At 43.2% G+C, this 125183-nt stretch overlaps 1 long non-coding RNA gene across 1 annotated transcript; it reads left to right on the plus strand.

Annotated features, from left to right (window-relative positions):
- The first annotated feature begins 16138 nt into the window (after positions 1 to 16138).
- On the plus strand, positions 16139 to 117727 carry LOC126203638 (uncharacterized). Its single transcript, XR_007540321.1, has 2 exons — positions 16139 to 16274; positions 117391 to 117727. It is a non-coding gene; the product is annotated as an uncharacterized LOC126203638 (long non-coding RNA).
- Positions 117728 to 125183: the final 7456 nt, after the last annotated feature.

Genomic DNA, 125183 nt, shown 5'->3' on the forward strand with positions numbered 1-125183 from the left:
AGGGGATGTTGGACGTATACAGAGGAGAGCAGCACGAATGGTCACAGGCATACTGAAGAAACTGAACTGACAGACTCTTGAAGACAGACGTAAACTATGCCGAGAAAATCTACTAACAAAGTTTCAAGAACCGGCTTTAAATGATGACTCTGGGAATATACTACAAACTCCTACGTATCGTTCACATAGGGATCGTGTGGATAAGATTATTCTAATTACAGCAATCAGACAACCATTATTTCGCGCTTTATACGTGAATGTAAAGGAAAGAAACCCTAATAACTAGTACAACGGGATGTACCCTCTGCTATGCAGTTCACGGAGGTTTGCTTGTAGATGTAGAGATGCCCTTGGAAGGGCGTCTGCTGACATTTGTCCCTCAGGCACAAATACCTCCAGAGAGGGCAGCACTCTGCAGTGAGTCGCTCGAATGTAGCGAGTTAACAGTAATGCTAGCGATGACATTGCCAGTGCGGCGGAGTTACTAAGACTGTTTTCCGAAATTCCTTCATCAGAGAAGACGAACTAAATATTTCAGAATTCGAATCAACAACAGCTGCCGACATAAGTGACTCAGAAGTAGATACCGTCGGTGAAGCGAAGCAGCTTGAAACACTTAATACAGGCGAGTCCTCCGGTGCAGGCAGTATACCAACTAAGTGCCTTTCAGACTGTGCTGGTACAATAGCTCTATACTTAGGAATCATATTCAACCAATCCCTTGACAAAAGATCTGCTCCTAAAGACCGGAAAGTTTCCACACGTCACATCAATGCTGAAGAAAGGACATAGTATCAGTCCGCTGAATAACAGACCCGTATCACTAACTTCGATTCACAGTAGAATTTTGGAACATACACTGTGTCCGAACAGAATCAATAACCTCGAATGAAACAATCTATTGACAAATAGTTACCACTGCTTCAGGAAATATTCTTTTGAAACGCAACAAGCTCTTTATTCGCACGAAGTAATGAGTGCTATCGACAGGAGATCTCAAACTGATTTTATATTTCTGGATTTCCTGAAGGGTTTTGATACTTTTCCTTACATGCAGCTCGTATTCGTCGTTTCAGTTGTACGACTGGATTCGTGACGAAAGAAGAGAAACCAGAGCTCATACGGAAAGATTTTACATCTACATCTACATGATTATCTGCAGTTCAAAATTATGTGCCTGTCGGAGGGTTCATCGAACCATGGTCAAACTATTTCTCCATCGTTCCACTCTCGAACGGCGCGGGAAAAGCGAATATTTAAATCTACCTGTGCGAGCTCTGGAAATTTGTGGTAAGTTCCTACGGGACCAAACTGCTGAGGTCATCGGTCCCTAAGCTTACACACTACTTAATCTAACTTTAACTAACTTACTCTAAAGACAACATACACAGACCCATGCCCGAGGGAGGACTCGAACCTCCGACGGGAGCAGCCGTGCGAACCGTGACAAGGAGCCCAAGACCGCACGGCTACCCCGAGCGGCTGTGCGAGCTCTGATTTCTCTTATTTTATCATGGTGATCATTTCTCCTTATACTGGTCAGTGCCAAAAAAAATAAAATATTTTCGCAACTGGGGGAGAAAGTTGGTGACTGAAATTTCACGAGAAGATACTGCATTTGGCAATACGTGTAACGAAATTCCTCTCAACAGGAGTAGTTCGCATTCCGTAATGTTCGCACAAGCATTGACAAAGCGCTGACGCATGTTGTCAGGCGTTGTCGGTGGATCACGATAGCAAATATCCTTCAACTTTCCCCACAGAAAGAAATCCGGGGACGTCAGATCCGGTGAACGTGCGGGTCATCGTATGGTGCTTCGACGACCAATCCACTTGTCATGAAATATGCTATTCAATACCGCTTCAACCGCACGCGAGCTGTGTGCCGGACATCCACATGTTGGAAGTACATCGCCATTCAGTCATGCAGTGAAACATCTTGTAGTAACATCGATAGAACATTACGTAGGATATCAGCATACATTGTGCCATTTAGATTGCCATCGATAAAATGGGGCCAATTATCCATCCCCCCATTATGCCGCACCATACATTAACCCACCAAGGTCGCCGATGTTCCACTTGTCGCAGCCATCGTGGATTTTCCGTTGCTTAATAGCGCATATTATGCCGGTTAACGTTACCGCTGTTGGTGAATGACGCTTCGTTGCTAAATAGAAGGCGTGCAAAAAATCTGTCTTCGTCTCGTAATTTCTCTTGTGCTCAGTGGCAGAACTGTACACGACGTTCAAAGCAGTCGCCATGCAATTCCTGGTGCAGAGAAATATGGTACGGGTGCAATCGATGTTGATGTAGCATTCTCAACACCGACGTTTTTGAGATTCCCGATTCTCGAGGAATTTGTCTGGTACTGATGTGCGGATTAGCCGCGACAGCAGCTAAAACACTACCTTGGGCATCATCATTTGTTGCAGGTCGTGGCTGACGTTTCACATGTGGCTGAACACTTCCTGTTTCCTTAAATAACGTAACTATCCGGCGAACGGTACGGACACTTGCATGCTGTCGTCCAGGATACCGAGCAGCATACATAGCACATGCCCGTTGGGCATTTTGATCACAATAGCCCTACATCAACACGATATCGACCTTTTCCGCCATTGGTAAACGGTCCATTTTAACACGGGTAATGTATCGCGAAGATTGTACCGTCCGCACTGGCGGATTGTTACGTGATACCACGTACTTATACGTTTGTGACTATTACAGCGCCATCTATCACAAAGCGAAAAAAGTGGTCCAACTATAACATTCATAATTCTTTACGTACTACATGAATATGTAATAAAAAATAGGGGTTCCTATTTAAAGAAAAAAAAAAAAACGCTGTTGATATCCGTTTGACGTATGGTAGCGCCATCTAGCGGGCGAACCATAGCGCCATCTGGTTTCCCCCTTCAAGCTACACGAGTTTCGTTGTCTGTAGTTTTTTCGTTTGACGCTTATTTCGTGTGATATTTGGCCCGGTCACTATCAATGGACCACCCTGTATAACTAACCCGCAAAAATAACGTTTTAGAACAATTTTCGAATGCACAACCTATAATTCAACATTTAAAATTTATTAATTATTTTTATGAAATTTAGCCAGTTGATAAGATTAAGAAAAGGAAAGACCTTTCGCTTCGGCCTACCGATTTTTAAATCCTTCTTCTTGTTTGAGGACGATTAGAAGGTATTTTATGGCAGTCCGTAGTAAAAGATTATAAGAAAATACGTAGGTAAACATATACTACAGCGGTGTTTTCCTTTGCTGTTACATTGTTGTTGTTTGTCTACAGCAAGTGATAGGACCGCCACTGCAGTCCTTTGTATTGGTGGATCGATCGAGGTGGCCCAGTGAATAGCACATTGAACTCGCGTAAGGCAGGACGGCTGTTCAAACCCGCGTCCTGCCATCCTGATTGAGGCTTTCCGTGATTTCCCTAAATCGCTTCAGGCAAATGCCTGGTAGGGTCCTTTGAAAGGGCGCGGCGGACTTCTTTCCCCAGTCTTCCCTTTCCGACGGGACCGATGACGTCGCTGTTTGGTCCCATCCCCCAAATCAACCAGCCAACCATATTGTGTATTGCGCTACAGTGACGGGTACTGTTCTCATAACGCTGATAGTCCACTAGGACAGTGTAAGGCCGCACGCAGGAATTAACCCCAAGGCATGCAGTGGTGATGATGATGTGCGTCCACTGCTGGCTGCGAGCGACCAAGTCGACCGCACGCCGCCGTAGACGACCTGCTGACAGACGGATTCCAGTGAAACGGGATTGGTCGGACGTAGTAGGTGCAAGCAAACACGCAGAAGTCATTGCGATCGCGAAACCAGGAAAAGACCCGGTGTTCCCGCAACATTATAGACCAATTGGTTAACTTACTACCCTCAGTAGACTTTACGAGGGCCTCCTACTCACCCCCATACAGGACCATATTACAAGGAAGCATATACTGCCGAAATTCCAATTCGGCTTTCGGCAAAGACACTGCGCCCTCCAACAAATTATGGGAGAGGTTGCTTCAACCGAAAGGGCTACTTCGGGCTTGTCTTGTTAGACGTAGCAAAAGCCTTTGATTCAGTCTGGCACACCGGGTTACTACACAAGATGCACACCCTAGGCTTCCCCGGAAAGATCGTCAAAATCGTAAGAAACTATCTCTCCGGTAGGACTTTCTCAGTTAAGATCGATGGATCCCTATCGAGCAGGAGAAGAATCAGTGCAGGCGTGCCCCAAGGTTCGGTCCTGGGACCCGTCCTCTACAATGTCTATACTGCTGACATCCCTACGACCCAGCATTTACACATTGCGCAATATGAGGATAACACTGCATTCTTCTCCTTTTCGACAAACAGGAACCTGGTTACAAGGCGTCTGCAAACCGCCCTAAACAGGACGGAAAACTAGGCCAAGCAGTGGTGGATCACAATCAATTCCGACAACACGCAAGCCATGCTGCTCACCAGACGCTACGGCAAATTCCCACCTCCAAGACAAAAAATGGTTCAAATGGCTCTGAGCAGTATGGGACTTAACTTCTGAGGTCATCAGTCCCCTAGAACTTAGAACTACTTAAACCTAACTAACCTAAGGACATCACATACATCCATGCCCGAGGCAGGATTCGAACCTGCGACCGTAGCGGTCGCGCGGCTCCAGACTGTAGCGCCTAGAACCGCTCGGCCACACCGGCCGGCCCTCCAAGACAGCCATACCAACTGCTCCGATTGCAGGGGCAAAACCTGCCGTGGAGAAATTCTGCGCGGTACATCGGTGTCACACTTGATAGGCGCCTGACATGGAAGTGTCACATAGAGAAACTTCGCCGAAGAGCTCACGCCAGGATGCAGGTTCTGTATCCTGTATTGAACACTAACAGTTAAGTTCCCTCTATGCCGCAACGGATGTAGCGATCTACCGAAGTCTCATTCGACCTGTACTGGAGTACGCGTGCCCTGTATGGGGCTATGCAACCAGATCGACGGTAGATCGCTTGCAAAAAGTACAAAATAAAGCGTTAAGACGTGCTTTACACGTCCCCACGCTCTTGCCCACGGCAGATCTACATGAAGCTGCAGATATTGAGCCACTATCAACGCGTAATGTGCCCTGGCAGAAGCTTTCTACGCCACGGAGCGAAACTCGCAAAACGAACTAATCAACGCCCTTGGGCAATACGAGCAACAAAGGGAGAAATACAAAAGACTCAAGTCGTTTCTCCTGCAGTAGCGCCGGCCGAAGTGGCCGTGCGGTTAAAGGCGCTGCAGTCTGGAACCGCAAGACCGCTACGGTCGCAGGTTCGAATCCTGCCTCGGGCATGGATGTTTGTGATGTCCTTAGGTTAGTTAGGTTTAACTAGTTCTAAGTTCTAGGGGACTAATGACCTCAGCAGTTGAGTCCCATAGTGCTCAGAGCCATTTTGTCCTGCAGTAGCAGAATAAGAAAAGGAAAAACTCTCATCAAATAGCAATTAGCAAAAGAACAGTACATTTAACACCACCCAAAAAAGAGGAGGAAATGTCCAAATGCGACAACAATCTCCACCAACACTCCCTCTTAAGAAAGAGGACAAAAAGAGAGAAGAGAGAGAAAGAGAGCGCCTTTTTTGCTTGTGTCTGTGTGTGTTTCGCACTTGATTACCAAGTATGGACGTAGAGAAGCTTACAAGTCTTGTGAATGAGACCAGGTCACTGTGGGGTATGTAAGACAAGAGATATTTCCATCGCGACTTAGAGGAAACCGTGCTTGAAGCGACTTAAAGGAAACCATGGTTGAACATTGCGGAGGATATGGAAACGCTAAACATAACGCAGCAAAAATCATAATATTGTATGATCAGATTTACTGAATATATGGTACGTGAAGTAGACTGTGTATTCAGTAAGACTGTTTAAATAATTCTAGAAACCGTATTTAAAATCAAAACTGACAATAAACTAAAGTCAGTCCACAATCCCGTCTTGCCTACGACTATCATATAATCTTAATGCGGCGTGGTGACAGAAACAGCAGTAAACCTTGAAAAAGAACATGGTGTGATATTTTTCTGTTGAATTCGCTGTTCTGTTTGTACGTCAAAGAGCGATTATTAGCACCTTATTCTATACGACTTCCAAAAATTCTAGAAAGTGTATTCAAAATCAAAATGAGAAAACGTTCAACCGTACGTTCACGCTATGTAACTAGTATTGTGGCGACTCTCATGATTCTGATATTCCCTGACGGGTTGGTAGTGGCTATTCGTCGTTAATGTTGTTATCCTTCTGATCTCAGGGCGTGGTAATAGTTAATTTTCTTTGCGAGAAGACGCCACAAATTACTGTATTTAAAATACGTCGAGGTAGAACAGCATTTCGTAGTATCTTTTTCTCATTAACGTGATGGATTAATCACTGAATAAAGACGATAATCTTTAAGCAAGCTCTCTCCAAATTAATTTTGCACTCTCGCTAGCAAGTTAAATTCACGTGAAAAGTTATTTTTTTGCGAATTATTAATGCTGGCAGTCAAAGATCCTATGCCTATGGTAAGTTTTCTTTCGATTTTATTAAATAATCTGACGATCGCTGCGCTGGGCTGCGTAATGTGGCAATCGAAAATAAAGTTCTTACAGTTTAAGGTTTGAATTAGTTTCTGTCCGATGAAACTCCCTATTTCACGTCCCTCAACTCACTTAAAATTAATTATCATTTCTTATTAATAATAAACCTTTTCCCTATCTCAAGGATAATGTGTGTCTGCTTAGGAAATAGCCTCCCTGTTGAAGACATGCGTCTAGTTGGGACCGAAGCCGTATTTTTGGCTGAACCTGTGGTGCTGCGCGCTGCTGGTGGAAATTTTGTGATAACTGTACAGCGTAAGAAGCATAACTTGATCAATGTGGAAGGTACTTCTGATATTAAAGTTTTGAATACTTTCGCATTATACATTTTCACACTCAAAAGTCACGAGTTGAAACAATAGAGACAACGTGAGACAAGACAAGTTGAGACAAAATAACAAAATGAGATCGAGGCGCTATTGCCTCGAATATTTATAGACTTAGTGCGACTGCTACGGTCGCAGGTTCGAATCCTGCCTCGGGCATGGATGTGTGTGCTGTCCTTAGGTTAGTTAGGTTTCAGTAGTTCTAAGTTCTAGGGGACTGATAACCACAGCAGTTGAGTCCCATAGTGCTCAGAGCCATTTATAGACTTATACAAAACAAAAGTTGACGTAACAGTAACTCCTTGCGCCTAGAAGCACTTAGTACACTACTTATTTTTTTTCAAATTGTTATTCTTGAATAATTTACAACTGTACAAAATAATAGTAACCTAATTATTTAAAATCATGGCTTATGCCCATACAAGAGTGGCTTCAGTATTCTCTGCGTATACTCAAACCGCTTTCATTTGTACGCTTCCTTAGCAAAAGAGCGTCATAAATTTATCGCGTATAAATTTATCTCCCCGACAGAAGCGTATCATTTTGTTGATTGTGTTAACTGCCGAGTGAATGCAGATATTGTTTCTTCTCCGTCCTTGTCAATTACGATGTTCTACAACCAACATAAACTATTGAACATGTCAACATTATTAGGCATATCAATTTCAGTACTTGTTTTCAGCCATCTTCATTTACTAATCATTATTACAAACGCACATTTTATCAGTTATCGTCTCTCAAAAAGACACCTGTTGGAAGCAGAGTTTTGACGCTGGGAATGGTCTCATGCGGTAAACGCTCGGGTCAGTTACTTCGCGAATGACTGCTTGTGGACCGTATGTCGGATGTCACCGGGCAGCAATGGACGAATGGTTCGAATGGCTCTGAGCACTGTGGGACTTAACTTCTGAGGTCATCAGTCCCCTAGAACTTAGAACTACTTAAACCTAACTAACCTAAGGACATCACACACATCCATGCCCGAGACAGGATTCGAACCTGAGACCGTAGCCGTCGCGCGGTTCCAGACTGTAGCGCCTAGAACCGTTCGGCCACCGCGGCCAGCTAAATGAAAGATTCTAACTACTGAAGGCTCTAAATACTGAGAGGCATAGTTAACAAATGAAAGATTTTGATAGAGAACAAACAATGTATTTACCTTAATAGTATTCAAAAGTCATTATATATATATCAGTTCCTTTTTCTGGCGGACACACGTCCAGATCGTCCGCTCGCAAATTTCTGCCATCTCTCTCCCCACAACCACCACTGCTGGCGGCTCACCTCCAACTGCGCAACGCTAAGCGCTGTTCACATCCAACTGCCCAACACTACAATAGCGGACATTCCAACAATGCCAACCAGCCACAGACTGCACACAGCAGTCAGTGATTTTCGTACAGAGCGCTACGTGGTGTTACCAACATAAAAACCTAAACACCCTATTTACACCAGGAACAGAATTTGCGTCGCGGAAGGAGATTATCTCCAAGTGTGATTACGATATTGCAGTGCCTGTGTTCTTTAGAAGTACGATGCAGCGTCGCGACGACTACAGCCTTTATGAATCGCACTAAATGTATTCGCGGTTGCGAATATGGACAACCTTCAGCTGTATAATGGAATGACCACAATGAAAATTTGTGCCGACTCGGGACTCGATCCCGGCTTTCCCGCCTATCACTAGTGGTCGCCTTTTTTTTTTTTTTTTTTAAATCTCATTTTGTTCTCTTTTGTTCGTTGCATCTACTCGGGGCGGACGTCGTAAGACATCCGTTTAATCTCGTTGTTGGTCGATTAACTCATATTTTTTATTACAGAGAGCAGTTAACCCTGTGACCGAACACGCTGAGCTACTGTGCCCCCGAAACGTTGGGCTACCAGAGCACACTCCATGTTCACACCCAAACTTCCATATGTCGTCAATCATGTATCTACAACCTGCATTCGTTCGTTCATTATGTATATTCTTGTACAGGGGAGGCATTTTAATTGAAAGTCGCTTGTCTGGTGTCGGCGGATAAATATAGTTAACATATTCTGGGTGAGCTGACTCCTATTATAGAAATAGATTTTGTACTTTTGTGTCTCCTTAATGTTTAGTGTGTTGTTTGCTTTGTTTTCATTACACAATGAAAAGTTACACAACATCCTGACATTTTTCCTGCTAACGTCCTCTTACGATGTAAACGAAATATCTGAAACCAAACACGTATTTAGGTATTCCAGAGAAAAAACCTACACTATGCGGAAATAAGAAAGTAAATACATAAAGTGATTAATGAAAATTACACTAGTGTCCAAATTAAAGAAACAAACAGAAATTTTGCAGGGATGCGTTTATTTTGCCACGTAACAGTATAAACAGGTGATAGTAAAGTAGAAACAATGTGAAGAATACGGAACATAAATAACCGCTATAAGCATAACAGTAGATAAAAATGTTAACGAATTTGCACACACATCCCGACAACTGGCTGATGTGCTCAGTATGGTGTGTGACCGTCTTGAGCAGCAATATAGGCCTGACAACGATGGCACATGCTTTGAATGATGTGTTCAATCTCATGTTGACACAATACGGCCCATTCTTCCTGCAGAGCTGTTCGCAAGTCTTAGAGAGTGGTTGGTGGATGCTGACCTGAAGCAGCTTCTCTCCCTAGTGCATCCCAGATACGCTCTTCCGCATTCAAATCGGGAGAACGAGTAGGCCATGCCATGCGTGCAGTATCTTCCGTTTCCAAGAAAACATCTGTGCCCTATGAGGTCGAGCATTATCGTCCATCAGCACGAAGTCTGGGCCCACAGCACATCGCAACAACCGCACATGAGGTCTCAAGATCTCGTCACGATACCTGACAGCAGTCAAACCTTGCCGATTTATCGATACAATTTCATGAAGAGGTGTTCGAGTGGACAATGCAATCCTTGCCCACACCATTAGGAATCTTCCTCGATATCGGTCTCTTTCCACAACGCTTGGGTCCAGAAATCGTGTTCAACGTTCCTTCCAGATGCGAATCCTTGGAGAATCACGCTCCACATCAAATCGGGACTCATGTGTGAAAAGAACATTGGCCCAATATTCGATGTCCAGGGCCGGCCGGAGTGGCCGAGCGGTTCTAGGCGCTACGGTCGCTGGTTCGAATCCTGCTTCGGGCATGGATGTGTGTGATGTCCTTAGATTAGTTAGGTTTAGGTAGTTCTAAGTTCCAGGGGATTGATGACCACAGCAGTTAAGTCCCATAGTGCTCAGATCCATTTGAACCATTTTTTCGATGTCCAGGTGAAACGTTGACGATTCCATTCTAGAAGTTCCCTTCTGTGAAGACGCATCACAGTTATATATACAGCAAGTCTCCAACAGTAAAAGCCACTCTACTGAACCTCTCTGCCACTGTTTGTCTCGATACAGCACATCCACTGGATGCTGCATGGTCAGATGGCAGTTGCCGTGCGGCACTAAGGCAGTACCGTCGTGTCCTTACAGCCAAATGACGCTCCTCTCTTTGTGATATCACACGTGGTCGGGCCTGCCCTCGTTTTCGGGATACTGTTTCTGTCTCTATAATTTGTCGCCACATTCGAAAAACAACAGAACGATGCACATTAAACCATCAGGCCACATCAGCCTGCGACTGTCCTGCTTCCATTCTTCCCATGGCCCTCCACCACAGAGTGTCTGATAGGCGTGTAATCTGTGCGGTACTGCACCGTCTGTGACTGTAGACACAGCGACTGTGGATGTGGGAGTACCAGGAACACACTACATCTAGAATGAGATTTTCACTCTGCAGCGTAATGTGCGCTGATATAAAACTTCCTGGCAGATTAAAACTGTGTACCGGACCGAGACTCGAACTCAGGACCTTTGCCTTTCGCGGGCAAGTGCTAAAGCACACAGTTTTTATCTGCCAGGAAGTTTCACACATTACATCGTTTGAGAGGTGCCATGACGTCATCGTTGGCGTGGTTGTCCGTTGATCGGAATGCCATCTTGCGTGAAGAACACGATTTTACGGACATGTGTTGACAGTTTTCATGATTATACCGTGAATGAGACATAAGACAGGAAAATAGCGGTTTTTTGCTTTAATTTTGGACACCAGTGTATTTAAACTGTAAAAAGGTCAGGCTTATTTGAACAGAAAAATAATTTTCGATGTTATTTGGCACTTAACAAGTGTGAAGGCATAGCTAATTACGCATATAAATTTTTTTTCCATGCTTTTAGTTCGTTTTCTATTTGTTTCTTTTGCTACTACCGGCATATGTAATTATGATGATGTAACGTACTACTGTGGTTTTTAAATGTAATGATGTAGTTGTGATTATTTCGTTTGCTAATGGGTAAATATGTTTCTTGGTTTGTAACAGTGGAAAGGTTTGTAACTTTCTTTTTTGGTTCAAATGGTTCAAATGGCTCTGAGCACTATGGGACTTAATAGCTGAGATCATCAGTCCCCTAGAACTTAGAACTACTTAAACCTAACTAATCTAAGGACATCACACACATCCATGCCCGAGGCAGGATTCGAACCTGCGACCGTAGCGGTAGCGCGGTTCCAGACTGAAGCGCCTAGAACCGCTCGGCCACTCTGGCGGGCTCCTTTGTGGTATATTATTAATTGTAAAAAATGTAGTCAAGCACATTTATAAAGATTTATCTAATTATGATGATGATATAACATCTGTAGTCAGGGTACAGCGATAGCGATATCAATAGTCGAACAGAGGCTGTGTAGTAGAAGGTATGGTGGACGAAACGTCTGTGAAGCGTGAGCTGGAAAATGGTACTACGTCTTCATGAAAAGCATCCGGAATTGTATGGATAGTGATACCGAACTATGAGAATGTCAGTTCGCTTTACACTGCGGTACGTAATGCCATCGCCAGCGAACTTTAGGAGCAAATAAACCGGACTGTGAACGTGCCACTAACAAGATTTTGTTGCGACCGACACGAACAGTGCTTCAATGCGAATCAACTTTGCTGGCTTTGATATTCGGGTGGTGGAACTGTTGTATTTTGCGTTCTATCAAGCCATGAAATTCGAGACTTTAATGAACTGTGCAATATATCTGACTTTCAGTGAGAGACAGTGCACAAAGTATACAGACGAACGCTGTCTACGTAATGAACTTTGCAAGAGGGGACATGTCAACAACGGTCGCACACCAGCGTATTGTGGTTTGTTAATCGCCACCGGGTTACTGATACAGCTGTGCAGAAACTTTGGTCGCGTTTCGCCGGAGAAGATTAACAAGCGCAACTGCCTGTATCCTGCTCACATCATAACTTGCCTACGTCGTGCTGCCCAGCGCAGCGCTTCGTATGCAACGAAAAGTTATTTCGCCGAAAGCTATCCCCTGATCTAAAAACTTTCTTCCTCTATTAAAAGTAAGAAAATTATGGACTCTATTCAAATCAATTCTTTGCTTGTTTATATTTGCTTTCTGCTATCGAAAATAAAAGTACCATGTTGTTGTTGTCGTGGTCTTCAGTCCTGAAACTGGTTTAATGCAGTTCCCCATGCTATACTATCCTGTGCTAGCTGCTTCATCTCCCAGTACGTACTGCAGTCTATATCCTTCTGAATCTGCTTAGTGTATTCATCTCTTGATCTCCCTCTTAGATTTTTACCCTCCACGCTGCCCTCCAATACTAAAATGGTGATCCCTTGATGCCTCAGAACATGTCCTACCAACCGATCCCTTCTTCTAGTCGAGTTGTGCCACAAACTCCTCTTCTTCCCAATTCTGTTCAATACCTCTTCATTAGTTATGTGATCTACCCATCTAATCCTCAGCATTCTTCTGTAGCACCACATTTCGAAAGCTTCTACTTTCTTCTTGTTAAAACTATTTATAGTCCATGTTTCACTTCCATACATGGCTAAACTCCATACAAATACTTATAGAAACGACTTCCTGACACTTAAATATATACTCTATGTTAACAAATTTCTCTTCTCCAGAAACGCCTTCCTTGGCATTGTCAGTCCACATTTTATATCCTCTCTAATTCGAGCATCTTCAGTTATTTTGCTTCCCAAATAGCAAAACTCATTTACCAACTTTAATTGTCTCATTTTCTAATCTAATTCCCTCAGCATCACCCTACTTAATTCGACTACATTCCATTATCCTCATTTTGCTTTTGTCGATGCTTGTCTTATATCCTCCTTTCAAGACACCGTCCATTTCGTTTACCTGCTCTTCCAAGTCCTTTGCTGTCTCTAACAGAATTACAAAGTCATCGGCGCATCTTTAAGTTTTTATTTCTTCGCCATGGATTTTAATACCTACTCCGAATTTTGCTTTTGTCTCCTTTATTGTTTGCTCAATATACAGATTGAATAACATCGGGGAGAGGCTACAACCCTGTCTCACTCCATTCCCAACCACCGCCTCCCTTTCATGCCCCTCGAGTCTTATAACTGCCATCTGGTTTCTGTAAAATTTGTAAATAGCCTTTCGCTCCCTGTGTTTTACCACTGCCACCTTCAGAATTTGAAAGAGAGTATTTCAGTCAACATTGTCAAAAGCTTAAGTCTACAAATTCTAGAAACGTAGGTTTGATTTTCTTAATCTAGCTTCTAAGATAAGGCATGGGGTCACTATTGCCTCACGTGTTCCAATATTTCTACGGAATCCAAACTGATCTTCCCCGAGGTCGGCTTCTACCAGTTTTTCCATTCGTCTCTAAAGAATTCGCATTAGTATTTTGCAGCCGTGACTTCTTAAACTGATAGTTCGGTAATTTTCACATCTGTCAACGCCTGCTTTCTTTGGGATTGGAATCATTATATTCTTCTTGAAGTCTGAGGGTATTTCGCCTGTCTCATACAATTTGCTCACCAGATGGTAGAGTTTTGTCAGGACTGGCTCTCCCAAGGTTGTGAGTAGTTCTAATGGAATGTTGTCTACTCCCGGAGCCTTGTTTCGACGTAGGTCTTTCAGTGCTCTGTCAAACTCTTCACGCAGTATCGTATCTCCCATTTCATCTTCATCTACATCCTCTTCCATTTCCATAATATTCTCCTCAAGTACATCGCCCTTGTATAGACCCTCTATATACTCCTTCCACCTTTCTGCTTTCCCTTCTTTGCTTAGAACTGGGTTTCCATCTGCGCTCTTGATATTCATGCAAGTGGCTCTCTTTTCTCCAAAGGTCTCTTTAATTTTCCTGTAGGCAGTATCTATCTTACCCCTAGTGAGATAAGCCTGTCCATCTTTACATTTGTCCTCTAGCCATCCCTGATTAGCCGTTTTTCACTTCCTGTCGATCTCATTTTTGAGGCGCTTGAATTCCTTTTTGCCTACTTCATTTACTGCATTTTTTATATTTTCTCCTTTCATCAATTAAATTCAATATTTCTTCTGTTACCCAAGGATTTCTACTAGCCCTCGTCTTTTTACCTACTTGATCCTCTGCTACCTTCACTTCTTCATCCCTCAAAGCTACCCATACTTCTTCTGCTGTATTGCTTTCCTATATTCTTGTCTATTGTTCCCTTATGCTCTCCCTGAAACTCTGTACAATCTCTGGTTTAGTCAGTTTATACAAGTCCCATTTCCTTAAATTCCCAACTTTTTGCAGGTTCTTCAGTTTTAATCTACATACAGTTCATAACCAATAGGTTGTGGTACCATTAGTGAACTAATAGTTGCACGGTAGTCATTGTTGGAACAGTGGTAAATATAAATTTCTTCCTGTCACTAGAACTAATTCTCCTTGCATGTCAAAATTATTCAGTCGCATTATTTTAGGTGATTTTATGTAGTGTTATGAGTACAGCAATGTGATAGTGACTAATAAGAGTATTTTCTCGTTGAATACGGCTGCGCGCGTAAATTACGGCGAGCGCCATAATTGTCTGAGACCCGACCATTGACATAAAAGCTGCTATTTCACCATTGTTGCATTTCCTGCCATGAGCGCGAATCGTATATGTCAATTGTCAAAACACTTGGGGAATGTTTACACAGTGTCAAAAGCTTTGATATTGTGTTGCTACGAGTTGTAGTATTAAGAGACGCTGGTTATACGCACAACTGGGTAGATGTATAGTGAATCCCCCCAGTGTTCATGTAATTATTAACAGTATTGTCTCTGACATTTTTGAAGTTTCGCGGGGTATATACTCAATTTTGTTGACTCGGGTTGTTTTCAGAGCAGTTTCTCTCGTAAACATTCTGTTTTTCAGTTCGTAAATAAAGTGGGTTTGGGGCCAGTTGAGAAGTATAACAAATAGTTTGGTTTTCCAGCTAGAATTTTGGGTGACTTCACAGTTTAGATTTTGATAATTAGCTTTCCTGTGGCGTGAGTTCATCAGACAAGAAAACAATATAGGAAGGATAAAACAAAAGCACGCTATTTTCTGCGTTCTGGATATCGTTTGATGTGTTTGCACTTTGCAAGTATATATTTTCTCGAGCAAATAAGCGTTCAAATGGCTCTGAGCACCATGGGATTTAACATCTGAGGTCATCAGTCCTCTAGAACTACTTAAACCTAACTAACCTAAGGACATCACAAACATCCATGCGCGAGGCAGGACACGAACCTGCGACCGTAGCAGTCGCGCGGTTCCAGACTGAAGCGCCTAGAACCGCTCGACCACAACGGCCGGCGCAAATAAGTGTCTACCACCATGTTCTGAGATGTTTGGATGACACTTTACCTATTCTTTCAATTCTCAGTAGTGAAAAAACTTGCAACACAACCATTTACAAGAACTTCCACACTGAATTCTGCTGTGGACATTGATAAACTGTATTGTTATTCCTTGTTCCAATATTTTGCTACTGTTTTTCTTTTTTTTTCGCTAAAAGAGTAGTCCCTTATAATTTCATTTCCATCTTTAAGATGCCAAACTGCACAGCAGACAGTTCACACAACACACTCAGTTTTGGACCAAAACAAACGAGAGTCAGTACAGGAATAAAACGCCAGAGGCGATGCTGTAAACTCGCTTGTCTCGAGTTTTCAATTGAGACAAGAAAGCTGATCAAGTAAAAGGGGCTTAAATGCGACCCTACCTGCGACTCGGGGTGACAATGCATAGGACTTGAGTGGGTAACCACAGAGACGCAGGCGGTGGCCGCACGGCTGGGAGAATAGACGCTGCACTGGAACGGGCAGGCGTGGTGTCGGCGCTTACGGGTGGGGGAAGGCTCTTACCTAGCGCGGCCGGGACTGCGAGGTCAGGAGCGGCCTTGCAGAGTTCGCTGGCGCCAGTTGCACGCCAGCCGGCTGCCAGCATGCGAGCCCCCGCGAGTCTCGTCCTCCTACTCGTCGCCGCCCTCGTCTTATCCGCCCAGCCAGAGGTCTCAGGTGAGCTTATTGTGGGTAATAGCGAGGGGCTACATAGTAGTTGGAAGACCTTCAGTGTTAGTCCTAGACCGGAGGAATGTCGGTGAAGAGGAGTTGGCGAGACTAACCCTCGTGTTTGACCCGTGACGTAACGGTAATGGTTGCTGTGTCGACACTTCATCTACATCTACATCTACATGATTACTCTGCAATTCACATTTAAGTGCTTGGCAAAGGGTTCATCGAACTACAATCATACTATCTCTCTACCATTCCACTCCCGAACAGCGCGCGGGAAAAACGAACACCTAAACCATTCTATTCGAGCTCTGATTTCTCTTATTTTATTTTGATAATCATTCCTACCTATGTAGGTTGGGCTCAACAAAATATTTTCGCATTCGGAAGAGAAAGTTGGTGACTGAAATTTCGTAAATAGATCTCGCCGCGACGGAAAACGTCTTTGCTTTAATGACTTCCATCCCAACTCGCGTATCATATCTGCCACACTCTCTCCCCTATTACGTGATAATACAAAACGAGCTGCCCCTCTTTGCACCCTTTCGATGTCCTCCGTCAATCCCACCTGGTATGGATCCCACACCGCGCAGCAATATTCTAACAGAGGACGAACGAGTGTAGTGTAAGCTGTCTCTTTAGTGGACTTGTTGCATCTTCTAAGTGTCCTGCCAATGAAACGCAACCTTTGGCTCGCCTTCCCCACAATATTATCTATGTGGTCTTTCCAACTGAAGTAGTTCGTAATTTTAACACCCAGGTACTTAGTTGAATTGACAGCCTTGAGAACTGTACTATTTATGGAGTAATCGAATTCGAACGGATTTCTTTTGCAACTCATGTGGATCACCTCACACTTTTCGTTATTTAGCGTCAACTGCCACCTGCCACACCATACAGCAAACTTTTCTAAATCGCTTTGCAACTGATACTGGTCTTCGGATGACCTTACTAAACGGTAAATTACAGCATCATCTGCGAACAACCTAAGCGAACTGCTCAGATTGTCACCCAGGTCCTTTATATAGATCAGGAACAGCAGTGGTCCCAGGACGCTTACCTGGGGAACACTTGATATCACTTCAGTTTTACTCGATGATTTGCCGTGTATTACTACGAACTGCGACCTTCCTGACAGGAAATCACGAATCCAGTCGCACAACTGAGACGATACCCCATAGGCCCGCAGCTTGATTAGAAGTCGCTTGTGAGGAATGGTGTCAAAAGCTTTCCGGAAATCCAGAAATACGGAATCAACTTGAGATCCCCTGTCGATAGCGGCCATTACTTCGTGCGAATAAAGAGCTAGCTTCATGACGGGCATTTCGATTCCTATTATCGTGTTTTGTTTGGTTCTGACAGTAATTATACACTGACGTGACAAACTCATGGGTTACCTCCCACTACCGTATCGGACCTCCTTTTGTCTTGCGTAATGCAGCAACTCGACTTGGCATGGACTCAACAAATCATTGGAAGTCCCCAGCAGAAATATTGAGCGATGCTGCCTCTGCAGCCGTCCATAATTGCGCAACTGTTGCTGGTGCAGGATTTTGTGTACGAACTGATCTTTCCAGTATGTCCCATAAATGTTCGATGGTATTCACGTTGGGCGATATAGGTGGTCAAATAATTCACTCTAATTGTCGAGAATGTTTTTTAAACCAGATTTTTTTTGTGGCCCAGTGACATTTTCATCCGTAAAATTTCCATTGTTGTTTCGAAACATGAAGTCAATGAATTGCTACAAATGGTCTCCAAGTAGTCGAACATAACCATTTCCAGTAAATGATCTGCTCAGTTGGACCAGAGAACACAGTCCATTCCATGTCAGCCGGCCGGGGTGGCCGAGCGGTTCTAGGTGCTTCAGTCTGGAACCCCTGGACCGCAACGGTCGCAGGTTCGAATCCTGCCTCGGGCATTGATTTGTGTGATATCCTTAGGTTAGTTAGGTTTAAGTAGTTCTAAGTTCTAGGGGACTGATGACCTCAGAAGCTAAGTCCCATCGTGCTCAGAGCCATTTGAACCGTTCCATGTCTACACAGCTCACACCCTATGGCGACACCATCACCTTACACAGTGCCTTCTTGATAAGAATTTTTAGCGTACTGCAGCCCCGGCAGCAGCTGTGATAGACTAATATTTTGATGAATCAGCCTCAGTTCCACAAAATTTTCTGGTCTTTACCAGGTATCGGCTAAATTAATCTAGCCTTCTTCAGAAGCATAAAATTTCTGTTCGTCAGGATAGAGGTCAGTAGCGGAGGGCGTTGTAAAATGAAAAGTAATGAAGTGGAATGGACCCAGTTTATTCCTGTAACGATGATACATTGGTGCCTACGTAGGGCTGAGCAGCCCCAAGAGGGGTTGCTGTCTGCTCATCAGAGAGGCAGAGGCTAGAGGAGCGACTACTCGGGGCCGAGGTCTGAAGCTAAGAGAGCGCGGAGCTGTTTCCAAGCCGCCATCGCCGCTCCCGGCCGCGTCCCCACGTGATCACACGATTAGTCTCTGATTGGAGGATTGATTCCGCCAACGCGCCTTACTGGTAGCGTACCCCCGTCAGCGCAACCAACCCGTGGGACTTGAGTCTGACCGAGGAGCACGTGGCAGGAATGTGCCGACCATGGTCTTCCGGCCAGCACCTTCCACCACAGTATGCCCAAGCCGGCTACGGCCGAACATTATGCATGGAAAATTTATTTAATAAAATTTTGTCGGCAATGATCCCTCTTGGGGGGTCTCCGCCCTGCACATTTCTATAACATGCCAGAGTAAGGCACAGTTAACATTAAAATTAAAACCTTTAGTGCCGTGGTACCATGTCGAATTAAAAGTACTTAGCTGAAGTCCAGCCCCGGCATCTCTTTACCACGCGGTCGGTTGGCAGCGGCAATTCCGTTGGCACTGACCGCTGCACGCGGAATTTTTAATTCGACATGGGCCACGGTACTACATGTTTTAATTTTAATGTTGACTGTGCCTTACTCTGGCAAGTTATAATAATTTTATATTTCTGAAGAAGGCTAGATTAATTTAGCCGAAACCTGGTAAAGACCAGAAAATTTGTGCAACTGAGGCTGATTCTTCAAAATATCCTTCTTAATAACCCGAGTTATCAACTGAAATAGGGACTCTTCTGAGCAGGTCACGGCTTTCCAGTCGTCTAGGGTCCAATCGATATGTTCACGACCCCCAGGAGAGCTGCTGCAGGCGATGTCGTTAGCAAACGCACTCGCTTCGCTCGTTCGCTGCCGTAGCCCATTAACGCAAGATTCCACAGTTCTGTCCTTGTGAATTAGTCCGTCGCGGTTATTTCACGTAGTGTTTTGCTTGTCTGTTAGCACTACGTAGACGCCGCTCCTCTCGGTCGTTAAGTGAAGGCCGTCGGCCACTGCGTTGTCCAAGGTGAGAGGTAATGCCTGAAATTTTGCATTCTCGTCACATTTTTGGCACTATGGACCTCGGAATATCGCATTCCCTAACGATCTCGGAAATTGCACGGGGGCTTAAGTAAATAAAATGCAAATAATATTTTTAGTAGCTGTATGTCCGGTTACGAAGTCTCGTAACCGGTTGGCCCTGAATAGTATTATTAAGCAATCTGACTGCAGAGAATAACAATAAAGAATGGAAGGAAATTTCCGTTAACACAGTTGATTAATTAAGTCCCCAGCAACTATAAAAGCTACGAAACAACAAAGCACAAGTGTAACTTTTCCGTGTGTGGAAGTGTGATTCAACGTACACATCTGGCACGGTTCTTCCTCAATACGACAAGATATTTTAAACACCATTTACAATGAAGTAATTCAAAAACCAGAAATTCTATAATTGCACATAGAAACCAGAATTACAGTCTAATACATGAACACAAGCCAGATGCTTTGCTGACTGAACCTGAGACCAAGATCCATTGTCATTTAGGAAATTTGAAATAAAAAAATTTTTTTGTTGCCTTCATATATATTGACGAAAAATACACTGTGATCATTGCAACATCCCCAATCGAACAGCATCTGCTATCTCACCCAACAGAACAACTGCACACGACGTGGCCTCAACTAGTACAGCTATCGACATGCTCTCAACAAGCACTGACCACGGCAACCTATGAACTACTACTGCCCCAGTGGAGGCGGCTGAATAATACTCTTTGGCGCAATCTCTGGCGCTGTGACTCAGTGTAGCCACCTTTCAAAATGGAATGTCCCATGCACCTAGCTCCAAGTAGTATTCCGCGATCACATTCTGTTCACTCCCGCCGTGCGCCATAATCACGATGGAAACCTTTCCATATGAATCACTTCAGTGTGACAGCTCCGTCAATGCATTGCCTTTTATACGAGGCGTGTTTTTTAAGTAAGTACCGTTCCGTTTTGGAATTAAAAAAAGGACGTACTAAAATATCTCAATAATTTTATTTTTACATGAAAACCTGTACCTTAATCAACTTTTCTACATAATTTCCGTCGATATTGAAGCACTTGTCATAACGTCGTACCAGTTTTTGAATACTCTCCTCATGGAAGTCTGCTGCCTGACTTGTTAACCATTGCATCACCACCGTTTTGACTTGGTCATGAAGACGCTGACCGCCCAGGTGTTTCTTCAAATGCAGGAACAGATGGTAGTCACTGGGCGCAAGATCGGGGCTGTACGGAGGATGATCTAGAGTTTCCAATCGAAAAGATGAGATCTTTGGTCTGATTCGCCACTTGCGGACGGGAATTTCAAAACGATGCCCTTGCTCAACATATTTTGTTCTGAACTGAACGGCGCTGATTGTGCAATGTCTTACAGTAAGCTGCTGCATTGATTGTGTCATTACAAGGCAGAAATTCAACAAGCAATACTCCTTTTCTGTCCCAAAAAACCGTGCGCATGATTTTCCGGGCAGAAATGGTTTGCTTAAACTTTTCTGGGTGAATCTGAATGCCGCCATTCCATGGACTGTTGCTTAGATTCTGGTGTGACGTAGGCCACCCATGTTTCATCTCGAAGAAACACCTGGACGGTCAGCGTTTTCAAGACGATGACGAAGTCAATACAGTGGTGAAGCAGTGGTTAACAAGTCAGGCGGCAGACTTCTATGAGGAGGGTATTCAAAAACTGGTACAATGTTATGACAAGTGCCTCAATATTGACGGAAATTATGTAGAGAAGTAGATTAAGGTACAGGCTTTAATGTAAAAATAAAATTATTGAGATATCTTAGCATGTCTTTTTTAAATTTCAAAACGGCACTTACTAAAAAACACGCCTCGTACCTTGTATGCGCGATCCTACCGCCATCTGTATATTTTCAGGCCGGCCGCGGTGGCCGTGCGGTTCTAGGCGCTGCGGTCCGGAACCGCGGGACTGCTACGGTCGCAGGTTCGAATCCTGCCTTGGGCATGGATGTGTGTGATGCCCTTAGGTTAGTTAGGTTTAAGTAGTTCTAAGTTCTAGGGGACTGATGACCTAAGATGTTAAGTCCCATAGTGCTCAGAGCCTTTTGAACCATTTTTTTTGTATATTTTCATATCACTATCCCATGAACTTTCGTCATCTCAGTGTATGCTGGCGTGCAAAACCTAAGGACGGAATTAACTTTAATGATGTTGCACTGGCAAGTAACATTGTTAGATGACACTACGGCCATACCGCTTAGACCAAACTGCTACAGTGTAGCACAGAACGTAAGTGAAAGAAATAAGCAATGAGACGAACAGAAATAACACTTTACTCATAGACACTACTTACATTGAAGTCACCGCGATTCATGACGGTCCCCTGGACATTACAAACGGCAGGACATGGTTCTTAACAGGGCATCTGATCACCACAGACGTCAATGCATGCTCTCCAACGTTTCCCACGCTAACCATAGGACTGGAAAGATGTTACAGCGAGATTGAACGCAGTTTTCCGAAATTCCTTCACCAGGGAAGACGAATGGAATATTCCAGAGTTTGAAACACGAACAGCTGCTAGCATGAGTTTCTTAGAAGTAGATACCCTAGGGGTTGCGAAGCAACTCAAATCGCTTGATACGGGCAAGTCTTCAGGTCCAGATTGTATACCGATTAGGTTCCTTTCAGATTACGCTGATACAATAGCTCCCTACTTAGCAATCATATACAACCGCTCGCTCACCGATAGATCTGTACCTACAGATTGGAAAATTGCGCAGGTCGCACCAATGTTTAAGAAGGGTAGTAAGAGTAATCCATCGAACTACAGACCTACAGTAGGGTTTTGGAGCATATACTTTATTGAAACATTATGAATCACCTCGAAGGGAACGATCTATTGATACGTAATCAGCATGGTTTCAGAAAACATCGTTCTTGTGCAACGCAGCTAGCTCTTTATTCGCACGAAGTAATGGCCGCTATCGACAGGGGATCTCAAGTTGTTTCCGTATTTCTAGATTTCCGGAAAGCTTTTGACACCGTTCCTCACAAGCGATTTCTAATCAAGCTGCGGGCCTATGGGGTATCGTCTCAGTTGTGCGACTGGATTCGTGATTTCCTGTCAAGAAGGGCGCAGTTCGTGGTAATAGACGGCAAATCATCGAGTAAAACTGAAGTGATATCAGGTGTTCCCCAGGGAAGCGTCCTAGGACCTCTGATGTTCCTGATCTATATAAATGACGTGGGTGACAATCTGAGCAGTTCTCTTAGGTTGTTCGCAGATGATGCTGCAATTTACCGTCTAGTAAGGTCATCCGAAGACCAGTATCAATTGCAAAGCGATTTAGAAAAGATTGCTGTATGGTGTGGCAGGTGGCAGTTGACGCTAAATAACGAAAAGTGTGAGGTAATCCACATGAGTTGCAAAAGAAATCCGTTCGAATTCGATTACTCGATAAATAGTACAATTCTCAAGGCTGTCAGTTAAACTAAGTACCTGGCTGTTAAAATTACGAACAACTTCAGTTGGAAAGACCACATAGATAATATTGTGGGGAAGGCGAGCCAAAGGTTGCATTTCATTGGCAGGACACTTAGAAGATGCAACAAGTCCACTAAAGAGACAGCTTACACTACACTCGTTCGTCCTCTGTTAGAATATTGCTGCGCGGTGTGGGATTCTTACCAGGTGGGATTGACGGAGGACATCGAAAGGGTGCAAAAAAGGGCAGCTCGTTTTGTATTATCACGTAATAGGGGAGAGAGTGTGGCAGATATGATACGCGAGTTGGGATGGAAGTCATTAAAGCAAAGACGTTTTCCGTCGCGGCGAGACCTATTTACGAAATTTCAGTCACCAACTTTCTCTTCCGAATGCGAAAATATTTTGTTGAGCCCAACCTACATAGGTAGGAATGGTCATCAAAATAAAACAAGAGAAATCAGAGCTCGAACAGAAAGGTTTAGGTGTTCGTTTTTCCCGCGCACTGTTCGGGAGTGGAATGGTAGAGAGATAGTATGATTGTGGTTCGACGAACCCTCTGCCAAGCACTTAAATGTGAATTGCAGAGTAATCATGTAGATGTAGACGTAGGTAGATGCTGGACGGTCGCTGGTGCATGAGTATGCGGTGCAGTACGTCCCCCCCCCCCCCCCCCTCCCGAACGCATCCGATCCCACACGTTCTCGATGAGGTGATTTACAAAACATATCTGTATGGTGCGAAAAGTGGCAGTTGGCCCTAAGGAACTTCCAGTGTGAGGTCATTCACATGAGTACTTGAAGAAATCCGTCCAGTTAATCTTACACGATAAGTCACACAAATTTCAAGATAGCCATTTCCGCTAAATTACTGGGGATAACAGTTACGCACGACTAAAGTTGGAAATGTCTCATACATAATATTGTGGGGAAGGTGAGTCAAAGACTGCGTTTTATTGACAGATGAGTTGGAAGATGCAACAAATCCACAAAACAGACAATCTCCGCTGAACTTGTCAGTCCTCTGCTTTGTTGCCAGATGGGATTGATTAAGGAGATCGAAAAAGTACAAAGACCGACAGCTCGTTTTGTATTATATAGAAATACGGGAGGGAAAGTCACGGATACGATGCGTAAATTGGGATGGAAATTATTTAAAAAAAGGCGTTTTTCGTTGCGGCGGGATCTTTTCACGAAATTTCAGTCACCAGCTTTCGCACCGGAATGTGAAAATATTTTGTTGACGCTCACCTGCATACGGAGAAATTATCATCGTAATAAAATAAGAGAAATCACTGCTAGCGTAAAATTGATTTGGGTGTTAGTTCTCCCCGCGCGCTGTTCGAGAGTGGAACTGTCGAGCAAATAGTCTGAAAGTGGTACAATGAACCTCCCGCCAGACACTGAAGCGTGAATTACAGAGTAGTCATGTAGCTGTAGATGCAGATGTAGATTTAAGTCGCGGGACGAGTAGGTCAGTCCATTCGCCTAATATCCTCTCTTTCCAAGAGCTCTTCCGCGTCCAGTGTTCGATGTGATTGCGCTTTGTTACCCATAAAAATGACGTCAGGGTCGATTGAACCTCTAAAAACAGGCATATGGGGAAGGAGTACATTATTACACTAACGTCGCCCAGTGAATGTACCGTGTTCAAAGTTCTGCGGTGGTGCCACGAGCACAGGGACTGGACCAGTGTGCAGTGGAGTCGCATGCCCTTCCCGGATGAGAGAGAATTTAGTCTGCATAGTGATTCTGGACTTATTCTCACACGGCCAGAGGTGGGAACATGTAATGCACGCAGGGGCATTGTCGAACATGATCGTTTTTGTGATCCAGGTGTTAGGGTGTGGAGAAGTATAGCTTTGCATGGGCGTACTCACCTCCAAATCCTTGAACGTGGCATAATCAATGGTCAAGGTTATTGTGTCTCGTACTCCTCCCCCGTATGCGTCTTTTCAGGACTGCATTCACCTCTGCCTTCGTTCTGATGGATGACAATGCTTGATCGCATTGGAAGTCGCAGATGAAGGAGCTCTTGGAACGAGAAGATATTCCTAGAATGGACTGGCCCACCCCTTCCCGTCAAACATTTGTGGGATGGGTCTGGGGACATATTGCAGCACGTTCACACATACCAACTGTAAGATGTCGTGGTCTCCTGACCATCATTGCTTACATATTCCGTCCTCACAATCATATTCCGCACATCAAGAGGCTTCATTCGAACCCAAACTCGATAATATAAAGTCAATGTTGTATGAATTCATGTAAACGATATACAAATAACAAGTAAATCGCAAGTGCGCACCAAGCTTGAAATACCCGAGGCTGGCTTACACACACACATTCAAGACACGATGGTCACAAAAGCTTTTAGTTTGTGAGAGGCAAACCGTACGCCTGGAGGTCGGTCCCTTCAGAGGACGAGTCAACCTATCTACATCGGCCGGCGACCACCCATAGAGCAGACAGCATTTACCCGAGGGAAAGGGACAACGACCCTGTGTTCAGCTTAAAAGCAAATTCCGCTACATTGTGTGGGAGCGCCCAGCCTACACAATCTTTACAAACATAGGAAGCAGTTTCAGAGGTTTTCACAGGGAGACAGTAAACGCCAAACGCCGATGCTACAGATTTCCGGATTGTTCGCCTTAAACGAAACATCATTCTCCCATTTTAGAAGAGCAATGCTGATTGGCAGACGATATTCCTGACGCCTTGAGCTGAAAGAGTAATGGAAGAGACCTTCACGTCTGGCATGGAGAGGCGCCATTCCGTTGTCGCTCTTGGAGCGAGGAACAAGTCTCTCCTCAGTACTTCACTGGGAGAGCACCTCGTCGAGAGGGAATTGGAGTGCGACTCTATATTGAGTCCTTGCGATTAAGCGTTGTTCACTGTGTTGGCCGCCACACTTATTGTGCAGTGCGAACGGACAGAGTTATAGTTAAACGCCTGCGAGCGAATTTTTGAGTGGCATCGCGGTGGACTGGTTATCTGAACGGTTTATCACGCCAGTAGTTAGACTAGGGGCGAATAGGAGTCCTTGACTTCATCAAGGCGTAGGGAGAGTTTGATTGGCGAAGGTCAATCCAGATAGAACGAGAGTTATCTTATTTGTCAGCAGCGAGCGGCGCAGACAGCAGTCATGACAGCTTATGGTATTGTGCGCTACAGCTCTTGCGAGCCCCATATTTCCTCCACAACAGTACATTTCACACGCGACACCCTCGACCATACCTAGCAACACTCTAACGGATAATTATTCAAGTTGAGTAGGTGCGGCTGTCAGCCATTCTGCCAAGTCAATAACAATCTTAAACTTTGTATAGAAATTTCATTAGTGAACCCTATCCTTAAGAGGTAACTTCACATTCCGAAAAGAACCCGGAAATAACTTGTTCAGTCCATAACTAAAAGTGGCATTGTGATTTCTCAGAATTTTTGCAAAAAAATAATAATTTTAGTTAGTTTTATGTTTTTCTTACACTAACTAGCACTAATCCAGTACCCAGGTATCCCACTAGTTACATAAGAAATTTTGTGAATTTTTGTGTCATTTCCTTACAGCGGACGACTCCAGAAGATATTTATTGCTGAAAGTTTTTCAGGCATCTCTCTTTAGAACGTTAAGAGCGTCTGTCTGACTTCTGTAGTAGTGTGGGGGTGGAAACTGCATCTTGCAGGAGCCACAGGGAAAAGGGTACATCTCAGATTAATTCGTTGCGCAGAATGACAGAATAGCACCCACACGTTCGCTCACACAACCACTGCCCATCACTGCGCTGGCGGAGGAATGGGGCGCCCTATGATAAGAACTCCTTAACAACCTTATGGTGTTCCCTGGTGATGAAGCACCCTGTTAAGAACCATGCCCCGCCGTTTTTAATGTTCAAGAGACCATCAAAAAATCCGTTAATACGGTGTAATTATTGTCTGTGTATGAAAGTGTCATTTCTGTTCGTCTCATTGCATATTTATTTCAGTTACCTTGTGTGCTATACTATACCAGTTCTTCAACTGCAGTGCCTCTGCGACGTGGTTATCGTCGCCGTTGGCGGCGCAGTGTTCCTGTGCACAAGTCATTGAAAGCAAAAGACAGCAGCAGCTTATTGGTGGCCCAAATGTGTTTCGTGGATTACGAATGCAGTTCACGTGTGATGTTTCTGCTGTGTCTCCACTTTTCGTCAACCTTTGTTTCTTGATAGTGACACATCTACATCTACATCATACTCCGCAAGCCACCTAATGGTATGTGGCGGAGGGTATCTGATCCACCCAACCCTGTTCCATTCGCGAACAGTGCGTGGGAGGAATGATTGTCGGTATGCCTGTGTATTTGTTCTAATTTCTCGAATTTTCTCATCGTGGTCAATACGCGAGATGTATGTGAAGTAATATGTTGTCTGACTCCCCCTGAAAAGTGCTGTCCCGAAATTTCAGTAGTAAGTCTCTCCGTGATGCACAACGTCTCTCTTGTAATGTCTGCCAGTGGAGTTTGTTTAGCATCTCCGTTACGCTCTTGTCCCAGCTAAACGATCCCGTGATGAAACGCGCCGCTCTTCGTAGGATCTTTTCTATCTCCTCTACCAGTCCTACCTGATAGGGATCCCAAATAGTTGAACAATACTCAAGAATCGGGTAAACAAGCGCCTTATAAGCCACTTCTTTCGTTGATGAGTTACATTTTCGTAAGATTCTTCTGATGAATCTGAGTCTTGTGTCTGCTTTTCCCACTAACTATTCTATAAGGTCATTCCGCTTAAGGTCACTCTGGATAGTTACGCGTAGATATTTTACGGCAGACGCTGTCTCCAGCTGTTTGTCATCAAAAGCGTAGCTGTACAGTAGTGGATTTCTTTTCCTATGTATGCGCAATATGTTACATTTATTTCCGTTCAGGGTGAACTGCCAGAGTCTGCACCATTCATCGATTCTCTGCAAGTCGTTCTACAGATTCCTACTATCTTCTGGCGTTTCTACTTGGGTATAAACAACGGCATCATCTGCGAATAGCCTTAAAGAGCATCCGACGATTTCTACTAGATCATTTTTATATATTGTAAACAGCAGCGGTCCTATCACACTTCCTTGTGGTACTCCGGATATTACCTTTACATCTGTCGATTTAGATCCGTTAAGAGCGACGCGTTAAGTTCCATCTGCAAGAGAGTCTTGAGAATCCAGTCGCAGATCTGCTCCGATACTCCGTAAGCTCGTATTTTTTTTTCATTAAACGTCAATGCGGTACGGTGTCAAATGCCTTACTGAAATCAAGGAACACGGCATCAGCCTGAGAGCCGTTGTCAACTGCGTTGTGGATCTCATAGAGGAACAGAGCGAGCTTCGTTTCGCAGGATCTCTGTTTGCGGAATCCGTGTTGATTTTTATAGTGGATCTGTTCATTTTCCAAGAACGTCATAATTCTTGAGCGTAAAACATGTTCCATATTTCTACAACAGATTGACGTCAACGATATAGGTCTATAATTGTGTCGATCGGCCTTATGGCCTTTCTTAAAAACGGGAATGACCTGCGCTTTTCTCCAGTCGTTAGGTACCTTCCGTTGCTCAAGCGATCTACGATAAATTACTGCTAGAAGGGGAGCAAGTTCTTTCGCATAATCTTTATGGAATTTTATAGGTATCTCATCTGGTCCTGAAACCTTTCCACTACTAAGCGATTGTAGCTGCTTTTCAATTCCGCGATCGGTTATATCAATATCTGCCATTTCGACGTTCGCATAACGATTGAAAGGAGTGACAGTGTTACGATCTTCTGCAGTGAAACAACTTCGGAAGACCGAATTCAGTATTTCGGCCTTCTGTTATCTTCCTTTTCGGTGCCGGTGTGGTCGCTGAGAGAATGAATTGATGATTTTGACCCACTTACTGATTTTACATACGACCAAAATCTCTTAGGGCTTTTACTCAGGTCGGTTGACAACATCTTACTTGAAATCATTGCACGCTTCTCTCATTGCTCACCTCACGTTCATTTTCGCTTCGTTCAGCTTTTGTTTGTCAGCTAGGTTTTTACCTCTCTTGAATCTGAGATGAAGTGCTCTTTGTTTACGTAGCGCTTTTCTAACACGGCTATTAAACCATGGTGGATGTTCCCTATCCCTTAAAACCTTACTCGGGTCTAGGGCATATTGAATGATGCGTTTGAATTTTTTCCATTTGTTGTCCACATCTTCGTCTTCATCACCAAATATTTGATGCTGACTGCTGAGATATTCTAAAATTTGTATCCTGTCACCCTTTCTGAGCAAATATATCTTCCTACCTTTCTTAACATTCCTTGTCGGACACATCACGCGATAGACACTTCCGACATTAATTTTTGCAGAACAGGTTGTTTTCAATCTCTGCTGTGTTTGAGAAATAAAATACTCTGTCTTCTATGTCGGAGGGAATTATAACATAAAATTGGTTTATCAGTCTTTTTCTCTATATGATTTGTTTAAATTTGTATTATTAATCGCGATATACCGACTACACCTGTAAGTTTTTTTTATTTTTTATTTTATTTTATTTTATTTTATTTTTTTTACGGTACTCGATCCGTTTTCTCTTCCATAAATACACTGCCTGACGAAGAAATGGAGCGCACAGAAGGTGAGGACAAAATGAAATGAAACTTCATGAGCTGAAGATGTATGTGATGTTACTTCAGTAATTAAAAAATCGAGTCAAATTTGCAATGGACTTTGAAGTAAGAGTATAATTCTATGACGCTGCACTCACTCTGGTCTGGCTGCATGCATTTTAAGTTGGGGACAGCGTCAGAAAGCCCTTGTATCCTCTCCTGCGTACCCCCACGAACTGTGGACCTTACCGTTGCTGGGGAGGTCTGCGTGCCTCAGCCGCGCGATCTAAAGGCGACTTGTCACGGTCCATGCGGTTCCGCCCGTCGGACGTTCGAGTCCTCCCTCGGGCATAGGTGTGTGTGTTGTCCACAGCGCAAGTTAGTTTAAGTTAGATTAAGTAGAGTGTAGGCTTAGGGACCGATGACCTAAGTAGTTGGGTCTCATAAGACCTCACCACAAATTTCCAGTTTTCCTGCGTGCCTCAGCGATACAGATAGCCGTACTGTAGGTGTCACCACAACGGAGGGGTATCTGTTGAGAGGCCAGACAAATGTGTGGTTCCTGAAGAGGGGCATCAGCCTTTTCAATAGTTGCACAGGCTGCAGTCTGGATGATTGACTGATCTGGCCTTGTAATGTCGACCACGGAGAGCGGCATCAAACCAGTCTCTGGACTGAAGACCACAACAACACATCCTCTTCTGAGGCGTGCTGGCCAACAACTGTTATAACTGGTCCTCCATATCTCAGATACTGCCACAGGGGCGGAGCTGACGTCCGATCTGGTGCTACACATGTTCTGTTGGGGCAGACGTGAGGAGTCTGCTGTCCATGGTAATTCTTCAGTATGAAGCAGGCTGTTCATGGGGACAGGTGCCATGTTTGGAAGTTCGGACGAGCATCGCCCTGTTGGCACATGGCAGCACAATACCGTCACACTGGAGGCTAGAACATGGGGACGCAGTATATCCGTGACCTACCGTTGTGCCCTCAGAGGTCCCTCAGTCACTACCAGTCGTGACGTGGAGCTACAGCCGCTGGTTGCCCACACCATTACGCCTGGAGTAACACCGCTGTGCCTCTGTAAAACAATTGCAGAATGGGACCTCTTTCCAAGTCACCGAACACTCGTCGAAGGTGGTCATTCAGGTTAGTGCAGAACCGCTTCTAATCGCTGAAAACAGTAGACGCAGTTCATCAGCGGTCCATGCTTCCCAGCGACGGCACCGCGGCCATTCCTGTAGCCGTATTGACGGCGGCCTGCGGGTTGGATAAAGTCCCTAGCCCGGCTACTGCCAGTCTCCGACCAGTGGTGTGGGAAGATGCAGTATATTGCAGGGAGTCCATCATCTGCTTTTGGATGGCAGGCGCAGATGTGAAAGAGTTACTACGCGCTTGGTGCACTATAAGGCGATCATGCCATATAGTAGTCAGACGCGGTCGAACCGAATCTTGATAACGAAATGTCTCCCATCACGTTCCCATGCAGTCCAGCATCGGACCATTGTCGCAACCGAATGCCCCGCAGAACTGGATGCTGCAAGAATCGACCAGCTGCCCAAATGGAGACCCACAATGATACCACTCTAGAACTCTGTCACGCGCTGATAACGCCGTCTCAGACGTGTACACGGCAACTGCATGGGCTCCACAGTGATCATTCAACATCTGACGCTTTTCACACTCCTTACATTCCCTACGATGCCCGGTAACAACATTAAACGCGAACAACACTAATGCGCTCTGGTGGCTTTTCTACATACCACAGAGAATTACAACTCTTGAATCGTTGACATACACGTCGATCGTGTGCACGTGTACGATGTTACATTGACATCTCACTGTTATTTTCTAGGTGCTTCACTTTTTATACCAGGCAGTACCGTTAAAGTTCTTGTGATAACCATTACGAGTTGCTACTCATATGCAGAAATATTCATGATTACTTATCTCTGTGTCTGCTTGAACTACACTACTGGCCATTAAAATTGGTACACCACGAAGATGACGTGCTACATACGCGAAATTTAACCGACAGGAAGAAGATGCTGTGATATGCAAAAAGTTAGCTTTTCAGAGCATTCACACAAGGTTGGCGCCGGTGGCGACACCTACAACGTGCTGACATGAGGAAAGTTTCCTAGAGATTTCCCATACACAAACAGCAGTTGACCGGCGTTGCCTGGTGAAACGTTGTTGTGATGTCTCTTATAAGGAGGAGAAATGCGGACCATCACGTTTCCGACTTTGATAAAGGTCGGATTGTAGCCTATCGCGATTGCGGTTTATCATATCGCGACCTTGCTGCTCGCGTTGATCGAGATTCAATGACTGTTAGCAGAATATGGAATCGGTGGGTTCAGGAGGGTAATGCGGAACGCTGTGCTGGATCCCAACAGCCTCGTATCACTAGCAGTCGAGATGACAGGCATGTTATCCGCATGGTACAAATGGCTTCAGCACTATGGGACTTAACTTCTGAGGTCATCAGTCCCCTAGAACTTAGAACTACTTAAACCTAACTAACCTAAGGACATCACACACATCCATGCCCGAGGCAGGATTCGAACCTGCGACCGTAGCGGTCGCGCGGTTCCACACTGTAGCGCCTAGAAACGCTCGGCCACCCCGGCCGGCTTATCCGCATGGCTGTAACGGATCGTGCAGCCACGTCTCGATCCCTGCGATCCCTGAGTCAACAAATGGGTTCGTTTGCAAGACAACAACCATCTGCACGAACAGTTCGACGACGTTTGCAGCAGCATGGACGATCAGCACGGAGACCATGGCTGCGGTTGCCCTTGACGCTGCATCACAGACAGGAGCGCCTGCGATGGTGTACTCAACGACGAACCTGGGTACACAAATGGCAAAACGTCATTTTTTCGGATGAATTCAGCGTGTATTCGACATCGCCATACTGGCGTATCACCCGGCTTGATGGTATGGGATGCCATTGGTTACACGTCTCGGTCACCTCTTGTTCACATTGACGGTAGTTTGAACAGTAGACGTTACATTTCAGATTTGTTACGACCCGTGGCTCTACCCTTCATTCTATCCCTGCGAGACCCTACATTTCAGCAGGATAATGCACGAACGCATGTTTGCAGGTCCTGTACGGGCCTTTCTGCATACAGAAAATGTTCGACTGTTGCCCTGGCCAGCACTTTCTCCAGATTTCTCACCAACTGAAAACGTCTGGTCAATGGTGGCCGAGCAACTGGCTCGTCAGAATACGCCAGTCACTACTCTTGATGAACTGTGGTATCGAAGCTGCATGGGCAGCTGTACCTATACACGCCATCCAAGCTCTGACTCAATGCCCAGGCGTATCAAGGCCGTTATTACGGCCAGAGGTAGTTGTTCTGGGTACTGATTTCTCAGAATCTATGCACCCAAATTGCTTGAAAATGTAATCACATTTCAGTTCTAGTATAATATATTTGTCTAATTAATACTCGTTTATCATCTGCATTTCTTCTATGTGTAGCAATTTTAATGGGCAGTAGTGTAATTGCTTATCACTGTGTCTGCTTGAACTATTTAGCCAAAGCATATTTCTCTATGCCAACTTCGACTTATGTACGACTCAATTTTCTTATGTTAGTACTGTATATCGTGGTCTACACTATAGCGTGAGGAATATTTTTTTTTTTTACGATAGTTTGCTTGGTTTCCTTCAGACAGATACGAGGGTAAGTCAATTATTATCCGCAATTTAATTATATTTTTGTTTATTTTGGTAGTACTGTCGTTTTACGTTGTTGGCGCATGCTTTGTTTGTTGTTATATCTTTCCAATTTTCAAGCTGCTAGGTTAGTTTCGTTATCGCTGCCGTGCTGTTAATCATGTCTGCTCCGCTGTCTATTTGTATGAAAGAAGAAGAGCAACGTTCAGTGATCGGTTTTTTGTGGTCGAAAGGCGTATCAGGGGCCGAAATTCGTCGAAGACTTTCGGTACAGTACGGGAACAGTGTTTTGCCACAACGAAGTGTCTACTAATGGATTGAAAAATTCCGAAATGGTCGCACAAGTGTTACGCAGGATGAAGGAGCCGGACGACCGTTTACCGCCACAAATGAAGAAACCATAGAGCGTACACGTGAAATGATTCTCTTAGACAGACGATTAAATATTGACGAAGTGGCACATCGTCTGCGAAGTAGTTACGGTTCTGCCCACGAAATCGTACACAACAGATTGGGTTTCATAAAGTTTGTGCAAGATGGGTTCCAAAACAACTCACACAGTTGCATAAACAAACGCGCTTGGACATCTGCAAAAAAAATTTTGATCGCTAAGGTAACGAAGGGGACAACTTCTTAGACAGGGCCATTACTGGTGACAAAACATGGATCCGTCATTACTAGCCGGAGAGTAAAAGGCAGAGTATGGAGTGGAAACATCCAAATTCGCCGTGCAAGAAAAAGTTCAAGACCCAACCGTCCGCAGGAAAATTGATGCTTACGGTTTTTTGTGAAACGCAAGGTCCAGTACTGAAACATTATGGGGAAAGCGACACAACAATAAACAGTGTACTTCACAGTGAGATGTTTACTGCCAGGCTAAAGCCTGCAATTCGAAGCAAACCCAGAGGATTGCTAACAAAAGGTGTTGTGTTGTTGCACAACAATGCCCGTCCGCATACTGCTGCCCACACTGCTGAAAAGCTCCAGAAACTCAAATTTGAAGTACTGGATCATTCTCCATATAGTCCCGATCCTTCCACTTCTGACTACCTCTTGTTTGGTCCACTCAAACAGGCATTAAGGGGCCGTCAAATGGTTCAAATGGCTCTGAGCACTATGGGACTCAACTGCTGAGGTCATTAGTCCCCTAGAACTTAGAACTAGTTAAACCTAACTAACCTAAGGACATCACAAACATCCATGCCCGAGGCAGGATTCGAACCTGCGACCGTAGCGGTCTTGCGGTTCCAGACTGCAGCGCCTTTAACCGCACGGCCACTTCGGCCGGCTAAGGGGCCGTCGATTTGCCTCGGACGAAGCAGTGAAAGAAGCGGTGCATTCCTGGCTCGCACCTCAGTCGAGAACCTTTTCTTGTGAGGGCATCAGGAAGCTTGTACAACGATGGACCAAGTGCGTTCAAACGCAAGGAGACTATATCGAAAAGTGATATTCTTTTAAGTTTCCTATTTGATTACAATAAACTTATATAACTACTTTGTGGATAATAATTGACTTACCCCCGTAGTAAAAAACCTCCTTGTCAAATTCTTTTTCGTTGTACTACTGAAAAGCACATTTATGCGAAATTGCGTTTCGTTGTGTGGACTTGAGCTTAAGTTTATTTTCTAACACCAGACAAGATTTACTGATGATCAATATTTGTTTTTAAGTTCGTACTGTACTGATGCCTATTACAACTGTAGAACTAGTTTTTGCGATATGTAATTCGTTTTCTTTCCAAGACATGCCTCTCTCACTTGTCTGTGACTGATAATAATAGTTGTACTTCGGATTATGTTTTCTCCGATTTAGTAAATTCTCTCAATCGAAACCGCCGATGTCGTTTGTGTTTCAGAGTATCGCCACATTTCTGGTATCGCCAAATATGTGACGTTGTATTCGCCTCGTTGTTTACATCGTCTGTCGCACGTTCGCTAAGTCTCGGGTCAAAGCTGATTGCTAATATCTCTATTTACTTATTTTCCTTCGTTATTAGTCCAGACCGAAGGAAACTGGCAGTGATGAACACGGGTCGTGGTAGCACCTTTTACTGATTATCTGCGAACTGTGGCTACTCTGTTCGAAACTACTTCATGATCGACGCTACGGCAGGAGCAATTGAAGGCGCGTCCAATCGTACGTATCATTCACCTCTCTCAAATTTGCAAACTATTCAGTGTACAAAGATGGAATTTCCATCAATGCATTTTAGAAGAACTACAACATGTTTTCTGTTTACTTTTACCCACGGCAAGAAATTTTTGGGATGAAATACGGAAAGTTTATGAAAATGCGCTTCCTTACGACGACACCAAATTTCCGACATACAGGAACCTTTTTTATTATTGACTTTAAGTGAACACTTTGTTGTTGTGGTCTTCAGTCCTGACAGTGGTTTGATGCAGCTCTCCATGCTACTCAATCCTGTGCAAGCTTCTTCATCTCCCAGTACCTACTGCAACCTACATCCTTGTGAATCTGCTTAGTGTATTCATCTCTTGGTCTCCCTCTACCATTTTTACCCTACACGCTGCCCTCCAATACTAAATTGGTGATCCCTTGATGCCTCGGAATATGTCCTACCAACCGATCCCTTCTTCTAGTCAAGTTGTGCCACAAATTTCTCTTCTCCCCAATTCTATTCAATACCTCCTCATTAATTATGTGACCTACCCATATAATCTTCAGCATCTTCTGTAGCACCACATTTCGAGAGCTTCTCTTCTCTTCTTGTCTAATCTATTTATCGTCCATGTTTCACTTCCATACATCGCTACACTCCATACAAATACTTTCAGAAACGACTTCCTCACGCTTAAGACTAAACTCGATGTTAAGAAATTTCTCTTCTTCAGAAACGCTTTCCTAGCCATTGCCAGTCTACATTTTATATCCACTCTACTTCGACCATCATCATTTATTTTGCTCCCCAAATAGCAAAACTACTTTACTACTTTAAGTGTCTCATTTCCTAATCTAATTCCCTCAGCATCACCCGACTTAATTCGACTACATTCCATTATACTCGTTTTGCTTTTGTTGATGTTCATCTTATACCCTCCTTTCAAGACACTGTCCATTCCGTTCAACTGCTCTTCCAAGTCCTTTGCTGTCTCTGACAGAATTACAATGTCATCGGCGAACCTCAAAGTTTTTATTTCTTCTCCATGTATTTTAATACCTACTCCGAAATTTTCTTTTGTTTCCTTTACTGCTTGTTCAATAACGTTTGGGAGAGGCTATAACCCTGTCTCACTCCCTTCCCAACCACTGCTTTCCTTTCATGTCCCTCGACTCTTATAACTGCTATCTGGTTTCTGTATAAATTATAAATAGCCTTTCGCTCTCTGTGTTTTACCCCTGCCACCTTCAGAATTTGAAAGAGAGTATTCCAGTCAACATTGTCAAAAGCTTTCTGTAAGTCTAAAAATACTAGAAACGTAGGTTTGCCTTTCCTTAATCTATCTTCTAAGATACGTCGGAGGGTCGGTATTGCTTCACGTGTTCCAATATTTCTACGGAATCCAAACTGATCTTACCCGAGGTCGGCTTCTACCAGTTTTTCCATTCGTCTGTAAAGAATTCACTTTATATGAACCTAATTTTAAGAATACGTAATATATTCACCTGCTCCAAGCGAGAACTGTGTCATACATATCTGACAAGAGGTTTAGTTGAATCAAACTTGATGAATAATGCTCCTCCAGTACAACGAAAATTAAACTGTCACCCGGTTGCGTTGTTTGTGACAAAGATAGCTAAGTTTATAGTTAATGTGTTATTACATTTTCTGAGTCCAGTTCATGCAGCACATTAAATAACAGTGTGCGACTTTCTTGTAAAGGACCTTGTAAGTGGTCCGTAGGCCCTTACTATAACTTTGCACTCGGCACTGGTCGATAGGGCAAACAATCGATAGTGACGTGTTGCGAGAGCCAGTGTCGAGATGCGCCAGAGTGGTTGGCGGGAATGGAGTGTGTGTGGAGGCCATTATTGGAATACAGGTTTTTTTAACCGAGAAGGGTGTCACCATCGCCTTGGTTAGACCCCTAAATTATAAATGAATACCGGGAAAGTGAAGAAGTATTTTTATAAAAGTGAGCAGTGACGTTACTAGTGCCGGTATTTAGTTTCGCGTCTACCGCGCCGGCCTAACCTTGGATTGCAGTGTTGGATGCAGTGATGGATTAGCGTGTGGCGATAATGCCAAATGTAGAAAGCCTGTGCTGAGATTAGCCGTAATTAGATATGTATGACGAAGGCAGTGGCTGTCTCCTTTTTGTGTTTTGAGAAGAATATAAGTTCGTAATTAGTAAAACTGTGTTGGTGTTCCTTATTACCATACATTCAGTGTTATAATATTGAATAGGACGAACTGGAAAGTAACAACTTCCGTAGCAGCCAATTCCGATTACCAGCTCCATTAGGTTCACGGTCATGTTAATAGTAAATATTGGGCTGCTATTCGATCAGATCAGGTCGGGATAAAAACGGAGGTGTTACAACCTGTTTCCTAAAGGGTGACAGACTCGTACCGAGGTGATCCTGTGCTTTACACAGAACTTAAGAAAGCCCCCCCCCCCCTATAAAATTACGTTTCTGCTGTTTTTATCTGCGTAGATCTAGAAAATTATGGTTTTTTAAAGCAGCGTTAATAAAAATGAAGCATTCTGAGAGTAAATATTTCTTAAAAGAACTGTATTGATGAAAAATATTGCAACGACAAATTAAATATATCGTTGTAAATAAATAAAAATTGTGTAAATTTTCTAAAAACTTAAAATCTGGCAACATCTGTATCTTATCGTTTTTAGTAACTATTCTGCATTGCTTTTGTCATCATGTATGATAAAGAACAGTTGGTTTTGCTCCTCTCAAATTATTAATAGTGCGTAGATTATTAATCTCCATATACAAAAGGCAATATCCTGACTGACTGACTGACTCACCACGGCCCAACCCAAACCGCTAAGGACAGAAACTTGAAGTTTGGAAGAGGTGAGGATCTTACACTATAGGCGTTGTTTAAGAAGGGATTTTTCGAAATCCCAACCCTAAGGGGGTGAAAATGGGGATGAAGTATTTTCTGAAAAAGTCGCTCTTAAGGCAGTTTCGAAGAAAGACCTACGAAAACTGGTATTAGGTTTCTCGGTCAGAAATAAGGAAATACGTGTTTCAACATTTTTGGAAAATTAACTCTATTGGATGTGAAATAATGGGTGAAAGCCTTTTTTTGAAAATATATTATTATTAAAGGGCTGCTAAAGTATTTTTAAAGCTACACCTATGAACATTGGTATTTGACTTCTAGGTTACAAACAAAAAATACGTTCTTTCGTATTTTTGAAAATTGAACCCTTAAGGGGGTGAAACAGGGGATTAGATTTTTCATGAGAATGTTTATTGTGAAAGCGTTTTTAAAGATAAATCTATGAAAAATTTAGAAATAAAAAAATACCTGTTTCACTGTTTTTGGAAATTCAATCCCTATGGATGGCGGCCACTGAGTGACGCGCGTTTCTTTGGCTCGCGAGTTTTTCCGCTCATTGAAGGTGTTACAGAGAAGTGCGGCAGTCCACAACGTGTGCATCCGACTAAACAAGAGTTACTTGCCGTGGTGTGTTGTTCTCCGTTGATTACCACAAGTGATAAGTGATAAGTGAGTGAAAAATGGGAAGAGCACGAGTAAGCGGCAGCAGGCGAGGCTACAGGGGCGCAGGCGGCGCGGGCGCCCGGTCTCCGGCGGCAGGTGAGGCCTCGCTTCCCGACATCGGGGAGCTTGTCCGGTCCCAGGTGAGTGCGGCGCTGCACAGCAAAGACACGCTAGACGTAATCGTGCAATCCATCACGGATTCTGTGACGGCCGCGGTCATGGACAAACTGCAAGAGTCTGTCGGGCGCAACAGCACCGAAATCCAGTCTCTTAAAAAGTCCCTGGCCGCGCAAGAGAAAAAAGCCGCCGACCTAGAAGCTAAACTGTCTGCGGCCACCGATGAAATCGAGCAGTATCAGCGAAGGAACAGCTTGCGCTTGTTAGGGGTAGCTGAAAACGATCGCGAAAACACCGACGACCTGGTCATTAGCCTCGTGCGTGAAAAACTTGGCGTGCGAATCGACGTGACCGATATTGACAGAAGCCACCGTGTTGGGCGCACGATACCAGGTGCCATGAAACCCAGGCCCATAATAATTAAATTTGTGTCATATCGGAAAAGAGCTGAAGTGTTTGCTCAGAAAAGAAAACTCGCCAAGAGTGGGGTTACCCTGAGGGAAGATCTGACGCGCGAAAGACTAAAAATTTTGAACACTGCGATCACACAGTTCGGCCTTCAAAATGTATGGACCCAGGATGGCAGGATCGTAGTCAAGATGGAAGGAGGGAGGAAAACGGTGACGAACATGTCCGAACTGAAAGACTGAGCGAAATCTCGCGAGACACAAAGTCTCATATTGTACTCTGTCTAATATAAGTTAATTAGTATTCTTTCTTTTCATTTTTTTACGTAAATATTGCTTCGTTAATTCTATAAGTACCATAAGTACTCTATTTAAAATCAGTCAATTGTTTCACATAGATATTGCTTCTTTATTTGTGTATCATAAGTGCTCATGTATATTCATATTGTCAGTCAAACGGGAATTAACATTAACCATTAACAGGAATCTCCTTAAAACCGCCTTTCTATATCTGTTATTTTCATCCTCGTCACTACCACTACTACTACTATTATCTTTTTCGTAAGCACCACTGCCACTTTCCATCTTTCTTTTCGCTCCCTTCTCCGATACCTCCAGCTTGTCTTTCACCTTTAGCCCACAGACGCTTGAGTCAGTCACGACCTTGGACACACCTGTAAATATGTCTTCCCCCGCGAAATCCAGCTTTTGTCCCTCTTCCGGCCAGCAGGTAAACGGAGCGCGCTCGGTCCTACAGGCGGCCACAATGGGACGGACCGGTTCCGGTGGCGGGCTCTTTGTGGCCCACGCGAACGCTCAGTCGCTAACGGCTCACTTCGACGAGTTCTGTAACCTGTTCTGCCAATCGCTGTTCCATATTATCCTCGTCTCTGAAACTTGGTTGAAACCAAACATCTCTTCCGACGCTATCCGAATCACTGGTTACACTCTCCTAAGGGCAGATCGTGAAACACGACGCGGGGGTGGTGTGGGTGCCTATGTTCGCTCTGATCTGAGACCTACTATACTATGCACATCGGATGCAAAGTGCGAAGGAGAAGCAGAGTTCTTGTTTTTCGAAATAAATACATCAAATCAGAAACTGCTAATTGGAGTAATCTATAAACCTCCAAACGTCGGTGCTATGTCCTCCTTTCAGTCTGCCCTGTCCTCGCTCGTGACACTGTATGAACACATAATCATTATGGGCGACACAAACATCGACTTACAGTTAAAATCTCCCTCTGCAGAAAAACTAAGGAGACTGTTCCACTCCAATGATATGAGTTTAACACCGCTGGACCCAACTCATCACACGCCACACAGCCATACACTCATAGATATAATGGCAACAAAGCGACCAGATAAAATAATTCGCGCCAATCAGACATCCGCTCCAGGACTCTCTGCTCATGACGTGATATTCTTAAATTACTCAGTGCATACTACCAAAGAAAAATCTCACCTGGTAACCTACAGAAACCTAAAAAATGTTAACCATGACGCTCTTCAAAAGGATTGCTCAGACATCCCTTGGTATGATATAAACAATGAACCGACTTTAGACGGAAAAATTCGGGAATTATGTCGCAAAATCATTGCACTGTATGATAAACATGCTCCTCAACGCACTGTCAAGGTAAAGAGAGCTCCCGCTCCGTGGCTCACCACTGCATTACGCCAGTTAATGAATAAACGTGATGCTGCACATAGGGCCTTCAAGCGTAACCCAACTCCCGAGGCGTACGAAGCTTATAGGAAACTCCGAAATAGAACCAAGCAGAGCGTGAGGAATGCCAAAATCAGACATGCCCGCTCTGTCGTATGCGGCATATCAAAACCTGCTGCACTGTGGAAAAAGCTGCGCAGTTTCGGTATAGGGAAGCGAAGATCTGACGCTGTTTATCAAGCGTCTGCAGAAGAATTAAACGATTTCTTCTCAACAGCTGTAAACTGCCACGCAGCGACAAATTACCAGCCCCAAGATATCAATCTCTCGAGAGACAAGTTTTTCCTAAAACATGTCACTACCGGCACAGTACACAAGGCAATTACGAGAATCTCTTCCGAGGCAGTAGGAAATGATGGAGTGAGCATTGGCATGATCAAGAACGTCGTAGACACTATTACTCCAGTTATCACAGACATCTTCAACCTGTCTCTTGTCAGTAGTACATATCCTACTGAGTGGAAGCAAAGTTTAATTCAACCTATACCCAAGACTGACAACCCTAAGTCGCCAGGTGACTACAGGCCGATCAGCATACTACCTGCAATATCTAAAGCCCTAGAATACATCGTCCATGAACAGCTGACGGATTACCTCAAAACTCATAACATCCATGACAAATATCAGTCAGGCTTTCGAAAGCACCATAGTACAGCAACTGCATTAATCAAAGTAACTGATGACATTAAACATGCTATGGACAGACGTGAAGCTACCATCCTAACACTGCTTGACTTTAGCAAGGCTTTTGATACAGTTGACTTTGATATATTACTAATTAAAATGAAGCAGCTGAATTTCTCAAACAGCGCAATACACTGGTTCGACAGCTACCTCAAAAACAGAAGTCAACAAGTCATTTGTGGGTCGGAAAAGTCATCATGGAAAAACGTGCGCTCTGGAGTTCCCCAAGGCTCCGTCCTTGGTCCATTACTCTTCTCACTGTACATTAATGATATTTCTTCAGTGATTCACTCCTGCAACTACCATCTATATGCCGACGACATCCAACTGTACATAAGTGCAAGCCCCAAGAACATTGCTGACGCAGTAGCGAGTATGAACGCAGATCTTTGCTCTGTTTCTCGATGGGCACAGAACCTAGGTCTGAAACTAAACCCCAAGAAATCCCAGGTCATACTTATATCTCATCCAAAGTTAATCAGTCGGTACTTTCACGAAACAGTCCCTCAAATACACCTCAATGGTACCCAACTACCATACCAAAAAACAGTAAAAGACCTTGGAATAATCTTGGATGAACACCTAAACTGGGAAGAACAAACAGTTACAGCTTGCCGGAAATCGCTCTCCTCCCTACATGCAATTCAGAAATTTAGAAAAATATTTCCAACCCATGTTAAACAAAAATTAGTCCAAACACTAGTCTTGCCTAATCTTTACTACTGTGATGTAGTTCAACACGGCACAAATAGTGAAAATTCGAGACGCCTCGAGCTAGTGATGAACGCTTGCGTTAGATACATATGCAATATACGGTTGTATGATCATATCAGTCCTTCATACTCCCAGCTAGGTTGGATACGCCCACATAAGGCACGCGATCTCCACACGATGTGCTTACTTCATCGATTTCTTAGCCACTGGTGCCCCCAATACTTATCTTCTCACATTAAACACCTATCATCATTCCACAACCGCAATACCAGATCGGATACGTCTAGCATCTTGGCTGTACCTTTACATAACACAAAATCTTTCTCCATGTCATTCTCCATCTCAGCCATACGACTATGGAACGCGCTCCCCTGTGATCTGCGTCTTATCCGGAACCACTCAACATTCAAGAGTGAACTCAAGACTTACATATTAGGGACGGTATAGCCACCATTGTTGGGCCCCTCTCATCTCTTTCTTTCTCCTCTCCATCATAGCTTCGAATTTTACCATTCTATTTCTCTTCCTCTAACCTATCTACCTCTTCTATATCTCTTTCACCCCATTATATCGTCTTATGTCTCTGTTTGATGAGAATAACTCACAAGCTGCAAGAATATAACGAGAAAATTCCCAACTAGCAATAGGACTGACATTCATAAAAGAAAAATATGTTTACTTTCATATACATAGTCATTATTATTATTATTATTATTATTATTATTATTATTATTATTATTATTCTTGATTGTTATAATTAATTTTTGATTGTTATAATTATCATTGTACTACGTTTATAATCTCTATTTTTTTTCTTAACATTAATACTGTAGAACATGTAATATGTCCTTAATGTTCTGTAGAAACTGAAATTTGTTGAATCTGAGTATGCCTGGTTAGGTGTAAGAGAGGGCCTGAAGGCCCTAATCTTGCCAGGTAAAATAAATGCATAAATAAATAAATAAATAAATATGAAATGGGGGATGAAATTTTTTACAGAGTATTTCATTCTGCAGGTATTTTTGAAGCTAGAGCTATGAAAATTTGTATTTGGCTCTTCTGTTAGAATTAAAACGTACGCAGTTTGGAAACTAAACTCCTAAGGTGGTGAAATACGAGGTGAACCGTCTTATGAAAATATTTCATTGCCGTGGCAGTTTTAAAGCTAAATCTTTGAAAATTGGTGTTTGGTTTCTCGGTTAGAGAAATACTTTTTTCACTACTTTTGGAAATTCAACCCATAAGGGGGTGAAACACGGTCAGACTAGTTACTGACTCATCATCGTCCAGCCCAAACAGTTAAGGATACAAACTTGAAGTCTTGGGAGAGCGTGGATCTTATACTGTAGGCATCATTTACGAAGGGATTGTCCGACATTCCAGTCCTAAGGGGATGAAATAGGGAATGAAACGCTTTTCGAAAGTACGTCGCGAGTAAGGGAATTTCGAAGCGAGAACTACGAAAAATGGTATTTGGTTTCTCAGTCAGAAAATAAAAAATACATCTTTCAGCATTTTCGGGAATTCAAGTGGGTGAAAGTTTTTTGAAAATAGATAATTACTAAAGAACTACTACAAGATTCTATCGACGGGACAGGTAACGCTCATAGTCTACAATCCCCATACTCGACCTTACATAGTTTATTTTATCACATTTAATTTGTTGAAGTTGCGTCCACATGGTGATGCAGTCACATTGCCATAAAACTCGCCAAAGCTCTTTAGATGTTCGGAAGAGTATCTCTTAACCAACACTTTGAAAAAAGCTTCAAAATACGCCAATGGGAAGCCGTGTATATCTCACCTGGAATTCGAAAGCAGCTCCTTCTTTAACTAGATCCGCTGTATCAATATCTCTGCCATACTTGGCACCAGCTGGACATTTCTCGAGATGAGGTACACATCTTGTAGTTAATGCGTTTGCTGATAGGGAATTAAAGATAGCTGAAATCGTGTGATATGTGTAAGATCTGTTCTGCATTTCACCTATTGCACATGTTATTGTATCAAATTCTTTGAAGCACTCTAGCTCAAACACCCTCGCTCCAGCTCTCAGTTGGCAGAATTCGGCAAATATCGGAAGCCATCATCTACACCTACATATACATCTACTTGATTACTCTGCAATTCACAATTAAGTGCCTGGCAGAGGGTTAATCGAACCACCTTCAAACTATTTCTCTACCGTCCCACTCTCGAACAGCTCGCGGGAAGAACGAACTCTTAAATCCTTCCGTGCGAGTTCTAATTTCTCTTATTTTATTATTATGATCATATCTCCCTATGTAGGTGAGGCCAACAAAATGTTTCACATTCGATGTGTAAGTAGGCTGTTTAGGTTTCTATGTTGGTAACGCCACATAGCGCTCTGTATGAAAATCAGTGGCTGTGCTGTGTGCAGTCTGTGGCTGGTTGGCATTGTTGGAATATTCGCTATTGTAGTGTTGGGCAGTTGGATGAGAACAGCGCGTAGCGTTGCACAGCTGCAGGTGAGCCGCCAGCAGTGGTGGATGTGGGGAGAGATGACGGAATTTTGAGAGCGGATGATCTGGACATGTGTCCATCAGAGACAGTAAATTTGTAAGACTGGATGTCATGAACTGATATATATATATATATATATATATATATATATATATATATATATATATATATATATATATATAGTGACTATTGAACGCTATTAAGGTAAATACATTGCTTGTTCTCTATCAAAATCTTTCATTTGCTAACTATACCTATCAGTAGTTAGTGCCTTAGTAGTTAGAATCTTTTATTTAGCTGGCAGTATTGGCGCACGCTGTATTGCAGTAGTTCGAGTAACGAAGATTTTTGTGCGGTAAGTGATTCATGAAAGGTATAGGTTACTGTCAGTCAGGGCCATTCTTTTGTAGGGATTATTGAAAGTCAGATTGCGTTGCGCTAAAAATATTGTGTCTCATTTTAGTGTTGATCAGAATAAGTAAAGAGAGAAATGTCTGAGTACGTTCAGTTCTGCTCAGCTGTTTGAAAATTAAATAACGTAAGAGGTTTATCAGCACAGTAATTCATAAATTTTTCTAAGGGGATGTTTCAGATGGGGGAAGCTGGTGACTGAAATTTCATAGAAGATTCTGCTGCAGCGAAAAACGCCTTTATTTTAATGACTGCATTTAGTCAAAGAGCAAATCTTCTACGTCACCTGCCAACCTTTGAGATCGTACAGTAGCGTAACGAAGTGGCAGTATGAAGTCCATTATTGAACTGAGGGGGATATGTATGCGGCAGCTGTGTGAAGAAAGCACTTTGTCCCACATAAATCAGATTAGTGATAGAAAGCTGTCCACTGTCGTTTCTTTATTATGCTACTTGGATGATGCGACGCTGTGGCTAGAGCGTGTTTTTTCAGTCGCAGTCCTAGAGAAAGGCTTCGTATCTGGGCAGAAGAAAGCAAAACGTATCTTTCCCGGTTGGTCCCTAAACCGTTCTTCTTGCTCATTTCTTCCTTGCCCTCTGTGCCTGCGTTCCTCAATGGTTCCTACCTCGCCACTCCCTCGGCCCTACCCTGAACAATACCAATAATTTTTGAGTGTGAATGTTCCTTTTTGCGATATAATAATAAACACGTCAACCTATCACACTCTCAGCAAATGTATCTATTTTGACACTCCACTTACCCATAAAGCGTTGGCCGGCCGGTGTGGCCGAGCGGTTCTAGGCGCTACAGTCTGGAACCGCGCCACCGCTACGGTCGCAGGTTCGAATCCTGCCTCGGGCATGGATGTGTGTGACGTCCTCAGGTTAGTTAGGTTTAAGTAGTTCTATGTTCTAGGGGACTGATGACCTCAGAAGTGAAGTCCCATAGTGCTCACAGCCATTTGAACCAGCCATAAATCGTTGTTCTCCGTATTTTCATCTTCGATCATTTACTAGCTTGCTCTTCACCCTCGTACATTTCCTTCCCAGCACTTATAATGTTTTTGCTTGTATTTAAAGCTGCAGCAATTCTTCCGGTCACCTTATTAACAGACGAACTTTTTTAATTTCTTTTTTCTTTTCTGAAGTAGACACGTAACATGCAAACCAGCTCAGATTTTACAGCAGCCAGAGGTTCTATTATAAATAGGCGAACTTCTTTATTTTTCCTTTTCTGAAGTAGACACGTAATATGCAGACCAAGGACGCCTGTGTGGCGTAATAAATAAAAAAAAATTAAATGTATTGATTTTTTGAAAAGAGGAAAAATTATGGACACGGAACTGTAACTTTAGAATTTTTGAAAGGCTTTTTTACAGACTGTATTGACCGGCTTGAATGCGGACAAATTCAGTGCTGCGTGAAATTTGCTTGTAATATGTTTTACCATTCCGATTAATTTCATTTTTGAATTCTACGCCATTGTTGATTTATTCGGAGTTCTCACCTTAGATGTAGCATTTGTTCTTCTGCCAAAATATTAATTCATTAGTCGCCGTCGATGTTCTTCTCTTTGTTGACCGTGTGTATCTTCCTGAGTCGGCATCGGTTCACTTCACGAAGACGGTGGAAACCAAGGAATACAATGCTATGTCGCTTGAAATAATTCTCATAAAACTTCCATACTTCTCACTATTTTTTATTCACAAGACAATAAGACTTGCTCTGCTCGTCGCACAAACCATAAATACTAGCAATATGGCTGCCTTTCCGCATACACCAAAAATTACGTCCATCCTCTACTAGGTAACAATCGAAAGTGTCTCTTAACTCCTTCTTGGGATATGAAACAAAAGAGAATGCAGTATGAACATTACAGAGATTATATTCTACATCCCTCTCAATTTAATCTTTGGCGCAGCTTTTAAGGTATTGTATGTCTCTGCTTCAGAATGTGTCATTACAGTAAAAATGAAGTTTGTAAATAAAAGACCCCCAAACCTACCAATTGCAAGGTCGACTACTGTATCCTGTCAACCAAATAAAATTTTCTAGCGACAGTATACAGTAGGAGGGCAGTTGTAATGACACATTCCGACGCAGCAGTTATTGTATTATACTTGATTGACTTCAAGTACTTTTTGCAAATTTCACATTTTGATTGTATTTTGATATTTTAAATAGTTAATGTTTTTGCTATTTTCTCAAAAACTGACATTTTGACCCCGTGGCTGTGTACAAAACATAGGTTGACTCTTACACAGAAGATCACAGCAACCAGCCACTTTTACAATGCTATCTATTTATTTAAACAGCGCCGTTTAAATAAATAAAATAGCATTGTAAAAAGTAGCTGCTTGCTCTAATCTTCTGTCCAAGAGTCAACCTATAGTTAATGTTTTTGTCTTGAAGTTTCCCCTGCTCTTAGAGATGGCCCTTTCAGAAAACGGAAAGAAATGAACGAATCTGAAATACTTTAGGAGGTTTTTGACGATGTTGTGCAGATGTTCCTAGTGAGAATGAAGATCCCGATGACTGTGTGAATCAATGTTTTTACGGTTCAGTGACAGTTTGATCATTAGACCTGTAAAGATGAGTAAGATGACAGTGTTTTCAAGTAATTCCGACCATGACGATGAAGATGATTCTGTTCTTCTGAATGATTAGTTTTGTCGCGGTTTAACATCACCATATCGCATGCTGTGCCAGTGCCCGAATGAGATTCGTGTGTTCACAACATCACCGCATAGTTTGCTTCTTTAATTTAATTAACTACTTAAAACTTGGTATTTAACTGGAAATAAATGCTGTCAGTCATTCTGTAAATGAAAGGTCGTTCTAAGTTTGGTTAACGCTATGTCAGAGTTCTTTATCGTTGTTATTCGTTCGTTGAGGAATTTTCCCTCGATCTTCCCATTTCTCAGATGTTAGAAGTTTCAGTAAGCAGTTTGTCGAATGATTATTTCTGAAAGTACTGTTTCTAAAAGGACACAATGCTGGCTCAGGCCTTACGTACTATACTGATTGTTTCTATCACCTTACTTGCAATAACAAAGCTGTCTGATTCAGTTAAGTTTTTCAGATCTCTGCTACACTTCGTTCGTTAATCGTAGGAATTACGTTAATGACTGTCTCTTTTAACTGCGCACATCAATATCATACAATACTGGCCATTAAAATTGCTACACCAAGAAGAAATGCAGATGATAAACAGGTATTCACTGGACAAATATATAATACCAGAACTGACATGTGATTACATTTTCACACAATTTGGGTGCATAGACACAGAGAAATCAGTACCCAGAACAACCACCTCCGGCCGTAATAATGGCCTTCATACGCCTGGGCATTGAATCAAACAGAGCTTGGATGGCGTGTACAGGTACAGCTGCCCATGCAGCTTCAACACGATACAGCATTTCATCAAGAGTAGTCACTGGTGTATTGTGACGAGCCAGTTGCTCCGCCACCATTGACCAGACATTTTCAGTTGGTGAGAGATCTGGAGAATGTGCTGGCCAGGGCAGCAGTCGAACATTTTCTGTATCCAGAAAGGCCCGTACAGGACCTGCAACATGTGGTTGTGCATTATCGTGCTGAAATGTAGGGTTTCGCAGGGATCGAATGAAGGGTAGAGCCTCGGGTCGTAACACATCTGAAATGTAACGTCCACTGTTCAAAGTGCCGTCAATGCGAACAAGAGGTGACCGAGACGTGTAACCAATGGCACCCTATACCATCACGTCGGATGACACGCCAGTTTGGCGATGACGAATACACGCTTCCAATGTGCGTTCACCGCGATGTTGCCAAACACGGATGCGATCATCATGATGCTGTAAACAGAACCTGGATTCATCCGAAAAAATGACGTTTTGCCATTCGTGCACCCAGGTTCGTTGTTGAGTACATCATCGCAGGCGCTCCTGTCTGTGATGCAGCGTCAAGGGTAACCGCAGCCATGGTCTCCGAGCTGATAGTCCATGCTGCTGCAAACGTCGTCATAACCTTCCCGGCCGAAGGAATGGTCTTCGCCTTTTTTGGTGCAGATTCTCCCTTGGTAACCCATTGGTTAGATTGTTGTTTGGTCTCCATGTTTCATTCACAGTGACAAAACAACGCTTAATGTCCTGCGGATTCTTCCTGAACAGCTGAAAACAATCCTTGCAACACTTCACACGATTCCGTTTTTGGTCAAGCGTGAGCGGTCGCGGAACCCATCTTGCGGATAGCTTTCTCATGTCCAAATGTTTGTGCAAAATATTATGTACCCGTTCATTCGAGATGCCCACAGGACTATCAATCTCAAGCACCTTAACTCTTCTGTCATCCATCACCATATCATGGATTTTATCTATGATTTCTGGAGCCATAACTTCCACAGGGCGTCCAGAACGTTCAGCATCACTTGTGCCCATATGGCCACTCCGAAAATCTTGAAACCACTTATAAACTGTTCTAATCGAAGGTGCAGAGTCACCGTAATGTTTATCAAGCTTCTCTTTAGTCTCCTGAGGCGTTTTGCCTTTCATAAAGTAATGTTTAATCACCACACGAAATTCTTTTTCTTCCATTTTTTGACAATCAGTCGACTTCCTTGATTCACACGAATGCCAAACATAAAGAAATAGACCAATATGGCTGAAACTTGGTGTGCGTTCTTTCCAAAGATGCTACTAACTAAACATGACCTCTGTACTCGACGGTGGTGCCATCTCTCGGACTTTGCACGGACTTTTCAAACGCCCCCCGTAGATGTAGATTCAGCGACCTCCAAGCGCAGTCGCCTGCTTCCACCAGCAGTTAAAATATGTTCGCCAATCCGCATCGAGAATTCAGAGAGCAGAGAAGTATAGATCTCCTACCGGGAAGGCTCGTTCCTAGGGTAGCTCTCGGAATGTCTACTGGAGTTTAACAACGCGTTCTCTCTGCACCTTGTAAAAAAGAGAAGATCCAGAGGTCTTGATGTCCAAATGTTAGATTTATGTGGACAGGTGCACAAATACGACGGAAAATTTTCGTTGTGGTCGAACTCTTCTGGGCTCGGAATACTTGTGTCGTGTTTCTCTGTTCACTGTGCTAACTGTTCTATAAAGCTGGCGTACAGTTGTACTGACATAAGACGGTGTGGATTAACGAGAGGCTCATCCAGCTACCTGAGTGTCCAGTATTAGGGGATACTCTAATGCTCAAGTAGTCACTGTTTGCTTTCATCCGCAGGGAAGCTACTACCTGCACTCCCCCTCAAACAAATGGAAAAACCACTCTCTCAGAGCCTGGCGCGATGCAAGGACATTCCAGAGGCCGAGAAGTGCATTTGCTTGCGATCATAAGAAAATGCAACAACAAAACGTGAGCTACGTCCTAATCACTTATGTAATGGCAGTATAACCACATGGAAGTTCCCTGAAACAGATTGAATCAGAATGCAAATGATGTGGTACGAAAATGAGGAGAAAAATATGAGCGGCGGGGACCTGGAAGAAGCCGCAGCCTCACAATTTGTAGATGCCAGCTGTTACGAAATACACAGCTGTTTCTTCTTTTGCTCCGTTAACACTTTATACGCAACATCTGCTCACATGGAGGCCCTCTCGTTCTATAGAGTCAGGTAACTGAATACAAGTAACAGATTCATTTTGGACTTCGGCGAAGAAATTAAGTAATTTGCGTATCTTTATCTCTGAAAGATTTCCGTAACCATCTTTGATTACCTGAACATTGTAAAAGAGCTCGTTAGACTGAGTGAGTTTACTAATTTTCCACTTTACTTTCCGTTTCAATTTCTCTGTTCTCTTCTTCGTTCCCTTTTGCTCCCGGGTGTTACGGGGCTTTGACCAAGGTGCTCCAGCCTAGTACACCCTTGCTATTAAACCTGGATAGTTACCACAGTTGTGCGGCTACTATTTTCCGCGTGTCCTCCTAGTAAATAAAAAATCGCTACGGGCCGCAGTTGTCAACAATATAGGGTTCCCTCCAACGGCACATAACGTTGCTTAGCATCAACTGCATACGAGACTAACGGCGAACAGCCTGAATGTATCCGTCCCCAGTCAGAAAAAACTGAAGAAAATAGTGTAACCAGTAAGAGCGCGGCACAACGGTAACAGGCAGAACGAAAGTCCTCAACAGACGTCTAAGTTCTGCCAGTCCATGGCACCCAAACTGCAAAAATGTTCAAATGTATGCGAATTCCTAAGTGACCAAACTGCTGAAGTCATCGGTCACTAGACTTACACACGAATTAAACTAACTTACGCTAAGAACAACACACACACCCATGCCCGAGGAAGGACTCGAACCTCCGGCGGGAGGGACCGCGCAATCCGTCTCATGGCGCCAGAGACCGCGTGGCCCCAAAATTCCGGCATCAAATCAGTTGCACCTTGCTGCGGACGCACAAAGTTAACTCTCAGAGGCATGTACAGTATGTGTGATGAATATGGCTATCTGCGACACTGCAGTTATATTCAGAGTAACTTGGTTTTGCAAACTGTCCATTAAGATTGTGTATAGCCCTTTAGCTGACACAGATTGGGTTAGCAAAGCCGGAATGTTATCTTCTTGTTCTCCACTTTATGCCATGGCTTTGCGGGGTCGCCATGTTAATTTGGCTTTGGTAACGTTAGTGCTAAGGGTGGCCTGATGCCTTTCCTGTCGCCACCCCATCGTCACCCCTCTTGGGCGGAATTTGTGGGCCCCATCTCTTTGCGTGTATCATTGTCCCCTGTGAAAGTGTCCGAATGTTTTCCAAATGTTTCTGAGTCGGTTAATGAGGAAGGCTGTGGATAACGGCCTGGTAGGAAGTGGGAAGCCGCCTAAAAACCACATCCAGGCTGGCTGGCACACCGTCTTTAATCTGCTGGGCAGTATCGATCAAAGCCTGAATGTTATACATGTTGTAATTACAACCAACAGGAAAACTACAAACTATACATTCTCCAGTAAAGGTCTCGTGACAAGGACTCCTTTGCATTATCTCCTACATACAGGGTATTACAAAAAGGAACGGCCAAACTTTCAGGAAACATTCCTCACACACAAATAAAGAAATATGTTATGTGGACATGTGTCCGGAAACGCTTAATTTCCATATTAGAGCTCATTTTAGTTTCGTCGTCCACCTACGCTCAATGGAGCACGTTATCATGATTTCATACGGGATACTCTACCTGTGCTGTTAGAACATGTGCCTTTACAAGTACGACACAACATGTGGTTCATGCACGATGGAGCTCCTGCACATGTGCTAACCACTGCGCCACCTCGCTCGGTCGACGGGTAATTGTACTACGTTCTACGTACATCACATGACCATAATACGTGGATTGTTGCATAGCTCAAACATGGCATGTACCCCTGGACTGTTTACAAGAACATCACGTTACGGTCCAGTTCGATTGCGTATACGTTCACGTTGTGCACATGTTTTGCAGAATTAAAGTTCCTTTCAATACTCATGCCACCCTAACGAAGGATTTGCCGAACTATGTTCATACAACATTTTTTGTTCAGAATTACTTATACTATCACTGTCTAAAATATTGACCTTCCCTCCCCAATATATATATATATATATATATAGGGTGTTACAAAAAGGTACGGCCAAACTTTCACGAAACATTCGTCACACACAAATAAAGAAAAGATGTTATGTGGACATGTGTCCGGAAACGCTTAATTTCCATGTCAGAGCTCATTTTAGTTTCGTCAGTATGTACTGCTCAATGGAGCACGTTATCATGATTTCATACGGGATACTCTACCTGTGCTGCTAGAACATGTCCCTTTACAAGTACGACAGAACATATAGATCATGCACGATGGAGCTCCTGCACATTTCAGTCGAAGTGTTCGTACGCTTCTCAACAACAGATTCGGTGGCCAATGGATTGGTAGAGGCGGACCAATTCCATGGCCTCCACGCTCTCCTGACCTCAACCCACTTGACTTTCATTTATGGGGGCGTTTGAAAGCTCTTGTCTACGCAACCCCGGTACCAAATGTAGAGACTCTTCGTCCTCGTATTGTCGACAGCTGTGATACAATAGGCCATTCTCCAGGGCTGCATCAGCGCATCAGGGATTCCATGTGACGGAGGGTGGATGCATGTATCCTCGCTAACGGAGGACACTTTGAACATTTCCTGTAACAAAGTGTTTGAAGTCACGCTGGTACGTACTGTTGTTGTGTGTTTCCATTCCATGATTAACGTGATTTGAAGGGAAGTAATAAAATGAGCTCTAACATGGAAAGTAAGCGTTTCCGGACACATGTCCACACAACATATTTTCTTTCTTTGTGCGTGAGGAATGTTTCCTGAAAGTTTGGCCGTACCTTTTTGTAACACCCTGTAAATGTTCAGCATGATGTCTTGAAATACACTATTTCCGTGCATATAGCTTAACAAATAACACATTTCCATAAGAATCTGTAATGCTGTCTATCCGTATGTCATACATTAAGTTATTTCTTTTTTGTCAGAAAGCTAATTTGACATTTAAATCATAGGAAACTGTGGATATTAAAAATGTGATTTTAAGTTCTTTTCTGCTGACATAAACTTAAATAATGTGCATCAGCTTTATAGCCTTTGTGCTATGCAGTTCACATTGTCAATCCCCAGTACGGTGCACCCACGTATACTTGGTTTGTCGTCTCCCTAGTACTTGTGATCTTTTCCTCCCTTCTTTATTGTTGCTACTGTACACTATGGTAAAGTATTTTCAGAAGACTCGAGAGGAGTGAGATTTACAATAAATTCTTTACTTATATTTTCTCTCACAGTTGGCTCCGCTTCTTTATGTCTAAGGGTCTGCTTCTTCAAGCTGAAATTCTTACATTTTAGGTTTCCATGGTTCAATTGATCTAAATAATTTTGGAGAATGTCGTTGCAGAATTTTTGTTTTTACGTCAGTTTAATGTCTCACATTTTACTGTATCACACTGTGTTTTGAATTTTCACATTAACGAAGCTGAAATTACACTGTTCGTCCAAGGTACAAAAATACGTCCGATCACATCTGAGGCACGCTTACTACTACTTCACTCTGCGGTAATAACAATATTCTAAAGGGCTTACAATTTTTCTTTACAGATGAATTTCTATTCCTTTTGAAACTTCCCCTTTCAACAATTATACACGACTGTCCTTAAACTGATACACAATATTTTTTTTAGCGCAACGCAATCTGACTTTCAAAAATCCCTACAAAAGAATGGGCCCTGACTAACATTAAACTATACCTTTCACAAATCACTTACCTCACAAAAATCTTCGCTACTCAAGCTACTGCAATACAGCGAGCGCCACTACTGCCAGCTAAATAAAAGATTCAAAGTACTGAAGGCACTAACTACTGATAGGCATAGTTAGCAAATGAAAGATTTTGATAGAGAACAACCAATGTATTTACCTCAATAGTCATAATATATATATAGCAGTTCATGACAAATTTCAAACCTCCGCCATCTCTCTCCCCACATCCACCACTGCTGGCGGCTCACCTCCAACTGCGCAACGCTACGCGCTGTTCACAGCCAGCTGCCTAACACTACAATGGCGAGTATTACAACAATGCAAAGCAGCCGCAGACTGCACACAGCACAGCCAGTGATTTTTTATACAGAGGTGGCGTTACCAATAAAAAAACCTAAACAGCCTACTTACATAGCCCCCATGCTCCCCACAAAAAATTTTACAAATTGTTTTGGGCACTGGGCAATACATATTTGTTAAAATTTTTCATAATCGTAATTACAATAACAAAGAAATCAAATGCACACACTTATTGATACAATGTTGGTCAAAGGCTAAAATTTTCTCACAGTCCATGAAGATAGTCCTGATCATTCATCATGATAGTAATTACAGTTTTTTTTCACAAAGTCTCATTAGTAAAAGAAATTGCACACAGAAGTAGTGGATTTCCATGCAGTCTTGAAGAAGTAGTGTTGTCCTTCGAACGGAAAGACAGTGCTGACTCTTGACATGCTGACAGGTAATGGGCCACAACAGAGCAAACCCACAGCAGAGTCAGTCGAAGTTTTGAAGAGTATTGGTAGGTAGGTCATCACAGAGCAGACCCACTGTAGTCTTGGTAGAGATTACGGTACTGGTGGGCCACCAGAGGTGCAAACCCACTGCAGTCCTTGTAGAAATAATGGTACTGGTGAGTCAGCAAAGGTGTAGACCCACTGTAGTCCTTGTAGAGATTACGGTACTGGTGGGACATCAAAGATGCAGACCCACTGTAGTCCTTGTAGAGATGGCCAGCAGCCATCTGTTGTGACTGTGCAGGTGCACAATCACCATTGAAGAGTCTTGCGGATAATATAGCATGTCCATAAACACTGCTTGTGCACTCACAAAGTTTTTGGAACTGTCCTTAGAACCAGCAATGCTGCTATCCAGTCCCTTGCTGAATTATCAACACACGTGCAAACACTAACAGTCCCAATTTCTCACATACTGTGCATATATTACTACCAACAGAAACGTGTGCAGTGAAATGCAACTTACAAGTTACTTAATGTGATGAACTGGTGTCAATTTCAATTTTATAACATAAGAATACAATAACAAAGGTACAAAATACATCATTAAAGAACATAACAATACAGATAACATTTGTAGTACAGGCTTTACAAAAGAATCGAAATAACATATGCATCAGTGTTACAAAAATAATGACATAAGTACATACATAAAGATCAGAATAACTTTTGAAACATCAACTTCACACATGAGCAACAAAACAGAATAAATAATGTCTAAACATCTTCACAAAGTAAATAACATATTATTAATGCCAATTATATTTGAGGATAACAGTATTCCTCGTCATAGTGAATGTAGCTTAGTATTAGAAGAAGAAGAAATTCTATGAAACTACACAGAGACAGGAAGAAAGCAAATACACAAGGGTACACAAACACATAGTGGGATAACACAAAAGGAAAGGACAGGGTTTGTTTTACTGCAGTATTTGCAAACAAAACTTTCTTTGGTTCTTGGAGATCTCCCTTGGTTCATCATTATTCCCAAAAAGTCCTATCTATACCTCCTTCCTGTATTCTATTCATATTTCTTTCAAAATAATTATTTCTGATTGTACAATACTCATTTTGGGCCAAATCTTTTTTCATATAACTTCGCAATGCATTCTTTACCTATTCTCCATAGTCAGTTTCTTATATAATCTACCCCTCTTAAGCTAACTTAAATCTACTGAGCTCAGATGCTAAACTAAGGGACGAGGCAATGCAGCAGCACAAAACAGTTAACACAAACATCAATGACAAAAAATTTAAATAGGCAAAGCAATTGCAATATTACAACTTATGTAAGGCACTGTGCAGCAAACAAGAAAAATAAATCAGTAGTAAAACTAGCTTAACAGAGTAATACAAAGTGAAATTTAGTAGCACTATGCATGGCAAACAGCAGCAGCAAATAAAAAAAACATATATCTAAACATGACATAGCTCAAGCAGAAAAAATAGTACACTAAAGATAACAATGCAGATAAGGGAAATGTATAATCACATCTTAATGTCTAAGTAATTAAAGTGGTGCACCACAAAAACTAATTCTACAAAAATTACCAAGTACTCGAAAAGAAAATTATATATGCAGTTACTGTTATTAGTCCCTTCTTATTGTTCTTTCCATTCCAAGAGCTCCTTTTTTTAAGAATGTGTATTACAAAATTATTATTTAATAGATCTGTTGACAGAAAGTGTTCACATTAGCAAATGCATTTTATTTTATAAAAGCAAAGCTGCAACACAGCTGGAAACTAGATATCAAATGAAATAAGCAACTATGCAAAGCAAAGCATAAAAATATCATTCAATAGTCATGTGACATTTCATAAGTTAGTAGAAATTCTCTCAACTCTTGTAGAAAGACGCTTGTCATATTCAGGTGTGCAGATGTAAAAATATTTCTCGTCATTTCATTAGGCATTTCTGTAAATATCATAAATTAAGAGCTCCACAGTGTAATCATATGTTTTCAAGTTCGACCGTGTCGTTTTTGCGATGCTTTCTACAAAGGAATGTCAGAAGCGAGGTTAATGGCCTCTTTTTTTCTCCACCTAATGGCTTTTTCTCTGGGCGGCTGGCCCAGCTGGGCACCACAACGCATTACATCAAGGTCACTTAGCTTTCTTACCGAAATATTTACAACAGCAGTTTCCGCTACAGTGGCAGTCTCATATAAAAAATTTCAGAGGTCGAGAATTTTCATTGCAAATGTGTAGATACACAATCCTATGAATATAACAGTGTTCAAAACGTTTTTGTCGGCATTGTGATACATTCATGCATTTACACACATTTCATAACTCTTAAAGTACGATTCTTGGTTACCAACAACCTTTTTCACAAATCAGCGTCCCTAACCATTACTCATTTTTCTTACCTTATTCGTCGACACTTCTTCAATATTTCATCATTACAGATATGTAGCATAATCAAATAACTCATATAGCATCAGCTTACTGATCATAAACATACCACAACAGCATAATACACATAGTCATCGTAATAATAACATCATAACACCTCAGTCAACTCTCAAAATCGTCGTAGCTTCCTCCAATAATTTCAAAACCTAAAAAAATTCACTGCTCATGTCAAACGTGTCATCTGCCTCAAACGCACTTCAAAAATCATGATCCCATACCAAATACATCATTCAAAGCTCTCATAGTATCACAATGGTTCCGAAAAAATATGAACAGTTCACAAAGTACAGACAAAATACAATTTCGTAAGTGTGCAGTTATCCAACGGTGTAATTACGTAAACATCTGTCACTGCGGTAGTAAAAACGTTTGTCTCTCTCAGTTAAATGATCAGATAGCTGTGTAATTTGTGTGTTAGAGAAATATGGTACCGATGTGTAAAGTTGTATAAGCAAATACCATATTAGCTAGGGCTCCTTGTGCTTGCCAAACACATGGTACACAAAGTAAACGTGTACCCCCCTGAGGATTAATGTAATTATACCCTCAGGTGTTACAGATTACAGCAATGGAATGAAATATATCACGGAAAACCCTTGTATCATTGTACTTCAAATATCTTAAAAAAATAAATGTTTTAAGTGCGAAATTAATCACTCAAATACGTGTCCTGTAGCGCTAAATGTGCGTCTTGTTGCAACATAATATCTGTGGAAGTGTCGTAGTAATCGTCCTCCGAAAGCTAAGTTCTGCAGAAGTCAGTGTACTTACCTCATGATACACAAAAGTGAAATGCTTTGCGTATAGATATCTTAGTTATTACGCTTATTGCCGTGATGAGGAAAGTACTGTGTTGTAACGTATTGTTGTGCTACGGAAAAGGCTGTCTCATTGTAGCTATACCACAAAAGTTACTACTAAAACATGTTTTACTTTCCAGAATAATTCAGAAAACTGTGCAGATATAAAACAGATACACCGCAAAAGCAACATTGTAAATTGTCACTCATTATTAGCGTCGTGATAAAATCGTGTAGCTGTCACATAAACTAACCACTGTGTCGTCTGTTCCCAATAACAATGCATTCGTAATTTCTGTTTAAATAAGTTCTCTTGGTCCTTGACTGGATATTTAACTTCAAACATTGTTGCATATTAACAGATTCTAAGTCTGACAAAACTTACTAGCAATGTAAAGTGAAAAGTTATATGGCAAAGACAAAGTTAAAAAGCAGATTATCTTTCAATAAACGGTTTTACATGTGAAATGTGGTGTAAACCTTTGCTCTTCCTAGTACACAGAGTTTCAACTTCAACGCAATTATCATGTGGTATACGTCGAATTCTGTAAGGTCCATTGTAAACTAGAAAGAATTTGTGACTCAAGTGTTTCTTCTTATGTGACAATGAATGAGCTTTAATGAGAACTTTCTGACCAATATATAATTTCTTTGCATTTGCTTTACCGTGTATTTTTCTCCTTTTGTCTGCTGCAGATTTTATATTTTTAATAGCCAAATCAATTATGTCTTTGTGTCGAAGTTTACGTGTATTCGGGAAAGGTACAAGCTCTCTGATTCTGTTCGGTGGTTTTTCATTCTTCAGTACAAGAGAAGGTGGTAAAGCAGTGGAGTCATGAGGCATTTCATTCAGCACGTTTTGAAATAAGTGTAAATATCTGTCCCAATGCTGATGCTTTCTGTGACAATAAAGTCTGCAAAGCTTATTGATTTCTTTCATAATCCGTTCGGAGGGGTTACAATGTGGTGAGTACAATGAAATAAAAACAGGTTTGATTTTATGGTTGCGAAGCATGCGTGACCAAACAGCAGATCTGAATTGCGGTCCGTTATCTGAAATGACTTTAGCAATGTGGCCAACTTCACGTAAGAAATTTTTAACAAAGGCGTTGGATACAGATCGTCCAGTGGCTTTACGTAACGGAGTGAAAGAAACAAATTTGGAAGTAAGTTCAACAGCGACTAGAACGTACGAAAATCCATTCGATGTTCTGACAAGCGGTCCCAAGAGATCAACAGCAGCAAATTCTTTTAATTTAGAAGGAATAATAGGAAACAACGGAGCACGATGTGAGACAGTAGATGGTTTCGCCTTTGACAAAGTTTACAAATAGACAAGACTCTTCGAATTCTTTTTTCCATATTGTTAAAATAACAAGTCGTTCGAAGAATATGATAACATTTTCGTGGACCAAAATGTGCGTAGCTGAAATGAATGTACCAAATGAGCTTATTCACAAAATCGTCAGGAATGCAAAGTACCCATAGCTTGTCATCAACAGTGCAGCGTTTGAACAGTATGTTGTTTCTAACCAGATAATAATGCCGAATCTGAGTGTGTGTCTTTTCATGCCATTTACTTTTGATGTCTTTCCAAATCGGATCTTTATCTTGTTCGTGAGCAATGTCCTTTAAAGATGTGGTGATAAAGTTTTCAAAGGCGACTTTCTGAATGTAAAGAATACTGAAATTTTTCTCGAGGTTGCCTTCTGTGTTACTTTTCTCAAGCCCAGCCGGTGCGCGTGACAGTGCGTCCGCAACAATGTTCTCCTTGCCGGGAATGTAGACTATTGTGAAGTGGAATTCTTGCAGAAACAATGCCCAACGTTTTAACCTGTCATGATTTAATTTTGAAGACATAAGAAATTGTAATGCACGATGATCACTGTATACTTTTACGTGCTTACCAGAAAGAAAGAAACGGAATTTGTGAAATGCCCAAACGATAGCTAGAGCTTCTAACTCAGTAACGGAATAATTTTTTTCAGATTTTGTTAGCACTCGGCTAGCAAAAGCAATGGTTTTCTGAACAGTAGTGTCATTTTCTGTGGTTTCTTGAAATAAATGGGCACCAAGACCGACTTTAGAAGAATCCGTGCTAAGGCAGAAATCTTGTGACAGATCTGGATGAGCTAGTATTGGCGCGTTAAGTAGCGATTCTTTCAAAGAACTGAATTCCAACTGTGCTTGTTCGTCCCAGTTCCAAATAGTATTTTTTCCAGTGAGAGAACAAAGTTTTGGTGTAACAAGGATTTGCATATTCAGAAAACGACGGTAAAAATTTACGAGACCTAGAAAACTGCGGACTTGTTTTTTTGTGGATGGAACTGGAATGGCTCTGATTGCTTCTAACTTTTCAGGATCCGGCTGAATGCCTTCAGGAGAAATAATATGTCCCAAAAACCTCACCTTTGTCCTACCGAATTCACACTTTTCCAAGTTAACTGTAATTCCAGATTCTGCAAAAATACGTAACAAACTGTTGAGGATGCGATTATGCTGTTCCCATGAAGCTTCTGCTGTTAGAATATCGTCCACATATAAGGTGTTGTGGCGTTTTAAGAACTCAGGTAATATGGAATTTAGCCCGCAAATGAATGCAGCTGAAGAAATGTTCAAACCAAAAGGAAGTTTCCGAAACTGATAAAAAACGCCGAAACAAAGGAAAGCTGTGTATTTTCTACATTCTGGATCAAGTTCGATCTGATAAAAGCTGGATCTGAGATCAATGGAAGACAACACTTTTACACCATTAAAATTTTGAAGAAGTTCTTCCAACGTTTGCGGCCTGTCTGTTTCAGGAATAATGATAGTATTGATTTGTCTCGAATCTAAGACAAGCCTGATCGATCCATTTTTCTTCTCAACAACATGTAATGGATTGTTGTATGAGCTTACTGCAGGCTCAATAATGCCCTCGTCAAGCAGAGATTGTATTTCTGTTCTAACACGGTCCCTATAATGCGCCGGAATTACGTATGGTCTAACACAAAATTTAGTATGCTCACGAACACGAAATTGGTATTGAAATCCCTTGATTGTTCCTGTTTTGTGAGTAAAAACTGTGGAATGTGCTTGTAAAATCTCAAAAAGATATTGCCTATCACTGTCATTACAATTCTCAATTGTTTGAATTTTATTCTGAATTAACTCATTAGTATCAAATGCGCCGTCGATATCACCCCTGTCAGTACTTGCAGAGTGATTGTTAGTGTCAAGTTCCGTCGAAAATTCCGAACTGTTGTCTAACAGGAGGTAAAGCCGATTAATTTCTTCGTCATGGTTTGAGAGCCAATCTTTAAATTTCAAAGCTACTGACTTACCTTCTTTTTCTAAACTTATTTCAGCATCGTGAAAGCTTAAGATTGCTTTGTATTCATTCAAAAAGTCTACTCCCAGTATAATTTCCGTCGACAATAATGGAACAATAAGAAAGTTCATGGAGAAACAGTGGCTTTGACAAAAGAATTCTAAGTTGGTTTGTTGGCGTACATCTACACTTTTTCCAAAGATTGCACATTGTAATTTAATCTTACGTAACGGAAGTGTGGGGCAATCGTTTGATTTGTTGCATTTGCTAAAGGCTGTTTCACTAATTACTGAAATGGGACTGCCAGAGTCAAGTACTGCCGTAAATTTTACGTCATTTACTGTAATGTGAATCACAGGATATGCAATGTTGTTATGTTTTACGTCGTGTTCTTGGAGTAAGATGTCCCTAATGTCTTCCATTTTTACATAATTACTAGCTGCGGCAGCTGCGTCGTTAGTTTCATACGTACGTTTTGTGGCTGCCTGCGGTATGAGTCATTGCCTATTGTCTCTTTGTTGGCGCGCGTCGTTATTGGGATTTGGAGACCTAACTTCTACAAATTCACCTCACCGTGACGAGAGGGCCCTGCCCTGTTTAAATCCCGCCAGTTCTGATGCAATTGGTCTGTCGTTACGATCACATCGTCTGTCGTCATGTTGGTAGTTCCTGTAGTTTCTTTCTTGTCGGTTAAGTGGTGGAGAATTTCTCCCTGAATCGTAACTGCGCGCTGGACCATTGCGTCTAAAGTTATTCTGTCTCCCGTAATAATAATTATTTTGGTTCCCATATTGTCTGTTTCTCTGATTGTCTCTGTAATAGTCATTACCGCGGAGACGTGATTTTTTCCTGTAATTATTACTACTCTGCCAACGGTTGTCATAAGGGTGGTGTCTGTTTTGGTCACGATTTACGTTATAAGAATAGCCTTGTCGTGTATTATTTCTGTCATTGCGGAATTGTGACAGATGTGACCTGTAATTGTTGTGCTCCTGTTCTCGCTTTCTGCGATTGTCAGTGTCAATTTCCAGTTCTTGTAACAGTCCCTGAAAAGCTTCAATGTCGTCTTTGCAACGTCCTGCTAAAATAATATACCGTAAATGTTCAGGTAATTTGATTAATCAAATGCGGATGAGTTCTGAGGGGCTGTATGGGTTTGAAAGATACTGATTCTTATGCAACATGTCTTCAAAATATTTCATAAGACTGGAAAATTCAGATTGTTCGAAACGTTTCATCATTATGATGCTATTTTTACTCGGTCTTGTGTAGCTTGAGACCAATACGCTGAGAGGAAGGCATGATAAAATTCTCCTTCACTGTGACAATCGTGAATGACCGATCGCATTCTTACAGCTGGTTCATTCTCCAAGTAGCCACACATAAATTCTAACTTGTGCTCCAATGACCAGTTGGGAGGAAAACAATGAGAGAATTGATGGAGCCACGCTTGTGGATGAATGTCGTTGGCAGAATTCTTAAACGTTTTGAATCGGTCATTGTTACGTCGTGTCGGCAGTTCCATCTCAAAATCCAATGCGCCTTGCCAATTTCTTTCATAATTTCCGAAATGTCCTGTGTTATTATTTTGTGGTTGTTCCGTATTTCTATGTCCCTCTTCCGGTACTGGAGCGTGAGTGTCCTCTGAAATATGTAATTCTTGTATTACCTGCGTCAACTGATCTTGTTCTTCCCGGATTTCTCTTTTGTACTGTGTATTGATTTGATTTTGATTTTGTTTGAATTTTCTAATTTGTTCATACTCTTCTGTGTCAGTGAAGGCTACAGGTCTTGTGTCATTCAGATCATCATCTACCTTTGTAGATAAGTTAGTGACGTGATCCGAAAGTTCGGCTACTTTCTCCGATAGTGAACAAATTTCCTCAGTGTGTTTTTCTGAACCAAGTTTCAGAGTGTCCATTTGTGTTGAAATCGAATCTACCGTGTCCTTCAAGTTTTCCTGAGTTTTTGCAAGTTGCGTAACCGAATCGGTAGATGCAACTGAGTCAATTTTAGCCCACAAGGTCTCATGATTTTCATGAACAATGGTTTGCAGTTCTTTTATGGCTGCTTCGTGATTCTGTAATGCATTTACATGCGCGAAAAAATAGGTTGAAAATGCTCACAAATTTGTGTTTTTACGTCATTACAGACTTTTTGACATTTCGATTCAATGTTATGTAACTCAGTAGTTAAATCTTCACGTGTCTGTTCAAGTGTGGTGTCTAACTTTTGAAGATTTTGTTCCATTGTGTCTAACTTTTTAAGATTTTGTTCCACTGCGTCTAACTTTTGAAGATTTTGTTCCATTGTGTCTAACTGTTGCTGTGTTTGTCTCTGGTGTTATTCCATTGTGTCTAACTTTTGAAGATTTTGTCCCATTTGTTTCTGATTTTGTTCAAGTGTTGTGTCTAACTTTTGTAGCCTTTGTCCCATTTGTTGCATTAATTGTAATAACAATGCACTGGTGTCTGAAACATGTTCCTCAGTGCTTTTAGGCAGTGAAGTTGCACCGGCAACATTCACATTTTGACAAGCAGAAAATGTGTCTTGACTCATTTGAGAAAACGGCGAGAACCCAAAACCTGAGTCTACAGTATTTGCAATATTGTGCTCTGTCATTCCCGATTCCTGAGGCGAGCTGTTGCCGACCGATCGATCGATAATGCTTCCCTGTTCACTACCTGTTTCACTGTCTACACCATTATTTGACGCCCGCTCCATTTCCCTATGCACAGTTACCAAATTACTACTTTGAATGTCTGTTAATTCATTACACAGCGGTGCTGATAAGCTACGCTCGTCGTCACTATTATTTCTCAGTTTACTTTGGAGCCTAGTGTTACGTTTTTCACACGCCATTATTGTCACAATGTTTCACACAACAACACAGAAAAACACAGTTTGAAGAGCAAAAATAAGAGAACACATTAACATAGCACTGAAAATAATATCTAGTTAATTGTAAGCGCAGCTGCGAAATACTTGGTGCAAATTTACATGCGTGCCACACCTGTTTTACTGTACAACAATGAAAGACTGCAACTACAAAGGAGATTCTCTCTACAATTACGCGCTAACAATAAACAAAATCTACACTAATTACACAAACTACAAGAAAAAATCAGAAGATTCCAGTGAGGTATCCTAGGCTAAGGGTCGACATATGAAACTTCCCCTTTCAACAATTATACACGACTGTCCTTAAACTGATACAAAATATTTTTTTTAGCGCAACGCAATCTGACTTTCAAAAATCCCTACAAAAGAATGGGCCCTGACTAACATTAAACTATACCTTTCACAAATCACTTACCTCACAAAAATCTTCGCTACTCAAGCTACTGCAATACAGCGAGCGCCACTACTGCCAGTTAAATAAAAGATTCAAAGTACTGAAGGCACTAACTACTGATAGGCATAGTTAGCAAATGAAAGATTTTGATAGAGAACAACCAATGTATTTACCTCAATAGTCATAATATATATATAGCAGTTCATGACAAATTTCAAACCTCCGCCATCTCTCTCCCCACATCCACCACTGCTGGCGGCTCACCTCCAACTGCGCAACGCTACGCGCTGTTCACAGCCAGCTGCCTAACACTACAATGGCGAGTATTACAACAATGCAAAGCAGCCGCAGACTGCACACAGCACAGCCAGTGATTTTTTACACAGAGGTGGCGTTACCAATAAAAAAACCTAAACAGCCTACTTACACTTTAGGTTACTATTCTATAAATGAATCCAGAAATAAACATAATAAACAGTACTAGATTGCTTAATTAATAGTAGAAATTTTAAGTGTGCCAAATATTTCTTAATTTCAAACGTTTTTAAAAGAAACCATTTTGACTGTACATTCAGAGCTAGTACATATAGATCGTAACAACGGAAATAAATTAATTACTTTTCATAACTTTTAGCTGGAAACATGTTGTGTATAAAATAATATGAAATTTTTCGGAAAAACACCTGAGATATTGTTGACCTGTCCAAAATTCAAAAAATACTTCTGGTATCGTCTAATACTGTTGAGGAAAAGTAATGCTACAGGAGGATGTCCCTTTAGAACTGAATAGACAGAGCTACTAATATTCCGCCAGACAAAAAGATAAACCACACGGGAGACATGGTCAGATGTCAATGTAGTTCTCAGATGTACACCCCGCCAGTGGGTATGTAGATGGTTAGAGTTTCAGTATTCTGCGACAGAGAGAAAGACCACCAGAGTACAGTAGTGTTTTTCCTGTTTAGGGCTGTTATCAAGTCTAGCAGAGTACATAAGGGGAGTTAAGAGTGGAAGAAGGTAAGTGATCACTGTGAAGATGCTGCGTAGTGATGCGATGTAGCGTTGTCAGCACTTGAAGGACTTTGAAAGTGTTGTCACTGTGGGTCTCCATCTGACTGCCTGGTCAAATCGAGCTACTCTAGGTTTCTGGGATATTTGGATGTGACAAAGGCTCGGCGATGGACAGCACGGGAACTTGACGGCAGACGTACTTGCTGTAAAGTTTCCTATCGAACACGAGTGATCACCACGAGGGAAAATAGCCTTACTGAACCCAAGCACTTGATGTAGCTTTCACATTTACACCTCCATCTGAGTCGAAGTAATGGGCTCCCTGCAATACTTTGTGTCATCCCGCAATGTTGGTCGGATACTAGTAACAGCCGGACGAGGGAATCACCGTCCCATGTGTAGAACGGCGTTAACACAACAACAAAAATTCAAATGGCTCTAAGCACTATGGGACTTAACATCTGAGATCATCAGTTCCCTAGGCTCAGAACTACTTGAACCTAACTAAGCTAAGGACATCACACACATCCATGCCCGAGGCAGGATTCGAACCTCCTACCGTAGCAGCAGCGCGGCTCCAGACTGAAGCGCCTAGAACCGCTCGGTCACAGAGGCCGGCAACGCGACAACACCAACGGCTGCCGACCTTGGGAGTTCCCATTCTTCCCACGTTCTTGAGAGGCACAGTGGTGTTACTGCTGTCGTGCTGTAGCAAGACCTTGATTATGACTTCTGGTCACAGTTGGTAGTGATCGAGGGAACTTTGATGGCACAACGATACCTCATGGACATTCTGCATTCTCATTTGTTACTTCTCGTTGAACAGGAGCATGCTGGTCCACACATGTCCATGTGATGTTGAGGTACTCCTGTGGCCAGCAAGATCACCAGACCTGTCCCCGATAAAACATGAGTTGGACCAGACCAGATGTCAGCTCTGTCCCAGTGGCAGGATCCAGGATAACAAGGGCCAGTCACAGCAGTGGTGGGGCAGCTCACCACAGGGAAGATACAACGGCTTGATGACACCCTTCCAAACCGAATCAGCTTCACAAGGATACGTTCGTTGTGGTCTTCAGTCTAGAGACTGGTTTGATGCAGCTCTCCATGCTACTCTATCCTGTGCAAGCTTCTTCATCTCCAAGTGCCTACTGCAACCTACATCCTTCTGAATCTGTTTAGTGTATTCATCCCTTGTCTCCCTCTACGATTTTTACCCTCCACGATGCCCTCAAATACCAAATTGGTGATCCCTTGACGCCTCAGAATATGTCCTACCAACCGATCGTTTCTTCTAGTCAAGTTGTGCAACAAATTTCTCTTCTCCCCAATTCTATTCAATACCTCCTCATTAGTTATGTGATCTACCCATCTAATCTTCAGCATTCTTCTGTAGCACCACATTTCAAAAGCTTCTATTCTCTTCTTGTCTAAACTATTTATTGTCCACGTTTCACTTACATACATGGCTACACTCCATACAAATACTTTCAGAAACGACTTCCTGACAGTTAAATCTATTCTCGATGTTAACACATTTCTCTTCTTCAGAAATGCTTTCCTTGCCATTGCCAGTCTACATTTCATATCCTCTCTACTTCGACCATCTTCAGTTATTTTGCTCCCCAAATAGCTAAACTCATTTACTACATTAAGCGTCTAATTTCCTAATCTAATTCCCGCAGCATCACCCGATTTAATTCGACTACATTCCATTATCCTCGTTTTGCTTTTGCTGGTATTCATCTTATATCCTCCTTTCAAGACACTGTCCATTCGGTTCAACTGCTCTTCCAGGTCCTTTGCAGTCTCTGACAGAATTACAATGTCATCGGTGAACCTCAAAGTTTTTATTTCTTCTCCGTGGATTTTAATTTCTACCCCGAATTTTTCTTTTGTTTCATTTACTGTTTGCTCAATATACAGATTGAATAACATCAGGGATAGGCTACAACCCTGTCTCACTCCCTTCCCAACCATTACTTCCCTTTCATGCCCCTCGACTCTTATAACTGCTATCTGGTTTCTGTACAAAATGTAAATAGCCTTTCGCTCCCCGTATTTTACCCCTACCGCCTTCAGAATTTGAAAGAGAGTATTCCAATCAACCATGTCAAAAGCTTTCTCTAAGTCTACAAATACTAGAAACGTAGGTTTGCCTTTCCTTAGTCTATTTTCTAAGATAAGTCGTAGGGTCAGTATTGTCTCGAGTGTTCCAACATTTCTACGGAATCCAAACTGATCTTCCCCGAGTTCGGCTTCTACCAGTTTTTCCATTCGTCTGTAAAGAATTCGTGTCAGCATTTTGCAGCCGTGGCTTATTAAACTGATAGTTCGGTAATTTTCACATCTGTCAACACCAGCTTTCTTTGGGACTGGAATTATTATATTCTTCTTGAAGCCTGAGGGTATTTAGCCTGTCTCATACATGTTGCTGACCAGATGGTAGAGTTTTGTCAGGGCTGGCTCTCCCAAGGGCATCAGTAGTTCTAATGGATACATGATAAATAAAAAGTGTTTTATCCAAATAAAAAGTATCATATCCAAATTAAAATTGCCTAGAGATCTTTCAAGTACTGTCATTGTGATTAATGACGAAATTGTTCAGGGGTGAATAGCTGGATGGCAGTGTCCAATACACACAATGTTTTGGCTAGCTACCACATTGCCATCGTAACATTCGCTGCAATCTTACTTGCTGACTCATGCCACGGCCCCCTTGAGGGCTCTTCTGCCTGCATGCCAGCTGTCCTGCAGGGACTATGCATGTTTCCCTAGGTAGGTCCGGTGCTATTTTTCTTGTGAGGCCTAGTCGGATTCCCTGCATGCTACCTGCACTGGCTAATCAGGACTCCTGCTTGGTGACTGACGTCACAGGCTACAGCACGGGAATTCTGGGAAACGCCAGTTAAGTACCTTGAAACCAAACACGAAGTCACACGCCCTCTAGCCTACCTGCGACCTTTCTCAGACGTTTACAAGGAAACAACTCGGTAACAAAATTTTATTCTAGCATATCTTGTAACATCACAAGTTTACGCTTCATTTAACTGACTGATTAATTTCTACATGTTTAATGATTCATTTTACGCCGAGAGCGTCCTTTCAATGTTTCGTCTAGCTAATTAACCTCTGGATTCAAGGATGCTTCCGTGTATATTTTTTCTTGTGTTGGTGTCACACCTCCTCTCTCATCCTTTGATCCCATGATGTATGTGAATGGATAAACGTAATTATGCATGGAATATATAATAATCTGGCTTAGTCAAAGATGGTAGCAGTAGGGTAGTTTAGCATCAACATAACAACGTGAGCAGATTCGGCAGAGAGTTCGTGATTCCAAAGATAGTGGGGTTGAGCAGGGAAGAGTTTGTGAGGTTGGTTATCACTGAGGTCCTACACCCACCACCAGTTTTTTTGAACAGTTGGCGGTTGGTTCTGGAACGCGCCGTGTTAGGACTCTGGGGCCGCCGATTGAACGAGACGGACGCAGGGGTGCGGCGCCCGTCATTGATGGTGAGAAAAGTTATTCATAATGTAGGTTTTTTGGAGTAACGTTGATTATGAAGCATGTTCGGGTATGAATTAATACCGGGAAACGTTCAGCGATATTTTATTTGTAGAAATTTTTAAGATTAATGTGTTTCAACTTGCGGACTTAGGCGCGAGGTGATTGAGGGCATGCACCAACGGTTCTAGTTCTTAGGTCAATAGCGGATAGGTTCATTAATGTTTCATTTGTTGCATAGTTTCAATCTGGATACAAGCAACATAAATTTTTCATGATTCAACGGTTTATTTTACTCCTTTCTTTCTTGTCGAACGTGGCCACGTGTTGCCAGCATTCATAACGGTAGTCACTGGATTTGCCATTCGTTAAAAATAGTATGAATAATGTGGGGTCATGAAGCCTGGGCTGGTTTGCTCACGTTACATTGCGGTTGCATAATACGTGGTTTCAACATGAACTTATCAGCATGCTACTGCATGTGTAGTAACACAAGTAATGTTTGAGACAGTGAAAGGTAATATCCTTCCCTACTCCGCGCGTTAAATAGGTGTGACAATAACTAAATGGTGTTAAGAGGCCACCAATCAGTAACATTCATTTTTACCCATTTTAATCATTAGTAGATGTAACTGGCGACGAAATGTTGTCTATGTTTCCGGTATAATGAGGTGCAAGAGATAGTGAGTGCTTCATGTAGGTTTTGTCACTGAGAGTATTAGTTTTCTTAAATATAATAGATTTAATGTTTGTTTTGTCACAAGGAGTAATAGTTTCCTTGAATGTTTTGTCACAGAGAGTAATACTTTTCTTAAATGTTTTGTCACAGAGAGTAATAGTTTTCTTAAATATTATCGAAATAAATCAGAATGATAATTGAAATTCTCTCTTAGCGTTATTTAGTATCCTTCATCCATACCACCGATATAATGACTATATTTTATGAATTTTCAATCCAGGCATATCCACTCTATGCATTATGCACTTCATGCGACTAACTGAATTCATAGTATCAGAGAAAGAAAATCTTACCGTCCCTAATGTGCACGTATTGTTCCATGGCCATTCACGGATGTTGCGTTGTCCGTTGCTTCATTTTTAAATTAGAATACTATCTTTTCTAGCGGGTTTGATGACCCATATCTCAATTTATCGGGCCTAATTGAAAGACATAGACACATAGCGGTAGAAATGGGAACCATGGAGCACTGCATCCGCTTATATTGAAGGGAGATACTTCTTACATGAAAATTAATCAGCTTAACAAACAAGGGGTAGACTTTCAATCTTATAGCTTGATTCGTCAGCTTCACGATGAACTGCCTGTAATTTCCTTAATGGTCATATTTATTGTGGTATTCTAGGGTTAAATAAACTACTGCAAGGATTTCGAAAGGTTTGCAGTGAAAAATAGAGGTTGTTACGAATTTGCGTTTAGTGTATGTTAGGTCATATGGTGATATGTATAAAACGAGGGTTTTCTTTAAACTTAGAAGGACATTGATATCTATCACCACCTCGAGAAAATGGATCATATGTAAAGCACTTCATCCTGAGTTCGTGCGCCAGGGAAAAAGCAAGAATGAAATATTCACAAAATATCTCGTATCTCTTAAACAGTTCAGATATCGAAACAAGATTTTGGCAAATTACAGTATGCAAAGAGCAGAGTATTTCGCCATATGGATTAATATGTGAAACTTCTATATCTATCGCAATATTCAAACGACTGCAGATTTTCTCGATGAAATGACGCAATATTTAAGCGCCATCGATAGCTGGTGAAAGTAGGATTACTGTGGGTTTGGAACAATGTATGTGAAAAACTTGCAGTTTACTTTTATTCCGAGAATGGGTATTTTCATAAACTATTGACGTGTCTTGATACCAGTTACTATTTTATGGTTCTGTCGCAGTTTCAAGTGCATTATAATGTTAATAAGATGAATATTTATCAATTCAAAATTACTTTGGCGAAAGAAACCGATTAATATGGCAACAAGGAGCCTATCTATTACTCAAAACTCGTCAGTAATAACATTTCTCTGAAGAAAAATGAAGGTAATTATAAGCCAGGAGGAAATAAATCGCTACTACTCTTGAAGTTTCGGGGAAATCCTATATCTCTGCCTATTTTTAATAATGAATGACATGGATTGAATCTGGGCAACAGATTTTATTTCTGTAACTCAATAATCTAAGAAATATGAAACAATTAACAGCTCATATCATGCCAGCTTTTCTTTCCTGTCCCTATACAGAATGAGGGACTGCACTTTTTCAACACAAACATCTTTTAGTTCGTCAAAGACACAGGTAATCTGTTTACACCTTGAGAGGTAGTTGACTGGATTTTTGCAAATATAAATGTTTTCATACTTCTCAGATTTTTGAAAATGATATTCTTTGGTCAGCTTCAGTCCAAAACATTCATTATTAAACACACACTTGGTTATAGGATTCCATTAAAATTTCAACAGAAGTATCGGTTTAATCGCCAGACTTTTCATTTCCTTTAATTGTCTTCAGAGAGATGTTATCAGAGGTGAGTTTTGAGTGATGTGTTAAGTTCCCGTATTGCCACGTCCAAATCTGCTGCTTTCGCCAAAACACAGGAGAGTTTGTAAGTACTCGTGTCACTACCATTCTAATTCAGTTGAAATTGCGACAGAATCATAAAACACGAACTGATGGAAAGACAACTCAGTAGCTTGTGAAAATGCCCATTCTTGATATAATAATAAAGAGAAATTTCCTCACAAATCGTGTTCCAAGACCACAGCAGTTCTCTTTTCACCAGCTATCGATGACATTTAAATATCTTTCCATTCCAATGAAAACATCTGTAGCCGCTTGAACATCGCGGTAGATACGGAAGTTTCGTATTATATCATACACCAAAATACTCTCCTCTTTGTGTACCACCACTTGCCAAAAACGTGTTTCAGTTTCTAAAACCGTGTAAGAGATATGAGGAATAATGCGAATATTTCATTTTGGCATTTAAGCTGGCACGCGAGTTCGGGACGAAGCGCTTTATATACAGTCCAATTTCCGGAGATTTATAATAGATAGCAATACCCTTCAAAGTTTAAAGAAAAATTCAATATGTTAGCAACATTTGATACACAGGAACGTATGACCTAACTTGAACCAAACGCAAATTCATAGCAACCTTTATTTTTCGCTGCAAACTTTCCGGAATTCTTGCAGTAGTTTACACTATAGGCCATTAAAATTGCTACAGCATGGAGATGACATGCTACAGACGCGAAATTTAACCGACAGGAAGAAGATGTTGTGATATGCAAATGAGTAGTTTTTCAGAGCATTCACACAAGGTTGGCGCCGGTGGCGACACCTACAACTTGCTGACATGAGGAAAGTTCTCATACATAAACAGCAGTTGACCGGCGTTGCCTGGTGAAACGTTGTTGTGATGCCTCGTGTAAGGAGGAGAAATGCTTACCATCACGTTTCCGACTTTGATAAAAGTCGGATTGTAGCCTATCGCGATTGCGGTTTATCGTATCGCGACATTGCTGCTCGCGTTGGTCGACATCCAGTGACTGTTAGCAGAATATGGAATCGGTGGGTTCAGGAGGGTAATACGGAACGCCGTGCTGGTTCCCAACGGCCTCGTATCACTAGCAGTCGAGATGACAGGCATCTTATCCGCATGGCTGTAAAAGATCGTGCAGCCACGTCTCGATCCCTGACTCAACAGATGGGGACGTTGGCAGGACAACAACCATTTGCACGAACATCTCGACGACGTTTGCAGCAGTATGGACTATCAGCTCGGAGACCATGGCTGCGGTTACCCTTGACGTTGCATCCCAGACAGGAGCGCCTGCGATGGTGTACTCAACGACGAACCTGGCGCACGAATGGCAAAACGTCATTTTTTCCGATGAATTCACGTTCTGTTTGCAGCGTTATGATGGTCGCATCAGTGTTTGGCGACATCGCGGTGAACGCACATTGGAAGCGTGTACTCGTCATCGCCATACTGGCGTATCACCCAGCGTGATCGTATGGGGTGCCATTGGCTACACGTCTCGGTCACCTCTTGTTCGCATTGACGGCACTTTGAACAGTGGATGTTACATTTCAGATGTGTTACGACCCGTGGCTCTATCCTTCATTCGATGCCTGCAAAATCCTACATTTCAGCAGGATAATGCACGACCGCATGTTGCAGGTCCTGTACAGGCCTTTTTGGTTACAGAAAATGTTCGACTGCTGCCCTGGCCAACACATTGTCCGGATCTCTCACGAATTGAAAACGTCTGGTCAATGTTGGCCGAGCAACTGGCTCGTCACAATACGCCAGTCTTTACTCTTGATGAACTGTGGTATCGTGTTGAAGCTGCATGGGCAGCTGTACCTGTACACGCCATCCAAGCTCTGTTTGATTCAATGCCCAGGCGTATCAAGGCCGTTATTACGGCCAGAGGTGTTTGTTCTGGGTTCTGATTTGTCAGGATCCTTGCACCCAAATTGCGTGAAAATATAATCACATGCCAGTTCTAGTATAATATATTTGTCCAATGAATAACCGTTTATCACCCTCATTTCTTCTTGGTGTAGCAATTTTAATGGCCAGAGTGTACTTAATCCTAAAATGTCACAATAAATATGACCATAACGAAATGATAGACAGTTAATCATGAAGCTGATGGATGTAGTTACAAGATGTGGGAGAATATTTTTTTTTACAATTTAGTTTCCTTACAATCGTTTGAGAAAGCTTGCAGTTCAGCCAGCTCGGGTGCCCTGCCGTTCGAGGAGTCAAGCAAGCCAGCTAGCTTCTGCGCAGAATCGTACGTCTTGTGAAAGGTTCAGCATGTGAGGTAGCTAGCACCCTCACCTGCTCGGTGGCAGCCATGCGCGCCATCTAGCAAACTTGCGGAGAACTTCACTGCGTGGGAGACGGGCTGAAGGTCTGCTCCTTAGGAGCTGGTGTGGGGCTCCCCCCCCCCCACCGGCCTTCGCTGTTGCTCCACCTGCACACCAAGTCATTCCGTTGTGTGATATCTCCTTTCCCTTTTCAATCGAACAAAGCGCAGTTTCCCAGGCCCTACAAAGGGTGTACCTACTATCACGATCGATCAGCTGTTTCCTTACTGAGGTTTCTGTAGTCCTTTTAATGACATGGTCTCAGAAGTAAGACATCTTTGTCAGAACGTTATTATGGTCGTAATCCATTCCGTGTAATTCCGACAGCCAGTGTTCGGTGAGATACGAGCTTCACACCAATTCCTAAGCAACTGGTTCAGCAGCCAGTGTACCTGATGATGGCAACGCGCCCACTTGCCAGAATGTTGTGCCTCTTGGATATGGACATCTGGTCATTCACCTGTGAACTATTCCGTCAAACATTATCTTATAAACATGTTTTAATACGCATTTTTACTAGCCAGGTAGGCTATTAAACATTTGTGGCTATTCACATTGCAGTAAATGTAAGGGTGATGAACGGGCATATGACCGTGGGGTATCTCCTGCGTAAGGTGCACTTCTATAGAGGGTTCTCGACTTGTGCCTGAGTGTATCTCCCCGCCTGCAATGCTTGCGTGAAATACGTGCCTGCTGCAGTAAGTCCACATCACCACGTCTTCGGCAGGAATGACGAGTGGAGACGTTGCAATACTTCCCACACTCCATCTGTCGATGTAACGAAATAAATCCTTAATGTTTGCTACAATAAGAGGTACCCTCTGCCACGCACTTCACATTGACTCACAGAGTATAGGAGCAGATGCAGACCACTAGTGCTGAAAGATTTATCTTTAAAGTGAATGATAGCGTAAGCTAAACTGCCATTGAAGGGCATTTGTTTAGGGCCAAATTCCCTGTAGAACGAGGGTCACTCCAAAAGAAATGCACACTATTTCTTTTTAAATCCATATTTTATTCTACATGTTTGAAAGTTTTACAGTGTGTAGATACATCCTTTAGGAACAATGTTTTCATTTCTCCACATAATTTCCGTCCCTCTCATCTGCCTTACGCCGTCTTGGAACCAGCTCCTGTATACCCGCACGGTAACATTCTGGACCAACCTGTTGGAGCCACTGTTTGGCAGCGTGCACAAGGGAGTAATCATCTTCAAACCTTTCAGTTTCCCAAAGAGATAATAGTCACATGGAGCCAGGTCACGACTGAAAGGCGGGTGTTTCAGTGTTGTCCATCCGAATTTTGTGATCGCTTCCATGGTTTTTTGACTGACATGTGGTTGTGCATTGTCGTGCAACAGCAAAACATCCTGCTTTTGCCGACGTGGTCGAACACGACTCAGTCGAACTTGAAGTTTCTTCAGTGTCGTCACTTAAGCATCAGAATTTATGGTGGTTCCACTTGGCATGATGTCCACAAGCAAGAGTCCTTCAGAATCGAAAAACACCGTAGCCATAACTTTTCCAGCACAAGGTGTGGTTTTGAGTTTTTTTTTTCCTTGGGTGAATTTGCATGATGCCACTCCACTGACTGCCTCTTCCTCTCTGGTGAAAAATGATGGAGCTATGTTTCATCACCTGTCACAATTCTTTCAAGAAATTCATCTCCACCATTCTCGTACTGTTTCAGAAGTTCGCTGCATATAGTTTTTCTTGTTTCTTTGTGAGCCACTGTCAACATCCTGGGAACCCACCTGGCACAAACCTTTTTTAACGACAACACTTTCAGTATTCTGCAAATACTTTCTTCCCCAACGTAGCGTGACAATTCGTTCACTGTGATGCGTCTGTGAGCAGTCACCAATTCGTTAACTCTCTGCACATTATCTGGAGTGTGTGCAGTACGAGGCCTTCCGCTGCAAGGACAATCCTCAATACCGCCGTGTCCGCTTTCATCACATAACCTGCTTGCCCACCGACTAACTGTACTGCGATCGACAGCAGCATCGCCATATACCTTTTTCAACCTCTTTTGGATGTTTGCCACTGTCTCGTTTTCACAGCACAGGAATACTATGACAGCACGTTGCTTCTAACGAACGTCAAGTGTAACCGCCATCTTGAAGACATGCTGTGGCGGCGCCACTCACGAGAACAGGTTGAAGTAAGTATGAAAACAAGCGGGAAGGATGTCTCTACACACTGTAAAACTTTCACACATGCTGAATGGAAACTGTATGTTTACAAAAATAGTGTGCATTTCTTTTGGAGTGACCCTCGTAGCATTTCCTCCTGAAAGGACCACGGAAATTTGATCCCCGAACGGTGTATTAAAAAACTGCTCAGCCGTGTTGCAAAACCGTATCATATTTAATGAGTGGGCAGAAACCTCTATCTAGAAGGCAGAGAGCATACACACTTTTGTTCCCCAAATGGACACAATGACAGAAGTGCTTGACAACGACGATTTGAGTGATGCTCGAGCTTCCAAGCGAAAATTTATGTTGCTAGTAGGAGAGGTTGTATGAAAAGACTGTTATAGGAACTGCCAAGTATCATTTATATAAGATGGCGAAGTTACGTGTTGTAATGAAGTGAGACAGTATTTAAAAACACAGACCTTTGTCAAGCATGCGTATGAGGTCAAGGTACTGGAAGAAAACAGCTGCTATCTACTTGACATTTCAACTTGGTACTTCAAGAATTTCGTTTTCTTGTAGTTGTTTATGAGTTCGGTCAACTAACAGAATGTGTTGATAAGATTTATGACTTTGTTTGCTGTTACTTCTTTCTTGTGTGCGAGCGCCCCCATCCTCTTGCATCTACTTTCGATTTTTCTTGGGACGTGACTGTAATCTTCCGGTCAAGATTTTTCAGGAAAGACGCTAAACTTTTGAAGTGTGTATCGCAATTCTGTACTTCCATATTTATAAATTATAAGACACTGTGAAGTGCGTGGTACAGAGTATTTTTATCGTATCAGTTAAGTCCCTTGAGCATCTTTGTTGCATCTTCGCAAGGGCTATACCACCAACCCGTTGCTACATGGATTCCTTCGATATCTTGCTGTCGAGCCTTGCTTGTAGAGATGTTACGTGCTTGTCCCACTTGACACTGAAAGACGCCCGTCGGTCAACCCTTCATGCAATTTTGTATGTCATCGAGTTCTACAGTGTGTCTTTTCTCTTTCTGTGTTTTCTTGTACTGCGCCAGGGAGAAAGATCGCGCTGAGAACCGAACTGAGTGCGTTTTACTCTCATATTCATTCAGCACACCATGTACAGTCATACTCAAAAGTATCCGAACGACCTAAATTGCATGTCGCCTGATTCGCATGCAACCGGCATAACGTAGCTGTCTAGCAGGTACTATAATGGCTCCTTGGTACAGTCGTTTGACTATTGAAAATGGCTCCAACAAGTCACCACTAGAAAACAATGCTCTGTATCGCAGTAACTCAAGATGTAAGGTAATACCACGTTGCTATAAATTTCAGGGAACACCTTATCACAGATAAGACTGTCCTCAAGGCTTGTAAGCTCACATTTATTACAATAAATGACATACCTGAAATCTTACCACTCTCATTATTACGTCAGATAGGTAATGCACTTAATAGGTTCGTCGTATTCATGATTTCCTCTTCAAAGTAACAGACAGTGCTTATTATTTAACACAAAATGACATTAAAAATTTAAGTTATTCACGAGCAGCTAGTTGAAAATATGTATGAGCTTCAAATGACACGACGAACCGTCACGTTCTGCATATGGATTCAAACCCAGGTCAGGCAGATTAAGCAAAGATTTCTAGACTGACACAAACTAACAGTCATTCCTGATAAGGCATACAGAGAGTGATATACCTCGATTTAAGACAGTATTAGTTAGCAAATATCAACTTTAAATTACATGACGCAAACATTTTTAACGGACGCGAATTCCTACCCAGCATCTATTGTCCCTGTTAACGAACTACGAGAGATGTTAAATATTGCTTCTTCACAAGTAACTTAATTGAAAGGCCGTGAGGCAAAGCTTTGAGTTGGACAGGGATTCGAACCTAGAACCTAATCGGATTGATATCGAAGCACAACCAACTGTGAAATCTCGGATTTTCTCGACAGTTGCTAGATGTTTTAACTGAAATGACGAGACGAAACATTAATTTTTTCCTTCCCAGGACTCCAACCCGGCACCTATCGCTGTTATATTCTAGAGAAAACGAACGTTAAATATGGGTTTGTTACACCAGCAGTGACATGTGAGCATGTTTGAACTAGAAATGATATGACGAAGAGTTCAGTGCTCACTGGGAATAGAGCCCCAGACATATCGTTGTTGACTGCACACAAAGAGACGAAATAAAATCACGTAACTGCCACCTACACAGAACTGCCAACAGTGTAGGATGCATAAATTTAAATATGAAGTGTTCCTTTCCACTTGAGCTATTCTGTCTGTTTGTAAAAAACGCCGTGCAGCGCAAAAGAAAAGCTGTAACTGTTTCTCTCAGAAGTCTAGACACGGCCATTTGCATTATCTCACAGTGCTGTGGTATGCAGAAGTTCTGGAGGACTTGTTGTTCAGCTCTGGAGCTATTGTAGCTATGTGTCAGCTAGTAGCGTAATGGTAAGTGTCGCGCACCATAGATGAGATGTCGCGAGTCCGAATACATTTACTGCTAATTTTTTTTAAAACTCAGTTCTGCTGTCTGCTGAAGTTACCAATATAATGGAACTTTGAACATTTACGAAAGAAATATAAAAACAACTATGAGAGTTACTGATTTATGATGATTAGGTTGCAGTCAATTCTGAGTATTATTAGTAACTACGCTCCAGTCCCTAAACCTAGTTACAGAAATGCGAATCAGACGCATTACGTATTCCAGGCCGCAGCAGCTGCGACTTGGAGACACCAGCTATGGTCACTTCCCAGCCCGCTGTAGGATCACATCGGTTCGTCTTCTTCCTGCTGGTACTGTAACTGAGATTTGGCAACAAGGCAACGAATGTTTGCAACTCTGTGATCGACGAGTTACTTCCTTGTGTGCACGGAATTAAGCCTCAAAGTTCACTTGATTTTACCAGTCATTTCCATTGAGTAATCTCAGTTATTATCGCTTGAGGTGTAACAAAAGATTGTAAACTTGCGGTTTTCAGCCCAGAAAAGTCGTTGCAGGTGGAAATCGCAACTAATCTCGTCCTTTAAATAGCGGTTTATGAGTTCTAGCCACTATTGGTCTCGTAAGAGGAAACTAAGACCCATACCTCTGCGCCAGCTGTGAGGTAATGTGCTGACTTATGAAAAAGCGACTGTTTTGGTTCGCAGTTCCAGCCTCACTGACTTCAACGTTTTTACCCCTTCTGTGAAAGAGCTACAAGCAGTCAGATCAAACATCAATAAGAAAATCGCAAGAAAATACTTTCGGCTCATAGCGCAATGGTGAAAAACTTACAATGCTGCACAAGAGGTAACGCCTCTTTCCGCTACTGACAAGCAAATTTTGGGTTTCTAGAAATACATAACTATATTTATGAAATGCTCATACCTCTTGAGTATGACACAGCATACCAATTAAACACAGACTCAATCAAAATCTAAGTGAGTAGTATTTTACTAATTCGTGCCGATAGAGGCATGCTTGTGTACAGATACTCAGTTTTATTTAAACAGACTTTCGTCGTAAGGTTATCGTGGGTAGTTTGATTTCATTTCTTATAATACAGTGCACAATTTTCGTAAGGTTTCCTTTAGTGTTGTTGAAACAATAGTAAACATGAGAGCGAAATTAATCATCAACGATATATGCGAATACTCTGATGTTATCTATAACAGTCTGACGATGCACATGCAGTTTATTGATTACATGCATGTAGAAAACTTGTTCTGAGTTAAAGCTGTCAAACAATGTTTGAAGAAGAATAAAATGCCACTACCACACGACAGCTAATGTAGAAAATACTTTTGTGACGTATTTGGGCACGATGCGCTCTCCCCATACATAATACAAAAGCTTTGAGATGCATCTGCTGCCTGGCTGTCTATTAAACCTGGAAAGAACAAAATGTCACAGAAGTTAGCCCTTTTTCCACATGCGACTATTTTGGGTTGAGAAGTGAAGGGAATTATGTTCAAAGTTCCATTATATTGGTAACTTCAGCAGACAGCAGAAATGAGTTTAAAAAAAAAAAATTAGCAGTAAATGTATTCGGACTCGCGACATCTCATCTATGGTGCACGACACTTACCATTACGCTACTAGCTGACACATAGCTACAATAGCTCCAGAGCTGAACAACAAGTCCTCCAGAACTTCTGCATACCACAGCACTGTGAGATAATGCAAATGGCCGTGTCTAGACTTCTGAGAGAAACAGTTACAGCTTTTCTTTTGCGCTGCACGGCGTTTTTTACAAACAGACAGAATAGCTCAAGTGGAAAGGAACACTTCATATTTAAATTTATGCATCCTACACTGTTGGCAGTTCTGTGTAGGTGGCAGTTACGTGATTTTATTTCGGTGATTACAAAATAGAGTCGAATGTATGCACTGGGTAGCCGAAGCAGCTAGTTCATAGTGATTTGGTCAACCAAGTAAATGAATTTACTGAACATGCTGCAATTTACTACAGGGAGCCTGTGTGTCAGAATTCTCATCCAGTGTGGTGCAACGGTGTTATGATAGAAAATAAGTCTTGGAAAAGAGGATTTGGTGGTCTGTTGGACTGATGATGGTTTGTTATACCTATGGACTGGGTTCGATTCCCACTTCTGCCAATGATTTTAGATGGAGAGAGAAAGATTACATTCTCTTGTGGCAACACCAAGTGAAGAAGATATAATGGCAGTGTGGTCTGAAATTCACGTTAAAGATGATATTTCTTCTCTGCCAAGTAGACGTCAGGTTGAACCACAATGAAGTCCGGAGTGGCGACATGTAGAAACTCTATCACCAGTAACCTTTCTTATACTAGTTGTTTACTTCTAGAGACGAAACAAACGCTATGTAGGGTCACAGGACACTTCTTCCATCTTTTATCTGAGCTTCTGTATGTCGATAAAACTGGTTCTGAACTGAGAATGTAATTCAGACCGCCCTTAACGCGAAATTTGATCCCTTCGTGACAATACAGCTCGGCTACAATTTGTTGTTTGTTCAAACCTGCAGATTCCTCAACATCTCCACATATTACGCGTGAATGGATTCGAATCCTGGCCCGGCACTAAAAATTTCATTATGTATTATCAAGCTCTAGCATGAGAACACCTTTCTGCTGGTGGATAATAATTTTGATTTTTAATGTTTTTTCATTTGTTGTCAACACTAACGATATCTGACGTTTTTGACTCCCAGTGGGACACAGAACTATTTGCGAGATCACTGTAAGTCCAAGATGTTATTCCGAGCTGCTGGTGAGAAAAATTCGGTAGCTGATGTCTCTTTGTGTATAGTCAACAACGATATGTGTGGGGCTCTATTCCCAGTGAGCACTGAACTCTTCGTCATATCATTTCTAGTTCAAACATGCTCACATGTCACTGCTGGTGCAACAAACCCATATTTAACGTTCGTTTTCTCTAGAATATAACAGCGATAGGTGCCGGGTTGGAGTCCTGGGAGGGAAAAAATTAATGTTTCGTCTCGTCATTTCAGTTAAAACATCTAGCTACTATCGAGAAAATCCGAGATGTCACAGTTGGTTGTGCTTCGATATCAATCCGATTAGGTTCTGGGTTCGAATCCCTGTCCAACTCAAAGCTTTGCCTCACGGCCTTTCAAATAAGTTACTTGTGAAGAAGCAATATTTAACATCTCTCGTAGTTCGTTAACAGGGACAATAGATGCTGGGTAGGAATTCGCGTCCGTTAAAAATGTTAGCGTTGTGTAATTTAAAGTTGATATTTGCTAACTGATATTGTCTAAAATCGAGGTATATCAGTCTCTGTATGCCTTATCAGGAATGACTGTTAGTCTGCGTCAGTCACGAAATCTTTGCTTAGTCTGCCTGACCTGAGTTTGAATCCATATGCAGAACGAGACGGTTCATCGTGTCATTTGAAGCTCATACATATTTTCAACTAGCTGCTCGTGGATAACTTAAACTTTAATGTCATTTTGTGTTAAATAATAAGCACTGTATGTTATTTTGAAGAGGAAATCATGAATACGACTAACTTACTACGTGCATTACCTATCTGACGTAATAATGAGAGTGGTAAGATTTCAGGTATGTCATTTATTGTAATAAATGTGAGCTTACAAGCCTTAAGGACAGTCTTGTCTGTGATTAAGTGTTCCCTGATATTTGTAGCATCGTGGTATTACTTTACATCTTGAGTTACTGCGATACAGAGCAGTGTTTTCTAGTGGTGACATGTTGGAACCATTTTCAATAGTCAGACGACTGTACCAAGGAGCGATTATAGTACCTGCTAGACAGCCGCATGCGAATCAGGCGAAATGCAGTTCAGGTCTTTCGGATACTTTTGAGCACGACTGTACCTTTAACAACTTTCACTAAACGTGGATGACTGCTAGATTGTATTAATGTGGGTGCAATTACAAATGCAAATGACTCTGCTGGTTCAGCTTCGTCGTAGAGGCTTCGGACCGGTCACTGAGTTCAGTTTTCGAAGCAGGCAGGACTTTATCTCCTCAGCGTTTCTAAACGTCCGGCGTTGCGATTGGTCACTTCATGCCCACAAGGAAAGTACACGTGCATTAAAATTTTAGCCATTGAACCAGTGGAAATTTTTGATCTAGGCAAACAGGCGTTGTCTCTCCTGTCTTCTGTTTGGAAGAGATGTCTTGTACCAGCGTCTAGTCTGTTCGCGCTCTCCAAGGATTGTGTCTCTGCGTTCGGAGGCGAAACACGTTGAATTTGTACAGTGTTAGTCAGTCGCAGGCAACGGCCTTGCCGCAGTGGATACACCGGTTCCCGTGAGATCACCGAAGGTAAGCGCTGTCGGGGGTGGTCGGCACCTGGATGGGTGACCATACAGGCCGCCATGCGGTGTTGCCATTTTTCGGGGTGCACTCAGCCTCGTGATGCCAGTTGAGGAGCTACTCGACCGAATAGTAGCGGCTTCGGTCAAGAATACCATCATAACGACCAGGAGAGCGGTGTGCTGACCCACGCCCCTCCTATCTGCATCCTCCACTGAGGATGACACGGCGATCGGATGGTCCCGGTAGGCCACTCGTGGCCTGAAGACGGAGGTAGTCTGTCGCAGTTCTGGGTTCAGTTGAGTATGACTTGCTGCTTCTGTGCACGCTTAGAATTTCCATACTAGAGATCTTCTTTAATTTTAAAGTGATTCTTTAGAAGCGTTATGGGGTTCTCTCGAATGATAGTTGTGCTATCTTTTACAACACTACAACATAATATCTCACAATTATAACTTCATTTATTTTGGCAAAATTAATATAATTTTATGATCGTAAAAGTATGTATTTGAATCACGTATAGTATATTATTTCTCAAGTCAACGTACCTTTTCCTCAACACGTTCTAATCACACAGGGATGAATGAGGTATCGTTAAAAAGGTTCTTTAACCAGCTTCTGTCATTGCATATCGATTTTGCACCGAAGCTTACTGTTTGCGGAAAATTTTAACATAAAATAGACTTAACTACATAGGCAAATGGTGTCATGAACGCCCAGCTCCGTACCTATTTTTTGTTAAGCTAACTTCTTAATCACGAATGAGAGACTCCTTTTTCCTACCGTTTTATTACAAATACCATTTCATTTGTTTTAAGATACTTATTAAGTAGATAATTTGTATACAGCATTGTCATAGACAATAAGCGTAACCACTGCAGTAGCCTCTTATCTGTGCCCATCGTACAAGTTGACTTTTCTAAACGAATATATTTTCCGAAACGACAAACATATCTGTCATTGTCTCATCGAATTGTGATATACCCGCTACTATGGTCTAACGTGTTTACTGTAATGAAAAATGTTTGTCGAGTTAAAGTTATAGATTATGAGGCCCTGTAGACAGTCCCTGATCTCAGGGACGAACATTCCGAATACAAAAAAAAATTGCTGGACATATGGTAATGGCTATAAAAGGATGTATCATAAATTTATGATAATTATTTGACGTCGTTCGTTCATTTTTAAAGATCTCTTCTTTTCATTCCCACGTTTACACTTACTCCAAATACGTTCATTATTTAAAACTACACAACTGGCCATTAAAATTGCTACACGAAGAGGAATGCAGATTATAAACGGGTATTCATTGGACAAATATATTATACTAGAACTGACATGTGATTGCATTTTCACGCAATTTGGGTGCTTAGATCCTGAGAAATCAGTACCCAGAACAACCACCTCTGGCCGTAATAACGGCCTTGATACGCCTGGGCATTGAGTCAAACAGAGCTTGGATGGCGTGTACAGGTATATGCAGCTTCAACACGATACCGCAGTTCATCAAGAGTAGTGACTGGCGTATTGTGACGAGCCAGTTGCTCGGCCACCAATGACCAGACGTTTTCAATTGGTGAGAGATGTGGAGAATGTGCTGGCCAGGGCAGCAGTCGAACATTTTCTGCATCCAGAAAGGCCCGTACAGGACCTGCAACGTGCGGTCGTGCATTATCCTTCTGAAATGTACAGTTTCACAGGGCTCGAATGAAGGATAGAGCCACGGGTCGTAACACATCTGAAATGTAACGTCCACTGTTCAAAGTGCCGTCAGTGCTAACAAGAGCTGACCGAGACGTGCAACCAATGGCACGCCATACCATCACGCCGGCTGATACGCCAGTATGGCGATAACGAATACACGCTTCCAATGTGCATTCACCGCGATGTCGCCAAACACAGATGCGACCATAATAATGCTGATAACAGAACCTGGATTCATCCGAAAAAATGACGTTTTACCATTCGTGCACCCAGGTTCGTCGTTGAGTACACCGTCGCAGGCGCTCCTGTCTGTCATGTAGCGTCAAGGGTAACTGCAGCCATGGTCTCCGAACTTATAGTCCATGCTGCTGCAAACGTCGTCGAACTGTTCGTGCAGATGGTTGTTGTCTTGCAAACGTCCCCATCTGTTGACTCAGGGATCTAGACGTTCAGCCATGCGGATAAGATGCCTGTCATCTCGACTGCTAGTGGTACGACGTCGTTGGGATCCAGCACGGCGTTCCGTATTACCCTCCTGAACCCACCGATTCCATATTCTGCTAACAGTTATTGGACCTCGACCATCGCGAGCAGCAATGTCGTGATACGATAAACCGCAATCGCGATAGGCTACAATCCGACCTTTATCAAAGTCGGAAACGTGATAGCACGCATTTCGCCTCCTTACACGAGGCATCAGAACAACGTTTCACCAGGCAACGCCGGTCAACTGCTGTTTGTGTATGAGAAATCGGTTGGAAACTCTCCTCGTGTCAGCACGTTGTAGGTGTCGCCACCGGCGCCAACCTTGTGTGACTGCTCTGAAAAGGTAATCATTTGCATATCACAGCATCTTGTTCCTGTCGGTTAAATTTCCTGTCTGTAGCACGTCATGTTCGTGGTGTAGCAATTTTAATGGGCAGTAGTGTATAAAAGTGCGAAATTTTCGCAGGGGTCACTGGCCTTGCCGCAATGGTTACACCGGTTCCAGTCAGATAACGGAAGTTAACGCCTGTCGGGCTTGGCTAGCACTTGGATGGTTCACCGCCCGGTCTGCCGAGAGATGTTGGTCGATCACGATACACTTGCGACTTCAGGTAACCCCAAAGCCAATAATCGCATGGACTGAGGTCTGGGGACCTGGGAGGCCAAGCATGACGTAAGTGGCGGCTGAGCACACGATCATCACCAAACGACGCGCAAGAGATCTTTCACGCCTCTAGCAATATGAGGTGGAGCGCCATCCTGCATAAACATCGTACGTTCCAGCAGGTGTTTATCAGCTAGGCTGGAGATGACGTGATTCTGTAACATATCGGCGTACCTCTCACCCGTCACGGTAGCAGTTACAAAACCAGAATCACGCATTTCCTCGAAGAAAAAAGGCCTGATAACGGTAGAAGTGATAAATCCAACCCATACTGTGACTTTCTCGTTGTGCAATGGAGGTTCCACAACAGTTCTAGGATTTTCGGTAGCCCAAATTCTGCAGTTGTGGGCGTTGACAAACCCTTGGAACGTGAAATGAGCTTCGTCGGTCCACAACACGTTACTCAACCAATCGTCATCTTCCACCATCTTTTGAAACGCCCACATCGCAAATGCCCTCCGCTTCACTAACTCGCCAGGTAACAGTTCATGATGCCGATGGATTTTGTACGGATAGCATCGGAGGGTACGCCTAAGTGCCAACCAAACAGTCGTGGATGGAATGCCGGTGCGACGTGCGACTGCACGAGTGCTGACTTCCCCGTGCATAGATGAACCCGCTACAGTTTCCATTTCTTCCTGAGCTGTCTCAGTAGCACTACACCTTGTGCCCAGTCAGCCACTACGGGGTCTATCGTCTAAACAACCCGTGGCTTCGATCTTCGAAATCATTCTCACCAAAGCTGCATTTGTCAACCGACCTTTACCCGTTCTAATCCCCTTCCTATGGCGATAGGATCGTAACGCTGAACTAGCACATTCCCCATTCTGATAATACAGCTTCACTAAAAGCGGCTTTTCAGGTAACGTCAACATGCTGCGACTGCTGGCGCATCTGATTCTCTCTCTCTCTTTTTTTTTTCTTTATTGTATTTCAATTCCCCATCGGGGCGGGCTGGCAGCAGCATATGCGCTGCTCTTCAGCCGAAAGACATAGAACAAACAATAGAAGACATTTAAAAATAACAAAGGAGAGAATATGGTGAACATAGATATAAAGAAGGGGGAACATCGTGGAAGGCAATAGACAAAAAACGGGGTGACTGTAAAATGGAGATAAAAAACTATTGAAAAGTAGCACACACAAAGGGCCACACACTGTGACAATTAAAAGAACACAAGGCACAGTATGACTGAAGCATAAAAGTTATTGACGGATGGCGTAGCACATAACAAACACTGACGGCGAACCTCAAGGCAGTACACAATTAAAATCACACCTCTTGATGCACAGGAGAAACAGCACTAAGCACAACACTGATGTGGCACACTGACGGTGATTAAAATGGAGGATCTGCCAGGTGCAAGGAGATGAGGGAGACCGGAAGAAGGGAGGGAGGGGTAGAGAGGGGGGAGATGAGCAAGGGGTGCGCGCTGAAGAGTGCCAGGTAGGGAGGGATGTGGGAAGGAAAGAGGCAAGTACAGGGTGCAGGGTCTCAGGGGGGGGGGGGAGGAGGAAAATCCGCTCTGGGAGAAGGAGGGAAGAGGAAAAAGGTGGCCCTGGGGAGGGGGGGAGTAACAAGGCCAGGTTGTAGTTTGAAGGAAGGGTAGATGTCACGTCGAAGTTCGTCATCCGGGAGGGAGAGGCGTTGGAAATTGCCCTGATGAAGGAGATGGAGGGTGTGGAGGCGGAGAGAAGGAGGGATACAGCGGTAGAGGCGCGGCAACAGATGGGGGGTGGACAGGAAGGAGGAAACCAGAGGCTGGGGGGATCAAGCCTGCGGGCAATGTAAATGATGCGGAGATGTTGGAGGAACAGGAGGAGGTGGGGGAAGGGGATCAGTTCATACAGGAGCCGTGTGGGGGAAGGAAGGCGGATACGGAAGGCAAGGCGGAGCGCATGGCGTTCAAGGATTTGGAGGGCCTTGTAAAAGCGGGTGGGGGCGGAGATCCAGGCAACGCTGGCATAACAGAGGAGATTCTCTCTCTTGCGGCCACAAAATGCGTTACGCCACGTCACCTGCACTTATCGTAAAGTAAGACTACGCCATTTGATGTTACAGTTTTGTATAAGATTGGTAAGTGTCGCAGATACATCTGAAACGAAAATTGTAGTTATTCTGTTGAAACGTAATTAGCATCAGTGTTAACTGATTTACCTACGTCACCAATCATCAGTAGGATCCTTTCCCCTCAACCGAGTGAGGTGGTGCAGTGGTAAGCACACTGGACTCGCATTTGGGAGAACGACGGTTCAAACGGCCATCCTCACAGGTTTTTTGGTGTATTTCCTAAATCAAAAAAGTGGTTCAAATGGCTCTGAGCACTATGGAACTTAACATCTGAGGTCATCAGTCCCCTAGATCTTAAAACTGCTTAAACCTAACTAACCTAAGGACATCACACACATCCATGCCCGAGGCAGGATTCGAACCTGCGACTGTAGTGGTCGCGCGGTTCCAGACTGAAGCGCCTAGAACCGCTCGGCCACACTGGCAGGCTTTCCTAAATCGCTTCAGGCAAGTGCCGGAATGGTTCGTTAGAAAAGGGACGGCCGACTTCCTTCACCATCTTTCCCTAAACCGGTGGGACCGATGACCTCGCTGCTTGGTTCTTTCCCCCCAACCCCACTAACTAATCTTTTCCCTCATCATTACCACGTACCACATTATTAAAAAACAATGTTATGTGATTTGAAAGAAACGATACTTGCCACTTAAAACTTAAAGTTATCTGTTTCTAAAGCTAGAAACAATGATAATTACTAAATTCATTTTGCATTGTAGCACATTTAAGTGAATTCGACAATGATCAAAAAATTCAAAGCATTAGAAGAAAGTAACTACACATTACTGGCAATATGCAGTTAATCTCAATATTTATCAAAAGTGACAGTATTTCACTAGTTCCATTGATATTTTATGTAACCTTGTTTTTCGTGCTTTTATCATTGTTTATAGTGTTTGAAACCATGTATCAATTCATGTAGGGCAGAACTGATAGGAAATGTAGTAAAGATTATTAATTAGTTGGTTCACAAAATCTGACGACAGATAACATTATTACAGTAACGTTCCTCAGTCCATGTCACGTTATGTGTTTGTAATATCGGTTTTGGTTTTCACCATTTCTAAAGCATTTTTTGCGATAATAATTAACTTTCATTTTTGCTTTCGTACAGTATTTGTTACGTAACGACTGTTTGAAGCAGACAGATAATTTCGTAACTTCTGCCTAACATGAACTGGCGATCATAGTTTATTAGTCAGTAAATAACATTTCAAACAATATAAGTTACGTAATTAATTATAAAATTAGCTAGTTACACAACATTATTTAACAGGAATACAAAATTTGTGCGGATCATTGCTATTAAGAATAAGTTATTATTCGACAACGGTTCAAAAATGGTTCAAATGGCTCGGAGCACTATGGGACTCAACTGCTGTGGTCATAAGTCCCCTAGAACTTAGAACTACTTAAACCTAACTAACCTAAGGACATCACACACATCCATGCCCGAGGCAGGATTCGAACCTGCGACGTAGCAGTCGCACGGTTCCGGACTGCGCGCTTAGAACCGCGAGACCACCGCGGCCGGCATTCGACAACGATGACTTATGATCTTGCTGACATTCTTTCGGTTTAGCATTTATGCTTTGGAATTGACACATTTTGTGTGAAGTACAGAAGATTAGGTTGCATGGATCTTTAGTACAGCGAAGAGTGCAGGTAGGTTATACGTTGAATTAAACTCAGTTGGGTTCAGACTTATTCTTTATCTGATCAGTATTCACTTCATGCATCGTGTTCCCGATCAAGTTTCATATTTCTTTCCACCACGACTCATAAGCCACTTTTGACGATACTACTCATGAATAATGGTGATTAATATAAAGAGAAACAATTTACTCCTACAGAATCATTGTGGTAACAATTTATACGCAATAAACGTTTACCGACGTTCAGGAGTACGATCCGTTTTGTGAATAAATGTGCATTCAGAATGAGCTTAATTTGTTAAAGCTTTCCCCAGCGTGCGCTTGGTCATTAACCTCGCGTACCCTGTAAGAGAAAGTTATTACGAAGCATTGAGTAAAGTTCATTTCCTCATTGGTTGATCTGAAGTTCGGTGCTTAGATTTCTGTTTCACAGTGTAAAATCTGGTAGAAGCCGACCTCGGGGATGATCAGTTTGGATTCCGTAGAAATGTTGGAACACTTGAGGCAATACTGACCCTACGACTTAACTTAGAAAATAGATTAAGGAAAGGAAAACCTACGTTTCAAGCATTTGCAGACTTAGAGAAAGCTTTTGACAATGTTGACTGGAATACCCTCTTTCAAATTCTGAAGGTGGCAGGGGTAAAATACAGGGAGCAAAAGGCTATTTACAATTTGTACAGAAACCAGATGGCAGTTGTAAGAGTCGAGGGGCATGAAAGGGAAGCAAGCAGTGGTTGGGAAGGGAGCGAGACAGGGTTGTAGCCTCTCCCCGATGTTATTCAATCCGTATATTGAGCAAGCAGTAAAGGAAACAAAAGAAAAATTCGGAGTAGGAATTAAAATCCATGGAGAAGAAATAAAATCTTTGAGGTTCGCCGATGACATTGTAATTCTGTCAGAGACAGCAAAGGACCTGGAAGAGCAGCTGAACGGAATGGGCAGTGTCTTGAAAGGAGGGTATGAGATTAACATCAACAAAGCAAAACGAGGATAATGGAATGTAGTCGAACTAAATCGGGTGATGCTCCGGGAATTAGATTAGGAAATGAGATACTTAACGTAGTAAATGAGTTTTACTATTTGGGGAGCAAAATAACCGAAGATGGTCGAAGTAGAGAGGATATAAAATGTAGACTGGCAATGGCAAAGAAGGCGTTTCTGAAGAAGAGAAACATCGAATATAGATTTAAGTATCAGGAAGTCGTTTCTGAAAGTATTTGTATGGAGTGTGGCCATGTATGGAAGTGAAACGTGTACAATAAATAGTTTAGACAAGAAGAGAATAGAAGCTTTTGAAATGCGGTGCTACAGAAGAATGCTGAAGATTAGATGGGTAGATCACATAACTAATGAGGAGGTATTGAATAGAATTGGGGAGAAGAGGAAGTTGTGGCACAACTTGACTAGAAGAAGGGAACGGTTGTTAGGACATGTTATGAGACATCAAGGGATCACCAATTTAGTACTGGAGGGCAGCGTGGAGGGTAAAAATCGTAGAGGGAGACCAAGATATGAATACACTAAACAGATTCAGAAGGATGTAGGTTGCAGGAAGTACTGGGAGGTGAAGAAGCTTGCACAGGATAGAGTTGCATGGAGAGCTGCATCAAACCAGTCTCTGGACTGAAGACCACAACAACGACAGTTTCTTTGTGGTAAAACGTCGTGCTAAATTCAATTAATATTTCTGAAGCTTCAGAGGAACGTCATTTAGGGAAGTTAGAGAACAATAAACACCGTCTTGTCAAAAAGGAATCCCGCAGCTGTGAAAAAGTGCATGTTATATGGCAGAAGTGCTTCCCACTGAAGAACCAGTTACCGACATTTAATCGTTTTCTATAGATAATGAACTGTGTGTGCCTTTCATCTGGCGCACCTGGCAGCATATTTTACACACCACAGTTCTTTTGGGAACTTTTAGATTCGAGGAAATGGTTGATGTGTATTTTATTTAATAAAGAGATAATCCAGTTTCTGTGTTACTTTTCTTACAGGGATAATCCAATTTCTGTATTACAGAAAATTACAGTATTGGATTTCCGGCGTTCAAAACTACGGCACTGCCTTCTTGTGATTTTTCATGTGCTTTTGGAGGGATAGTAATTTTATGTGTGAGTAGTATGTGTGTTTATGTGAAGTAGCGGGTGTCTGTGACCAGTTACAAAGGATATACTTCTAAGAGTGGCCGTGTTTTGTAGTGTTACCAACAATGAAACTAATTTTTCGTTGGTCTATATTTTTTTCTCTCTGTAGTTCATTTTATGTATGTTACTCCATTTAATTATGTTACTGTGTATTCATGTTCTGTGTAAGTGAAATGAAGGAGTAGTGATGGAGTTCAAATTTTGTATGGTGAGGGGGACGGGGGGAGAAGCAAAGATGAGTGCAGAAGTGTACAAATGAACAGTGGAAAGTGATGTACAAACTGTGCTGCGTTGAACGTCAAAAATGCACTATTCTGCCAAGCAACGTAAAATTAGACCACAATTATCAGTGTCTAACGAAGAATGGTATCAAAAACATACTAGCAGACGGCATTTTCTGAAGTAGACGAATAACCAAGCAGAAATTACCGTAAGTAAAAACCAACAACTTGTTAATGAATTGTTTTTCGATCTAGAAAACAAATCAAATTGTAAATATATTAAATTGCAGCCCACTGTTGACGCTTTACTTCACTAGAGTGAAACTCATCCGGCGAGATAAACACGCATTTTCTTGTAGTTGTAACGACAGAACAAAAATACCCTCAGGAATATCTGTGGTTAGTGCGATTGTTTTGCCAGTGGTAATGTATTTGATGGAGAAGAAGTCTTGTGGGTTACTTCGTTGTGTGAGATATCAATGTTGCGCCGTGAAGGAAGGAGTCTTGACGTAGACACAGGAAAGAAGACTGACCCACTGTTATGAATTAGCAGTTACGTGAAGAGTATTTTTGCATGTAGAATATCGGGGAGCAAATGTCGGCTGGCAGAGAAGGCCGTGAACCAAGTTTTGAGATGTGCACGTGGAATGTAGACGTAAGCAAGCACCTGCACGAGGATGCAAAGATAAGGTTGCTGACGTTTTTGTAGTGTGCCCGAGTAGAGCGAAGTCATAGAACCGAGGAGAATCGATTAACTGTGAATAATGTTCTTGTTTTCCTCTGACTGTAGCGTGTTATTTTGAGAAGTGACTACGTATCATAAAGCCCAAAGGAAGACATCGGATATACAGTACGAGTGGATGAGAGTTGCAAAACGCTATGATAAAGTTGTCGTATGTAAGGCAACCAGACCTGCGTTAGGGAAAACACACACACACACACACACACACACACACACACAGAGAGAGAGAGAGAGAGAGAGAGAGAGAGAGTGAGAGAGAGAAACCATTGCTAGAAGGCAACTAGGCTGTGTGCATCTATTTTGAACGAGGTGCGTGTTAGCATCTAGGCTAATGATAAAATGTTGCCTTTCAATGTACTATTTTCGTGACTTTCCTAACCATTTGTGTAGTTCTAGTGCAAACAGTGGCCAGAAGGTGATTGGGGGAAAAAGGAGAGAGACCACAAAAGGAATGTGCAGTGGAATTTTTATATTTGCTTGTAGCACGCTAGTATGCACGTCCACCGACGGTAGGCTTGTTTTGGCTTGTCTACAGGGATCAAGGATGAGTCGCCATGTATACAAGAGAATGAAGCTTGCATGAAATTCTTTGTTAGCACGACTCAGGAGTAAGTAGAACTAATTATGTGTAGTGATAGGCAATGATGATAAGTAAGTTTTTGTATCGACATGCATAACTGGAAACGGAGACTTAGAGTGACACACCATCTCATCATGTATTGTTCATTGTGGCATCCATATTTGGTGATGTCACGGAACAGATTTTGTAAGAAGCCTCAGCAATACATTTCCTATCCTGAAAGAGCCTTTCCTTTTCATTATGTGAAGTCATGAATATTTTAGGGTATTTGTTTTAACCTATGTTATATAATGACTTTCATGAAGTGTCTCGAATACATGCTTTTACGGAAGCTCACTCTGTTGTAAGTTGCAAGTGGTAATTATGTTTTTACCATCTCGTGTAAAGAAAAAGCAATATTTGTTCACAGATGTTGTAAGTTTTTTCCCTGTACATTTTAGTGTCTTTTTTAATTATTTACGTATGTAGACGGTCTAAGGATTGCATGTTCAAATGTTATGAGGTATTGAGCAACAATGGGGACAGAAGGGAGAACACTGGGACAACACTGGCAGAAAAGTTGTCGAGTGGTCGACATCAGCCGCTGGGCGAGTTAATAGAGTGGGGTTGCTGCTTTCTTTGCTGTCCAGATGGGAGCAGTCACCTCATCCTCCGGTCCCCGTGAATGCCAGATTCACCTTGAGCACCAAAGGCATGTATGCCTGTGGTCAGCTGATGGCCAGATTCGGACAACAAGGACAAGGATCACCATTACATGGAAGGTGATGGAGAGGTGTGAAACATTTCCACACCCTGCCAATACCCATACCTGCAGCCAGCTGGTCTCTAGGTAGCATTGACCAGGGCCAACGAGGACAGAGATACGCAGAAGATACTGGAGGGTTGGGAGACGCTTTTGTACCTGCAGCCGATGGGCTTCCAGGCAGCCTTGGCCGCGACGAGGCACCTGGTGAGTAGACGTAACTAATGGGATGCCTAATGCCGCCCATCTCCTCCCATGTTCTTTTGTCTGCAGCCACTGCTCACGAGTGGGTCCCTTCCAGAATGCAGCCGCCATACCCTCGTCACTTGTCTGTGGAGGAAGGCAGCTCAACAATAGGCACCCACGTCAGGACTGTGGACTGGACACGCAGTAATTTGTAATTGTGGGAACCTTTTCCTTCTTACTACTCTGTGCACTCAGTCCGGGTGTATGGTGATTGGGACAGAGACTTGTTAATTCTTAATTAGGTGCAGTTGTGCCCACTGAGTAATCTGAAGGTTGAAATGCAAAGCAGGAACTAATTTACCAGCGATGTTTTCGCCTCATATTCTTCTTTCAGTACAGAATGAGAGGGATGAGTAAGCAGAGACAGGAGTTAATGACTGTTGCATTATCGGCAATGCTATTGAAAGTTTATCTCTATGTAACACACGATTTTTCAACCAGAAGCCATAGACACGTTTGTAACAAGTAGTAGCTGTGTGGTGTATCTCCCTTATAATTTTTGGAACAGATGAGGTACAACCCCGAACTATGATGGCAAGACTTTTCTGCTGTCCAGTCATCAACCTCTGTCCAGATCCTGATTACCAAGATGACTAACAACGTTGCCTACACCATGGTCTAGTCCATTGTACCTCATCATCACCAACAAAATCATGCAACCATCACCATCTTCAACACCTCCTGATTTCTGACACTCACACTTTCTTGTGAACAAATATTATAGGATGGGGGTCCACAATAGAACAGTGGACTTCAGTGACAATGGGCATCTATAACCTCGGGTGGCTTTGGTTTTGCATTTTCATGGAAGTAAAGGGACAGAATGTATTAGAGACACGAATGCAAGATGCTAACTTCTCATTACCTTCATCATCAGGTCCTTGTTCGAAGTATGGTAATGCGAATTTTGTCTTTTTTTTGCTGAAAATGACAATAACACATGTACACGATTCTTTCCTAACTCATATGAATGAGGACTATATTTTGTATCATGATTGTTTTTTCATTGTGTGCTTTTTATCTTCAGGAAAAGACAATAGCTGTGGTATCTGTATTGTATTTCGTCCAAATGAGGACAATTCTCTTATGTACCTACTTATTAGCAATCTTATATTTTATCTTTGATGAATGACACTATTTTGTGACACCCATTATTCTTGTAACGCAGACAGATTGATATGTTTTTGAGATACTATTTAATTTTTTGTGGGTGTTCTGTGTATGTGTATACTGTATATTCATTTGTCTTTAGTATATTAACATTTAAAATGCGTCTGTGCTTCGGAAAGCAGACGAATATTATGTTTCAACTGCGACTTGTGCCTATGTGAGATCCAAGTGAGAGCAGAGCATGGATACTTGAAGAGTAATTCATAATGTTTCTGTATATAATGTTGAAAAATCATTTTATTACTAAAGAAAATTTATATTTTTATAGCGTTTGCATAGCGAGGACGGTAATTAAGAAAGTTTTAGTGTTGATAACAAGACTTCAGGTTCCTCTTGTGGTCTCAACACTTAAAAATTATAAGGGGCAAAGAAAACAATACATAAAATAAGTCACTTGACCCTGTCAAGATTTGTAACAACAGATCTGACGGTATTTTTCTAAATTCAGGTATGGAGCAATGAAATGCAGCAGTCAATCTACTTTTCACATAATTCTGTAGTTTGATCGAGTTCTGCAGGTGTCTTTTGCCTGTGTTTTCTTATATTCTTACCACGTCAGGGAGATTGTTCTTGGCTTGTATTGGTACAGCGGATGGGTGGCCTTCGTATCTGCCTTTTTTTTTTAACACATGCTATTGGCTCAGACCATTGACTTGGCTCCTATTGGTACAGTGAATGGGTGACCTTCATTTTCCCGTTTTCTTTTCTTTTTTAATACGTGCAGTTGGCCTACACCATTACCTTGTTTCGTATTGGTACCGTGGATGGTTGACTTTGCCATGTATAGGATGGAGGTGGTTCCCAAAAGTGTTATCTTGTCAGGGACCCTGATTTTGATCCTTGTTCCAGCCCAGTGGGTGGGTTCGTCCGAGGCAAATCTACGGCCGCTTAATGCCTGTTTGAGTGGACCAAACAAGTGATAGTCAGAAGGGGCAAGATCAGGACTATATGGAGGATGATCCAGTACTTCAAATTTGAGTTTCTGGAGCGTTTCAGCAGTGTGGGCAGCAGTATGCGGACGGTCATTGTCGTGCAACAACACAACACCTTTTGACTGCAATCCTCGGCGTATGCTTCGAACTGCAGGCTTTAGCCTGGCAGTAAGCATCTCACTGTAACGTACACTATTTATTGTTGTTGCCCTTTCCCAATAGTGTTAGAGTACTGCATCTTGTGCGTCCTAAAAACCCGTAAGCATCAGTTTTCCTGCGGACGGTTGGGTCATGAACTTTTTCTTGCACGGCGAATTTGGATGTTTCCATTCCATACTCTGCCTTTTACTCTCCGGCTCGTAATGATGGACCCATGTTTTGTATCCAGTAATGGCCCTGTCTAAGAAGTTGTCCCCTTCGTTACCATAGCGATCTACATGTTTTTTGCAGATGTCCAAGCGCGTTTGTTTATGCAACTGTGTGAGTTGTTTTGGGACCCATCTTGCACAAACTTTACGAAACACAAGTCTGTTGTGGATGATTTCGTGGGCAGAACCGTGACTGCTTTGCAGACGATGTGCCACTTCGTCAATAGTTAATCGTCTGTCTAAGAGAATCATTTCACGTGTACGCTCTATGGTTTCTTCATTTGTGGCGGTAAACGGTCGTCCGGCTCCTTCATCGTGCGTATCACTTGTGCGACCATTTCGGAATTTTTCAATCCATTCGTAGACACTTCGTTGTGGCAAAACACTGTTCCCGTACTGTACCGAAAGTCTTCGATGAATGTCGGCCCCTGATACGCCTTCCGACCACAAAAAACGGATCACTGAACGTTGCTCTTCTTTCCTGCAAATAGACAGCGGAGCAGCCATGATTAACAGCACGGCAGCGATAACGAAACTAACCTAGCAGCTTGAAAATTGCAAAGATATAACAACAAATAAACAAAGCATGCGTCATCAACGTAAAACGACAGTACTACCAAAACAAACAAAAATATAACTAAATTGCGGATAATAATTGACTTATCCTCGTACATTATGGTGCAAGTATTTCATTATGTTATTACATACTTTGTGTAGGAGATTATAGTAATTGTATTGCCTCATGGAGTCTGAGATATCCAGTATCTGTCGTCTTGTCAAGATAATTGGTATCTGATAGTACCACACTACGAGGCAAAGTAGTGTCTGTGTAATGTGTGAAGTGCAAACTATACTAAAATTCAAAATTAAAACAGGACACCATCCACAAATTCTCTTCTGTGCTTAATGTTAGCAGCAAAGACCTAAAAAAGGAAATGATGTCTCTGTCAACACAGTATAGACAAACTGTATCAGATTATCATTCAGGCAGAACTGAATTTGTACAGGAGAACAGTGGAATTATCAGTCCTGGACTCGGGTAGGCGCGCCGGCCCCGGATCGAATCCGCCGGCGGATTACCGACAATGGCCGGTGTGCCGGCCAGCCTGGATGTGGTATTTAGGCGGTTTTCCACATCCTACTAGGTGAATACCGGGCTGGTCCCCACGTCCCGCCTCAGTTACACGACATTTGAAACACATTCACACTATTTCCCGATTTACACTAGATGCAGACAGCTGGGGTACACTAATTCCGTCCCGGGGGGTATGGGGTGGCGGCAGGTAGGGTATCCAGCTACCCCTTAAAATTAACCATGCCAACTCCATACTTAACCCTGCCAACCCTGCGCTCACTGCGGGATAAAGGCGGTAGCGAAAGAAAGAAAGAAAGAAAGAAAGAAAGAACAGTGGAATTATCAGTGAGCGAGGGCATGGCACGTGGCTTCACAGCAACAGCAGATACCCCTATCACATTCTTTGGTACAGATTGTGGCATTAATGTGGAACAGGGCCGGCCAAGGCGTGCCAAACTTCACACGCGCAGCGTTTAGTATAGCGGCGCGGCATTTTTAAGTCGGCATAACGGTCGGAGCGTCAGCGTCGTTTAGCCTCCGCTATCTGTTCATCGTATGAAGGACGTCCACTGACTGTCTGCTCGCAAAGAGGCAGTCTAGCGAACTGTCGTCACAATCCTTTAAAATGAAAGGAAGTGAAAGAGGAGAAAGAATGACAATTATAACTTCGCCTTTGCTGTGAAACTGCATTACAATACCATGCACAAAGTATGATGTAGGACTGTAGGTGATGACCCGGAAATGGTAGCTACTCAGATTCGTGACACAAATGTACATTTTTTGCAACTATACAAACGTCGTGATCGACGTCATCCTAATGCTGCTGTTAGACGTGTTAACGTGGGGACTGAGCAGGTACTGATGGCGGAGGGTTCAAAATGGTTCAAATGGCTCTCAGCAGAATGGGACATAACATTTGAGGTTATCAGTCCCCCAGCAGGATTCGAAACTGCGACCGTAGCAGTCGCGCTGTTTCGAACTGAAGAGCCTAGAACCGCTCGGCCACCGCGGCCGGCCGATAGGGGAGGACATGGCTCCCAGTGCAGTGGTGCCAGTTAAGTCTGTCAATAGATCAGGTTTCACTTGGAATGGCCTGCACCTCAATAGGTATGGAAAAGGGAAGTTGGCAAAGCTTTGAGGTGAGAGTATAGTAGATGGTGGTGGGACCACCCATGGGAAAATTACTGTAGTAGTCGGTGTTCGAGCTGCACCTTTTCTAGACTGAAGTCAGCTCATAGGTATCCCTGGTCAAAGGACGTCTCTGCAACAAAGAGACCATCTTCAAAGAAAGTTAGGTACCCACGTAGTGAAGGAATTAGCATATTTCATCAAAATGTAACAGGTGTTAGAGATATAGTTAGTGAACTGCTTATAGAGGTAGACTGACATTACTGATATATCAGAGCACCACTCAAATAATGTGACGATTCAGAGGCTTCTTTTAACACGACACAGATTCGCTGGTTCTTTTTGGAGTGGGGGACTGACCATGAGTATGAAAAACAGTGTTCCATTTGAGTTCGTAGCTGTATCAAAGCACTGTATTGAACAGGTATTTGAATGTTGTGCAGGGGTAGTTGAATTTAGTGAAAGTAAACTTTTAATTATAATTCTTTATAACACCCCTAACTCTTACATCAGAGCATTTCTTCTCAAGTTAGGGAGAGTTCTTGGTTCACTTTATAGAAAGTACATAAGATCAGTTGCCTGTGTTGACTTCAATATTAATTTTGTATGTGGTTATGCTAGAAAAAGGATGTTGGAAAGATCTCCTAAATTCTTATGATCTGATGTAGACCGCATTTTTTCCACCCAGGGTACAGGGGAACGTTAGCACAATCGCAGAAAATATTTTTATTCGTTCTTCATTACTAGATGGGCACTGTGTTGGTACACTACTGGCCATTAAAATTGCTACACCACGAAGATGACGTGCTACAGACGTGAAATTTAACCGACGGACAGAAGATGCTGTGATATGCAAATGATTAGCTTTTCAGAGCATTCACACAAGGTTGGCGCCGGTGGCGACACCTACAACGTGCTGACATTAGAAAAGTTTCCAACCGATTTCTCATACACAAACAGTAGTTGACCGGCGTTGCCTGGTGAAACGTTGTTGTGATGCCTCGTGTAAGGTGGAGAAAGGCGTACCATCACGTTTCCTACTTTAATAAAGGTCGGATTGTAGCCTATCGCGATTGCGGTTTATCGTATCGCGACATTGCTGCTCGCGTTGGTCGAGATCCAATGACTATTTGCAGAATATGGAATCGGTGCGTTCAGCAGGGTAATACGGAACGCCATACTGGATCCCAACGGCCTCGTATCACTAGCAGTCGGGATGACAGACATCTTATCCGCATGACTGTGGCGGGTCGTGCAGCCACGTCTCGATCCCTGAGTCAACAGACGGGGACGTTTGCAAGACAACAAACATCTGCACGAACAGTTCAAAAAAATGTTCAAATGTGTGTGAAACCTTATGGGACTTAACTGCTAAGGTCATCAGTCCTAAGCTTACACACTACTTAACCTAAATTATCATAAGGACAAACACACACACCCATGACCGAGGGAGGACTCGAACCTCCGCCGGGACCAGCCGCACAGACCATGACTGTAGCGCCTTAGACCGCTCGGCTAATCCTGCGCGGCACACGAACAGTTCGACGACGTTTGCAGCAGCATGGGCTATCAGCTCGGAGACCCTGGCTGCAGTTATCCTTGACGCTGCATCACAGACAGGAGCGCCTGCGATGGTGTACTCAACGACGATCCTGAGTGCACGAATGGCAAAACGTCATTTTTTCGGATGAATCCAGGTTCTGTTTGCAGCATAATGATGGTCGCATCCATGTTTGGCGACATCGCGGCGAACGCACATTGGAAGTGTGTATTCGTCATCGCCATACTGGCGTGTCACCCGGCGTGATGGTATGGGGTGCCATTGGTTATACGTCTCGGTCACCTCTTGTTCGCATTGACGGCACTCTGAATAGTGGACGTTACATTTCAGATGTGTTACGACCCGTGGCTCTACCCTTCATTCGATCCCTGCGAGACCCTACATTTCAGTAGGATAATGCACGACCGGATATTGCAGGTCCTGTACGGGCCTTTCTGGATATAGAAAATGTTCGACTGCTGCCCTGGCCAGCACATTCTCCAGATCTCTCCCGAGCTGAAAACGTCTGGTCAATGGTGGCCGAGCAACTGGCTCATCACAATACGCCAGTCACCACTCTTGATGAACTGTGGTATCGTGTTAAAGGTGCATGGGCAGCTGTACCTGTACACGCCATCCAAGCTCTGTTTGACTCAATGCCCAGGCGTATTAAGGCCGTTATTACTTCCAGAGGTGGTTGTTATGGGTAGCGATTCCTCAGGGTCTATGCACGTAAATTGCGTGAAAATATAATCACATGTCAGTTCTAGTATAATATATTTGTCCAATGAATACACGTTTATTATCTGTTTCCTTCTTGGTGTAGCAATTTTAATGGCCAGTAGTGTAGTTTGTCACGAACGACGTGCAGAAATGAGTTTTTTTGCTAGCTGAACTGAGGACGCAACCTGTGGCTCGCACTGCGCTGCTAGAGAGGTGAGATTCAGACGCATTAGAGAAACAACTTGTCCTGCCGCGTCGCGGCCAACGGCTTGTCGGCGTGTAGCCGATGTGACACTTGAGGCGTAACCGCGCCTCGCCTTCCTTGGCCCGTTTCCAAGCGGTAATCCTGCTCACCTTACTCACACTACTTCTTCTGTGTTTACAGTCTAAGACTGGTTGCGCCACGACGGAAACGAGAAGTTTCCTTCCCACGAGAGGCCTGCAAGTAGGTGACTCAGACCGACGCTCATCTTTCACACTGAAGCGTCAAAGAAACTGGTACAGGCCTACGTATTCAAATACACAGGCACGTAAACAGACAGAATAAGGCGCTGTGGTCGGCAACGCCTGTACAGGGCGGAGAAAAATTGTGCGCCGAAATTTTATCCTTGGATAGCTGATGCGCACGAGCGATGGGACACAGTATCTCCGAGGTAGCGATGAAGTGGCGATTTCCTCGAACGATCATTTGACAAATGTACCATGAGTATCAGGAATCCGGTAAAACATCAAATCTCTGATAAATCTTTCTCCGGCCGGAGAAAGATCCTGCAAGAACGGGACCAACGATAACGGAAGAGAATCGTTCAACGTGACGGAAGTGCAGCCCTTCCGCAAATAGATAGAGATTTCAGTGCTGGGCCATTAACAAGTGTCAGCTTGCGAACCATCCAACGAAACATTATCGATATGGGCTTTCGGAGCCGAAGGTCCACTCCTGTTCCCTTGACGACTGCACGGCACAAAGCTTTACGCCTCACCTGAGCCCATCAACACCGACATTGGACTGTTGACGACTGTAAACCTGTGGCCTCGTCGGACGAGTCTCGTTTCAAATTGTATCGAGCGGATGGACGTGAACTGGTATGGAGACACCTCATGAATCCATGGATCTTGCATGTCAGCAGGGGATTGTTGAAGCTCGTTGAGGCTCCAGAATGGTGTGGGGTGTATGCAGTTGGAGTGGTATGGGATACCTGACACGTCTACATACGACTCTGACAGATGACACGTGCGTAAACATCCTGTTTGATCACCAGCACCAATTCGTGTCCATTGTGCATTCCGACGGACTTGGGCAATTCCAGTAGGACAATGCGACACCCCACACATCCAGAATTGCTACAGAGTGGTTTCAGGAACACTCTTCTGAGTTTAAACGCTTCCGCTTGCCACCAAACTCCCCAGACATGAACATTATTGAGCGTATCTGGGATGCATTGCAACGTGCTGTTCAGAAGAGATGTCACAGATGGACAGCCCTGCAGAATTCATGGTGTCAGTTCCCTTCAGCACTACTTCCGATTAGCCGGCCTGAGTGCTCGAGCAGTTCTAGGCGCTTCAGTCTGGAACCGCGCTACCGCTACGGCCGCAGGTTCGAATCCTGCCGCAGGCATGGATGTGTGTGATGTCTTTAGGGTAGTTAGGTTTAAATAGTTCTAAGTTCCAGGGGTCTGATGACCTCAGACGTTAAGTCCCATAGTGCTCAGAGACATTTGAACCACTACATCAGATCTTAGTGGAGTCCATGCCACGTCGTGTTGCGGCGCTTATGCGTGTTTGCGGGGGTCAAACACGATATTAGGCAGGTGTACTAGTCTTTTGTACAATGTTGCAAAGTCTGCTCGTCGCGTTGAAGTTTCTAGGCATACAGATGGGTAAAAAACTGATATTGGTACCAGCATGTGGATAAGTTAACTGGGTGTTGTGTGATGTCCTTAGGTTAGTTAGGTTTAAGTAGTTCTAAGTTATAGGGGACTGATGACCATAGACGTTAAGTCCCATAGTGCTCGGAGCCATTTGAACCATTTTTGGATAAGTTAACTAAGAAAACCGGCTTTGCCTGCTTCACTCTCACGAATCTCTCTTCCCTTGCGTTCACCTGTAGACGGAACTGCTAGCGTGCTTGGAATACTTAGTTTTTCTCTACCCTGTGCTACGCCGTAACCTTTCAGAACAACGCAGCAGAAGTAAAAAAAATGTATTTATTCTACAGATGAAAGCAGTAAGAACATTACGTAAAAGTAGATAAATGATACTCTTAAATAATCCTTTGATGTAACTTAGGTTTCTTAACCTAGCGTGATGATACTTCTACGGACTCCCTCATAATTATTTCTGGTTAATAACATTAGTGGACTTACAATCTACTGTGCAATTCCCCACCGCAGTACTCCAGCAAGTGTATCTCCCTTGGGTTCGCAGTCTTACCGAATTTTCTCAAATGACATCATGTCCACCTTGGGCGACATAATTTATTTTAATTTCTACAATTGCAAATTTCGATTTTAATGTCATTGTCAAGTGGTTTAAGTTGACATATGCTGTATTTTCAGCACCACTTGAAAATAGGTTAAAGGTCGATACTGCAACTGTGGAAATTTAAATAAGTACCGCAGTCCACGGTGAAAATGTTGTCGTTTAAACAATACTGAAAGTAAAAATAATATCCAAGCGGACTACATATCTTCATCTAGGGCCCAGAACAGAGTTTGATATTCAGGGACAAAAGTCTTTAAGAGGTGGCCAGTACAGATCAGACAGGAAATTGAAAACCACAGTATATTCAAAATCAGACTGTAAGAATACCTCATTAGGTACTCCTCTTACAACTTACCAGAACTGCTTGACTCACAGGCGTAAATTTGCACTTCACATTACTACTCATGTCAAAAATGTTTTGAAGTTATGCTGTGCACTGTATAAGCTGTCCCACCTATCTTGACCACACCAAATAACTTTTTGTCCAGAAGCAAAACAAAACATGTATCAAGAAAATGTTGCATAAAACATTCTCGGACTTTTTACCGCGGCAGTTGTGCGTAAAATCTCGAGCTTTCGACGATTGCATCCATCGCCTTCGTCAGAGGCGACTGACTGCCAAAACTGTTGCTGTGGTGAGCTTATATAAGACGTAGACTGCTTCTGATTGGCCAATAATCACGCAGTGTTGTTGCAGATGATGTCTACGGCTCCCGTCGTAGCGTAAACATTGCTACGAGTATCTCTGGTTCTTCTCTGCGTCGAGAGCTCGCTTCCATGCGCCCCTAAAATTATATCAGCTGTCATTGTTGATGTTATTCTCGCACAGGCTTATTTCTACAGCCTCTTCAGTTACAGAATCCCAATATGAAGGAGCCTGGGAAAAAAACTTTTGTTTCATAAAACAGTATTTTGTGTATCATTAGGTAAGAGCCTGGGGCAAAACTTTTGTTTCGTCAAACAATATTTTGTGTTTGCTTTTGATGCTGTGCTCTGCAACTGTAGATTTCTCGTCCTCGATTTGTAATACGCCTTTGATTTTCTTAACAGCGGTCGGAAACGGTGCGGATATAACTGCTTCCGCACTCACAAAGGATATTGCATTCACAAGGGATGTTGCGCCCCGAGGTTGCACCATCCAGTTCAGCGGACAGCAGCTTTGAATATACTAATACACACATCATAAACTGTTTCTGGCAAGGACCACTTGATTCCCAAATTTATCATCTGACGTACGTGGCCCGAAAGAATGGCTATGGGTCACCTGATGTGGAGTCATCGTTCTCCAAGAAAAGGAAACGTGTTAATGTTGAACACTCACGTGCTGAGTCACCGACTGCATTCCTTCCCTTTTGCGACGCTTCATCCAGGAAAACAGGGAGAGACCTGGGAAGACGAGGTATCAGGTCTAATTTGCGACCTCCTAAGAAGATAAACGAGACACAACGCCCTGTGATGGACAGTCTCGGCCACTGGATGCCTGGGATTTATAACATACCTTGTGAGTGCGGAAGCAGTTACATCGGTCAGTCCATCCGCACCGTTTGCGACCGCTGTGCAGAACATCCACGGCATATTAAAATTCGAGTACTGGGGAAATCTGCAGTTGCTGAGTACAGCCTCACAAACAAACACAAGATATTGTTTGATGAGACAAAAGTTTTGTCCCCGGCTCCCACATACTGGGATTCTGTGGTTAAAGAGGCTGTAGAAATAAGAATTTGTGGGAAGAATTTCAGCTGTGACAGGGTGCATGGAAGCGAGCCCTCGATGCAGAGAGGAACCAGAGATGTTCGTCGCAATGTTTACGGTACGACGGGAGCGGTGGTGCCACCAACGCAGACGTTGACACCATCTGCAACAGCACTGCGAGATTACCGACCAATTGAAAGCAGTCTGCGGGATATATGACGGTACCTCTGCGAAAACTGTGGTCTGGGTGGATAATCAACTGGTTCCAGGTTGTGGACACGCTGTAAGTGAAATGAATGTAACAATTGCTCTCGAAGAACTGTTCTTAGATTCGTCTGATTCGTCCCCACGTTACGTGCAATTGCACGAGTGCTGATTGTAGGATCCCGCTCCACATGCTGCAAGACAGCTTCCTCAACTTGCAGCGTTCTTACCGTGCGACGGCGTCCCTGTCCAGGTAATCTGCTAAATGACCCGGTCTCACGCAGACGTTGGTACACAGCAGCAAAGATCATATGATGCGGGATACGGCGATTAGGATATTGTTGTTGATAAACCCGCTGTGCAGCTCGTCCGTTGTGGTGCGCTACGTAGTACTCACCAACCATATCAGTGTACTCACTCCAGGTGTATCGCTCCATCAGCATACAGAGACAGTGCACTACTACACTGGTGGACAGCAGTTGCCTACAACTGAAGAGTGTAATACGCCCTCTAACTACTGAAGATCGTAATACGGCCTCTACAACTGAAGAGCGTAATACGGCCTCCACCGGTTTAAATAATCCTGATAGTAAAAAAAGGTATTAGGGAAAAATATTTGTTTTGATGTCCCCTACAACCTCCCAGAGCTTGTCGGTTTAAATACTTTTCACCCTGTATATACCCGCTTTCGAAACATACTTTGTACACTTGGTTTCATTTAATGGAGTAAAATAACTAATTACGGCATATTCTTATTCAATAATGACCATGCAAAATAACAATAATTCAATTATATAGTGAAATACAGCGAACCAACCACACCTGTTTATTCTGGGCTTACGACCTGTTGCACACTGCTACATTGACTTGTTGATATTTTCATAGTGTTGTTCAACAGTTGGCAACACTTGCGTAAGATGAAAAGGTTGAACATTGAAAAATGTGGTCCTCAGGTTTTCATTGGGAAAAAAGAATTCTGCTGCTGATAAGACACAATAAAAGTTATTGTGCACATTTGTAGCCAGAGGTTATGAATGTTTTAAATGGTACTCAGTTTTTTTTATTCGGTTATTCACTTCCTCCCTTCAAGGCCTGTTCAAAAAAGTATCCCAATGTTCCATTCACGTAGACATCACGTTGTTAAATACGTAACACAAAACTGAATCTGAGTCACCTGTACCAGTAACATCTGTACCAGTATGCGCTGCAGGTACTGGGGTGATGTAACTCGTCCACTTGCTACAGTTGAGAGAAAACAAAATGCAAGCACAAGGAAATAATACACCAGTTGTTCACTCAGCCATCTTCAGTTGAAGGTAATGATGGTGCAATTTTTAATCATGGATTATCTTTACTGTACATAACATTGTTTAAAAGTTCTGTAGTACCGCAGTACATGTACCCTTACTGTAAACAAGGAAATATTATTGCGATTCTTGCTCTGCTAACTTACATTCTCCACAGATGAGTGGCACGTCTATCTTGTCCTCGTTGGTGTACGTAGTTCTCACACAAACCTTCCACTGAGAGCGGTTGACTGAATGGGCGGTCTGCATTTTCCTTGTGCTTCCATTTGTTTTCTGTCAACTCCTGCAAGTGGGCGAGTCACGTCATGCCGGTACTTGCAGTACGTGCTGGTGCAGGAGATTAAGAGTCAGTTTTGTGGTACGTCTTTAATAACGTCTTGTCTACATGAATGGTACACTGAGAAACGTTCTTGAACATGTCTTGAGGAGAGGGTGTTGCCTGATGAAAACACTATAGGGTACGACATATGAAACGTTTTTAAGGAGGTCTTTGAGCAGACGAGGTTGACTGCGAAAACAATATAGGGTACAGAATGTGATACACTTTTAAAGAACTCTTGAGGAGACGAGGTTGATTGCAAGAAACAATATAGGGTAAAACTTAAAAAAAGGGCCCTCTGCTGTTCCTATCTTCGCTATGAACAAAGTTACATGAAAGGGAATCGCGTTGATTAATGTCCCCTGATGGATGAACAACATTTACTTGATGCATTTTTCTTTTTTTGCTTCTGGACAGAAAGATATTTGGGGTCATGGAAATAAGTACGACGTTGTGTATACACAGCTGATATGTTCTGTGAAATCAGTAAAGTTACATAACTGCTTAATGCGAATAAGTATATGAATTGAATAGCAGGAGTAGATGTTTTCTACTAATATAGGCGTACCTAAGAGAAATAATATATCAGCAATTCCCATAATTATCAGTTTTAGTAGATTAGCACTGATCATACATTTTCAGCATAAGATTTTGAACATGGTTGCGCTACAGCAACTGTGTATGCAAGGGCTTAAATGGATTGGAAATAACAGCCAACCAGTTGCAAAATACAGGTTAATTAAACCTTGAACATGGTTTCGTCAGTTTTAAAACTGTCTTCTTCCGAAGGTATTGTCATGTAATCACATAATGTATATCGAATGTGGGAGTCGTTGGCTCTGTATTGTAGATGCGCGTGTCATCCACTTAATCGTTATTTAAAATACATGATTTAAAAGTAGTAGCTCTCCACTGCAGAGCTTTGTGTTAAAACTTTTTAAAATATCACACATTTCACATTGGATCCAACAACGAGCTCTGTGCCACTTGACAGATTTGTATATATATGACATTAAATATGAAACGTGCCATCGGATCCTACAGATTGTATGTCACTACAGAGCTGGTTGACGCATGTCATGAATTCAATTTTGTTAGATAAATACGAGGTTGGACACCGTGGTTGTTATATGAAATAAACTGTTGACGGTGAACAGCAACCAGCCACAAACTGGTTTTACATTATTTTATTCACAAAGTATTACACAATTCATCATCAGACGGCGTCCGTGCTTTCATCAAAACAAATGATGCATTGGTTTGACAGTGAAATGCCCTAGGGAAATTAGTCAGATAGGCAAAAGTTTTGAGATTAGATACAAAGAACACCTTACTGCGTTAATACCTGGCAACTCGAACAATTTTACCTTTGCGGGACACGTTGCTGAAGATAACCATTCAGTGAGAAACATTGAGAACAACATGAAAATATTACACTTAGCAGGAAAGGAGCCACCATGAACTTGTTAGAAGAAATGGAAATTCATACACATAAAACTAGTGACGCTGATAATATCCTTAATGAGCAGACTGAGTTGGGTAACATTCTGCCGCTCTTCTTTTGTTAACCAGGGGCCGAGAAACAACGGAGAGACTCCGTCCCCGCCGTAGCTGCAGTGGTCCATAACCCCACGACGACTACCGCAGTCCACTTCACCCCTCCGCCGCCCCACACCGAACCACTCTTTCAGGGCTATTGTGCGGTTCGGCCCCCAGTGGACTCACCCCCCCCCCCCCCCAGGGAACGTCTCACACCAGACGAGTGTAACCCCTATGTTTGCGTGGTAGAGTAATGGTGGTGTATGCGTACGTGGAGGACCTGTTTGCGCAGCAATCGTCGACATAGTGTAGCTTTAAGTCCCATAAGATTTCACACACCTTCGAACATAGTGTAGCTGAGGCGGAGTAAGGGGAACCAGCCCGCATTCGCCGAGGCAGATGGAAAACCGCCTAAAAACCATCCCAAAGACTGGCCGGCTCACCGGACCTCGACACTAGTCCGCCGGGAGGATTCGTGCCGGGGACCAGGCGCTCCTTCCCGAACCGGAAAGCCGTGCGTTAGAACCGTACGGCTAACCGGGCGGGGTTATATACATAGGGTGTTTGGGGAGGAAAGGTCAATATTTTACACAGTGATAGTATAAGTAATTCAGAACAAAAACTGTTATATCAGAATAGGTCCGCAAAAGCTACGCTAGGGAGGTATAGGTATTGAAAGGAACTTTAATTCTGTAAAACTGATGTGCGCAAGTGAACGGATATGGAATACAACTGGACCGTAACGTGATTTTCTTGAAAACAATGTTACAGAGAAGTACAGTTACGTTACACACTTTTACATCATGTTTATTTACTTTGCATTTAGCACATAATGCATTACAACAAGCATATTACATGTATTCAGTTGAAAAAGACGTGCCACGTCTTTTACAAACGGCTTTAACACTTATCGTACAGATGTTGTACAGTTCACAGAACAGGTTAGAATATCCCACCATGAACGTAAATGTACTTTTACGCTCTAGCTGTAACATGTTGTGTTGCTTGTTCAGTTGCCTATGGTTGGTTCCTAATCAATTGAGCAGCGTCCATGATGTAACGAAGAAGTTCATCTGGTGTATTTACCTTCACTTTGTGCACCTCTGATTTCATCCAATCCCATATACAGAAATCTAAAGGTGTAAGGTCAGGTGATCTTGGAGGCCAGTTAATAGCACTGCCACCGCCAATCCAGCGATTAGGGTAGGTGCGGTTCAGATGGTCCCTCACACGTAAGGTAACATGTGGAGGGACACCTTCGTGTTGAAAGGGCATTCCAGTTCTCTTGGCTAAAGGAACGTCTTCCAATAGTTCCACAAATAAATTTTAAAAAAAGTGCAGGTACCTCTCTCCCGTCAGTCGCTGATTGATAATAAATGGACCTATCAAAAGGCTACCGATCATGCCGCACCGAACATTTATGGCAAAACGAACTTGGAAATAACTATCCACTGAAGCTGCGTATTTACACGTGACCATCGATGGTTATTGCGTGTGTTGTTTATTCCAAGTCGTAAAAATTGGGCTTCATCAGTGAATGGTATGTATGAAAGCAAATGATTATTCTCAATAACCCAGTGGCAGGATTGAAGTCGTTGGGTATTGTCCCCAACATGGAGATTTTGGACACGCTGTATGTGAAATGGATGTAGGTTTTCCGCATGTAATATTTCCCGCACAGATGTCTGTGGGACATTCGTACACTGGGTCTTCGCTCAACACTTGCGCTAATTTCTTCTTGTTCTTGCATAGTTTGTTGATGTGCACGCTCAGACGAAAAATGTGTACTTGCAAGAGAGCCTGTTGCACGCAAAGTGATAAACACTTTGGTAAACACCCTGCGATCAGAATGAGATTTTCACTCTGCAGCGGAGTGTGCGCTGATATGAAACTTCCTGGCAGATTAAAACTGTGTGCCGGACCGAGACTCGAACTCGGGACCTTTGCGTTTCGCGGGCAAGTGCTCTATCAAGGTTCGCAGGAGAGATTCTGCAAAGTTTGGAAGGTAGGAGACGAAGTACTGTTAGAAGTAAAGCTGTGAGGACGGGGCGTGAGTCGTGCTTGGGTAGCTCAGTGTGTAGAGCACTTGACCGCAAAAGGCAAAGGTCCCGAGTTCGAGTCTCGGTCCGGCACACAGTTTTAATCTGCCAGGAAGTTTCACCCTACGATCAGGTAATCGTCGACTCGGAAAGCGCCTGTGGTATTCTTCTCTTGCAGCGGTAGCACTACCGTCGCAGAAGCATTAAACATACACCATGTCTGCGAATTCCTCATTACGAACGCAGTTAACACCATACACTACACAGCTAATCGATCCTTCGCCGGTACACTACACAATGCGGCTTACACGGCACAGTGCGCAAACAACGGGTAATTGGATTGTTTGGGGGAAGTGACCAAACAGCGAGGTCATCGGCCTCATCGGATTAGGGAAGGACGGGGAAGGATGTCGGCCGTGCCCTTTCAAAGGAACCATCCCGGCATTTGCCTGGAGCGATCACGGAAAACCTAAATCAGGATGGCCCGACACGGGATTGAACCGTCGTCCTCCCGAATGCGAGCCCAGTGTGCTAACCACTGCGCCACCTCGCTCGGTCGACGGGTAATTGTACTACGTTCTACGTACATCACATGACCATAATACGTGGATTGTTGCATAGCTCAAACATGGCATGTACCCCTGGACTGTTTACAAGAAAATCACGTTACGGTCCAGTTCGATTGCGTATAAGTTCACGTTGTGCACATGTTTTGCAGAATTAAAGTTCCTTTCAATACTCATGCCACCCTAACGAAGGATTTGCCGAACTATGTTCATACAACATTTTTTGTTCAGAATTACTTATACTATCACTGTCTAAAATATTGATCTTTCCTCCCCAATATATATATATATATATATATATATATATATATATATATATATATATATATATATATATATATATTCCTGGAAATGGAAAAAAGAACACATTGACACCGGTGTGTCAGACCCACCATACTTGCTCCGGACACTGCGAGAGGGCTGTACAAGCAATGATCACACGCACGGCACAGCGGACACACCAGGACCCGCGGTGTTGGCCGTCGAATGCCGCTAGCTGCGCAGCATTTGTGCACCGCCGCCGTCAGTGTCAGCCAGTTTGCCGTGGCATACGGAGCTCCATCGCAGTCTTTAACACTGGTAGCATGCCGCGACAGCGTGGACGTGAACCGTATGTGCAGTTGACGGACTTTGAGCGAGGGCGTATAGTGGACATGCGGGAGGCCGGGTGGACGTACCGCCGAATTGCTCAACACGTGGGGCGTGAGGTCTCCACAGTACATCGATGTTGTCGCCAGTGGTCGGCGGAAGGTGCACGTGCCCGTCGACCTGGGACCGGACCGCAGCGACGCACGGATGCACGCCAAGACCGTAGGATCCTACGCAGTGCCGTAGGGGACCGCACCGCCACTTCCCAGCAAATTAGGGACACTGTTGCTCCTGGGGTATCGGCGAGGACCATTCGCAACCGTCTCCATGAAGCTGGGATACGGTCCCGCACACCGTTAGGCCGTCTTCCTCACGCCCCAACATCGTGCAGCCCGCCTCCAGTGGTGTCAGGACAGGCGTGAATGGAGGGACGAATGGAGACGTGTCGTCTTCAGCGATGAGAGTCGCTTCTGCCTTGGTGCCAATGATGGTCGTATGCGTGTTTGGCGCCGTGCAGGTGAGCGCCACAATCAGGCCTGCATACGACCGAGGCACACAGGGCCAACACCCGGCATCATGGTGTGGGGAGCGATCTCCTACACTGGCCGTACACCACTGGTGATCGTCGAGGGGACACTGAATAGTGCACGGTACATCCAAACCGTCATCGAACCCATCGTTCTACCATTCCTAGACCGGCAAGGGAACTTGCTGTTCCAACAGGACAATGCACGTCCGCATGTATCCCGTGCCACCCAACGTGCTCTAGAAGGTGTAAGTCAACTACCCTGGCCAGCAAGATCTCCGGATCTGTCCCCCATTGAGCATGTTTGGGACTGGATGAAGCGTCGTCTCACGCGGTCTGCACGTCCAGCACGAACGCTGGTCCAACTGAGGCGCCAGGTGGAAATGGCATGGCAAGCCGTTCCACAGGACTACATCCAGCATCTCTACGATCGTCTCCATGGGAGAATAACAGCCTGCATTGCTGCGAAATGTGGATATACACTGTGCTAGTGCCGACATTGTGCATGCTCTGTTGCCTGTGTCTATGTGCCTGTGGTTCTGTCAGTGTGATCATGTGATGTATCTGACCCCAGGAATGTGTCAATAAAGTTTCCCCTTCCTGGGACAATGAATTCACGGTGTTCTTATTTCAATTTCCAGGAGTGTATATATACAGGGTGTTACAAAAAGGTACGGCCAAACTTTCAGGAAACATTCCTCACACACAAATAAAGAATGTTATGTGGACATGTGTCCGGAAACGCTTAATTTCCATGTCAGAGCTCATTTTAGTTTCGTCAGTATGTACTGCTCAATGGAGCACGTTATCATGATTTCATACGGGATACTCTACCTGTGCTGCTAGAACATGCCCCTTTACAAGTACGACACAACATGTGGTTCATGCACGATGGAGCTCCTGCATATTTCAGTCGAAGTGTTCGTACGCTTCTCAACAACAGATTCGGTGACCGATGGATTGGTAGAGGCGGACCAATTCCATGGCCTCCACGCTCTCCTGACCTCAACCCTCTTGACTTTCATTTATGGGGACATTTGAAAGCTCTTGTCTACGCAACCCCGGTATCAAATGTAGAGACTCTTCGTGCTCGTATTGTGGACGGCTGTGATACAATACGCCATTCTCCAGGGCTGCATCAGCGCATCAGGGATTCCATGCGACGGAGGGTGGATGCATGTATCCTCGCTAACGGAGGACATTTTGAACATTTCCTGTAACAAAGTGTTTGAAGTCACATTGGTACGTTATGTTGCTGTGTGTTTCCATTCCATGATTAATGTGATTTGAAGAGAAGTAATAAAATGAGCTCTAACATGGAAAGGAAGCGTTTCCGGACACATGTCCACATAACATATTTTCTTTCTTTGTGTGCCAGGAATGTTTCCTGAAAGTTTGGCCGTACCTTTTTGTAACACCCTGTATATAATTTAAATGATTAAATGTATATAACTTGAAAGGTAACAAAGTGCAGATTTAGATCCAGCGCGAAGTTTTGTTTAAGTCCTATCTTAATTGCAGACTAAACATGATGCTTTTCACTCCCGCTTTACCTTTTGTGGCTGTTTTTCACCTCTGAATAATTAGTGTGCTGATGTAAAATGTAAAATGCAATCTAGCTAGCATTCTATCTAATTCCGACGCCCCATATATATATATGTGATGTGTTGACTTCTGGCAGCATGTTTGTATACAGTGTCATATAAACTTAAGCACATTATATTACTGAGGCACTTCCACTTAAAATGCAAGAGATACGATATATATATATATATATATATATATATATATATATATATATATATATATATATATATATATATATATATATGGGAGGGTCAGAATTAGATAAAATGCTAGATTGCATTTTATAATTTGAAGAAACTGCTCTGGAAAAACTCGGCGCCCTACGCCCATGGAATTGTCGCACAGCCTGCTCCACTTCAGCGTTGGTTTGTGGATGTAGGGAATCACTGACATCGACCTTGATCCTCGACACTCTTCCTTCCTTCTCTGAACATGCAGCTCCAGCGACCAACCGTCTGACGGGACACGACCTCTTCAACATACACGGTGTGTTGGCGTTCATGGATGACTGACACACTACTCCCACGTGCCCATTCATATCGGACAACAGCACGCACTTCCGTTGGCGACCATGTTGCCAGTACACGTCCGTTTGACATCGTGTTGTGTAGGACAGCTCTGGGAGAGTTAGATCACTTGTTTTCCTCAGCATGTAACTGATGTGTTGACTTCTGGCAGCATGTTTGTATACAGTGTCATATAAACTTAAGCACATTATATTACTGAGGCACTTCCACTTAAAATGCAAGAGATACGATAAAATGAAAATATACGTAAGTGGTCCGTCTCACCCAGTGGTGACAGATGGACGACGTAAAATGTGGCTGTACATGTTGAAAAGAGTGAATTAAAATTCCACATACGTACATGTGACTGAAGTAACATTTCTTTAACCTCTGATTGCTAAAACACTGGCAGTTTTGTTGTTCAACTGCAGTCCCGTTTCAACTGTGTGGTAGATGTGACCTGATTTAACAAACAAGTCGTTTTCGTACATCACAGTTTCAAGTAGTTTGCCGGCCGCTGTGGCTGAGCGGTTCTAGGCGCTTCAGTCCGGAACCGCTCTGCTGCTACAGTCGCAGGTTCGAATCCTACCTCGGGCATGGGTGTGCGTGATGTCCTTAGGTTAATTAGGTTTAAGTAGTTCTAAGTCTTAGGGGACCGATGACCTCAGATGTTAAGTCCCATAGTGCTTAGAGCCATTTTCAAGAAGTCTGAAATACTTTTACAGTGGCTTCATTCAGCCCTTTCCCTCGATCAACCTACACACCTTCTGTCTTTCTTGTAAGGATATTTTGATTACGTCTAACAAAGGAGATGAGCCAGTCGTAACTGGCTTTTTTTGATTGACTATTAAATGCATGAGGTATATTTTATCTTTCTCCTAATTCAAATGCCATACACCTTACTGAATCTCAAGATGAAGCGAAACCTCGCTCTTGCAGTTTCTTAATATGATCAATAAGCTTCCGTTCGTTGATAGTCCCCAGTAAAGGATGAGGTCCCATATTACCCTTAGAATAGGTTTTTCACTGCAGTCTTGTATTTAGCGTTGATACCCATGAAATTGTTTCGCACAGCGTCCACAGCCTTTATTAACGCATATTCAGACCATTTACCATGCTCACAAGACCCAGTCATTTGTAATCAGTTGGCATTTTTTGAAACAGAAAAATGGCAGCTTTGAAAACAATACATGTTATTTAATCTCTTTCCAGAGTATCATTAAATTTCCATGATCACCTAAGCTAAATGTAATAGTGATCCAGCTGTCCCACATCAAAACATGTATGCTATCTCTGCCAAATAACACTGGTCCATCGCTCCCAAATAGTACTGGCCAATCTCTCCTGATTGTCAAGGAGAAATGGACCACCTTGACTTCTGTCGTTAGGTAGCGAACTCTAGACATTTTAGATTAGTTTCATGCCCACAAATGTGTCAAGCTCACAGTAAAGGAACTGCATCAACATTGTGCAAACTGAGTCTTAATTCTAAAATTAAGTGACTCCTCATCAAAACTTTTCGGCTTACCTGAACCAAGAGTTTGATTTTTTTGCAGAACTAACACGAATATAACAGCAACACTTGTGCACCACGTTTTTTAACAAAGGACCTGCCTCACAAACGGTGGGGGCTGCTCTCTAGCTACCCATTTGTGAAATACTCTACCGGTCCATCTCACTCAGTGGACCAACTCTCAAAGACATATCCTATTCGAATAACGTCAGGCATGCCAGTCTGCTGCTACTCTCTCTTCTTCGTCGCTCTGCACATGTGTCATCGCTCCTCTGCTGACGCCCCTTCCATCGTTAAACCAGAAACGGGTGTCGATTCAAATGGCATTTGATTGTGTCACCTGTACCATCTTCTCTTGCTCTCAGGACATCCTTGTATTGTGCTTGGAGGACAGTGAAGTGTATGGCAGCTCGCACACACAGCCTTTCTGCTGACACCTCGTTTTATTTGTGTTGCAGCGCGAGACGTGACTGGCGTGAACTGCGTGCCTGGAACCAGCTTCACGCATGGCTGCGATGTGTGTCGTTGCCGCGCGGATGGCCACAGCGGCGCCTGCACCAACCGTCACTGCACCAGCGGAGACACCTAGCCTGGAGCCCCGAGCCCCCCAACCTGGAGCCCCCCAGGTCTGGAGCCCCACAGCCTGGAACCGAATAGCCTGGTGCCCCTAGCCTGGAACCTCTCATGCTGCTCTAGTGGGTTCCACATGGTCCTGAGCTGCATCTGCCACTCTGACATTTTGCTGTGCATCTTCCTACTTCTCTGTACAAACTCCAATAAATTCATTAAAGCTGCCACTATATTCTCATTCTACACAACCTTACATCTACCCAGATGGAGACAATACTTCATAGGGGCTAAAGTGTCCCTGAGTGTGCTAATCACAGATTCAACTGGGCGTTACAGGGTGTTCATGGTGCCACCTTGCTGGTCGTTCCTCACCGACATCTCGCTACGATCCTCACCACGCAGTAATATCAACCTGGTTTTTATTTGGATCAGCAGTCGTCGCCGCCCATGCTGAATCTTGAGCCATGATTGGCCGCTTCAAGATAACTCTAATAGTGCTGTGTTTGGCTGCGCCTCGTTGTGTGGTTTCTCGCACACCACAAATCAACTTCAGCATCTCAATCTATATCCATATACTGGAAATTACGATGAAGTGCAGGCTAGAGGATACTTCCAGTTGTACCAGATATTAAAGTTTCTTTCCATTCCAGCCGCGAACGTAGCGTGGGAAATTGACTTCTTAAATGCTCTGTGTAGGCTGCGATTGGATTAATCTAATCTTCACAATCAGTGCAAGAGCAGTATCTAGGGAACCGTGGTAGCTTCCTATGAGGAGTCAAATGGAAACCGAACGTTCGCCACAAGAGGAGCATGGACTGGTTGCATTCAAAAGTAATTACCACACTTGTTAAGACATTTATCCCGCTGGGAGATGAGACAAACAATTCCTGTTTCATAAATGATGGTCGGCCGCTGACAGATCCACAAACACATCCACTCTTGCCCTTCCTTGTCTGACTGAAACTGACATCCACAAATGTCTTTCTTCAGGTCGCCAAAGATGTGGAAATCACACAGTGAAAGATCCGGGGAGTACAGAGGATGTTATAGCGTTTACCGTCCAAATAGCTGATCTGTGACATTCGTCTGATTAGCAGTGTGGCAGTGGGCGCTATTGTGCAGTAGGATAGTTCAGTCCGACAGCATTCTTACAACTCGAGTGCTTACATCAAAGCCAGAAGTGGAGACATCCCACATCTCCCCCACCAAACAGATCCAAATCTGTTCGCACAAGTTCTTGTTAGGTCCTGATGACTTTCTCCTTTGACTGCAGCGGTCCTCTGTTCATCGAATTCCTGCAGCGTGAAACTACGGCCGATGCACACCGCTATGAGGACGCTTTGCGAAAACTGAGACTTGCCCAGGAATGCTTAAAGAGGGAATCATCCTGTTGCACAATACTGCCCACTCCCACACTACTAATCAGACTAAGTCTGTGCTTCAGCAGTTTGCGAAACACTACAACATCCTCTGTCCAGCCCGGAACTGCGTGGTTTTCAGTTCTTTGGCAAACCGAAGAAAGACGCACGTGCACGTGGGTTTCAGTCGTATGAGGAAGTGCAGAAGTGGGTGCGGTTATGGATCCATTAGCAGCTATCTGCGCTCTCTGAAACAATAATAGGTCGTTTCGTCTCCAACTGGGATAAATGTCTTAACGTGTGTGGTTGTTATTTTTGAATGGAGCCATTCTGTAGTCGCGTCGTGGCAGGTGTTCTGTTTTGATTTGAATGCCCGTTATACACTCCTGGAAATGGAAAAAAAGAACACATTGACACCGGTGTGTCAGACCCACCATACTTGCTCCGGACACTGCGAGAGGGCTGTACAAGCAATGCTCACACGCACGGCACAGCGGACACACCAGGAACCGCGGTGTTGGCCGTCGAATGGCGCTAGCTGCGCAGCATTTGTGCACCGCCGCCGTCAGTGTCAGCCAGTTTGCCGTGGCATACGGAGCTCCATCGCAGTCTTTAACACTGGTAGCATGCCGCGACAGCGTGGACGTGAACCGTATGTGCAGTTGACGGACTTTGAGCGAGGGCGTATAGTGGGCATGCGGGAGGCCGGGTGGACGTACCGCCGAATTGCTCAACACGTGGGGCGTGAGGTCTCCACAGTACATCGATGTTGTCGCCAGTGGTCGGCGGAAGGTGCACGTGCCCGTCGACCTGGGACCGGACCGCAGCGACGCACGGATGCACGCCAAGACCGTAGGATCCTACGCAGTGCCGTAGGGGACCGCACCGCCACTTCCCAGCAAATTAGGGACACTGTTGCTGCTGGGGTATCGGCGAGGACCATTCGCAACCGTCTCCATGAAGCTGGGCTACGGTCCCGCACACCGTTAGGCCGTCTTCCGCTCACGCCCCAACATCGTGCAGCCCGCCCCAGTGGTGTCGCGACAGGCGTGAATGGAGGGACGAATGGAGACGTGTCGTCTTTAGCGATGAGAGTCGCTTCTGCCTTGGTGCCAATGATGGTCGTATGCGTGTTTGGCGCCGTGCAGGTGAGCGCCACAATCAGGACTGCATACGACCGAGGTACACAGGGCCAACACCCGGCATCATGGTGTGGGGAGCGATCTCCTACACTAGCCGTACACCACTGGTGATCGTCGAGGGGACACTGAATAGTGCACGGTACATCCAAACCGTCATCGAACCCATCGTTCTACCATTCCTAGACCGGCAAGGGAACTTGCTGTTCCAACAGGACAATGCACGTCCGCATGTATCCCGTGCCACCCAACGTGCTCTAGAAGGTGTAAGTCAACTACCCTGGCCAGCAAGATCTCCGGATCTGTCCCCCATTGAGCATGTTTGGGACAGGATGAAGCGTCGTCTCACGCGGTCTGCACGTCCAGCACGAACGCTGGTCCAACTGAGGCGCCAGGTGGAAATGGCATGGCAAGCCGTTCCACAGGACTACATCCAGCATCTCTACGATCGTCTCCATGGGAGAATAGCAGCCTGCATTGCTGCGAAAGGTGGATATACACTGTACTAGTGCCGACATTGTGCATGCTCTGTTGCCTGTGTCTATGTGCCTGTGGTTCTGTCAGTGTGATCATGTGATGTATCCGACCCCAGGAATGTGTCAATAAAGTTTCCCCTTCCTGGGACAATGAATTCACGGTGTTCTTATTTCAATTTCCAGGAGTGTAGATTCCTCAATACTACCACTTAACACTTTTTAAGGAGTCCTGCGAGGGAGAGTTTGCATCTAACCTCAAGAACCTGCCACTTCAGATTTTTCTGCATTTCTATAATGCTCTATCATGGATCATATATGCGACCTTGGTCTTGACATTTTCTGTATACTTCCGCCGCGCGGTTAGAGGCGCCATGTCACTGATTGCGCGGCCCTCCCGCCGGAGGTTCGAGTCATCCTTCGGGCATGGGTGTGTGTGTGTGTTGTTCTTAGCACACGTTAATTTAAGTTAGTTTAAGTAGCGTGTAAGTCTAGGGACCGATTACCTCAGCAGTTCGGTCCCTTAGGAATTGACATACATTTGAACATTTTGTACACTTCCGGGGTCTGCCAATAGTGTTATTTGGTATTTACATCTACATCCACACTCCGCAAGCCACCTGAGGATGTGTGGCGCAGGGTACCTTGAGTACCTCTATCGGTTCTCCCTTCTATTCCAGTCTCGTATTGTTTGTGGAAAGAAAGATTGTCGGTATGCCTCTGTGTGGGCTCTAATCTCTCTGATCTTATCCTCATGCTCGCTTCGCGAGATATACGTAGCACGGAGCAATATACTGCTTGACTCCTCAGTGAAGGTATGTTCTCGAAACTTCAACAAAAGGCCGTACCGAGCTACTGAGCGTCTCTCTTGCAGAGTCTTCCACTGGAGTTTATCTATCATCTCCGTAACGCTTTCGCGATTACTAAATGATCCTGTAACGAAGCGCGCTGCTCTCCGTTGGATATTCTCTATCGCTTCTATAAACCCTATCTGGTACGGATCCCACACCGGTGAGCAGTATTCAAGCAGTGGGCGAACAAGTGTACTGTAAGTATCGATGCTACACACTTGCAACGAGAATTCCACTGTTAAATGCAGATGAGAGAGCAGATAGGTGGAAAGAATACATTGAAAGCCTCTACGAGGGTGAAGATTTGTCTGATGTGATAGAAGAAGAAACAGGAGTCGATTTAGAAGAGATAGGGGATCCAGTATTAGAATCGGAATTTAAAAGAGCTTTGGAGGACTTACGGTCAAATAAGGCAGAAGGGATAGATAACATTCCATCAGAATTTCTAAAATCATTGGGGGAAGTGGCAACAAAACGACTATTCACGTTGGTGTGTAGAATATATGAGTCTGGCGATATACCATCTGACTTTCGGAAAAGCATCATCCACACAATTCCGAAGACGGTAAGAGCTGACAAGTGCGAGAATTATCGCACAATCAGCTTAACAGCTCATGCATCGAAGCTGCTTACAAGAATAATATACAGAAGAATGGAAAAGAAAATTGAGAATGCGCTAGGTGACGATCAGTTTGGCTTTAGGAAAAGTAAAGGGACGAGAGAGGCAATTCTGACGTTACGGCTAATAATGGAAGCAAGGCTAAAGAAAAATCAAGACACTTTCATAGGATTTGTCGACCTGGAAAAAGCGTTCGACAATATAAAATGGTGCAAGCTGTTCGAGATTCTGAAAAAAGTAGGGGTAAGCTATAGGGAGAGACGGGTCATATACAATATGTACAACAACCAAGAGGGAATAATAAGAGTGGACGATCAAGAACTAAGTGCTCTTATTAAGAAGGGTGTAAGACAAGGCTATAGCCTTTCGCCCCTACTCTTCAATCTGTACATCGAGGAAGAAATGATGGAAATAAAAGAAAGGTTCAGGAGTGGAATTAAAATACAAGGTGAAAGGATATCAATGATACGATTCGCTGATGACATTGCTATCCTGAGTGAAAGTGAAGAAGAATTAAATGATCTGCTGAACGGAATGAACAGTCTAATGAGTACACAGTATGGTTTGAGAGTAAATCGGAGAAAGACGAAGGTAATGAGAAGTAGTCGAAATGAGAACAGCGAGAAACTTAACATCAGGATTGATGGTCACGAAGTCAATGAAGTTAAGGAATTCTGCTACCTATGCAGTAAAATAACCAATGACGGACGGAGCAAGGAGGACATCAAAAGCAGACTCGCTATGGCAAAAAATGCATTTCTGGCCAAGAGAAGTCTACTAATATCAAATACCGGCCTTAATTTGAGGAAGAAATTTCTGAGGATGTACGTCTGGAGTACAGCATTGTATGGTAGTGAAACATGGACTGTGGGAAAACCGGAACAGAAGAGAATCGAAGCATTTGAGATGTGGTGCTACAGACGAATGTTGAAAATTAGGTGGACTGATAAGGTAAGGAATGAGGAGGTTCTACGCAGAATCGGAGAGGAAAGGAATATGTGGAAAACACTGATAAGGAGACGGGACAGGATGATAGGACATCTGCTAAGACATGAGGGAATGACTTCCATGGTATTAGAGGGAGCGGTAGAGGGCAAAAACTGTAGAGGGAGACAGAGATTGGAATACGTCAAGCAAATAATTGAGGATGTAGGTTGCAAGTGCTACTCTGAGATGAAGTGGTTAGCACAGGAAAGGACTTCGTGGCGGGCCGCATCAAACCAGTCAGTAGACTGACGACCAAAAAACAAAACAACACTTGATCAATGTTCTAGGATGAGTCATGTGACTGTAAGCTATCACTTTGTAGACTGACAGCTTGTTCCCGGTATATGCAGACACTAATGTTATGATACACTCATGCTCTTAAATTAAGGATAATTGCAGAATGTGGTGCCAGACAACGTGGTACTACACGAAACTAGCGCTGATAGCATAGGCAGATAGGGAACATAGACGACACAGACACACTGTAAGTCCACGGTATCGGTGATAAGTTGAGAAAACCGTCCTGAAACACATGTGCTACAAAACGCAACTGTTTCCTGTGCACGTACTCCGACGTGAATATGGGATATGATCACCATGTACACGTCCACAGGCCGCACAACGGGTTGGGATACTCTGGATCAGGTGGTCGAGCAGCTGCTGGGGTATAGCCTCCCATTCTTGCACCAGTGCCTGTCGGAGTTCCTGAAATGTCCTAGGGGTTTGAAGACGTGCAGCGATGCGTCGACCGAGAGCATCCCAGACGTGTTCCATGGGGTTTAGGTCTGGAGAACAGGCAGGCCACTCCATTCGCCTGATAACTTCTGTTTCAAGGTACTCCTCCATGATGGCAGCTCGGTGGGGCCGTGCGTTATCATCCATCAGGAGGAACGTGGGTCAACTGCACCCCTGAAAAGGCGAACATACTGGTGCAAAATGACGTCCCGATACACCTGACCTGTTACAGTTCCTCTGTCAAAGACATGCAGGGGTGTACGTGCACCAATCATAATCCCACCCCACACCATCAAACCACGACCTCTATATAGGTCCCTTTCAAGGACATTAAGCGGTTGGTATCTGGTTCCTGGTTCACGCCAGATGAAAACCCGGCGAGTATCACTATTCTATACCTGGACTCGTCGGTGAACATAACCTGGGACTACTGTTCCAATGACCATGTACTGTGTTCTTGACACCAGGCTTTACGGGCTCTCCTGTGACGAGTGGTCAGTGGAATGCACCTTTCAGGTTTCCGAGCGAATAAACCATGTCTGTTCAGTCGTCTGTAGACTGTGTGTCTGGAGACAACTGTTCCAGTGGCTGCAGTAAGGTCTCGAGCAAGGCTATCTGCAGTACTCCGTGGTCGTCTGCGGGCACTGAAGGTGAGATATCGGTCTTTTCGTCGTGTTGTGCACTGTGGACATCCCGTACTGTAGCGCCTGGACACGTTTCCTGTCTGCTGGAATCGTTGCCATAATCCTGAGATCACACTTTGTGGCACACGGAGGGCCCGTGCTATGACCTGCTGTGTTTGACCAGCCTCCAGTCACCCTAGTATTCTAACCCTCATAACGTCATCAGTATGTGTTCTCTGAGCCATTTTCAACACCCAGTCACCATTAGCACGTCTGAAAAGTCTGCACACTTACTCGCTGCACCGTACTCTGACCTGCACCAACACACCTCTGAGTATGTGGACTGCTGCCAGCGCCACCGTGCGACGACCGCAGGTCATATGCACCGTATGGTCATACCCCGAGGTGATTTAAACCCTCAAGCTGCCCACCAGAGCGTTGTTTCAGCATGTATCAGCATTATCATTAATTTATGAGCATGATTGTGGTTACAAGTGGCGGTTTTAAACAGATACCTGTTTCAGCCGATTTTTAATGCAAAGCTGTCAGTGACCAGAGGCACGTTGGTTATGTCACTTGATGATGGATAATGTTAGATACAGTACTTTGTGGGAATTAGTTCCATTGTTTCATCTAATTTACAGTTTTTATGTCGTTGAAATATCAGGAAGAAAATCTATAAACGGCAGAAGTAGTATGTAAAGTAGATGGTCTACAAATCGTTGTTCGTCAGAAATAACATTAGAATTTCTAATTAATCCTCATATTTTAAATTAATCTCGAAAATACTGGGAAATAGGTTGCGAGGTTCGTAATTGTCTGAAAAAGTGCTCTCGGTAATTTTTGAGCTGTTGTAAGAACTTGTGACAGTATCTTCAGTGTATACTGTCTACATT

The sequence above is a fragment of the Schistocerca nitens genome, chromosome 9 (assembly GCF_023898315.1).
Source record: "Schistocerca nitens isolate TAMUIC-IGC-003100 chromosome 9, iqSchNite1.1, whole genome shotgun sequence".
NCBI lineage: Eukaryota > Metazoa > Arthropoda > Insecta > Orthoptera > Acrididae > Schistocerca > Schistocerca nitens.